Here is a 144,179-nt window from a genome sequence, read left to right as displayed (position 1 = left end):
CAGGAATTAGATATATGCAATGTCAGGTCACCACTGCACAAGGAAACAAGAGGTCCAAAATTAAGGCACTGCTCGTAATTGAGAAAAGAAGGCACAGTGATATTTATTCGACTACCTACCCTCAGCCACTACGTACATTTCTGTAGCACTCATGACACAGGCAGTGCCTAAGGGGTGAGAAGAACTGAGGGCTCCGCCCTACTGCCGGCTTAGCTGGGGAGACACAGCCCTAGGCCTCTATGGAATATTTTATTGCTATGCGCTAAGCACACAGGCTAGAGTAATGTACACATTTTCGTGTGTTTGTCACGTTCCTTCATCGTCCTGGGCTTGCTGTTTCCAAGCTTGCCTCACCCCAGATGAGTCAGGAGCCAGCCACTAGCAATAATTATCTCCAATTAGAGACTTGGGCATGATGCAGGCCTTTTGACGAAAAGGGTCAAAGTGAAAGCAGCTCGGAAGATGGTTTAGGGAAATACAGCAAACCTACTGCGTGCATTCCTCTTTTAAAAATTATCTGCACCACAGCTGCCCATATAAAAGACACCCATAGTGCCCGCCTTGAAAAATAAGTGCCGGTGCTGAGCACCGGAAAACAAAGGCACACATTAAGCACTGGGAAGGGCTAACTTTATACCCATGGAGCCAGTACCCAAGTCAGTCAGGTTGTCATGCAAAGGCAGTGATTAGTGTTGGAGGGGCACACAAAGGAAAGCAGCCTTTGTGCTGAACAAAAAGATGAAAAAAACGGCTTTGGGGAAGGTTGAGGATTGTGTGGCACTGCCCCTCACTTTAGTACGGCCAGTGTATTTCCCTAAATGGGACAGGACTACTGACTGGCAGCCCCAGCCCATTTCACACTCCTGATGGAGGAAGGGGGTGGAGGGGGCTTAACACTTTAAGGCTAATAGTCGTTGCGCACTTGATCAACAGTGCAGGGTCTGTCTAGACCCTGTCCTGTTGATCACAGCATGACACAAGGCACCCCTGCAGTTTGGGGCCATTCAAGTGAGCACTGCTGGAATCTCCAGCAGTGACTCTGCAAAAGGCCACTGAGGGGCGTCTGCCCAGGAGCTGGATGACATACTTAATCGCAGCCTGGTGTGCTCTCAATGAGGGTACCGGTTCTCTCCCTGACCTAAGAAAAGTGCCAGTATTGAGGGCCAGAAAATTCAGAAGTGCCGGTACTCAGTACCGGTGAGTACCGGCCCATTTAAAGCACTGGTAACACGTCATCCATTACCAAGGCTTTATTTGGCCTTTTAAGAGGACGACCACAATGTGCATTAATGCTTATTTAGACCTGAAAATAGATCGGAGAAGCGTAGGAAAGCCGCTAAGAATATTATATTACCCGTCAAAGGTGAGTCCAAGGTAAGTTTCATTTCAGGGATGTCACACAGGCATACAGAAGTTGGGCTGGAAGCTGGCTTTTAACAGAGCCATGAGATTTCCCGATGCAATAACTTATGTTTTAGGACATGACAGTGCATTTCTAAAATCTGCAGAAATAAAGTTTACTCTGGCAGCAGATCAGATAAATGGAGCTTGGGTGTAACACTAGATTCAGACAATGGCTTCCTGCTGTTCGATTCTCTGTAATGGAAAATACTGTAAATGATTGGTGAGTTCATGATTAAAGGTGACAGCTTTTAGATATATTACATTTGTGGCTGTGTAAACAATGTTTACTGTTTTGCAGTTTTTTAATGTTGCCAAGGCCCATGGGCAGAGCGAAGTACAAGAAAACTTTGTTTAAATGCATAAGTCTACACTTTTTAAATGCACCACGGTCAGTTGCGGCTTGCAGAGGGAGTGCTGCAGGGCGGGGAAGAGGCTGGGTGGGGGCGTAGTGGACTTGGACATACGACGGAACGGAGTAAAATAAGTAAATAAATAAATAAAACTATCTACCTTGAGCGCTACATTGCCAACTCGGCGATGCAGCCTGCGCAAGGTAAATGGTTTTATTTATTTATTTACTTACCTTACCGTTCCGTCATATGTCCAAGTCCATTACCCTCCTGCCCCTCCACCGCCCCACAGCACTCCCTCTGTGAGCCGCCACTGACCACGGTATAATATTGCCAGATTCTGCCCATTGAAATAGAGAATTAGTCATTAAAATACCATGGCATGAGGTGTAACATTTGGGGAAGCATAGCGAAACAAAAACAACTGTCTCATTCGCAATTCAATCAGGCATTCAGTCATTCATTCAAGTGCAAAGCCTTCCAATTCCAATTCAGCGTTGGGAGGAGTCAAAGATCGATAACTTTTCTGATTCCTAAACACACACACACATACACACACACATGCACGCGAGCGCACACACACACACACACACACACACACACACATATATATTACCCAACTGCCGCCTAAAGTTGTTTTCTTTACATTAAGAATCCAATATGAAAGTTGCTTGACACAATGCCCATTGGGGCAACAAACCAAGTACCAACACAAAGAACCCACACGTTCACACACATAGTGACAATCATGTATAGGAACAAGGGCACTTGCCACTTAATCACCCCTACCATTATACACGTGAGCCTTAAACACTATTACCATACTCGGGCCAACTGACGCACACGCACTTCCTCAATTAATAAACTCAGTAGTGGAACAGAATTATGTCCCACGGCCAGGCAGAGATTAGGCAATAGGCACACAGAAACAACCAGTAAAGTTCGTAGACAAGGCCCCCGAAACGGTTTCCAAATAGATGAAATTTCCGCACAGTAGGGTTAATTAGCAGATGCCGCTTAAGCACCCCGGGCTCGGCCAAATTGAACCGCCACACTGAGGCAAGAATCTAAAATATCGCAACACACTTACGAATAGACGTGGCTCACCTCAACTCCGCGCTGTTACAGAATGCGCGCGCATGTCACCAGTTAAAGCCGGGGACCCGGCATACTTTGTCTATGTCAGTTGGTACACGTACAGGCGGCCAATAACACACAAAAATGAAACAATGCTACATGAAAATGCCACTCGCTATTGACTTTGCTGTTGCTGTCACTCGCTGGAACCATAATCACCGTCTAAAGCTACAGGAGTAGCCAACTGAACTTTACCTGCTGTTGCTGGAGCGGCTGGGACGCCGGAAAGCACCGCGTGGCCGCAGAGGAGAGAGAGGCGCCGGCCCCGGGACTGCGAGGACCAGCATGCACCATCTCTAGCCGGTCCTCTTCCCGTGAGAGCCGCGCCCCCTCCCAGTGCCACACCCCCAGCCAAGCCCTTAACATCTCGAGGCACCCGCTTCGCGGGTGCCACTCGCTATTGACTTTGCTGTTGCTGTCACTCGCTGGAACCATAATCACCATCTAAAGCTACAGGAGTAGCCAACTGAACTTTACCTGCTGTTGCTGGAGCGGCTGGGACGCCGGAAAGCACCGCGTGGCCGCAGAGGAGAGAGAGGCGCCGGCCCCGGGACTGCGAGGACCAGCATGCACCATCTCTAGCCGGTCCTCTTCCCGTGAGAGCCGCGCCCCCTCCCAGTGCCACACCCCCAGCCAAGCCCTTAACATCTCGAGGCACCCGCTTCGCGGGTGCCACTCGCTATTGACTTTGCTGTTGCTGTCACTCGCTGGAACCATAATCACCGTCTAAAGCTACAGGAGTAGCCAACTGAACTTTACCTGCTGTTGCTGGAGCGGCTGGGACGCCGGAAAGCACCGCGTGGCCGCAGAGGAGAGAGAGGCGCCGGCCCCGGGACTGCGAGGACCAGCATGCACCATCTCTAGCTGGTCCTCTTCCCGTGAGAGCCGCGCCCCCTCCCAGTGCCACACCCCCACAATCCCCCATATCCTATAAAGCATCCAGGGAACGAGCGTCGCGGGACGCGCGCGGGACGCAGCCCGGGGCGAAGACCGGGCAAAGAGCGGGCCGTTTGAGGCCGTTCGAGTACGCGAGAGTCCGGTCCGGCCCCCCCCTCTAACTACTCCATTACGGTCATCTTTACACAGGCATTCATTACGCTCCGATCCCTTCAAATCCACCCATTGGAAATGAATACGCGATCTAACAAACAGAAAAAAGCCAAAAAAAATGGGATAGGAGATAAACTGCTTGGTCCAATGGACGACTTCCTCGCCAAAGCTAACACATTCATCGACCAAAGCATAAGCTTAATTGAGGGGAGAGTTTCAACTGAACTTGCTATTGCACGCCGATCCTCAATGGGACTAATAGCTACTGCAAGAACCCCAGAAGTTCAGGCAACGCCAACTCTAACGTCAGTGACTGCAAACAGACTCAGTCTCCCAAATAACGTAGATCTCTCAGCCTCCCAACTCTCAGTAGCTTTCTCGGACAGTGACCTAGAAAAAACCCCAGACATCTTCCCTGATCCAACCCCTGAAGAAGTAAGGCAAACGAGAGGGAGGAGGGAGGGAGCTATCAAGAAAAGAAACGTTAGCAAAAAACCAGATCACATTGAAAATACTAAAACGGCTGACCTCATAGTCTTGGTAGGCGATACAAATCCAGCAGTATTGCCCCTTCACTCTGCCCCCCCTCCCAGTAATATAGTAATGATACATCAACTTCCACACGATCTTCTAGACTCCCCAATCCCGGACCCAAAAAGCCCACAACAACTAGGAAAAGAAAGAGAATCAGCTAGATTAATCAAGGAGATAGCCTCTCTCCTGAACTCCTATATTCGCCCTTTAGAATCTAGACTTAGTAACATCGAGAGTCTAATTTCAAAAATCTCCAGCTCTCCTAAAACCACACCCCCACAAGTCCCTCCAAAGCCTCTTTCAAACTCCTCGACAACAACTAACACAAATAAGAAATCGGTAACGTTGCCTCTTCCGCAGACCAAAAAACAACCTACAGCAAAGGTTTCATCAGTACTAAACCCTCCTACTGTCCAAAAAACTATTCCCAAGCCCTTGACCATCCCCCCACAATCCAACCTACATCCCACACCGACAGTGAATACCCCAAGTATTAATACCCCTTCCTCTAAAACCCCAGTCACGACAAATCCCCCTGCTACCACAACCCCTGCCATAGCAAACACAAATCAAACAAAAACAAAAGGAACCCCGAGAGAGACTACCGATCAAAGACCCTCTGTAAACCTGCCCCCTGCGGCATGTCCATACGTGGTGGTCATGACAGGGGTCCCCGAACTTACTGGGGAGGGGGCTGAACCCAACTGGTCACTGAAGAATAAAGTTCAGTATTGGCTGAATACAAATCGCCCTGTTCCCCCACACTGGAAAAGCAGAATAGCCTCAGTCTCCCGGACCTCGTGGGTGGGACACAGGAAAAAAACCATCTGTGGTGACTGTGTAGTAATTACGTTCGAGGACCCAAGCATAGCAGAATATATCTGCTCTTGGGAGCACAATAATACCTCTGGGGGAATTGCCACAAGACCCTTGTCATACTTCTATCCAAAACGATATCACAACAACAATTATTCCCGTGATATCAATAGCATCTGGAGGAAACCAATATTACAGCCATGGGAGCTAGACGTTGCTGTCCCAAAACTAATGCCGCGACACAATGAGCCCGACCACCCTTGGTGGCCAGCAAATCAAAACCACCAGCAAAGAGAAGCTCCATGGCAGATCATGGGCCCACACAATAGATCTAGAAATTGGGAGCAGTGGGAGAGACCACCCCAGAATCCATATGGCTCCAACTACAGAGAGCCCATTAATGGGCAAAATTGGCAAGGCATACCGATAATGAATCGTTTTAGCGGCCTGGAAATGGTCGATTGACAAAGAAGCAATTCCCCGGAGCCAGCACTAGCAACAGAGGACACGACCAACCCTATAATAGCAGCACCTCCTCAAATGGAAAAACCACCTCTAGACAACGCACTATCATCGTTACCCATTATCTTCTGGAATGTGGCAGGCCTTCGAAACAAAATAGAGGATGGCTCGGCCGCTGGCTTCTTGAAGGACTCACAAATCATTTGTCTACAAGAGACCTGGTCAATGACACCTCTACATCTTGCGGGTTATAGGACATTTACATCCCCCGCCCTTCCCGGCAACGCATGTAGACCGAAAGGGGGACTGGTAATATACCTGGCCAACACAATTGCTGACTTGAAGATCATTAAGGTAGACCTAACCCCACACTTCCAGATTCTCACACTTACAATTGGGAAAAAACTCTGCTTCACAATAATAAACCTCTATAACAACTTAGAGGATGACATCTTTTTGAATGTTTTATCACTAATCCAAGCAAAAATAACCGACCACTGGCACGCCAAACAGAAAAAGGAAACACCGCAGATCATCTGGGGAGGAGATTTCAATCTACATCCTTACCCCTTGAATGATACATGTGGAATAAAGGACGAAAACGATAATCCACTGGTCCATTTTTCCCATTCAGGAGTGGGGACTGCCATGAACAGAACATTAGCTGATTTGGATCTACAAATTCTGAACACTATACAACAGCGTCATAACAAACTAGAACCCACCTATAGAGGAAGGGGCCACGAGACCACCGTAGACTTTGTATTAGTGACAGAAGGCCTAAAAGACCAAACCAAAAATTTCAAAATTTTGGAAAATAATCTCAGTGATCATTCTGCTTTAAGCCTGAGTTTCTATATCCATCAACCAAGGTCACTAATGGCATCGATAGCAAACACGCTGACACAGAACAGACTTGAACTGGGGAAAAACAATGGTTATACCATAAAATGGGAAAAGGTGGACCCAAACATTCTAACAAAACGGCTAGTAGAATCCTCCTACAATAGTTTTTTGATATGCCTTGACCCTGACGCAGAGCCAAACCAAATTCTGGAAAACTTCGGCATAATAATAGAGCAAGTTAAAAAACATCTAACTAAAACATCCAGCCAAAGTAAAACAAACTCCACAGGTTGGTTTAACCGAGACTGTACAAAAGCTCAAACTAAATTAAGGAAAGCTCTCGGAAAACCAAATAGAGACACAACAAAGATCCAAGCCCTCCGACGAGAGTACAACACTTCCAGAAAAGAGAGAAAAAAAGAACTGAAATTATCCCTGTGGAACGCCCTACATAAGAGCGCACTCCTGAAAGACAGTAAGACCTTCTGGAAGATTGTTAAATCTCCCTCGCTAGCTGACTCTGCCGGCCCAAAAATAGATGTGGCCATCGACGAGGATGCGTGGGTGAACCACTTCTCAGAAATTTTTAAATTGACATCTAACAGCGAAGAAAATCACTCCAATATCCCTCCAGTTGTTTACCCAATAACCTTGGACCTTGACATGCAGGACCTAGCATTGGCACTATCTTCAAGTAAAAGCGGGAAAGCCCCCGGCCCTGACGGGGTTCCAGTTGACCTGTTCAAACACCTGCCGGACTTATGGGTACCAATACTCACAAGAGTTTGTTTAGCTACAATGAAACTCGGCCTGTTAGAGTCATGGTCCTCTTCAATTATGGTCCCAATCTTCAAGAAGGGGGACCGTCAGGACACAAAGTGCTACCGACCAATTTCGCTCCTAGATTCACTGGGCAAAGTGGTTGGAAGAGTCCTCCTCGAAAAACTACAGCAATGGGTAGAAGATAAAACCATCCTTTCGGACTTACAGTTCGGGTTTAGGGAGGGTTTTGGGACTGTTGAACAGGCCCTAAACCTAAGTCTGCTAATCTCAAAATATACCCACGCTAAACCTGGCTCCATCTACATGGTCTATGTGGATTTGTCCTCCGCATTCGATTGCGTTTCACACGCGAAGCTTTGGTCACTGCTGAGCGTAATGGGGGTCGACCCTCCCCTTCTGAACTTTCTGAGGGAACTATACAGTGAAGCCACGGCGAGAGTAAGATATGGAACAAACGGGGAACTGACGGCACCATTCAAGGTAGAGCGGGGAGTAAGGCAAGGGTGTGTCCTTGCCCCCTTTCTCTTTTCCTTGTACACAAACGGCCTAGAAGAGTCTATGTTGAGAGGGGCGAGGGACCTCCCTAGTGTAAAAGGCCGCTTGATCCCTGCGCTCCTCTACGCAGATGATGCAGTCATTCTAGCTCGCACCCCCAATGAACTGCAGAAATCCTTAACCAAATATGCAGACTTCATGGGGGCTTTGGATCTGCGTATTAACATCAAAAAAACGTTTGTCATGGTAGCCGGCGGATCAAGAAAAGCAACCAAGTCCATCTTCCTGAATGCCGAAAAAATTCAAAAGACCTCACAATACCCGTACCTAGGCATCATGATCGATGACGCCCTAAATTGGAAAGCGGCGGTTGAGACCAGGAGGCATCTCTTCAAAAGAGCAATCAAGGCGCTGATAAAATTCTCCAACAAACTGGGAAAAAGACCACCAGTAGAACTGCTTCAGATCTACGCCGCGAAATGCCAATCCATCGCATTATATGGAGCAGGGACTTGGGGGCACGTATCCTCCAACTCAATACAAAAAGAAGAGAACATCTTCATCAGTTTCCTTCTCTCAATTCCTAGAGGCACTTCCACCTACGCCTCACATTTAGAGCTGGGAATCTCTCACATCGAAGACTTAATAAAAATCCAACCTCTCCTGCTCTGGAGGCGAGCCTGGCTATCGGAAAAAAACACTCTGACTAAAAGTATCCTACAGGACACTATGGATCTGGACCACGCTCATAAAATCGCATGGCTCTCGTATATAAGACACTTTTTTTCTGACCTGGGCCTACAAAAGTACTTTCACACCCCAGATACCCTGAAAGAAATTTCCAAAAAAGAACTGAAACAACTTGCGTTGGGACATTTGGAATCACTGAGACTGACTATGCAGATTTCAAAAAAATCTGTTACCCACGCAATCATGACCCAGCAGTCCCTGAAAATTCAGCTATATCTGACCATGGAGCTAACAGTATACGAGAAAATGCTCCTAACAAGGTTCAGAATGAATCTTTTTTTCAGGCTAGTGACTTTCCCTGATAAAAACAACTGGAATGCACAGACAGACCCGTGTCCATGTGACGACCTTTCCCAACAGTCCACCATACACACAATATTGTTTTGTAAGTTTTACCATCCCCATCGGAAAATTTGGTTAATCCCCCTACTTAAAAAATGGGGCTACAGACAATGCCGTCCAGCCATGTTGGCACTCCAAACCTTGGATTCTGATTGCACTGTCTATCATGTTCTAAATTTCTTAAAGTGCATTATGAGGCATAGAAACAACTTGTAAAACAGTGGACTAATTTGTATTAATATTTGAAATGCATCAACTTTTTTAACGTCTATTCTAAACTGTACTTTTTAAACAATCTAATTACTAATTTTGTACTATGTGATATCTTTTATGGTTTTGCAAATGCTAAAAAACCGAATAAAGATTATTAATTTAATTTAATTTAATTTAATTTAATTTAATACATGAAAATGCCGATGTTAATTATGTAAAGCAATTTAGAAAGCGCTTGGTAATACATGTGATCGTAATAAGCACCGGTAAGTATTGTAAAAACATTTCAATGTATTTTCCATTTACATGTCTTTAATGTTAGAACAATGACTTGCACTTTTAAAGTAACACAAACTTTTCCATGTCTATCACCACCTTACATGTTGCCCTGGCAACTCACCTGACCTTCTTTTGGTTGCTCTGCACTATTATAAAACTGCTCCTTTCTTTGGTGAACACAGATGTAGTGAACAAGGCGGACTTGTCCGCCGAAACGCGTCTGGTCGTTTTGGAATAAATCAATCTTTGATCATTATCCCACAGAGTCGGTGCCTGTTTTGAATTTGCAGAACCAGGATTGGAACCATATATATATATATTCACTGAAAAAACCATAGGTTATAGACCATATATAGTTAGGAATTAGCATTTACAAAACCTTATTTTACTCACACAAAACCATTGAAATTCGCATATATAGTTAGTTGCACTAACTATATATCGCGCACCCGCAATCCACTGCTGATGATGTCACATATTACATCATTCATGACATGGTCAGTGACATCACTGATGACATCACTGATGACATCTCAAATGACATCACTGATGACATCACTGATGACAACATCCAGTGACTGTATGTTTCTGGAAAGTCAAAATATGTCTTACATATTGAAGAATGAGTGGATGTATAAGTGTCTGGATGAAGGATTTAGTAGGTGCATGACTGACTGTATGAGTGAGTGATTAAATGTGTCTCACTGAGTGCATGGGTTAGTGACTAAACTGTCTTAATTTGTGCATCATTATGTCTGTTGTTCTGTAAACTGCTGCATGTGTTGATCAGTAGCTATATGAGTAATGTTATGTTATGTTATGTTATGTTATGTTATGTTATGTTATGTTATGTTATGTTATGTTATGTTAAATGAACTTTTTGAGCGCAACTAACACCATTACGTTCCTTGGCGCTTTGCTGAGGGAGCAGGGGAGAGAGACAAAAAATAGCAGCTAATTATAAGACTCGTGAAGAGGAACGTTTTAAGGGAGGATCTAAACTTGGAGTAAGGAGAGGGTAACCTAAGAGGAAGGGGTAGGGAGATCCAAAACGACGGGGCTAAAAATGAAAACCTAAGACCACCGTGTTTCTTCCTCTTGAATCTGGGAACTGACAACAGGGCCATCTGGGATGACCGAAGCGTTCGAAGAGGGGCATACGGGTGAAGCAGGGAAGAGATGAAAAGGGGACTGTGACCTGCAAGAGATTTGGAAATAATGCAGCCAAGCTTGAATTTGCAGCGGGCAGATACCGGAAGCCAATGGAGACTTTTTAAAAGGGGGCGAACATGTTGATCTCTGGGTTGGTGGTAAATCAGGCGGGCGGCCTGATTTTGGATCAACTGGAGTCTCCTAAGTTGATAAGCAGGAATGCCAACATATAGTGCATTTGCGTAGTCAAGCCTAGACATGACTAACGCAAGCAGGGCCAGAATGAGGGCATCGGTGGTGAGTAGGCGAGAGATTTTTCGTATTTTCCTGAGTTGGAAGTGGCTTGAGGAAACTACGGCGCTTATCTGGGGCGTCATAGAGAGGTCACTGCTAATGACGACTCCCAGACTTTTGGCTGAGTTGACAGGGCAGGGAGGGCTGCCAAGGCTTGCAGGCCAGAAGTAGGGGTGCCAGGGATTGGAGGGTCCCCCGGCAAGAACCAACTCGGTCTTGTCGGGGTTGAGCTTCAAGTGGTTTGAGCCCATCCAATTATTGATGAAACAGAGGGTGTTTTGAAAAGTGGTGATAGATTCATCAGAGGAGTCGATGGTAAGAACCAGTTGAATGTCATCCGCGTAATTGAACGCGGAGACATTAAACCTACGGAGGGAACGGATTAACGGGGCCAGGTATAAATTAAAAAGGAGAGGGGATAAGGAAGAGCCCTGTGGGACACCGCAGGTCAGCTCGACTTGAGTAGCGGAGAACTGGGACAGCCTGACTGCTTGATGGCGTTGAGTCAAGAAAGACCGAACCCAGTCCAGGGCGGTGCCCTGGATGCCAGCCTCTATGACACGGTCGACCAAGATGTCATGGTCGACCGTGTCAAAGGCAGCCGACAGATCCAGGAGGACCAGGGCTTGACAGGTGTTGGAGTCGGCCCCCCTGCGCAATTCGTCCATCACATCTCAAGGATAAATGCTTCTGTGGAATGCGCAGGTCTAAACCCAGCCTGCTGGGGGTCCAAGACATACGAGTCTTCCACAAAGGTGCTGAGGGTTTGAGTGACATGTGACTTCAGAACTTTACTGAGGAAAGGGAGGAGGGAAATTGGGCGATAGTTGCTCATGATGGACGGGTCTGCCAAGGGTTTTTTTAAAATGGCAACCACCTCGGCCCGTTTGAAGGATCCAGGAACCTCCCCAGTAGTCAGAGAGTTGTTTAAGAGGGCTAGGGGGGGTTCAGGACAGGAAGTGAAGGCTTCCTGAAGGGCCGAGGGGGGGCAGCAATCGCTAGGGGAACCAGAGGAGACTTTATGCAGAAGTGAAAGAAAATTGACCTTTGAAATGGGGGGGATCTGGGTTAAGGTGTGAGTATTGAAGTGGCAGGGGGCACTGGGCGGGGGGGGACCGGGTGAGACTTGAGCAGAAATGCTAGTTTTAATCTTAATGATCTTATCCACAAAAAATTGGTTCAGGGAGTCACACAAGGGCTGGGAAGGGAGGGGGGCAATGGTGACTCTCGCCGGGTTAGACAATTCCTCAACAATTGAGAAAATGTCTTTGGACTTGTTTGAGGAGTCCAGGATCTTATTAGAGAAATAGCGAGATTTCGCCAGAGCTATTGCTGACTTATACTCTCTCAGCTGGGAGGAAAAAATCTCTTTTGTCTCGGGGAAGTATCCCCGACGCCAGCGCCTTTCTGCCTGACGGAGACTGAGTTTTAATACTATGAGATCCTCGGTGAACCACCTTTGGGCGTCATGACTGTGCCTCGTCCTGACTGGTTTTAAAGGTGCCACCGAGTCAGCAACGGAGATAAGCCATTGGGTGAGGTTCTCTGACTGAGAATCAGTGGAGATAGTAGGTCCCGTAGTGAGTGGGGCAGATAAACTAAGAAGGGAAGTGAATTTATTGAGATCGGCCTTGTTCCAATTGCGTGCCAGGAAGTTGGATTCTCGAACGGTATTGACGGGGGAGGGCATGGCTAAAGTAAAAGTGATTAAAGAGTGGTCTGACCAAAGGCAGGGGAGAATGAGGGGTGCAGAGATGTCTAGGGAAGAGGTCCAAACCTGGTCCAAAATATGGCCTTTGACATGCGTGGGTGTGTATATGTGTTGGATACAGTTGAGACCCAACATGAGATCTGAAAAGGCTAATGAGTCAGAGGTTTCATGAGTGTCCGACGGCCAATAATTGAAGTTGCCCAGGACCAAAACGTTAGCGTTGTTGATGGTGAGTTGGGAGATAAGGTCGCCGAACTGGACTGAAAAACTAGGCATAGATTGGGGGGGGCGATAAATTAAAACACATATGAGTGAAGACCCAGGCTGCTCCAATCTGAGTACGAGGCAGTCAGTCATAGGGATGCTGGGAGTGGGCACTTTGGAAAAGCGAATGGAATGCCTAATGATGGCTGCAACCCCGCCGCCAGCTTTGCCAGAAGGGCGGTTAACTTGCAGTATGTAATATCCCGAAGGGATGGCTGCCAGGATATAAGGAGAAGAGTCGTCTGTGAGCCAGGTCTCGGTCAGAAACAAGATGTCAGGCTGTTCCGAACCCAGGAGATAGAAAATGTCTGACTAGTGGCTGACCAGAGACCGGGTGTTGAGGTACAACACAGATAGAGGAGAATTAGGAGCTCTTACCAATGGAGAAATACAGATCTTCGGACCCAGGACAGGAGGTCTGGAGGTAGGTGATATGGAAATAATCTCAGGGAAAGTTTTCCTGGCCGTGAGCAGGCCGCATAGTGCAAGCCTGGGGGAGGACTCAGGAGGGGGGAGTGCAGGATCGTGAAGTGAAATGAGGGATGAACGGGGATAAGTGAGGAGAGAGGCAGAGTGACATGCCCCTAGCCCCGGCCGGCCGCGGACGGGCTTAACTCAGGCGCAACTCCGGCGCGCCTACGTCGTGCCCGCTGCGCTCGTCCGCTGCGCTGACACATAGTAGCCGTTTAAATAGGGGCGAAACGAGGGTGGAGTGTCAGGGAGACACTATGCTGAAGAAAGCCCAAGCAAAGATGGCGCCCGCTGCCGCTGGGAACCCGCGATAACAATCAGCCCCCAGCCAGCAGCTCACCTCTGGAACTAAATAGCAAAGTTAGTGACCTGCATAACAAAAGGTAGGGTGAGAATGTAATTTAAAAACAGTGCGTTACATAAAAACACCACCGCTCGCAATCAGCGGGGCGAGATGCAGAAAATGCGAAGAGAAGCTCTCTCTCTCTCTCAGCTCTCTCAATGTCCGCAAGCCAGCCCACTGCCACCGGGCTGCCTGCCAAACACTAAGCGAGGGGCGAATCACGCTCCAAAATAGGGGCCGAACGAGGGTGGAGTGTCAGGGAGACACTATGCTGAAGGAAGCCCAAGCAAAGATGGCGCCCGCTGCCGCTGGGAACCCGCGATAACAATCAGCCCCCAGCCAGCAGCTCACCTCTGGAACTAAATAGCAAAGTTAGTGACCTGCATAACAAAAGGTAGGGTGAGAATGCAATTTAAAAACAGTGCGTTACATAAAAACGCCACCGCTCGCAATCAGCGGGGCGAGATGCAGAAAATGCGAAGAGAAGCTCTCTCTCTCTCTCAGCTCTCTCAATGCCCGCAAGCCAGCCCACTGCCACCGGGCTGCCTGCCAAACACTAAGCGAGGGGCGAATCACGCTCCTAAATAGGGGCGGAACGAGGGTGGAGTGTCAGGGAGACACTATGCTGAAGGAAGCCCAAGCAAAGATGGCGCCCGCTGCCGCTGGGAACCCGCGATAACAATCAGCCCCCAGCCAGCAGCTCACCTCTGGAACTAAATAGCAAAGTTAGTGACCTGCATAACAAAAGGTAGGGTGAGAATGCAATTTAAAAACAGTGCGTTACATAAAAACGCCACCGCTCGCAATCAGCGGAGCGAGATGCAGAAAATGCGAAGAGAAGCTCTCTCTCTCTCTCTCTCAGCTCTCTCAATGTCCGCAAGCCAGCCCACTGCCACCGGGCTGCCTGCCAAACACTACTATATGGGTTATTGATTGGTTGCCCAAGTATTTGTATGGGAGACTGAGTGTGTATGTGGGTGGCTGGGAGGTGTATGACTCTGTGCATAGATGTGTGAGCAGTTGATTCACTAGATGTATGGGTTTAAAAGTGCATGTGGAAACAGCTGTATGGGCGGTTGACTGTGTGCATGAGTGTATTGGTGAGTGAATGGAAAGGGGTGACCATTCGGTCCCCCCGAACGTATGGTGGAGTACCACGATCCCCCCGGGAAGCCATCTTGGGCGGGAGGCGAGTCTCGGCTGGTATGCCCGAAGCGGCGTAGCCGGGGCGCGCCTTTTCCCGCCCTAGAGTGGGTTGTCCTAGACACTGACGCGACCGGCCACGCCCTCGGAGGCAGGCGGGGGCGGGTTTACGCCCGCCCTGAAGACGGATAAAAGGAGCAGCAAGCCATGAAAGCATCCTCTTGTTCCTGTGCTCTGAAGCTGCACCTCCCCGCTGCACGTGAGCTCGAGACGGAACGAAGAGCCAATTTTGAGCGTTGTAATCTTTCTTTTTGTCTTACAGAGATTCCGTCTGAGAATGCCCAAGAAAGTCGGAAAGCGGGTCAGCACCGATCAGATGCTCCGCATGCTCATGAAGGAGGTAGCCGATTTGAAGAAGCAGATGGCGGCTAAGGACGGGGAGGGAGGACCGAAACGGCCTTTGCCGGCAGCAGTCCCGGGTGGGAGAGGCAAGAGGTCCAGAAGAGGGGCACTCGGGGGGGAAACCCCGGTCCCCGATAGCCCACTTGAGGAGCCAACCCCGGTGCCGAAAGAGGGGAATCCGATCCCCGTGGTGGTCACCCCCGTGAGCGGGGAAGATATGCCGCCCGAGTTAGCGGCACAATTGGCAGCGTGGTTGGGAAAAGATAACGAGGGCACCACGGCTGACGACGCCAGGGCAGTGATGAGGCAGCTGCGGGAATCTAGGGAGGCTGCGAAGGCATCGTCTCCTGTTACCCCGCCGGTTCCGGCGGCGGAAAATGCGTCTGGTTCAGGTAAGCGGCCACTGCCGATCACGGGGGAGGGGTCTGTACCTTCGCGGAGGGAAAAGGTGGCTCAGCATGTTCCAATGGAAATTAAGGAAAAGATTTGGGCGAATAAGTATGTGAAAGTTTTTTCCTTGCTTACCGATCATTACGAGATGGAGCATGTTAAGAGCCAAAAGGAGCTCATGCATCCGAGTGTTTGGCGCGCAAAAATGGCCGCCTTTAAGGTTGACGAAAACATTGGTACTTGGGGCAGAGCGTGGGGCATTTTTACCTCCATTATGGGCGAGCGCAGGCCCGAGTTGCTGACCGAGTTGCCTATTTATCAATCACGTATCATGGAGTATTCCGTAGCGTATGGGGGCAATCAGTGGTTTTGCTATGACAACCTTTTCAGAAAAGCTAAAGAACACGACCCAATTTTGACTTGGGATTGTTACGACTCCGTGTCATGGCAAAAGATGGAAAGTACAGGAATGTTGAAAGTACCATTGTTAGGGAGTAGCGGGGGTGAATCTTCCCGCCAATACTCGGGGACGCCCTTTCGGACGGGTGCAGGTAACGAGTACCACTCGAAGCCGAGTGGCAACACAGGTAAAAGGGGGATTTGTTGGAATTTCAACAGAGGGAAATGTACGAGGCCCCAGGGGTCATGCAAATTCAGACATGAGTGTGGGGGGTGTGGGCAGCCATCTCATCCTGAGTCCATGTGCAGAGCCAAAACGGGTGATAACGGTGGTAAGGGAGGCGCCAAACAGGTCTGATATAGTCCGAGGGGCGCCTTTACCTACCCCGATTGATACCATGGCAATGATTCCTTGGCTCAACGAATACCCGGATCATGCTTCCGCTGGGGTGTTGCGGAACGGGTTTTCATATGATTTCCGCATCCCAGTGGGGGATTTTCAGGGTGTAGCAAACTGTAAGAATCAACTGTCGGTCTTGCAGCATACGGCGGTGGTACAGGTGAAGATTGGGAAAGAGGTGACTCGAGGTCGTGTCGCCGGCCCATTTGATTTGCCACCGGTTGCTAACTTTGTTTGTTCCCCTTTAGGGGTGGTCCCCAAGAAGGACCCGGGTGAGTTTCGGCTGATACATAACTTGTCAGCCCCACGTGGTCTTTCCGTGAATGATGCGATAGACCCGGAAGTGTGTTCAGTGCGGTACGCATCTTTCGATGAGGCCGTCGCCATGTTGAATCGCCTGGGGCCCGGGGCGCTGATGGCAAAATCAGACATCGAGTCAGCGTTCCGGTTGCTCCCGGTACACCCAGACGATCAGCGTCTCCTTGGTTTCATGTTTGAGGGTCGCTATTACATGGATAGATGTATGCCAATGGGATGCTCTATACCTTGTGCCTATTTTGAAAAGTTCAGTTGTTTTCTGCAATGGGTCTTCACAAAGAAGACGGGTTTTCAACATGTTATGCATTATCTCGATGACTTTCTGTTCCTGGGGGCAGCCGGGGATCCAGAATGTGGACAGGCCTTAAATGAATTTTGTGTCTTAATGAACCATTTTGGTGTGCCATTGGCGCCAGGTAAGACTGTGGGTCCCTCGACTTGCCTCGAGTTTCTGGGGATCGAGCTCGACTCGGAGGAAGGTTGTTTTCGATTACCAAGAGGAAAAGTGTTAAAATTCAGGGCATCCCTCGAAACGTGTATTAATGAGACTAAGGTAAAACTGCATCAATTGCAACAAGTGGTGGGCCAGTTGAATTTTGCCCTGAGAGTAATGCCGATGGCCCGCCCCTTTTCCCGCTCGATTGCTCAAGCCATGGTCGGCCTGAAGGAGGGTCATCACCGCACGAGGCTCTCGGCAGAGGTTCGCCAGGACATGCGCATTTGGTTGGCATTTCTGGCGGATTTCAATGGTCGAATTGTCTGGAACAAACCGGCGGTGTCCTCCGAGGAGCTGGGGCTGTGGACAGATTCGGCAGGGAGTATTGGTTTTGGTGCCATATTTGGCACACAATGGTCGGCTCAAAAATGGCCGTCATGGTGGCACGAGGACGGGCTGACAAGTAACATTGCTTTTCTCGAACTTTTCCCTATTCTGGTGGCCCTGAAAACTTGGCCTGAGGGGTTCCGGGATCACTCTGTGGTGTTCTGGTCTGATAACATGACCGTGGTTGAGTGTATCAATAGTCAGGCAGCACAATGCAAATGGATTCTGAGACTGCTCAAAGAAATTGTGTTATTGTGTATGCAATTGAATGTGCTATTTAAGGCAAGACATGTGCCGGGGGTAATGAACCAAGCGGCTGATGCGCTTTCTCGTTTCCGTATGCAGGCCTTCTGGGGTTTTCTGCCCACAGCGGACCCGGTGGCGGCACCCTTTCCCGAAGCTCTCTGGTCTCTCGGTGCCCCGAACTACAAAACCTCGTGGGAGAGAGTTTAGCACCCAGGACGAGGAAGGCATATGAAGGGGCGTTCCGTTCCTATTGGGCCTTTTTGGGGGCTGCTAGGGGGGAGCTTTGGGGCCAGGAAGAGTTTGTAGTAAAATTTCTGCTGTCTTTACATCAGGCAGGCAAATCAGTAGCTACGGCCCAGAGGCATCGGGCCGCCATTTCCTTTATGGCAAGGGCTCATGGGATCCAGGACCCGACAGCGTCTTTCGTGGTGCAAAAAGCGCTACGTGGGTGGCAACGCCTTGAGGGTCGCAGAGTAGATGAGAGGCACCCGATAGGTCTGGATAGGTTGGCCCTGTTATTATCCGTACTCCCTGCAACGTGTTCATCCCAGTATGAAACAGTGTTATTCCGAGCCGCTTTTGCGCTAGCATTCCATGGGGCTATGCGGGTAAGCGAACTAGTGGCGAAGAACAAGCAGGATACGATGGAGGGACTGTGCCGAGAGCACATTCAGGTCAAAGGGGAGACGATATCTGTCTCGTTTGTCAGGTCCAAAACCGATCAGGGTGCGATTGGGGACTGCATAATCATACAGAGGATTCCCGGGTCTTCCATGTGCCCTGTTGTTTGCGTGATGGAATATTTAGCGCTGAGGGTGGCATCATGGGGGGGGACCTTGTTGAGACACGCTGATACCACCCCACTGACGAGGTTTCAGTTCCAGCGGGTGCTTGCGATGTCGATTTCGGCCGCGGGCTTGAACCCCGGCGAGTTTGGGACCCATTCCTTTTGGATAGGGGCTGCTACAGAGGCTACAGCCAGGGGTCTGAGTGTAGAAGAGGTAAAACGTGTGGGGCGTTGGTCCTCGAACTGTTATAAAAGGTATGTGCGGTTGCACATGTTGTGAAGCTGTAATGATGTACTCACGCTTCTTGTTTTTGTTTGGTTTTCAGTTGCGCAAGCCTACGAGGCGGGGCGGACTGTGCAGTCGACCCGACACCTGGGGACCAGCGGTCAGACATCACCGGCTGTGAAAAAGGAGGTGTGGGTCGTAGGCCACTCATACGTGAGGCGTGCCGCGGACGTATTCAAAGCAGGTGACATGATTCACGTGGCTGGGGAATACGGGTACAGTGTGTCCTTCTACGGAAAGGGCGGGCTCTGTATTGACCAGTTTCAATCCTTTTTCGAGGGTTTGTTAGGGCGGACAAGGTCACCGCCGTCTATAATCATAGTCCATCTTGGGGGCAACGATTTGGTGGCCACTGGTAGACGACTTCTTCTTGAGGCTATGCTTTCCACAGTAAGTTGGTTGGCAAGAAGAGTTCCAGGGTGCACAATTGCATGGTCTCATATGATCCCACGAAAAGTGTGGCGGGGGGCTATTTCGGTTTATGCTCTGAATCATTCAGTAAGGAAAATAAATAACAAAGTGAGTAGATTGTTTCGTTCAAGTACACTGCATTCTGTTTCGCATGGTTGTATCAAAGGGGACAGTATGTATTTGGGGGATGGTGTTCATTTGTCCCGGGTGGGGAATGAGTTACTCATAGGAGACCTAATAGCTTGGTTAAAGAGTTTATAACATGACCTTTAGGCAGGAGTGGTTGTGGGGGGTCCGGATAGCCGGTCAACTATCCGGCCTGTGGCGGTAAGGTCATGATCGGTGAGCAGTAATTGGAAGATCCCTATGAGGGGGCGTCACCCATTACGGATGGGAGCGCTCGGGGGAGGTGGCCATTGGCCCCTCAACGGGGAGGCGGTCCCGTCTAAGGATAGGCCGCCGGAAGGAAAGGAAAGGTGGTCAAGGCCCCTTCCTGGATAGGAGGGGCTACGGGCCCTCCTGGGGAATTTCCCGGGGCCAGGACATCTGCGACGGCAGATGGGTAAGTTGTGTGGGGTTCGGGAGGGGGTTTACGCTACCTTTTAGACACCTCACACGAGTTCTCGGACGACCGTTAAATGGCGTCGAGTTCATTGGGGCCCCCGTCAAGTCCAAGGGAAATTGGTAGATGCACTTGAGGTACGCCTCTGTGCGGTTGGTCCCCTCACAAGTGAGGGTGGTATTTCTGGTTTAGGGATCTGACACCGGTTACGACCTTGCCGTTGGCCCTTAACGTTAGGATGTACAATTTCAAGTCAAATGTTTTGTAGGATGTTAGTTCGGCTAGGAGAACCTTTGTATTAGAGATCTGTTAAGGTTAGCCAAACATCGTAATGTGGAAATGAAATTGTACATAATAATATGAAACTGTTATTTTAATGTTTTGATTTTGTTTCATATTTTAATAAATACGGCCGGGAGGGTCACTCCCTCCCGCCTTCCAAAAGTTCAGAACCGTTTCCGGTTTCCCATCCTTCGGGATTGTGTTGAGAGGGGGTGGCGGGTATCTCAGCCATATGGATATCTTAGTGCTACATGTCAAAGTAAGTACATATGTAAAACACAGTACATGTGAGAGTTGACATATATAAATAACTGTGCATAAGAGCCAGTGAATGTGTGAGTGGCTGTATGGATCATTGTGAACTTGTATCAGGGATTGTATAAGAGAGTAAATATTTGTTAGTATATGTTTGAATAAGTAAGGTGTGTATAACTGTATAGTTGAGGAAATGGAGGTGTGATTGATTCTTTGCATGACTGACTAGGTGTGTGAGTGACTCCATGGATGGGTGAGAGTCTGTGAGTGTCTGTTTACACTGATTGTATCTAAGGTTATATTAGAGTCTGAAGAGGTTCATCGTATTATCACATCAATTATATCGTCAGTGATGTGATCAGTAATGTCAAATGAGATGTCATCAGTGATGTCATCAGTGATGTCATTTGAGATGTCATCAGTGATGTCATCAGTGATGTCATTTGAGATGTCATCAGTGATGTCATCAGTGATGTCATTTGAGATGTCATCAGTGATGTCATCATGTCATGAATGATGTAATATGTGACATCATCAGCAGTGGATTGCGGGTGCGCGATATATAGTTAGTGCAGTGAACTATATATGCGAATTTCAATGGTTTTGTGTGAGTAAAATAAGGTTTTGTAAATGCTAATTCCTAACTATATATGGTCTACAACCTATGGTTTTTTTCAGTGAATTTTCAAGGTTTTGTAAATGCTAATTCCTAACTATATATGGTCTATAACCTATGGTTTTTTCTGTGAATTTCAATGGTTTTTTAATTGCAAATATCAAAAGCTGTAAAATGTATTCTTCTTTTAAAGGAAAAATATATTTTTTATGTATTTAATATCATTTTTTTATGTATATAATTATTTATTTTTTTCGCTACCGGTCCGCGCACCGGGGTAAGGATATGTCTCCCGTGCCCCCTTATACCCATTCCCAACATTGTTATCCTCCATCTTGTGACTAAATTCGTCCGAAACACAAGATGGCAGACTCCCGTTACGCTACCGGTGAGCTACCCGGTTCGCGTACCGGGTAGCGCTTCCACCGCGAAAAATCAAAAAAAAAAATATTTTTTTTGCCCCGCGGGGCCCTTTAATAGCCCCCACATCAATCCTAGGGGGTCAGGAGGGGTCTACCTTGCCCCCTTTCATTCATTTCCCCCTTCGTTTATTTGCACCTCTTGTCTCTCGATCCTACCGAGAGACAAGATGGCGGTCGCTCCGGACTGTTTAGAATGTTGACAGTCACCGGAGAGTCAATCCGCTTCTCCTCGCGAAGTTCCGTTACGCGTCTGGTACGCGAACCAGGGCGCTAACCGGGACGCTGTCACAGATATTTATATTTTTTTGAACGTTAATTTCTCAAAATTCACTGGAGCACATATCTTGAGACCTGGCAAAGGCACATCGGGCAAACAGTCTCTACAATTTTGCCAAGTTTCATAGAAATCCATTCAGCCATTCGAGCTAAAAGTGAGTCCAACCGCCCTATGGAAAACTCAATGTTAAAAACACGTTTTGGGACACCCCTTTTTTCTCGGCCCCCGCTTGACGAAACCCCCCCCAAACTTTCAGGGGACGCTCAAAAACAAAACGTGCCATTTTCCTGAAAATTTCAGCTGACATCGTATAAAACCAGAGAAATTCAGCAGATATAGTTAGCTGAGCTAACTATAACTCGCATCCCCGCAATGCACTGCCTATGACCTCACATATTACATCATTCATGACATGGTCAGTGACATCACTGATGACATCTCAAATGAGATCACTGATGACATCACCGATGACATAATCCAGTAACTTTGAGTGTTTTTAAAATGTTCATGAGTGTTAAATATATATACCAAGATGTATTGATGAATCAATGGGTGTATGAGTGCCTGTTTCGATGATTCAGTAGGGCATGATTGACTGTATAATTAAGTGATTAGGTGTCTCAAGGAATGTATGGGTCACTGACTAGGTTGTCTGGTTGTCTGTATCAGTCTGTCAGCTGGTGTCAAAATGGCTGTATCTGTTGGTGAGTAGGTATATGTGTGGGTGTATGGGTTATTGATTGATTGGCTGAGTACCTGTGTGGGTGTATGAGTGTCTGTGTGGGTGGGTGAGAAGGTGTGTGACTGACTGCATGGATGAGTGAGTGGGTGAGTCAGTGGGTGTATGGGTTAGTGAGTGTGTAATAGAAGGGCTGTATAAGTGACTGTGTGTGTCACTGATTAAATGGATGTTTCAGTAGTATATGAATAAGTAAGTGGATATGTGAAAAGCAGTGTAGGAGAGTGTTGAAAGTATATCAGTGACTGTATGAGTGAGTGAGGGATTGTGATATTGGCTGTATGGGTTAGTGGGTACGTGTGTGTGGGGCTTCATGGGTGGGTGTTTATATGTTATAATCTGTATGCCTAAGTGAGTGGGTGTGTGTATAAATATTTAGGTGAATAAATGGCTGTATGATTCTATAGGTAAGTGAGTAGGTGTGTGTGTGTAGCTCTTTGAGTGACTAACAGTGTGTGGGTGGCTGTATGGCTGTATGAGTGGATATATCAGTGACTGTATTAGTGAGTGAGTTTGTGTATTACTGGCTGTATGGGTGACTGCATGGATGTGTGTGTAGACCTTTGAGTGAGTGTTTATATAAGTACTGGGTGTGGGTGTGCCAATGGTTTCGAGAATGGTAGTGTTAAAGTTGGAGTGGATGTATGAAAGGTTAAATAGGGTGTGAGTGGGTGTGCCAGAGATTCTGTGGATGATGTTATCAATGATGTCATCAGTGGTGTCACTGACCATGTCATGAGTGATGTAATATGTGAGGTCATAAGCAGTGTATTGCGGAGGCCCGATTTATAGTTAGCCCGGCTAACTATAACTGCTTAATTTCTCTGGTTTTCTACAAGTGAAATGTCAGCCTAACTATAACCTCCTGTTAACCTTTCATTTTTTTCAGTGGATTTCTAAGTTGTAAAAATAATTATTCTTCCTAACTAGAATGTGCCTTTAACCTTTTGATTTTTCAGGGAACTTCTAAGGTTTTCTAACTAGCACCTGTGTTTGCACAGTGGTGGAGAAAGGGGATGTGCCTCTGACCAGATCTCAGGAACTTTGTAGAACTTCCAGGAGGTAAAAGGAGGGCTTCTTGGCCCCCAAGGTCCCTCAGGAGTAAAGTGGACTTCATGCCCGAACCACTAGTATACCACAAGCAGCGTTTCTCACACAGTGGTTTGCTGAAAGTTTTTGGTGGCTACACCTCCCTTCTTCTCCACTCTGTAAATGCGCAAAGTGGCACACTACTAGTTGGGAAATGAAGTCCCCTTGGCGTTTGAGGGTCCTTGGGAGCCAACTAGCCCTCCTCTTAACTTCAGTAAGGCCCACACAGCTGGATTGCTGAGAGGTAGTCAGAGGCCATGCCCCCTTTCTCCACCACTCTGCAATCAAGCCTCCTGGCGCACTGATGTTGGCAAAAGAAATACACTATAGTCCTGAGGTCATCCCCGACCAGAAGTGTGCCGAGAGGTATGTTTGTAAAGTGGGGGAGAAAGGGGGTGTGGCCTCTGATGACCTCTCAACAATCCCACTGTGTGGGGCTTAGAGGATTTAACAGGTGTGCTTTTAAAAAAAGATTTTTCTGTAAATTTGCGTTTATCACCAATTTGCCTCAATTAATTTTTTTGAATGGTTTTATGCCTTGATGGGGTTCCAGGGGTACCCCAAGACTATGGCTTGGGGGTCAGGGTATTCCTATCCTGACCCCTTCTCTTTATTTTTATTGTTTTTGGGGGACTTGACTTGAAGCCAAGTCCCAAGATGGCTGCCAACACTTTCTGGTTGAAGTGTTGGTAGGCAATCAGAGCAGTCCATTTCCCTGCACGAACTTTCTGTGTTCGCGAAGACTCAGCGGTCAGAGATATCAATATAACTTTAAATCTAAATTTCTCAAAAACTACTGAACAGATTTACACCAAATAGGCAAAAGGCACTTCCTTGAACCAACATCTACCTCCCTGCCAAATTTGGTGTAATTCCATTCAGCAATTCGGGCTGTAGCTGTGGCTAAAGGTTCCTATTGGAATTAACATTACAAACGCAACCTTATTTTGTATCCCAAATTCTCAGTCCCCACTGCACAGATCACACCCAAACTTTCCAAATCAATAGTACCGACGATTGCACTTTTTTTGCAAACTTTCGAGCATATTGGTCAGACGACACCAAAGTTATAGCCAAGTCAAAAAATGCTCTTCCTATGGAAACTAGATCCTATTCACTTCAAAAACCATAGGTTTCAGGCCTTATATAGTTATGAATTAGCATTTAAAAAAACTTTGAAATTCACTTAAAAAACTATAAGTTTTAGGGGTGTTATAGTTAGCTGGACATTTCACTCATACAAAACCATTGAAATTGCTCCTATATAGTTAGTTGTACTAACTATATTTTGCGCACCCGTAATCCACTGCTGATGATGTCACATATTAGATCATTCATGACATGATCAGTGACATCACTGATGACATCTCAAATGACATCACTGATGACATCATCCACGTGACAATCACATACACCTTTTCATACACTAGTAAAATCTTTCATCACTATTTGTAAAATACAGAATATCATATTTAAATGCTAATTCCTAACTATATAAGGCCTGAAACCTATGGTTTTTTTCAGTGAATTTCAAAGGTTTTTTAAATGCTAATTCCTGACTATATAAGGCCTGAAACCTATGGTTTTTTCAGTGAATTTGCAAGGTTTTTTAAATGCTAATTCCTAACTATATAAGGCCTGAAACCTATGGTTTTTCAGTGAATTTGCAAGGTTTTTTAAATGCTAATTCCTAACTATATAAGGCCTGAAACCTATGTTTTTTTTGTGAATTTCAATGGTTTGTTAAATGTTAATTCCTAACTATATCAGGCCTGAAACCTATGAATGTTTCATTTAATTTCAAGGTTTTTTTCAATGACAATTTTAAATGTATTAATTGTTATTTTTTTTATACTGATTTACTACATTTTTGCAGGCAGGTGTTCAGAGGGCACGCCCCCTTTTTGCAACACTCTGCAGCGCAACCCCTGGTGCGTTTTCAGAGGAGGAACTAATTCCCCTTGCATTCTGGGGGTCCCTGGGGGCAACTAGCCCACCAGGAGCCTCCAGTATAAGCCAGTGGGCTGCATTGCAGAGAGGTGTAATGAGGCAACACCCTTTTTTACACCTCTCTGCAACGCAGCCCCCGGGCGTGTTTGCAGAGGGGAACTAATTCCCCTTGCATACTGGGCTTCCCTGGGGAGCAACTAGCCCACCAGGAGCCTCCAGTATGCGCCAGGGGGCTGCTTTGCTTTGCCCGGTGGGCGGCAGTCCCTGGGGCAGTGTGGGGGGGATTGGGCACCCCCCAAACTTCTTTATCAATATGTCCCGGCGATTTGGTCCCCCTGGTTTTAAAAAAAAACATTTTTGGCCTTGGGGGTCCTTGTGGGACAGCCTGAGGCCTAGGTGTTCAGGGTGTTTCCACCCTGCCCCCTTTGTTTTTCTACACTGTTGTTTTTCTGCTTTCTTGTTCCTCGGTCTACCTAGCACAAGATGGATGCTAACACTTCCTGGTTAGAAGTGTTAACAGCCAATGAGCATGCTGCTTTCTCGGGAATGCATGCTGATTCGCTGCCTAAGCGAAGGTACGCGTACGGTGCACGCACCCCGCAATTTAAAAAAATATATATATATTTTGGGCCTGGGGGGTCCTTGGGGGACCCCCTGAGCAGGCCTAGGGGGTCAGTGTGCTTCTACCCTGCCCCCTTTTTGAGTTCTACACATTTGTGTTTCTGCTTTCCTGTGCCTCAGTCTACCGAGGCACAAGATGGCTGCCAACAATTTCTGTCTTGGAGTGTTGACAGACATTGGCAGCCAATCAGCAGGCAGCTCGCGCACGCGAAGGTCCGCGCACGTACGCGTACAGTGCTCACACGGTACGCGTACGGTGCACGCTTATAGATATATACATTTTTTTCAAATTCTATTTTCTCAAGAACTACTGGAGGGATTTACACCATGTGAGCAAAAGGGCGATCTGCAAACCGAACTCTACCTCTCTGCCAAATTTAGTGTAATTCCGTTAAGCCGTTCGGGTTGTAGCCGTGTCTAATCGTCCTATGGAAAATAACATGGGGAAAACACGTTTTAGGACCCCCCCCTTTGTTCACAGCCCCCACTTGACGAATCCCCCTAAAACTTTCAGGGAAGGAGCGGAGCAGAGCAGGCCATCTTCTTTGAGAAATTCGCAAAGATTCATCAACAGGCGCCAAAGTAATTCCCAATAGAATGTTGCGGATTTCCTATGGAAACTAGGTCCTAACTATACATACCTACTATATATATATTCGGATCACTGACATAATATTGAATACAATAATATAGAATTACCAAAATATCAAGAAAAGATATAGAATAAAAAAATATTGAATTCCTATCTACAAACAGGTAAGTACAAAAATATCGAATCAAAAATATCGTTTTAAAAAATATACTTAGTCAAAATATATATTTTTTTACATGTCTTAAAAGTAATTTAAAATTATTGAAATAATAAATATAATTAACTAAAACATACTTAAAAATACTTAAATCACCTTAAAATTAATAAATAATTAAATTAAGTTATAAATAAAAAAATACAATTTTATTTTAAAAAAAAATATATATTAACATATTATTAATAGAAAATATACAATATTTTTACCTTAGGATAGTGGGAGGGTAAAATGTACTATTACCACTTTAGTGAGTGCAACAGTAGGGAAAGCGTTGGATAGCGTAGGGGTAAAAATTACTATTCCCACTCCAGTGAGTGCAACAATTCTATTTTTAAAACATATATATATGTATATATATGTATATATATATATATATATATATATATATATATATATATATATATATATATATATATATATATATATATTAACATAATATTAATAAAAAATATACAATATTTTTACCGTAGGATAGCAGGAGGGTAAAATTTACTATTACCACTCCAGTGAGTGCAACAGTAGGGAAACCGTTGGACAGCGTAGGGGTAAAAACTACTATTCCCACTCCAGTGAGTGCAGCAGTAGGGAAAGCGTTGGATAGCGTAGGGGTAAAAATTACTATTCCCACTCCAGTGAGTGCAACAGTAGGGAAAGCGTTGGATAGCGGGAGAGTAAAAATTACTATTCCCACTCCAGTGAGTGCAACAATTCTATTTTTAAAACATATATATATATATGTATATATATGTATATATATATAAATATTAACATAATATTAATAAAAAATATACAATATTTTTACCGTAGGATAGCAGGAGGGTAAAATTTACTATTACCACTCCAGTGAGTGCAACAGTAGGGAAACTGTTGGACAGCGTAGGGGTAAAAACTACTATTCCCACTCCAGTGAGTGCAGCAGTAGGGAAAGAGTTGGATAGCGTAGGGGTAAAAATGACTATTCCCACTCCAGTGAGTGCAACAGTAGGGAAAGCGTTGGATAGCCGGAGAGTAAAAATTACTATTCCCACTCCAGTGAGTGCAACAGTAGGGAAAACGTTGGATAGTGTAGGGGTAAAAATCACTATTCCCACTCCAGAGAGTGCAACAGTAGGGAAAGCTTTGGATAGCTTAGGGGTTAAAATGACTATTCCCACTCTAGTGAGTTTACCAGTAGGGAAAGTAAAGATTTAATATATTAATAAAAATACATTAAATATAAATACCAATAAAAAAAATTCAAATTATTTACCAATTTAATATTATGTAATAATTAATCAATTAAAAATACAAATAAATATTAGTTATTAAAATTAATTATCTATTAATACAAATTAATTAACAATTAACAATGAATTAACATTACATTAAAAATCAATAGCAATAAATAATGATTTGCTTAATTACAATTAACTTACTTCCCACCCTATTCCCCTATAAACCCACAACCCGCTACGGAAAATAAATTAATAAAATTAACATAATTATCAATTAATAAAAATTAATTACCAATTAAAAATTACAAATTACAAATTAAAAATTAAATAACAATTAATTCAAAATGAATACCAATAAATAAATTACAATATTTAATTAATTACAATTAAATTACTTGCCACCCTATACCCCTATATGCCCCAAACACACTACAGAACTAAAACGCACAATTAAATTAAAAATAATTAGTAATTTATAAAAATTAATATTTAATTTAATATAATTTAATTACTTTCCACCCTATTCCCCTATAAACCCACAACCCGCTACAGAATTAAATTACGCAAAAATTAAATAACATAAAATTCATTACTTAAAATAAATTACAAAAAAATATACACTTTTCACATATATACTAACATACAAAACAAAAATTCGATATAATAAAAAATGCAATATATTTTAATACCTATATTATATACTTCGATATTTTGACTTTCTATATTTAAACAAATCGATAATAAATTACTTACCTTAAACTAGATATTTTTTACCACTATATTCTGTCCATTCGATATTTTGTCCATTCTATATTTTTACTTCGATATTTTGGTAATTCTATATTTTTAATTTGATATTTTGTGTAGTTACCATATATATATGTATATATATTACCTACTGGCGGTCGCCAGTAGGTATATATAGTTAGGATTTTTTCCCTATGGCATTTTTGAAAATTCTATGTCTAATAACTTTGGCGTTTGTGGACGGAATCGGCTGAAATTTTCAGGAAAATGGCACATTTTGTTTCTGAGCAGCTCCTGGAAATTTGGGGGGGGGTCGTCAAGGGGGGGCCAAGAAAAAAGGGGGGTCCCAAAACGCGTTTTTCCCATGTTAATTTCCATAGGGCGGTTGGACTCACTTTTAGCCCGAACGGCTGAATGGATTTTCACGAAACTTGGCAAAATTGTAGGGACTGTTAGCCCGATGTGCCTTTGCTAGGTCTCAATATATGTGCTCCAGTAGTTTTTGAGAAATTAACGTTCAAAACAAGATATATATCTGTAACAGCGCTCCGGGCAGCGATCCGGTCCGCTTACTTTTCGCGAAACGGAACTTTGCGCGCAGAAAGCTGATTGGCTCTCCGGTGTCTGTCAACATTCTAAACAGTCTGGAGCGGCCGCCATCTTATCTCTCGGTAGGATCGAGAGAGAAGAAGAGGTGAAAAACGAAGGGGGAATTTAATGAAAGGGGGCAAGGTATACCCCTCTTGACCCCCTAGGATTGTTGTTGGGGTTATTAAAGGGTCCCGTGGGGAAAATAAAAAAAAAATGATTTTTCACGGTAGAAGCGCTTCACGGGCCGCGAACTGGGCCGCAAACTGGTAGCAAAACGGGAATTCGCCATTTTGTGCTTCGTTTTAATTGTTTAGAGACAAAAATTATCGCCGCACATTGGCCACAATGCATGAATATCGCTGAAAAGTCAGCGATATTCATGCATTATCCAGCAAATGCTCTTAGCCATGTTATCCACCTTCCATTGGATAACAGAAAGCTGATTGGCTCTCCGGTGTCTGTCAACATTCTAAACAGTCCGGAGCGGCCGCCATCTTATCTCTCGGTAGGATCGAGAGAGAAGAAGAGGTGAAAAACGAAGGGGGAATTTATTGAAAGGGGGCAAGGTATACCCCTCTTGACCCCCTAGGAATGTTGTTGGGGTTATTAAAGGGTCCCGTGGGGAAAATAAAAAAAAAATGATTTTTCACGGTAGAAGCGCTTCACGGGCCGCGAACTGGGCCGCAAACTGGTGGCGAAACGGGAATTCGCCATTTTGTGCTTCGTTTTAATTGTTTAGAGACAAAAATTATCGCCGCACATCGGCCACAATGCATGAATATCGCTGAAAAGTCAGCGATATTCATGCATTATTCAGCAAATGCTCTTAGCCATGTTATCCACCTTCCATTGGATAACATGGCTAAAAACTGCTCTGTGCGTGAGCTTTTTTTTTTTTTTTTTGCTGCGTGACGTTTGTTAACGTTCGATTCGATGGAAATCAGGAAGTGTTGACCACCATTTTGTCACTGCGAGTAAATATTTTGTTATAAATGAATCCTTATTGATAAACATTGTCTGCGCCATCTTGCGTTTTTGTCCAATGCCACAATTTTGTCGTGCACGGCAGCCATTTTAGATGCCTTGACCAGGGCCACTCTCTGCACGCCGCCGATCCTCAGCATGGCTCCCCACCCTCGCAAGCATCTCCCCCACGCACTGGTCACCCCCGCTCTTTCTCTCATGCATGGGCCATATACTTCCCCCCATCTGCGCTGCTCTTCTCTGAGAATCACACCCTGTGCCCGCCCGACACCTCCCTTTCACCCTATTCACTACCGCACCCTCTGACACTCCTCTTCCTCTGTGTCCGATTGTCCAGGCCGGACCTAGGCTATCACCTAGCCCTGCGGATGTAGTTTATGGCCCCAGCTGTAGAGTATCCAGACATGCCAACCTTCCCGATTCAGGCGTGAGACTACTGATTTCAGTGCTAGTCTCCCGCCTCCCGATTCCTGCAAGCAAAAACCCGGGGGCATATTACCAACAACTAGCGATAATTTTTGTCTCTAACTTGTTTAGAGACAAAAATTATCGCCGCACATCGGCGAATTTTATCGCACATAAACCTCGCTATTAGCAAGGTTTATCGCAAATGCGATAAAAAACGGCCGCAATGCATGAATATCGTTGAAAAGTCAGCGATATTCATGCATTATCCAGCAAATGCTCTTAGCCATGTTATCCACTTCCCATTGGATAACATGGCTAAAACTGCTCAGGGCAGGTGTTAGGTTTTGGAGATATTCGCGCTTAGCGCGAATATCTCCAAAAGTTGGTAATAGGAGATAGCGATGGTTAGGGACTGTTTCCAGTCGCTAAAATCTTGGCACGCCCACTTTGCATGTCATTAGTGATAAATATCACTGATATGCAAAGCGGGGCCCAAGATGGTCGCTATCTCCTTTTAGCTATCACTAACTGGTGTTAGCGACAGCTTGGTAATAGGGAGATAATTTTATCTCTTTTTTTTTTGGCTTTTAAAGCCAAAAAAGCGGAAATAACCCCCCTTGATAATATGCCCCATGATTTCTCGGGGGTTTCAGCTGACAGGGCTTGGTATTGTGTTACGTGCTAATTCTTCCAGGAAACGTCAGAGGGTCGATGCAGCGGTTCTAGAAGGGGTGATAAACCATTTAAGCCTCATGAACAAGCGCATGGTCTTTTAAAGATTTATGAAGTACTCGGGGCGGCGGTGTGTGTGTGCCCTCTTTCAGGAGCGGGCGGGGGGGGCACTGCCAGCAACTTGCCAGGCCAGGCAGTGTTCAACACGTGCATCACCCTTTCTCTGCCTGCTATTGCGCTCCATGCTTCGGAAAGGTAAGAAAAAGAACGTGCATTTGAGTTTGAAATGTCCGATCTTGTAGCAGTACACTTGCAAAGCCCACACATGACAATAATCCGATTCAAGGCCCCATTCACCCGATTTTTTAAACATATATAGCACTCCAACAAAGTTAGATTTTAAAACTTTATTAACATTTAACTATAATGAACGGAACAAAAACTGTAAAAACATTTAAACATTTTTCACCCAAAAAAGCAACAATGGTCAGAAGCTGTCTTTTGTGCGAATAGTCCCAAGGCAGCACAACATGCAGAGTTCTGGACGGCACCCAGGTGATGTCGCCTGGGTGCCGCACTGGTTTTGGTATCCTACAATGCTGCTCCGAAAATTGGCGTGGGGCGTCCCGGGTGGTGCGGGGGGAGGCCTCGTCAGTAGCGGTCTGTTGTGCGAATAGTCCCAAGGCAGCAGAACGCGCTGAGATGTTGATGGCACCCAGGTGATGTCCAGTAAACTGCCGCACTGGTTTTGGTATCCTACAATGCTGCTCCGAAAATTTGCGTGCGGCGGCCCGGGGGGGGGGGGGGCGCGTGGGGGAGGCGGCGTGAACGGGCCTCCCCAGGTGGCGGCCATCCAGCTGAGTTGCGCCCGCTCTTGCGGCTACAGCGTCTCGCTCACCATGTTGTTGAGTTGCTCCCACTCTTGCAGTGCAGCGATAGGCGCCTGCCACATGACTCTTAAAATGGCGGACGGCTCTTCGGTTTTGGGCCTGGTCCACTGAAATGGCCCTGGGACACCTTGGAACTCGGACGCTTGCCTGCTAGGGCTTGGGCTCCATTCTCGAAAAGCGTCCCCTCAGCCGTGAAGATTCTACAAAAGTCTTGGGGGCCCCCGACTCCCGCAGGCTTCCGGTGGGGAGCGGCTGCCATGATTGCTCGCGGAATGACCACGACGGAGCCACGAGATGGTGGTGCTCTCATGCTGACGCCAGCTTCAGTCTGAATGATCCAGAAACAAGGTGGGGCTTTCATCGTTTGGGAAAAAAAAATGTTCTAAACCAATGAAAAGTGTTATTTTTAGGTCATATGACCAAGCCTTCCATCTTTAGGAAACCAAAAGTAAAATGATCCAATGAAAAGTTTTATAAACAAGTCACATGACCTGTTATGCGGCATAGGGCTACAAAAAGCGTAGAAAATCTGTTGGCACGTGAGGCGGCGTCAGTAGCGGACTGATGTGCGAATAGGCCGAAGGCAGCACAACGCGCTGAGATCCGGATGGCACCGAGGTGGTGTCAAGCAAATTGCCGCACTGGTGTGGCCATCCTACAATGCTGTGCCGAAAGTCGGCGTGGGGTGCCCCGTTGGCTTATGAGGTGATGTCAGTAGTGGACCGATGTGTGAATAGGTCGGAACCAGCACAAGGCGCCAAGATCCGAATGGCAAGTCCTGGATATTGAGTGCCATAGTTGAGAGTTCTGAGCAGTGCTTGTAAGACTATCTGAAGCTTATTTGCACCTGCTGCAGCTTCACTGTTGCCCAAGGTGGTGTCCAGCAAATTGCTGCAGTGGTGTGGCCATCCTACAATGCTGCGCCGAAAGACGGCGTGTCCAGCTGAGTTCCGGTCACTCTTGCGGTACAGTGAGTCGAACGCGCCGAGATCCGGATGGCACCGAGGTTGTGTCCAGCAAGTTGCCGCACTGGTGTGGCCATCCTACAATGCTGCGCCGAAAGACGGCGTGACCAGCTGAGTTCCGGTCACTCTTGCGGTACAGTGAGTCGAACGCTCCGAGATCCGGATGGCACCGAGGTGGTGTCCAGCAAGTTGCCGCACTGGTGTGGCCATCCTACAATGCTGTGCCGAAAGTCGGCGTGGGGTGCCCCGTTGGCTTATGAGGTGATGTCAGTAGTGGACCGATGTGTGAATAGGTCGGAACCAGCACAAGGCGCCAAGATCCGAATGGCAAGTCCTGGATATTGAGTGCCATAGTTGAGAGTTCTGAGCAGTGCTTGTAAGACTATCTGAAGCTTATTTGCACCTGCTGCAGCTTCACTGTTGCCCAAGGTGGTGTCCAGCAAATTGCTGCAGTGGTGTGGCCATCCTACAATGCTGCGCCGAAAGACGGCGTGTCCAGCTGAGTTCCGGTCACTCTTGCGGTACAGTGAGTCGAACGCGCCGAGATCCGGATGGCACCGAGGTTGTGTCCAGCAAGTTGCCGCACTGGTGTGGCCATCCTACAATGCTGCGCCGAAAGACGGCGTGACCAGCTGAGTTCCGGTCACTCTTGCGGTACAGTGACTCGAACGCTCCGAGATCCGGATGGCACCGAGGTGGTGTCCAGCAAGTTGCCGCACTGGTGTGGCCATCCTACAATGCTGCGCCGAAAGTCAGTGTGGGGTGCCCCGTTGGCTTATGAGGTGATGTCAGTAGTGGACCGATGTGTGAATAGGTCGGAAGCAGCACAAGGCTCCCTGCACTGTTGAGCTTTTTTCAATGCCTGTTTTTTTGTTGTTTCCCCTCCATCAAAAACAAAAAAAATATATAAAACTGTGCAAAAATACAAAAAAATGTTTAGAAAAGCAGTGCTTGTAAGACTGTCTGAAGCTCTTTTGCACCTGCTGCAGCTTCACTATTGCCCTGGTGTGGACAAAGATCGCCCATGACTTAGGCTGATTGAGAGTTTGTAGAAAAATGGCTTCAGATTTTCCACATATTACTCTTCAACATTCTTCCTAAATGTAACAATGTGAGACTCACTAGGAGAACGGCTGTTTATCTTTCCTTTCAAAATGCTGCGAACAATATTTTCTGAATGGAAGACACCATCTTGTAGCATAAAGGGCCGAAAGGGGTTCTGGTCTGGCCGATTGTTGGTGGAGACATTTTGACTATATCTTGGACCTGCCCGGCCTCGCCCAAAATGGCGCCGGTATAAATGGGACTCGTAACTCCTTGCCCGCAAATGTATATCTAGAAAATTTTATTGTAAGTGGCCCTGTCTTATTTTAATTACAAAATGTACGTCCACCGATTCCGCAACTGTTAGACACCTTAGTTCTTGCAACCTAATGGCCCGCTCGTTACGTTCCTCTACAGTGTAAATGTCTCCTCATCATATACGATTTCAGTTTGCTCCGTGGCCGGCCCAGGTGGTTATAGGCCCGTATTTGTATGCTGACATTTTCACAATAAAGGTTTTTAAATCAAACACGGTAGTAGTATTTACATTGGTAAAGTTTTTACTTTTAGTCACTGTTTTCGAATCAGTAAAAGGCAAGTGAAATAAAGCAGTCCAATTACATGACGGATAAAAGGTATAATATGTAGGAACGTAGTAAAGATAAATGGTCAAGGGCAGTTGTGTTTTCCACTCCTGCAACATAAAGTGATCGATAAGAATCTGATAATCAGGCGTATCGGCGACTAAGACAGCAGGCCCAGTCTCTTTTACTCAACGGCTCCGTCATGGAACGAAGAAACGCCCTTTTTCTCGAAAAAGGAATATATTTTACTTGCAGGACAGTTGTAAATTTTCCGGGAAAGTACATTAGCCTGGAATATTATAACATATATGTTTTAAAAAAAATAATGTTCGAGAAAAATAAAAAGCGTAATTTTTAGGTCATATGACCAAGCTTTTCATCATTAAAATAACAAAAGTAAAATGAACCAATGAAAAGTTTTATTAACAAGTCACATGACCTGTTATGCTTACGTTACGCGCTACGCGCCGCGCCCCGGATCACTTCCGGGTGCGCTAACGCGGCGTGTCATATAACGCATTACGCGACAACGTAGGTCAAGAATATAGTCAAAATGTCTCCACCAACCAGCGTTCGGAACACAACCCCTTTCAGCAGTCCAAAAAGTTCTGTTAAATGACAACAGAGGGGACAGGCAACAAGAACCATCAGTCAAAGAGGGGAGGGCAAGTTCTTCTCTTCCGGGCCATGTTGGGGCGCTACCGGAACTGATCGAATTGGTAGTCTACAGTGTTTCTGGATGTTTCAGACTAAAGCTGGCGTCAGCATGAGAGCACTACCATCTCGTAGCTCCGTCGTGGCCATTCCACGAGCAATCATGGCAGCCGCTCCCCACCAGAAGCCTGCGGGAGTCGGGGGCCCCCAAGACTTTTGTAGAATCTTCACGGCTGAGGGGACGCTTTCGAGAATGGGACCCAAGCCCTATCAGGGAAGCGTCCGAGTTCCAAGGTGTCCCAGGGCCATTTTAGTGGACCAGGCCCAAAACCGAAGAGCCGGCCGCCATTTTGAGAGTCCTGTGGCAGCCGCCTATCGCTGCACCGCAAGAGCGGGAGCAACTTAACTACATGGTGAGCGAGACGCTGTAGTCGCAAGAGCGGGCGGTAAACAGCTGAATGGCGGAAGAGGCACAGTGTAGCAAAAGCGGGCGGAATGGCAACTAAAACGGTAAAGGGGCGCCCCACTACAGCGTGTCTTCAGGTCAAACGGATTGTGGGACAAAGTCCAGAATAGAAGAGTCATCAAAAGGCAAAAAGTTCCGCCGGACCCCGGGAGCCGGCCGCCTATGTCGGGGGCGATCTCAGGCTACACCAGTGCTATAAGACTTGGGGAGGGGGTCGGAGCCAAGCGTCTTCTCCGAGTCCGTGTCATCACACCGCCCCTCGGGGGCCTCCGTCAAGCGGTTTAGGGAGGTACCATATAACATTGTTTTCAAATGCAGTCAGGTCCACAAACGACCCTCACTTACTTTGAGAATAGTGAAGCTGCAGTAGGTGGAAATAAGCTTCAGACAGTCTTACAAGCACTGCTTTTGTAAACATTTTTAGTTTTTTTTGTATTTTTGCACAGTTTTATATTTTTTTTTTGTTTTTGATGGAGGGGAAACAACAAAGCACAGGCATTGAAAAAGGCTCAAACTCAGAACTCTGAACTATGGCACCCAATATCCAGGACTTTCCATCCGGATCTTGGCGCCTTGTGCTGCTTCCGACCTATTCACACATCGGTCCACTACTGACATCATCTTATAAACCAACGTTATGTAAATAGTTATTTAATAAAATGTTTTACCCTGTTTCTTTGCTGGTGTGTTGTCTATATTTTTAATATTTGCATAGGGCTTGTCGTTATTTTGGGCGGGGTGGGTGACGGAGCCGAGCTGTCTTGCAGCCCTCATGGTGTGGAGCTCAGTTCATCTCACTATTTTCGTATTTCTCATGAAGGGTTGTTTATAATATTTCTATTTTAGCGAGGTCAAAAAGAGATCCAATTAGTGGCCTACTGATTTTGCTCGATTACTTTTATTTTTTTACACGATTTTTCACGATCTGCAAAGACTAAACAGAGTATTGCGACTTTGTGCTTGTTTGTAAATAGAGAATGAACCAAAGAGAATCAATTGAAAAACAGTAAATGCTTGGATAATAATCAATCAAATGGAGAGACAAGCAGGCAGGACGGATTACAACGGGGGTAAAGGCCTGCGTTAACTACTCTTCACTATCTGCAAAGAGAGAGTACTACTAAGAGAAAAGAGGGGAGGGGGGCAGCGTTCAAAGCACATCAGCGTGCATAAATACGAAAATGTTTTTATCTATCACGTACTTGACATTTTAAAGCTTTTCATATTTGCTATTAAAAAACCAATGAAATTCACAGAAAAAACCATAGGTTATAGTGGATATATAGTTAGGAATTTGCATTTACAAAACCTTGAAAATTCAATGAAAAAACCATTGGTTTTAGGCCATATATAGTTAGGGATTTGCATTTACAAAACCTTATTTTACTCGCATAAAACCATTGAAATTCCATATATAGTTATAAGCGCTAACTATATATCGCGCACCCGCAATCCACTGCTGATGATGTCACATATTACATCATTCATGACATGGTTAGTGACATCACTGATGACATCACTGATGACATCTCAAATGACATCACTGATGACATCACTGAAAACATCTCATTTGACATGACTGATAACATCACTGATGATATCATTCATGTGATAATACCATGAACCTCTTCAGACTCTAATATAACCTTAGATACAATCAGTGTAAACAGACAGTCACAGACTGTCACTCATCCATGGAGTTACTCACACACCTAGTCAGTTATGCCAAAAATCAATCACACCTCCATTTTCTCAACTATACAGTTATACACACCTTACTTATTCAAACATATACTAACACATATTTACTTTACTCTCTTATACAATCTCTGATACATGTTCACAATGATCCATACAGCCACTCACACATTCACTGGCTCTTATGCACAGTTATTTATAGATGTCAACTCTCACATGTACTGTGTTTTACATATGTACTTAATTTGACATGTAGCACTGAGATATCCATTCACTCACTAATACACTCATGCACAGTCAACCGCCCATACAGCTGTTTGCACATGCACTTTTGAATCTATACATATAGTGAATCAACTACTCACACATCTATGTACAGAGTCAGACACCTTCCAGCCACCCATACACACACACTCAGTTTCCCATACAAATACTTGGACAACCAATCAATAACCCATACAGTTACTCCTATAGCTACTGATCAACATATGCAGCAGTTTGTAGAACAACAGATATAATGATGCACAAATTAAAACAGTTTAGTCACTAACCCATGCACTCAGTGAGACACGTTTAATCACTCACTCAATCAGTCAGTCAGTCATGCACCTAGTAAATCCTTCATCCAGACACTTATATATCCACTCATTCTTCAATATGTAAAACATATTTTAACTTTACAGAAACATACAGTCACTGGATGTTGTAATCAGTGATGTCATCAGTGATGTCATTTGAGATGTCATCAGTGATGTCATCAGTGATGTCACTAACCATGTCATGAATGATGTAATATGTGACATCATCAGCAGTGGATTGCGGGTGCGCGATATATAGTTAGCGCTTATAACTATATATGGAATTTCAATGGTTTTATGCGAGTAAAATAAGGCTTTGTAAATGCAAATCCCTAACTATATATGGCCTAAAACCAATGTTTTTTTCATTGAATTTTCAAGGTTTTGTAAATGCAAATTCCTAACTATATATTCACTATAACCTATGGTTTTTTCTGTGAATATATATATATATATATATATATATATATATATATATATATATATATATATATATATATATATATATATATATATATATATATATATATATATATATTAACGCTCCACAGTCAATAGGACAAAACCAGCACTCGCAGTAGGTTAAACCTGCTAGGGTTTATTGCACAAAAAGAATTATAACAAACGCGTTTCAGCAATGTTCATTGAACCAACATTCTCCAAATTGCAGTCAAATTCATTATATCCTGTGGTAGTGAGTTTAAGACATCTAAGGTTATCAAAACCCATGACAACAATAAAGCCCATGATGGGCAAACAGTGAAAATTATATCAATAATAATTCATTCCTAATCCACTGTGTTTACTAAATAAAGGTATGTTAGTCTAAAATTGTCTAAGGGAGTTCATTAAACCAACTACCAACTTGGTTTTTTCAACGCATTTTTAGAAACAAAATATATATATGAAACAAGCAAATGTCCTTGCGGGAGGAGCACTAATATGCTGGTGCCGGTGGCGAAGTAAGGACAGCTTTGTCGATTAATTCCAAACAACTTTGAAAGATAAACGCTGCACTCTTCTTGTATACTTTCACTCACTTATTTATTGACCTCCACCAAATCTCCACCTACACGTTTCGAACTGCAGTTTGGTGGAGGTCATTAAATAAGTGAGTGGAAGTATCTAAAAAGAGTGCAGCGTTTTTATTTCAAAGTTGTTTGGAACATATATATATATTCACTGAAAAAACCATAGGTTTGACACCAGTTATAGTTAGCTAGAAATTTTACTGACATAAAACCATTGAAATTCCCACGTTATAGTTAGTTGGACTCACTATAACTTGCGCGTGTAATGCACTGCTGATGACATCAGATATTACATCACTCATGACATGGTCAGTGACATCACTCATGACATCACTGATGACACCATCCAGTGAATGTGTATCTTTCTGAAAAATAAATATGTTTTATATATGTATATGTAAAGGTCGATGGAAGAATAAATGTTTAAATAAGTGTCTTAATGGATGTTTAAAAAAAAAATTTGATTTGTTAACTGGCTTATTAAGTGTATTTTAGTGAATACATATATTAGCGAGTATTGTTTAAATATTTAAATGTTTGTATCAGTGTTTCACTTTGTGTATAAGTGGCTGCATGGGTTGGTGAGTAGCTACATGTGTGTGTATATGGGTTATTAGATGTTTTTTTTAGTATCAGTATGAGTGTCTGTATGTTTTGGTGGGGGTATTACTTAGAACATAGATGCATCAATGACTGACTCACTGTTTGTATGAGTTTGGAAGACGGCATATGTGCAGGACTGTATGGATGGATGAGTGTGTATATGTGTGTGTTAGTAAGTGAATGACTGTCTCACTAGTGTCTTTATCAGTAACTACATATGTTTTAATCTAGTATATGTGAGTATTGATGTATATAAGTGAGTATATGTGAGAGTGAGAGATTGAAAGAGTTCTTGTTTAAATAAGTATGTGTTTCTATAAGTGATTTTTTAAGAGAGTAAGTATGTGTAAGTTTCCTTAGAAGTAAGGTGGTAGTGTGTGTATAGCTGTATATGCAAATAAATGGATATTCAATAGTTTATTTGCATGTGTGAGTATGTGTGTGAGCAACTTTTGGAAGACTGTCGGTGTGTTACAGGATGTATAGGTGTATCACTACATATGATGAGTGAGTATATGTATGAGTGACTATATAGAACTGTTGATGAATGAGTGAATGTGTATATAAAAGGTGGAATTACTCAATTGGTTGTTGTAACTGGTATGGGTATCTCCACTTTTTTGAAAATTTTAGTTTCTATTTTTGAATATGTGTTTCAAGGGTTACTTTACAGTGAAAGGAGGTCTGTCACTCTGTCACAAGGATGGTGTCATCAGTGATGTCATGAGAGATGTCACTGACCATGTCATGAGTGATGTAATATGTGATGTCATCAGCAGTGCATTACACGCGCAAGTTATAGTGAGTCCAACTAACTATAAAGTGGGAATTTCAATGGTTTTATGTCAGTAAAATTTCCAGCTAACTATAACTGGTGTCAAACCTATGGTTTTTTCAGTGAATTTAATAGGTTTTTTAAATGCTAATTCCTAACTATAACTGATCTGAAACCTCTGTTTTTTTCAGTGAATTTCATAGGTTTTTTAAATGCTAATTCCTAACTATAACTGGTGTGAAACCTATGGTTTTTTCAGTGAATTTCATAGGTTTTTTAAATGCTCATTCCTAACTATATATAAGGCCTCAAACCTATGTTTTTTCAGTGAATTTCAAAGTTTTTTAATAGCAAATGCAAATGTCTATAGCTATGAAATGTAATATTTCTTTTCTTTTTTTATTTATTTTTTTGCTCTGGAGCGCTCCCGGTACGCGCCCCGGTGAGCGCACTGGAAAGCGCACTTTTTCGGTGGTGAGCGTCCCGTTAGCGCTATTGCCGCGAATGAAAACATCATTGTGACGTATCGCGTAGCTGCGTCCGCGTGATACCCACGGCGTAAGGGCACCCGAAAGCACTCGAGCAAATACGATCGCGCAACGTAAGCATGCAACGCGCTTACGTGTTGCGCCCCTGGGCGCTCCCCGGGCCGCGCCCCGGGGCGCATAGCGTAAGCACGTCGCGTCATGTGACCTAAAAATAACACTTTTTATTGGTTCAGGACAGTTTTGGTTTCAAAATGATCAAAGCCCTGATCATGTGACCTTAAAATAACTCTTTTCATTGGTTGTTATCAGTTATTTTTACAACTAATGAAAACCCCACCCATTTCCTTCATTTCTTCTTTCACTTGGAGACAGCAAGACCTGTTTTTTTCTGTCCTACCATTTTGTGCAAAGAATGGCAGCTAGACCATCCAGCAGTAGTGAGGACTCAGATGGCTCCATTCAGGAAGAGCCTCCTCAGCCCAAGATCAAGGAGCATTTTATTTGGAAATTTTTTTCAATACCTGAAGGATTTAAAAAAGTGAATGCTCCCAAAGCAGAATGCCAAATCTGCCATACTGTGCTTTCCCGAGGAGACCCGAAAAGGAAGTACAGTTTTGGCAATTCGACAATGATTCGCCACGTCCAACGCAGGCACCCCCAGAACTATGCCCGGGAGAGTGTCAGAGACCTGGCACATAATCCCCCAAGGGATGGTGCCTCTACATCTTCAGGAGGATCCACAACATCAGGGAGAGGACGTGCAGCGGAATTGGAGATGATTCCGAACATTCAACCTGTTTTTAGTGACATTACTATAAAATGCAAGCAATGCGATGAACTGCTTTGCTATGGTGAGCAGAGCATCAAACTCATTGCACGAAAGAGATAAGAACACCGCTGCCTTCCCAGGCCCTAATTTTTTCCCTTTTTTTTTGCTCCTGTTGAGCAGTTTTGTTTTTGTTCTGAAAAAAACAACAAAAAGAAAAAAAAACAGTTCTTTTTAGAACTACCTCCAAATTATAAAAAAAGGCTACATTTTTAAAAAACTCTGTCATTCTTTTTTCCTCATGGTACGCTCCCCAGTGCGCTCCCCGGTGCGCGTACCGGGCGCTCCCCCCACGAAAATAACAAAAAATTAAATTTTTTTGGGCCCCGCGGGGCCCTTTTATGGCCCCCACATCAAACCTAGGTGGTCAGGGGGGTCTACTCTGCCCCCTTATGGTCATTTCCCCCTTTGTTTTTGCCACCTCTTGTGTCTCGATTCTACCGAGACACAAGATGGCGGCCACTCCGGACTGTTTCGAATGTTTACAGACACCCAAGAGCCAATCAGCTTTCCGTGCCCAAGTCACGTAGCGCGCCCGATGCGTTCCCCGGTGCGCGTACCGGGGCGCTGCCATAGATATATATATATTTTTTTGAACCTAAATTACTCAAAATCCACTGGAGCACATATCTTGAGACATAGCAAAGGCACATCGGGCTACAGTTCCTACAATTTTGCCAAGTTTGGTGGAAATCCATTCAGCCGTTCGGGCTAAAAGTGAGTTCGACCACACTATGGAAATTAACATGGGGAAAACATGTTTTGGGACACCCTTTTAACTCGGACCCCGCTAGACGAATACCCCCCAAACGTCAACCGGCACCAAAGTTATTCCAAATAGAATTTTGAGATTTTGCATTGAAAAAAATCCTAACTATAACTACCTACTGGCGACCGCCAGTAGATAATATATATATATATATATTCACTGAAAAAACCATTGGTTTCACACCAGTTATAGTTAGGTGGAAATTTTACTGAAATAAACCCATAGAAATTCCAACGTTATAGTTAGTTGGACTCACTATAACAAGCGCGCCTGCAATGCACTGCTGATGACGTCACATATTACATCACTCATGACATCGTCAGTGACATCACTCATAACATCACTGATGACACGAGCCAGTGAATGTGTGTCTTTCTTTAAAATGAATATGTTTAACATATGTATTTGTAAAGGTTGATGGAAGAATAAATGGTTAAATAAGTGTGTAAATGGATGTCTTTTTAAAAAAATGATTGGTTAACTGCTTTCTTAAGTGTATTTTATTGAATACATATATTAGCTAGTAACTTTTAAATATTGAAATATATGTATCAGTGTTTCACTTTGTGTATAAGTAGCTGCATGGGTTGGTGACTGACTCACTGTATGTGTTTTGAAGACAGCATATGTGCAGGACTGTATGGGTGGATGAGTGTGTATATGTGTGTGTTAGTGAGTGAATGACTGTCTCACTATTGTGTTTTTTAGTAACAACATATATTTTATTCTAGTGTATGTGAGTTTTGATGTATATAAGTGAGTATATGTGAGAGTAAGAGATTGTAAGAGTTCCTGTTTAAATATTAAATAAGTATATGTTTATATAAATGATTGTTTAAGAGAGTAAGTATGTGTAAGTTTCTTAGAAGTAAAGAGGTAGTGTGTGTATAGTTTTATATGCAAATAAATGGATGTTAAATAATTTATTTGCATGTGTGAGTATGTGTGTGAGTAACTTTTGGATGACTGTCGGTGTATAACAGGATGTATAGATGTATCACTACATATGATGAGTGAGTATATGTATGAGTGACTATATAGAACTGTTGGTAAATGAGTGGATGTGTATATAGATGGTGGAATTACTGAATTGGTTGTTGTAACTGGCATGGGTATCTCCATTTTTTGAAAATGTTAGTTTCTATTTTTGAATATCTATTTCAAGGATTACATTACACTAAAAGGAGGTCTGTCACTCTGTCACAAGGATGGTGTCATAAGTGATGTCATGAGTGATGTCACTGACGATGTCATGAGTGATGTAATATGTGACGTCAACAGCAGTGCATTGCAGGCGCACTTGTTATAGTGAGTCCAACTAACTATAAAGTTGGAATTTCTAGGGTTTGAAACCTATGTTTTTTCAGTGAATTTCATAGGTTTTTTAAATGCTAATTCCTAACTGTATATAAGGCCTCAAACCTATATTGTATATTTATATAATACTTTTTTTTTTTTTGCCCTGGTGCGCTCCCGGTGCGCGCCCCGGTGAACGCACTGGAAAGCGCAGTTTTCTGGAGCGCCCCGGGTCGCGCACCGGTGAGCGTCCCGTTAGCGCTATTGCCACGAACGAAAACATCGTGATGTATCGCGTAGCCGCGTTCGCGTGATATGCACGGCGTAAGCGCACCCGGAAGTACTCGGGCGAATATGATCACACAACGTAAGCATCTGACGAGCTTACGCGACGCGCCCCGTGGCACACCCAGGGGCGCGTCGCGTAAGCGCGTCGGGTCATGTGACCTGAAAATAACACTTTTCATTGGTTCAGGACAGTTTTGGTTTCCAAATGATAAAAACCCCCACCTTTTTTCCTTATTCTGACTTTGTCCTTTGACTGAGGAAGACCTGTTTGGAGATATAAGAGAAATATTTTGTACTTTAAAATGGCTACAGTAGCAGCAGCAGCTGGAGCATCTGCACCACCACCACCACTACCAAGAGGACCACCACAACATCACATTGGTGGTCAAGAAGCAGAGGAGGAGGAGGAGGAGGGGAGAAGGTGGCTGCCAGAAGACAATACCCCTTACAGGCCAAGGCAGCACATTGTATGGGAGTTTTTTTCTATCCCAGAGGGCAAGAAGAAAGTCAATGCGCCAAAGGTGACTTGCTAAATCTGTGGCATTGAACTTTCAATGGGGAACCATAACAAAAAATATTCATTTGGTAATAACACCATGATTAGGCACATGCAGCGCAAGCATCCCAACAACTATGCTGCCGCAGAGGTGAGAGAACTGGCCAGTAACCCTCCCCAATCTTCAACCAGCACCTCCAAAAGAAAGCAACCCACTCCATCGGGACCAGAGACAAGGGAGACGATCCCTTGCATACAACCACGGTTTGGTGAATTCAGGATCACATGTATTTTTTGTGGTAAAACCATCTCCTATGGTGAGCAGAGCATAAAGCTCAAAGCCTGACCATCCAATCGGACAGGCGTAACACATCCCGTAAAAGATGAATCCCCTCCATCTTGAAATGGCGGTATACCAGCCATTCGTTGAATTCTTTCAAATTGATTACCGGGCGCCGGCCTCCGTCGACCTTGTCGACCAAGAAGAGATTGCTTAGAAAACCTGAGGGGTGTTCGCAAGCGCAACAAATCGCCCCTTTTTGGAGGAGGGCAGCGACCTCTTCGCTCACCAAAGCCGCATCGCGCTGTGAAAAGGTAATGGGGCGAGGACGCTGAAGCTGGTGCGGATGGCCCTGGAACTCCAACTGGAAGCCCTGCACCGTCTGCAGCACCCAGGTATCGCTGGTAAGGGAGGCCCACGCTGGGAAGAACTGTGCCAGTCGCCCCCCTACCCGCAAGCTCGCAGAAGGTAGCACACTCACCTTGTCCACCGCCCTGTTGTTGGCCTCTCTTACCACCACGTCCTCTGAACTTCTGCCCTCTTGTGGGGTAGAAGTTGTTGAAACGGGCATTGTCTTGAAATTGCCCGCGTCCGGAGCCTTGTCCTCTGTCCGAGTTGGCGCCTCGACCGAACGAGCGGTCCCTGCCTCGTCCGGCCTTGTCAAAAACCCAAGGGGCGAAGACCTTTTTGATGTTGGACTGAGCTTGGTCCAAGGAAGTGAAAGTCGCTACAAACTTCCCGAGCTCCTTAATAAATGGGTCCCCAAACAATCCACCCTGGGCTACAGCTCCAGCCTCGGACTAGGCGAGGTCACCCAACTTGGGGTCCACTTTAATCAAAAGCGACCGCCTCCTCTCTGTAGAGAGGGCACAGTTTGCATTGCCCAGAAATATGATAGCGTGCTGGGCCCAATTCGATAAAACCTCAGGGGAAATCATGTCCCCCGACACCATTGCTTCCTCCGCCATGTCCAGAACTTTTGTCATGGGGCCTACAGCATCAAGGAGCTTGTCCTGGCACGTACACCAGGACCTGTCTATCCCTTTCCGGGGATCCTTGACGAATTTCGCCAGGAAGGTAGCCATCTTCGGGTCGATGTCGGGTGTCATTGCTACCTTACCCTCTAGGGAAAGCCGAGGGCACTCCACCCGAAGGCGGCTACGGGCATCCTTATCCACCGGCCTCCTGAGGCGATTTGCAACATACTGGGCCACCTTGTCACATGGGATCCATTCGGACGATCTGGGGTGGACGATGTCTTCCGGGTCCAACATGTCCGACGGGCCCGCGGAAGCGGATGGTTGAGATGGTAGCCATGACCTGGAGGAACATGCCTCCTCCTCCGAGTCCGGAGAGTCATCGTCCTGTTGCGGCTCCGGGGACATAGTATGGGGAGTAGGAGGTGGAACCTCCATGGGAAGAGCCTGAGGTGCCTGGGAGCCTTTCAAGGCCATAAAGGCACTCTTCACCCTCGCAAAAGCCGTAGGGTCAACCCCCTCCGTACAAGCTTTCTTAGGGGGAGGGGGAGGAGGGGACGTGTCCAGGCCCGAGGCTGGAGCAGGCGCAGGAATAAGGGCGGCGAGCTTAGCGTAAGCCTCATCTAACCGCGCCAAGAGCTGCTGCTCAAGGGGTACCATTGCTTGGTCTACCGCCCTATAGATCGAGTCGTCGACCGTTTGGTAAAAGTCATCGTCCAAGGGGACGTAATTCAGAAGATCCTCCTCTGTATATTGGTCAGACTCCCTCTGCATAATGAGGTAAATTAGGCTCCAAAGGGCAGAGAGGTCCGCTAAGGAAACTGGAATTGACCCCAAGGGCACTCTGTGGTCTGGGGAGGTCCCAGCGATATGGGTGGCCAAAGGCACACAATTCACGGGGCTAGCCCTTGGAAACGCTGCAGCCCTCAATTTTCAGGGGCGCCACCCGGTGAAGCGTCCCCACGCCGAAAAACCGGCACAATTACGACCCCGTAGGCTGTTCAAAATCTCAGTACAACCCAAACAGGGCGTCAATTAAACAAAGGGAAAACCTAAATTGCGAACCCGAAGGGTGTGAGAGCCTGGTGGCCGGGTACAGGCTACACGCTGGTGAGAAAACCGCGCCAGAACGCTCTAGAAAGCGACTGACGACAGCCCCGCAGTAGCCGAGACACTGACCTCTAGCAGCGAGATAACCGCACCGCACACTACTGGGCACCAGAATCCCGTTAGGAGTGCCGAAGCGTCCCACGATCGAAAAAGGAATCTGTGAGGGAAAAACAGAACAAGTGCCTGACCAAGGACAAAACGCTCAAACCACAGAACCCACAAACCCAGGAGAGAAGAAAAAAATCGACTTAACTTGCTGCTGAGCAGCGAAGAAAGAGGAGGAGGATACGACAGCAGAGCATGATGGGAGCTGCCAGTGCATGGACACTGTGATAGGACTCATGTTCGATTTTGTTTTTTCCCGAATGTTCATGGGAAAAGTAGTTTGTTTATATTTTTTCTTGCTGCTGTGGAAATAAAGCGATTGAAAGAATGGCATAATCCGAAGCCTCCGGTCCGGCCATAGAATTCCGGCCCCGGTCAGCTATCTCGCTCTCGGCGTCCTCCGGCCGTGCCCCCTCCGCTGGAACCAGCGTGGATCACTCAGCTGCACTGTCCACCATGACACCACAGCGCCTGGCAGGGTCCCGCTCTGTTGGAGGAAGGGCAGCTCTCGGGAGCGACGTCGCAGTCTCCCGCTGACCAAACGATCCGGTACAGAATACCCCCGCACTGCTGGGCATAGAGCACCCCTGCGTGGGGGTTTTCAGGTGCTAATGAGGGGTCAATACTGGGAATTGAGCTTCACGGACCCACGTTTGCCTCGGTCGCCATCATAGCCACGCCCCCAGCTTTGAGTATTTAGACAAAATTATCTCAGCATGACAATTTCGGAATAAGATAGAAGACTGTGTGCACCAGATACTAAAGTATGTGCATTTCCTCGATTAGCTTGAGAAAGTTATATTGACCTCTAGCACCTGCAGACTTTGTGATCTATTAATTGATAGTGTTTCTTTAGACATTTGTGGCGCAGGGAGAACACTGTTCTTAATAGATACTTTTATTACACTTGTATATTTTTCTTTAGAGTTTCACTGTCTGCAAACAGTTTGGTACAGAGTAAACTCTCTCCATAGAGTAAACACTGTTTACAGTATACACTTTTAGATTGAATACCGTATGCAGTAGGGGTTACCCATCTATCTATGGTTGATTGTTAATGTGAAATTGCCTACCCATAAAGTGTATGGTAAAAGGTCAGTGTTGCCCATAACACAAGCTTGCTTCCCCTAAGGGAGTTGTAAGTGTGATGCCATTATTGATGCTTCAAATTATTCTGGGATATTTTTTACTTACTTTCAGACCTCTAATTCAGTACCCATTTCTATAGTAATGTGTTCAAAGGAAGCTTGGAAGATGTCATCAGAGTTTATTGCTTTACCTACCTAAGACCAACTGCTTTAGTATTATTTTGGGTTCAGAGCAATTCTCGCCTGATATCTCTCCCACACTTGTGAAATCTGTAGGCTTCATTCTCGAACAGTGTACAAACTGCAGCCTTACATTGCCATGATTTAGAAACTGCATATTATCAACTTAACCTACTAAGACACATGAAGTCTGGCATTCGTATTGCAGATTTAAGATCAGTTGTCTGTGTCTAGCTTTAGCATGGATTGACAAACGCACAATCTTTCTTCGAAGTGACTCCAAATCTTCATAAGCCGAACTCAACTGAGTGATTTGTATGGTTAGCAGTGCATAGAGATGTCTCAGTATATTAACCCTATCACAATGATTCTTCACTGCCCGATGTGGGGCCATGATTTCTTTGAGAATGTGCTGCTTAATATACACTATTTTATCTTTTCTAACCTACCTTGTTAGGAAAAACCCCTCCATTGCAGGTCCTGACTCAGACTAGAAATTCCTTTCATCTAATACCCATAAAACACTCAATCAGATATTTATGCATTATTTTGCTATTTTTTCACTTTGTATGTGTTATAAAGTGTTATGGTGAGTAAAAAAGGCCACTGCTTAACACCAAGTCCCTACCCAGATCATGGAAAGTTCAAAGCAGTGGAAGATTCAAATGCTTGTTTGAATATGCAAGTTTTGTTCCAAAATCATGGAAGTGATCCCCAGAAGACATTCAATTGACTCACATTCTTCAATAAGGCTCTTAAATAGTATTTATCCTATAAATTCTAACTCATCAAGTCCTATCTTGACCTTTCCCAAGCAGGTTTTCAATTACCCATCTCTCTTCATACAGCTCTTTCAAATATGGTTTGATATAAGGTGCACTGATGCCGATGTGAGGAGGCGCATTCAATACATATACTCTAAAAAAAATTGAGTTATAGGTTGTAGGGGGTGAAAACCCTACTCAAGCAATAAATACAGTTTTTGTTAGAGTGAACTACGAAAGACACTAAATTAACCTGTGCTTAACCCTCAGGTAGCTTGACACAAAAGAAGTAAGACGTATCTTAAAGTAAATACGTAAAGTATTTTTGCAGAACTCAAACAGTAATAAAGTGAAAACCCAAAACCAAAAAAAATACCAGGAAAATAGAGTACATTTTAATTAATGTAATGATACCAAAATAAATTAAATCCAATCAGCATAACTGAAAATAGCACCTAAAAGATCACAGCTATCTGGTTGCGTGATACCGGAGCAAAGTCAAAAATTAAGGCTGGCCACAATGGATATTGGGTTGGATTCAAGGCTGAATTGGGCCCAGTCCTGCCTTGATTTGGACTTAAAAACAATTTCTAAGAAAAGTTCATAAGAAGGAAGAGTTCATCTGGGCAAAGCAGCAGGTGGTGTCCAAGGAGGAGTCTTCACCGTAGGGGAGCTGCAGGACAAATTCCCAGTGAAGATTTTTCCCTTAGGACCTAGTCTCTTTTGTGGCATTCTAAACTCTCCTGTGAAAACAACAGGAGTAAACCCTTCAACCACATTGGGATTGGGGTAGAGAGTATGCGACTAACATATGGTATCCCAACTGGTATAGTTTAGAGACAATTAGTTAAGATATGTATAAAACATTATCACAAGGAGATAAGGAGCCTCTTTTGGTATTTCACTTATGTGGGCGTGGCATCATATTTATTGTAGGAGTAAAAAGGGAAAGAAACACAAATCAAAAGAAATAACTTTGCAGTTATTACAGCTCTGCATGGAGCAATGTAACACAATTGTGGATAACCCAAATTATACTTGGTGCTCAGCGAGAGTGAGTGAGAGGCAGGGTAGCGACACAAGTGACAATAATCAGCGACGGCGGCGCAAGCGACCGGTGATCAATATGTACAGTGAGTGAAAGACACACAGTATGGTTCCACATTTTTTTGAAAATGACTTTGATATGATGATACAGGTATTGTTTCAGGAACCATTTAGTCTGGAGTGACTATGTTCACGCTGAACGGTCGACGGCATTTCGATCCTAGGTAACGCAAGCTCCGATTCATTCCCACACAGAGACCTCGCCGCTCGGAGATTCACTCCCCGCTCGCCGATCACCTCGTGGATCGGTTTCACAGATCCACCTCTGGATCGCTTGACCGGTGGCCTTCTTTGCCTACTGGATACCCCACCAGCTCTGGCTTCCTAGTATCGGATTCTGATGAACCTTCGGACCTGGCATTAGACTCACGCTGCCCTTGCACTGCACCCTACCCAAGTCGTGATGATGATCCTGATTTGAGAAGGATCGAAACGCCGTCGACCGTTCAGCGCAAACATAGGCGCTCCAGACTAAATGGTTCCTGAAACAATACCTGTATCATCATATCGAAGTCAATTTCACACAAATGTGGAACCATACTGTGTGTCTTTCACTCACTGTATATATTGATCACCAGTCACCAGCGCTGTGCATTAAGGATACCACAGCCATGATAGAAAAAATAGAGTGCCTCAATTTTAATCCTGACACTCAGATTCTTGTAACCTTAGATATAGAGGCACTCTATACTAATATCCTGCAAGACAACACAATTGCAATGATTAAAAACTTGTTGAGTAAGGACGGCAGAGATTTGGCCGCTCATGAAGCTTTCATTGTGAACTGTATAACCATAGTTCTTAAGAATAATATATTTCTGTTCAAGAAGGACCTCTACAGACAGGTCGAAGGAACGAGCATGGGGGCCACCTGTGCTCCAAGTTTGGCCTGTCTGTATGTCTCCCAATTCGAGGACAAACATATATTTAATCAGACTGCACCTTTCTATGAAAATGTATCACAATGGTCAAGATACATAGATGATATCTTTTTTATTTGGACAGGCAGTATGGATACCCTCACAGAGTTCATAGAGTGGCTCAATTTGGGAGACAAAAATCTGAGATTTACCTCTAATAAAGATCGTGAACATTGTGATTTCCTAGACATTGTTATTAAACACACAGAAGGGTCCCTCAGCGTTGAACTTTATACAAAGCCGACAGATAGGAACACCATGTTGCATTTTAACAGCAATCATCCGCCGTGCCAAAAAAATAATATCCCTTTTGGGCAATTCCTAAGACTAAAAAGGAACTGCACCACAATTAAGGACTATGACAAACATGCTGAGCTCCTAAAACAGAAATTCCTAGAGAGAGGATACCCCCGGCGTATGATTTGCCATGCTTACAAACAAGCAAAATATTTCAACAGAGACCCTATTCGAGAAAAAGGAGAAATCCACCAATGAAAGACAAACAATACTATTTGTAACTAACTATAACACAGTCAGTAACAAAATTAAAAATATTGTCAACAGAAACTCGCATCTAGTGACGAATATTAAGCAAGAGAGACTGCCCAAACCAATGTTCTCATTTAGGAGGAACCGAACTATTAGAAACAGCCTGGTCCATACCTATAGAGAGAACAGAACAAGCACACAGCCGTGCATAAACAATGCACCACTACCTACAGGCACCTTCCCATGCTCAGGATGTGTGAACTTCGGAAACATCATAAGAGGCAGTACCTTTACGAACAACACCACTGTACTAAAAACCAAGAGCTTCATGAATTGCCGCACCAAAAATTTGATTTATCTAATACAATGCCCCTGCAAACTATGCTATGTAGGCGAGACATCAAGGGAGATTCGCATACGTTTGAATGAACATAGGTCGGTACTTAAAAACAACAAAAAGGGTGCCCCGCTCCCGGAGCACTGGAGAGCAGCAGACCATAATATTGACAACCTTAAATGGTGCTGCCTGGAGACCGTAGAGATAAACACCCGAGGAGGGAACATAAATACCAAAAGGAAAAAACTGGAAAAATTCTATATGTCCAAATTAAACAGCGTTAGATGCGGTCTAAACAGCAGAGAAGACTGGGAAAGGATGGTGCAGTAAGAGGTCAGATAGAACTATTTGGATGGCGACTAGGGAATACTAATATGTTCACATAATAATGTCCAAAAAACGTGTTAGCATATGCCTCCAAAAATCACAGGGATGTTGATGAGGTAGCATGTATAAGGAACAGTCATATTATACTCATAGCAACTTAATGAGTACAAACTTCACAAACCAGCTACCTGGCATTATATTTTAGTGTATATTGCCAGGATTAATTCATGGCTCCTTAGGCGATGAGCTACTAGTTACTAACCCTCCCACAGTATTGCCCTGCATAAATATATGCTACCAATAGAAATAGTGCCACAAGAGGAATCATTTATGATTTACCCTTGTGTTAAAAGCGAATTAGCCTACAATTTTAGGTAGTTTCGTCTATCATCTCCCAAAACAACATGTGGAGGCAAGAGTGTATATATTATGCCTGAGTAGAGATAGAGAGATATAAACAAAATAATGGGTCCTACTCATAATAAAGTTAAGATTTAAGTGCATTGATCGATGTGTAATTAGGTATGAGTCAAGGCCTGTTGTTGTCCAATACTACAATTGAAGGAGGCAACATAAAATCTGAAATAGACCAGACTTTAAATCATTGGGCCACACAACATAGAAAATTAAAACTGCACAAATCTTTCCACAGAGTGGTTCTTGAACTGACAGGAGGTCAACCCCTGAGTTCTCGTGTGCCAGCAAAACACAGCACAAGAAGGTCTTTGCTTCCAGCGATTGGCTTACACCACTAATGGTGAGTCCGGAGACAAACAGCACAAAAAAGAAAAAAAGGAAAAGGGAAATAGACATTTAATCATTTTAATGATCATTTCAATTGCAGGTATACACCTATAATATGATTTATGTAAAACGGTGGCTCCCCCAGACAGTGTATACCACTGCACCTATTCCATTTGAAGGTAATATTGACCTCAGGGTATGCACAAAGAGCAGAGTTTAATAAAGTAGGGTAGATATTATAACAATTGCATATCCCCTCTATTTTTCTTCTTAGTCAGTGGCCAGGATACGCACAACTGGCACTGCGTTTGCCCACAGTCCAAAACATCTAAAGGAACCTAAAAGGCAAACACTAACTCTAGTTCACTACTGAGGTCAAGCGACAAAACCTATGTTTTGAGGTATGTGTGAGTTGAATGTAGCCACTCCACAAAAATATGTTGCAATCACAGACGGGAAAGAGGTAATAAATTGTAATAATATGACATTTTTGATCAGCTTGGAGGTCACATAACATTAGTTAGTAGTAAAGAAAAAAAGTTTATATATGTACTTTAAAAAAAATATTTTTGAACAAAGCATGAGATGGGAAGACTCTGCAAACTTCTGTTTGGTAACTGTGTGTTTCTTACATCTAGAATCTGTCCTGAAGAAGGCATTTGTAAAAGAAAAAAGGCCTAAACGCCGTCTCAACACTTCTTTGATTCTTGTTTTATATGATGTTTTTTTATATATATTTATTTGAAATCTCTGACACTGTATGAATTTTGTATTGATTGTTATTTACATACATTCATGTTTTTTATGCACTGAGTAACCAAATTGTATGATAGAACAATACAAGTTTTGCATATGATTTTTTACAAAAACTCCTGAGTATCGCCTTTGTAATCTACCTTGTTAAAATTGTGCATAATTTGTGTCAATAATTGAGTGACCTGAACAACTATAGGGTACTAGGAAAACTAGAATTTTTACCTCATGCCGCTTGGACACCTGAGTAACCACAGTGTTTTTACGCTATGAACAAGACAACTTCTTTCTCCTGAAAATAGGTATTTTTTCTGTGGGACAACTCCTGTTTCTCCTCTGATTGCCCCGGTCCCAGACCAATCCAGATAAGGGGCCTCCTAATTTTTTCCTCTTTGTCCTTTTAACCTTCAAAAAGAGGCATTTTCAGAATTGTGGCTTAAAATCTGATTTCACAATTAAAGAAGATTTTTAATTATAATTTATTTGAGTCCAAACAGCATACATCTTCTGCTACCAATCCAAAGATAGCACTTACTAAATGTATTAAGGGAAGCCTCTGTTAGTCTACTGGAGAGTTAGGCCTTACAGTAGTGAAAAACAAATGTAGAAATTCTTCACTACCAGGACATATAAAACTTAAACCCACATCTCGTATTTTTTACATACCATGCACCCTGCCCTAGGAGACTCCAAGGCCTACATTAGGGGTACTTATAAGTATTAAAAAGAACAGTTTAGGCCTGGCAAAGGATTATTTGTCAGGTTGGAATGGAAGTTTTAAAACAGCACTACAGGCTGCGGTGGCTTGCCTAAGACTAGTTTTAAAGTGCCTCTTTAGCGGTTGGCACAAGGAGTGCTGCAGGCCCATTAGTAGCATTTGATTTACAGGCCCTGGGTACCTGCAGCACCATATACTAGATCCTTACAATTTAATTAAAAGTTTCAAACAGGTGTAGGCCAGCAATTCCATGTTTTAGAGAGAGAGCACAGGCATAAAAGCACTGGTTACCCGTGGTAAAGTGCAGCGTCCTAAAGCCACCAAAAATGACTTCAGCAAAGCAGGCGGGGTGAAGGCAAAATGTTTGGTAGTGATACTGCAGAGAGGGCCAGGTCCAGCATACTCTGAATAAAATAAAATAAATCGTCAGGTGACAGATCATTTTGATATGCACAACCAATATCATGTTACTATCTTTCTGTGCTGGTTATGGTTGGAGACAACACATCATATAAATACTGGTGTGTGAAATAAACTGAAATTGCACCGAGAAGGGTCTGCCTCGTTTTCCTTTCTGACCCTTTGGGAGTTGGTGGCTGAAGCGAGCACTATTGAATATATATATATTCACTGAAAAAACCATGGGTTTCACACCAGTTATAGTTAGCAGGAAGTTTTACTTGCATAAAACCATTGAAATTCCCACCTTATAGTTAGTTGGACTCACTATAACTTGCGCGTGCAATGCACTGCTGATGACGTCACATCTTACATCACTCATGACATGGTCAGTGACATCACTCATGACATCACTGATGACACCATCCAGTAAATGTGTGTCTTTTTGAAAAATAAATTTGTTTTTTATATATATATATGTAAAAGTTGATGGAAGAATAAATGTTCAAATAAGTGTCTAAATGGATGTTTTTTTTATAAAAATCGATTAGTTAACTGGCTTATTAAGTGTTTCTTAGTGAATACATATATTAGTGAGTAATGTTTAAATATTTATATATATGTATTAGTGTTTCACTTTGTGTCTAAGTGGCTGCATGGGTTGGTGAGTAGGTACATGTGTAGGTATATGGGCTATTAGATGTTTTTTTAGTATCAGTATGAGTGTTTGTATGGTTTTGTGGGGTTATTACTTATCACATAGATGCATGAATGACTAACTCTCTCTTTGTATGTGTTTTGAAGACAGCATATGTGCAGGACTGTATGGGTGGATGAGTGTGTATATGTGTGTGTTAGTGAGTGAATGACTGTCTCACTAGTGCCTTTATCAGTAACTACATTTGTTTTAATCTAGTATATGTGAGTATTGATGTATATAAGTGAGTATATGTGAGAGTGAGATATTGAAAGAGTTCCTGTTTAAATAATTATGTGTTTCTATAAGTGATTGTTTAAGAGAGTAAGTATGTGTAAGTTTCCTTAGAAGTAAGGTGGTAGTGTGTGTGTAGCTGTATATGCAAATAAATGGATGTTCAATAGTTTACTTGCATGTGTGAGTATGTGTGAGAGTACCTTTTGGATGACTGTCGGTGTGTAACAGGATGTATAGGTGAATCACTACATATGATGAGTGAGTATATGTATGAGTGACTATATAGAACTGTTGGTGAATGAGTGGATGTGTATATAGATGGTGGAATTATTGGATTGATTGTTGTAACTGGTATGGGTATCTCCATTTTTAAAAAAAAATTAATTTATATTTTTCAATATGTGTTTCATGGGTTACATTACAGTGAAAGGAGGTCTGTCACTCTGTCACAAGGATGGTGTCATCAGTGATGTCATGAGTGATGTCACTGACCATGTCATGAGTGATGTAATATGTGACGTCTTCAGCAGTGCATTGCACGCGCAAGTTATAGTGAGTCCAACTAACTATAACGTGGGAATTTTAATGGTTTTATGCGAGTAAAATGTCCTGCTAACTATAACTGGTGTGAAACCTATGGTTTTTTCAGTGAACGTAATAGGTTTTTTAAATGCTAATTCCTAACTATAACTGGTGTGAAACCTATGTTTTTTTCAGTGAATTTCATAGGTTTTTCAAATGCTAATTCCTAACTATATATAGGGCCTCAAACCTATGAAATTTAATATTTTTTTATATTTTATATTTTTTTATATTTATATATATATTTGCATAGAAGAGTCCACGCCACACCAAAACACCTCTCACAGGTAAAATGAAGATGAGCAGGCCCGCTTACTGGTGCCAATTTTCAAGTGCTTTATTGTGCTAAATACTCGCCCAGCAAATCCGCCATGTTCTTCCATGACGCTTGATCACATGACAAGTTGCTGTCATAAAGGAGGGTTTTTAAAGTGCTAAATGCCCGGAAATGGCTGTGCTCAGTGCAAAAAATGCATGGAAACTGACAACATACTATTAAATGTTACCACATGTACGGTGTGGACGAATGACCTAGAAGCAGTAGGTTTTACTAGTCTCATAAGGCAGAACAGAAATCAATCCTCCAAAGCTGTATTTCAGTACAATTTGTGATACATGAGTGGAGTGATTATTATAGATAAAGTCTTACTTTTCATGAAAATAATTAATTGAATTGAATTGAATTGAAGTGAGTTGCATTTATAAACCACATGGCTGCCCAAACAGGGCTTCTCAGCACCAGTGCAAACAGAAGGCACAGTCAGGTTTTCACCATATTTTGACATTTTGTGTGGTTCTTACCCCCAAAAGATAGCAAATTCTGAAGTTTAGGTCTTAAATGTTTAAAAGAATGTTACTCATGTCTCACCAATTCCTCCTGAGGGATTACAGCGAGGCCAAAACTGCTGAACTGGGTTAAGATTTTCCTTGCTCGCCGACTTAATTTTGGTGAGCCTTTTTATAGAAAACACTTGCTATATGGAGCCAGCAGCGGATACATTGGTTGTGTGGTGTATTCACGTTTGTGAAAACTGCTAGTATTTCTAAAATGTGGTAAATGTGGTATAAATTGTAAATGTATGTAAATATCTAAATGTCATTGGATGTGTGTTCAACTAGAATGATGTGAAGTCCTTATATAATTCCAAAAAAAGAGTTGCCAAAAAATAGGGTAAATAAATAACCCAATCACCAAAAGAAAATAGTGTGGTTGTTGCAACAAATACACTTTCTAAAACTGACATTTTCAGCATTGCAACTTAAAATCCAACTTTACAATTAAAAAGGGTTTAAAATTGCAATTCTTTAGACACCAAACTCGGAATTCCTACTTTTTCCCAATTGAAAGTAAGCACCTATTAAGTGTAATAAGGTAACTCAGTGTTAGTCTATGTTAGAGGTACGCTTGAAGTGGTGAAAAATTAATTTAGGTGTTGTTCTCTACCAGCATATGTAAAATTTAAAAGTGCATGTCTAGCTTTAGAAATTAATTTGATAAAAACTCCCCAAAAAATTGATCTATCCAATAAATTTCAGGTAAGAAAAGCTGGAGACACAGTGTCAATGACTGTAGCTTCCACTCAAAGGTTGAGACTAACCCAAATCACAAGGCTTCCCATGGCTCTTCCAATAGAAGAGGGAATGGCTGGACTAGAGTTACAGGCGTATCCTAGACACAACATTGGGTAGTGGCCCACATCTTCTGCAAGGCTACGATATCGTACTTGCTGACAAAGGGCTTCCAGTTTTCTACCATTTTTCCTTTGAGACCTGCAATGTTCCAACTAAGTAAGAAAAATGTTCGATCAGCATTGAGCCTTTTTGTTCATCTTTGACAAGAGAGGAAGGCTGGTACTTCAAAGAACATCAAACCTGTTGGCTGTAGGGATAGAAAAGGGAAAGGAGAGGTGTGTGATAAGTCTGCTGGTAAGAACCCTAAGTGAACTTCCAGATTGCTGGACGACAGATAGACCCAATGAGGAGGAATGTTGGAGGGCAGAGAGAATACTAGATTGAAATGTTTGATATGTGTTTTGTCCCTTTGAGCCCGATTTCTACCTTTCTTTATACCTTAAACACTAGGAGAGGTCCTTCCTTATCTGTTTTAGAGCTGGTACAGTCTGAAGGCTTTTATGATTCACCAGACAATCCTATTTTTGAAGGGGCTCAGTCTCACCGTGCCCGTGCAATGGTATTTCTGAGCAGCTGCTTTTACATTTTAAGTTTTTTAGCAACTACTTTAATTTCTTAATGCAGGTCCTTCCTTAAACTGCTCTTAAACGCACTGCGACACTGTAGTTGCAGAGAAGCCCTGTACCGTTTACAGCTACTGAATACCCGCATCACTTATTAAAAGGTGAGCCCTTTTCTTAAGGCCGCAGCCAGAGCAAGAAAATCTATGGAGTGGTATAACTCCACCCGGGTTTTCATCTGTAACCCACTGTCCGTAATTTATGATCTAGGTATACTTTGAAGTGTGTGTATACTGCTATTCCCTCCTAGTGTTTTTTGTTATTTAAACAGGTTATCAGACCTTGATTTAAAATTTTCCTGGCATACCCTTTTCCCCTAACTCTGCACTTTATATGATTAATGCTATTTGTTGGGAATCTAATTCAGGCCATTATCCACATCATTACTGTTACTGCTTAAAACAATGTATCCTGCTACATATGTTTTTATTCTATTTTATTATGATTTTATTTTTTTTGCTCATGATTTTACAGTGTATTTTAACGACTTCTGTTTTAGCTTTAATGGACATGTTTGGGCGAAAAAAGATTATTTTTTCATTTGACATGCCCAACATTTTAAATAGACTGCACTCTGCCCAATGGGCTGTTTAGGTCCCATCCTTGGGGTGGCTAATATATAATAAAAAGGAAGGTTTAGGCCTGGAAAAAGGTTTATTTTGCCACGTTCAAAATAGCAGTACAAAACCGCACATAGAGGCTGCAACAGCAGGCCTGAGCCATGTTTAAAAGGGCTCCTTAAGTCAGTGGTACAATCAGTTCTGCAGATCCACCGGTAGCGTTTAATTTACAGACTCTGGGTACATGTAGTATAACTCTACTAGGGACTTTCAAGTAAATTAAATGTGCCAATTGGGTGTAAGCCAATTTCACCATGTTTAGGGGAAAGAGCACAAGCACTTTAGCACTGATTAGCAGTGGCAAAGAGCGCAGAGTCCTAAGGCCAGCAAAGATGGTGCAGCAAAAACAGGAAGAGTACGATGAAATGTTTGGAGTAAGGCTGAAAAGTCTACCAATAGGAACAGGATCTAATTCCTCCGACCAACGTGGCACCTCCCAACGCTGTGGTTGATTACCAATAACCAGAACATCAGTTTTATTGCAATTTAATTTTAAGCAATCGTCTTTCATCCATTTAGCCATGGCCAATAGGCAGGACCTCAACTCGGTGCAGCAACTGCCCTCACGACAAAGAAAAAATAATTTGTGTGTCATCGGCATATAAAACAAGGTAATGCAGAAAGCCTCTACAATGTGTGTTAAAGTGTGTGAATAAATGTTGAAGAGTGTGGGGCTCAGGGAAGAGCCATTGGGGACACCAAATGGCATATGATGAACAGAGGAGAAGGAATGGGAACTAACCTGGAATTTACGATCCTATAGAAAGGAGAAGAACCATTGCTAGGCCAAGCTCCTGATGCCTCTGCCTGCAAGTCTGATTTGCAGTGCACTGCCTCTCCCTGGTGATATTTTATGGTCCAGGAGGTCATGTTCTAGAGGTATTGAGAGCTGTCCCAGAAGTATTGGAATGAAAAGTCTGGAAAAGGCAAAAAAGTTCTTAATAAAAAAAGCAACAACGTAGGTACATAACATGAGGTTAGACTATCACTTTCCATTCAATGGTCCTGGAAATCGCCTTGTAGAGGTACTGAAAGATAATCTCTGACTCAGAGCCAGTAACGTTGGATATGTTGGAAAAGCACGCAACCATAAGTTGATCACATGCTGGCCACACCCTACTGGTGGGCCATGAAGAGCAGTCACCAATGGTGACACCTGTCTCCAGCTGTTGCATAAAGGATCAAATATTGTGGCATGCATCTCAATGAACCTTGGCTTTGAAAGGTTTTACTTTATTTAAATTTGATATCCATGTGTCTTTAGTTTATAAGACCCCTTATGAACTAAATGAAGGTATCGATGATAAACTGGGGTTTTATAATAGACAAAGAGACTGTGTGTTCTTAACAGTAACATAATTGATTGCATCTTCTAAAAGTATTTTCTTAATTGATTGCTTCCAGGTAATTAATTCATCATGTCTTTAGATCACGATCCAAGAAAACGAGATTTGTCAGGTTGGTTAATTAATAGATCCTGCTTTCAGCAGAATAATAAAGTTGTAATTACCTGGCTATACATGCCAAGGTTTCTGAAATTAGAAACAAACTTTAAAATAGTAAGGATTTGCACGTCAATCCTTCACATCCACCTGCACAAGGCACCAGCTGTGTTTGTTCTATAATTTCCAATCACAGCCTCTATATAATGTCTTCCCACAGACGCTTTTCTTATTGTGGATGATTTTTATATCCATTTTCGAATTGTAATATTTTTAGTACTAAAGAAATTTGTGGCAAATTGATGGTTGTTTTTTAAATGAAGTAATTGAGAAAGATGGATAGCAAGCAGGCTAATCATGGCCACTCAATACAGCATAGAAGATTAATGAAAAAGAGTTGCAAGCATTAGTAAGGGATGCCCTCCTTGCACATCTGAAGTTAGGATCTCTTTGGTCACCCCGTGAGAGGACCTACTTTCTATGGATGGTCAAGGATCTTTGGACATTCTGATTTGCTTGGATCTATGCGCAGCCTTTACTATTGAGGTCCTCCTCAATTAACATATGAGAGTGAATTTTTCAGATATTGTTTGTCATATATGCCTCAGAGAGTCTGAATAGGAATTTTCTTTCTCCTGTTGTCTCATTCCGTTTATCCGGGTATGTCATGAGCCAATCTGAAGGGTCACCTCATAGGCAGAATCTCACTTGTTGATGTCATCCCCACCACATATCTGGGCCCCAGATCTTTAGGTATGTGAACTTTCTTGACCCTTTCAAACACTGCAGGTATGCTGCTACCATTGTTGCTGGACTCTGCTTGCACAACTCTTATGTCCAGTACTCTCAAACACAGTTCATGAGCCAGAAGCAATGTCTTTCCTCAAAGGTTTTCACTGCCTCGGCATTCGCCTTTTCTGCTTGCAACTCAAGCTTGGCCATTTGCAACTTAAACTTCTATTCAGCCTTCTTGTCTTCCAGCTTCTCTGGGGACAGGCCTTGTAGGGACACATTGATCTGGCAGGGAGTTTCAACTTAGGATGCAAGTCATCTGCCTCCCCTGAGTGCTGTTTCTCAGGGCGTGCATCCAGGCCCTGCTCATGCTCTTCCATAACAACCTCTTCATTCCCATCCTCCGTTGCTGTCAGCAACTGGAGAACCTCCGCTCTGCCCTCAGAGCTTACTAGAGCTCCAAATTCCATCGTGCCTTTCTTGGTTGGCAGTACCCTTTTCTTACAGAATTGCTTGAGGTTAACAATGGTGTAGCTCTCCAGGTTGCGGGGCTCAAATCCCATCTCTGCAGGTATGTTCTCAGACAGTCAGGTAGAATGAGAGTACATTTTATGAAAAGCAAAAGAGCCAATTAAGGAAAATAAAAAAACTTTAAATGGTATCAAATTATCTGGGATTTTAGTATAACACCAAATCATTGTATGGTACTCTGCAAACACAAGTTCAAATCTCACCAATGAACACCAATGTAGGACATTGGGTTACTGGAGTACGGGTGGGGGGGTGAAACCCTTCTCAAGCACCAACAATAATTCTTGTCAGGGTGAAGTATTAAAGAAACCCCAAATTAACCTGTGCTAACCTGTCTGTTAGCTTGGCACAAAGTAGCCAGGCTTAACTTAAAGGCAATGTGCAAAGTATCTTTGCAGCACTTCAATCAGTAATAAAGTGAAAACACAATACAAGAAAAAATCCACATCAATTTGGAAAATTAGAGTACAATGTAATAAATTGTTAGATACCATAATGACAAAACTCAAATTACTAGAACCAGAGATATGCAGGTTTAAAGGATTAAGTGAAAATAGTGCCTACAAGCACAAAGGGCGACTATGGCTATCTGGCCACTCCGGATGGGAGAAAGTCACATTTAGGCCGACAGCGATGGAGCGCTGGCCGGACACAGGGATCAAGTTATGCCCACTGAAAAAGTACCTTCAATCATGGTTGCAGAGCATTACAAGTTCCCACTTCAAGGATGAGTAGAACTGCATTGTTTCTGAAGGAGCTGCGGGGCTGTGATGCAGAGTCTTGTGTCGTCAAACAGGAGGCCGTTGAAGACCAGCTTGCAATGTGAAGCTCTGCATTAAGAATACATCATGCAACAGCGGTTTCGTTGGAGCTCGGAGATGCTATGCAAAGCCCTCATTTAAGGATGCCATCAATGAAGGGCTTGCAATGAATAGTCCAGCACTGAGAAATTATAACGCAGCAGCAGTTCGCGGAAATTGTGATGCGAGGTCCTAGGTAGAGGATGCATCGTACAGCAGCGGTTTTGATGCAGCTGCAAGTTGATGCATTGCACTGTGCCAGTTCTGTTAACAGGGCCACAGTTGGGCTGGCAGGGCACTTTCAGGCCTACTTCCAATATTCCAGCACTGTTGTGGCACATTTGGAAGGCAAAACGTACAGCAAACTGACACCAGGCCATGGATTTCAGGCGTTTGGATCCTTTTCTGTCCCTGAGCCTCTGATTAGGAGGCCAGGCAGCTAGCCCTTGGAGCCACTTTTGTGGTCCTGGGTTCAACATGCAGGCCCTTCTCACTCAGGCAGCAGGGCAGTAGGGAACCAGAGTAGCAGTCCTTCATGCATAGCAGCATAGAAGTCCTTCTAAGTCGCACACAGATCCAGAGGTACACTGAAGCGTTTAGTATGAGGGTCCATAATTTATACCTGGTGCCCACTTTGAAGTAGGAGAAGGTTAGGGAGGTTCTCACTCCCAGAGGTGTTTGGAATTTCCTTCTTCCCTGCCCTGCCCCAGCTTTTTTAGTGTCAAAACTAAGGATGGGCAATACATTCCGCTCAGCTGGCAGAGTTCGCAGAGTTTTGTCTACTCTGTGTTACGCTTGTAACATGGAGTTTTGGCATGTCTCTACTAACTGCCACTAGGCAAAAGTTTTTCTCACACATGGCTCGCTAACGTTATGTTGGTGAAAGAGAGTTAGCTTACGCTAACGTAATTTTCGAGTGGTAGGAGGGCACCTGGAGAGATTTTCTCTATGTGGGGGTTGTGGGCAGTCACGACCGTTCGCAGTGAGAAAGCTGACACGCCTGTAGAAAATCTACTTCAGCAGCAGCTGAGAAGCAGCACCCTCTGTCGCACTGCATGGTGCAGTTCAAGTTGATTTCCCAGAGTGGAACAAGCTCCTGGCGCTAAAAATCTGCGAGATGTGCTGATTCAGGCCGCTCAGGGACCTCTGCTGAATCTTGCAGAGTTTTTATGAAACTCTGCTGAATTCTGTAGAGAGAAACTCTGTGAGTTCCGCCCACCCCTAGTCAAAGCACTTTGTGAGTGTGCTGGGCAGAGCCTTTGGGATTGCAAGTGTGGTAGGAAACAGCTCCTCCCCTTCATCAAGTCAGATATGGCTCATCCGGCAAACACCTATTCCCTATTTGCCTCACTGTCTGGTAGCAATACACAAAGACCAACTGCCAGCTACACCCAGTCATGTGACCCGGGATGCTGTCTGCAGGTACCAAATGGTTGGTTTAAGAAAGTGCGAACTTTTTAAAAGTACAAACATCACTCCGATTGCCAATACTGACTCTATTACTACATACCTTTGTTTTTGTTCATGATCACTCTATAATAATACCAGCGTCAGTCCTAGCAAAAATTATTTCAATGTTACACATTGCAATTCCGATGAGATCTCCCATTTTTAACCTGTCTAATAGACTTTTATTGAAGGCAAAGCAAGGTGTTTTGAAGAAAAGACTATCGTTCCTTCCGGGCAAGACATTCCAACTCTGTGAGGTTAAACTCAGAAGCCTTGGAATCCTGTACAAAGATACTGTTGACGTCATTCTTTTTAAGAAATGGCTTTCCTCAGAGCAAAGAGGCATCTGGACGAAGGAATAAATCTTTGTTCTGTCCACCATCTAATGGGATTCCAAAAGAGGTTGACATTTTCAAAAAAATTGTGCTTTCTGTTATTGACAATCTTACTAAAACAAAAGAATATGTTAAGAAAAACATGCAAATGATCAAAGAGATGCTCTAATACAGTTACATCAAGCAGGCTGACAAAGGAGTTGCCTTTGTTATATAGTCCATAGAGAAGTATAAGAAGGAGGGTGAAGGCATGATGCAATGAAGAATGTGATCAAGACCTCAAGCCCTGAACTGTTGACTTGGTAGGAGTATTCTGCTTTATTCAGAGACTCTGTCCATCACCACCCCCTTTTCTGAATCGTTTTGTCCACTATAAGCGTGGAAGGGTATACTCAGACATGAGTCCCTTGCTCACTGCACCATCAGGATTCAAGTAAGCCGGGCCGAAGGCGGCTGTAATGCCAGAAACCGGTCCCCGGAAGCTTGCTTCCTTTCCAGTAAAAGAATTGGCTTGGTAGTTTGGTCTGCCCTGTTCCCATGATGCACTGGGCCAGGGACAGACTAATTTGCATGTAGCCAGGTTCTGAGCTGGGATGGTGCAGTGAGCTAAAGAACGGTGATGGATCAAGCCCTGATCTGTTGACTGGGTAGGAGTATTCTGCTTTATTCAGAGACTCTGTCCATCACCACCCCCTTTTCTGAATCTGTTCTGGAACCAATCACAAAATAGGTTGCTGTGTTCTTAAAACCTTTTTGACATCAAGCTCCATCATACCTCAGAGATAATATGGTTTTCATAAACAAATTTGAAAATCTGGAATTCAATCCTTCCACACAGATATTAGTAACACTGGATGTTGTATCTCTTTATACACAAATACCTCAGGAAGATGGACTTGAAGCAATTGAAATGTATTTGGATGAGCGACCAAGACCACATCATGTTCCAACAAGTTTCATCATTGAATTTGTCCATTTTGCATTTGGAAAAAAATATTTTAAATTTGGAGAGGAATCCTTTGTGCAAGTACAGTGGACTTTGGTGGGTTGTCCCTTAGCTCCTGAGCTGGCTGTATTGCACGTGTCCAAATTTAAGAAATGCTTAATCTACCAAAACAACCTATTCTCCTATCAGATTTTTAAGTGGGTCAGATTTATTGATGATATCTTCTGTGTGTGGACAGGCCAGGAAATGTCCTTGAACCAATTTTTTAAGTGGTTGAATCAAAGATCTGGGGATAGTAAATTCTGTTTAAAAAGTAACAGATCCACTAATACTTTCCTGGTTGAAGAAGTAGTTGAAAAAAATGAAATGGACATCTATTAACTACACTGCACACAAAGCAAATGGATCGCAATAAATCTCTCCACTATGACAGTCATCAACCTCGAAGTCTCAGGCATAATTTGCTGTACGGGCAATTTCTGCAAAGTAGGAGAAAAAGCTCAGAAAAAGTAAGTATTTTCAACGTGCCAAGTTGTTGGTTGACAAACTGAGTGAGAGAGGATATCCAAAGAAATTGTCAAATAATATGATGTACAGATCAGACTCCAAGGGAATCACCCCAGGAAAAGAAAAAGAAAAAAACAATGGACCGTTTGGATTGTGTGTCTACATTTAGTCCTAAAACTACTAATTTTAAGAGAATCATTTGACAAAAATGGCACGTGATTGAGAAAATAGACAAATATTTCACAAAGCCGTTATTTGCACTCAAGAAGTAATGCTTTTTAAGGAGTCAAGTGGCTCAGGTGTACACACCACCACCATCAATCAAGATCACCTTAATTCAGCTATGGAATATAGCACCTTTAGATGGACATCATAAATGAGGAACATGTGTGAATTGTCACCAAACAATAGAGGGATCTCTGTTTACACAAACAAATTTGAAATGGAGACATAAAACCTTTCTAACTGCAAAACGAAATATGTGGTGTATATAGTAAAGTGTCCTCGTGACAAATTATACATCTGAAAAACAAACCAGGAGGTACACCAAAGGATATCCAGCATAAATCAAGAATCAGGTGCAAAGTAATGGTGGCACCATTGGTAAGCCACTGGATTGAAAAACATCATACTGAGATGGACCTAAGGTGGACTGATTTAGCAGTTATATAACCGGACCCTTGAGGGGGAGACCTAGACAGGAAATTCACTCAAAAAGAGGCATATTTGATCTTATACTTTATTACACCAGCTGATTTAATGAATTTTATCTGAGTCAACATAATGCTTTCTCCATTTTCTTGCTGCCTGCTTGCATTTTATTCGCATCTGCTTCTAATCTCCACTATACCAAGGGGCGGACGGTTTCTTCCTATTCTTTAATCTCTTAACCTGAATGATCTGATCAAGGGTACAAGTTATTTGATCACAGAAAATCTGATAGTTTCCTTCCACTGGCTTAGTAGGGACAAATGTATTATGTTCAGATAGAAGCAGCACATGTCTATTTTCAATAATTTAGTCCATTCCCTTCCTTGATGGAAGATTGCAGGCTGGGTCAGCTTGATGTTTGTGCTGGGCTATACAGAAATGAATTAAGGAGTGATCGGTCCAGCATTGGTTCAATACTTTGATTAGTTTTGCCTCCGCCTGATTGGCAAAAACTAAGTCTAATGTATGGCCTCCATGGTGAGTCAATTGCAGTACCAATTGCTGCAGATTGATACTCTTGCAAGCTTGTATCAGGTCTTTGTAAGCTGGACTAGAGTTCCCATTATCCCAGATATAAAAGTCACCCACTATAATCAGCCTTGAATGAGTCAATGATGTGTCAATGCGGGGGCAGTGAATTTGAGGCATCCCCGGGCGACACAGCTGCAAGACCATCCCTCCGAACCGGACCTGAGTGGCCGGCTGGTGAGGGAGACGGCTGGGCCGCGATCCGCCATTTTGTGAGCCAGGTGCAGGTCTAATAGCGGAGGCCTGGGCGCTTGGGGGGCCCTGTGAAGGGAGTGGATCGGAGGCACTGGACTGCCTGTGGAGCCTGGTGAATTGGACCATTGCTGGCGGTGGCCCGGTCTCGGCCCCGGGGACTAGAGTCTCCTGTTGTGGTGCATGACCCGGGGGCCCTTCTGAGCGCCGGATGCCTTTGCGGTGCCTGGACAGTTGAGGTCCTATCGCTGGGGTGCTGCGAGGCCTGTGGAGTGAGCGACTGCCCGGTCCCTGCCTGGCGGCGAAGAAGCCTGGACCCCTGCTGCACCGCCGACTCTGGGCGCGACTTGAGAAGGTGTCGATCCCTCAGGTGAGCGGCGCGGACCCAGTGAGAGGGACGCCATTTGAAACATTGCGATTGTGGGTCTGCCCGGCTCGCCAGGTGCTTGGGGCGGCTCCCTTAAGGGGGAGCGGGTGTTGCGGCCCACCATCTTGGGAGCTTGAAATCCTGTGGTGCGAGCCTGTGCGCTTGGAGGCCCTGTGGTGAGGAAGGCATTCCCCCCTGAGCTGTGGTGAAGTCTAGAGGCATCTCGAAAGTGCGGAGTGGAGAGCTGGCTGCAGCGACACTGGTGTGGGAGCAGTCTCGCTACCCTGTGGTGAGGGCCTTTGCTGGTGGTGGCCTGGTGACTCTGGTGTGGCAGTTGCTCGGCAATCTACGGGTACCTGTGAGGCCTGCAGAGTGTATGGCTCCCTGGTGCCCTGATCGGCGGTGGAGAGGCCTGAAGCAGCGGCTGCGGAGACGTCAGGTCATTAACTCTGGACACGACCTGGGATGGCGTCGATCAACAAGGTGAGCAGCGCGGACCCAGGGAGCCGAGTGGAGGTGGTCAGCGCGACCTGCCTTCTTTCATTGAGAGTGGGGTTTGCCCTAAGAGTCCGGTGGCTGTGAGCGTGCATCCTGGGGTGGAGTGGCTCTAGTCCGTACCTCATCCCCTGCTTGCAGGCTTCTGGCCATATAGGTGAGTGGCTGACCAGTGGGGTGCGTGGGGCGCTGGACGCTTGAGCGCCTGGAGGTACGGTGGCAGGGCCTCCGATATAGTCATAGGCGGAAGGTAATCACCACCAGGACGCCCTCGTAGGGGCTACCACTGGAGACTTTCCCTAGTGGGGTGCCAATTGCCCGGGCCCCTCCTTTGACTCTGTTCCCCCCGGACCTTGGGGAGTGGCACTGGTGACTGTGTGTTGTAGGCTTGTGCCTTACGGGTGGAGGGGAGGCCTTAGCGGACTGGTGTGTAGTAGGGGGAGTGGGTGCGGACGCTTGCTTGAACCTCTCCATTGCCCTCTGTGCCCTCATCTGACCTCTGAGACGCAGTGGGGATCACCTGTGTTTCTTGCGGGAACGCGGCTATACCTCGCAATGACACGCTCCAACAAAGAGAACAAGGCCGAGTTGTCTGCAGCCCCCAAGGACAACACTGTTGTGGCGATGTGGGGGAAGACGGGGCGGCGGCAGTCGGGGAAGGCTCCTCGCGGAGTGCTGAGGAGTCCCCACCGGTCACTCAGGCATTCATGTCCACCTTCATCTCCGAATTGAAAACGGAGATAGGCTCGCTGCGGAATGAAGTGCACACGTGCGTTAAGGAGCTACGGAAGGAGGTTACGGAGCTCGGGGACCATGTAGACGGGCTGGAGAGGACGATGGATATGCGCACGGAGGACCAGGAACACCTATGGCAGCGCCTGGCGGCCCTAGAGGATCAGAACATAGAGCTCCATGGAAAAAGCAAGAAGATTTAGAGAACAGAAGCCGCCGCAACAACATTCGGGGAATTCCTCTTGGAGAAGAGGGGGAGGACATCATGGGATATGTGACGCAGCTCCTTCATGAAATCTGGGGGGTCGAGAACGCTTCACCTCCAGCTTTGGATCGGGTGCACCGCGTGGCCGACCAGGACTTCTGCCAGACATCCTGACGAGGGTTCATTTCTTTACCGAAAAGGAGGCGATCTGGAAAGCCGCGCGGGACAAACCGGGCCTCCGCTACAAAGGTCACAGCATCCAGATTTTTCAGGACTTATCGCCAAACACCCCTGAAGAGGAGACGGGCATTCCGGCCGGTAACTGAAAAATTGGGCAACATGGGCATCGCCTACCAATGGGGTCACCCGTTCGCAGTCATATTTCAGTGGGAATCCAAGCGTAGAGCCATACGGTCATACACGGAAGCGGCGCAACTCATCCGATTGTCGACAACCCCGCTGGCGAGCCCAACCCCGTAGCTTAGGCGGGAAAGGAAAGAGGCCGCACCATCCTGGACTACGGTGCGCCGGCAACATCGCGCACCGTCTGACGCTGAACGATCGCCCTCACAGGCTAAGCAGGACATCATTGACCATATTCGCACCCTCGAGGGAGATAAAGAAGGTCACAACGGACGCTCCCCGACACCCTGATTTACGGAACGCTACAAGTCCCCCCCACTTCTCTTGCAACAGGGGGCCTCAAAACTAGGATCAGCGGCTCCTCTCACGTACCCTGGCTCCTGAAGTGCAGGGTGGAGTGGCTAGGGGAGCTCCTTAGGTATTGACTTTATAATACCGTCACAACCCCTCTTAGTCTGTCCCTCAGGGAGTTACATCCCAGAGCGCGTCCAAACCTGTGGGTGTAGGATGCTCTGTACCGGGACAGTGTACTGAGGCCCTGTTGGCTGCAGTTGTTGTTTAACGATGAGTGGCCCCTTTGACTGCTCCTCATTTCTCTTCCTTTTTCCTACTTTTCTTGTTTCTTGCTACTTTCTGCTCTCCCTCTTCTCTCTTTCCCGGCGGGCACGGGGCGGGGGCACGGGCTTGGGGCTTGGGGTGCGACTGAGAGACTGAGTGAATGGGGTGCGAATGGGATATGCGGGGTGTGTATTGCGAGAGTGTGGCTGGTCGACGATAAGATCTTGACATGGCAGTAAACACACCTAGCCCTTTGAAGATCCTGATGATTAAAGAGAAGGGCCTTAATTCGCCTAACAAACGTAAGCAGGTATGGCACTAAATTCTTCGGCAGCACCCTGACATCATATTTCTCCAAGAGACGCACCTTTTACAGGCTGACACTGAGCGCATGGCACATCCTAGCTATCCGCTTCAGTTTTGGTCTGCAGCGGACACCAAGGCAGCGGGAGTGGCAATTTTGTGCAGGGCTGGCATCAGGCGGGGGAACGATAGGGGCTTCAGGGGTGGTGACGGACACTTTCTCCGAGTGAGTGTGGAGATCGGGCATCGTCGCATCACACTGTGCAATGTATATGCCCCTAATCAAGCGAAGGATCGCTACCTTCGAGACCTTTTAGGGGGGCGGGTGCCGCAGGACGGCTCATCGCTCATCGTGGGGGGGACTTTAACTTGGTATGGTACCGGGTGATGGACCGGAGTGAGAACTCCTCCAGCGGTGCGGGGGCAATGTCGGCAGTCCTACACAAGCAATTGACTGACCTCGGGCTGTTTAATACCTGGCGCTACTTCTCTCCGGACAAGAGGGAGTACTCGTACTACTCGCATGTCCACCGATCCTACTCTCGCATAGATTATTTGTTTGCTTCCAATGACCTTCTCCGCGACACTCTAGGGGTCGATATGTCTGACATCTCTCTCTCTGACCATCTTCACGTTGAATTGCTGCTGCAGGACCCGGCCGCCTGCCCTGCCCGGGAACGGAGATGGTGTCTCCCGCCGAGTATTCTCCAGGATGTGGCGGACGTTAGGGACATTAGGGGGGCCATCGTCTCTTATTTTGAGAATAATGATCTTCCTGAGACGCCCTTCCCGGTGGTCTGGGACGCCTTCAATGCTACCATGCGGGGACATATCACCTCCCTCTCAATTGCACGGGCACGCGAGGCGCGAGCACTGGAAGACAAGCTTACGGGGTACCTAAAGACAGCTGAAAGGCAAGACCAGAGTTGCTCTACTCGGCGATCGCGACACCAGCTCGTGAACCTTAGAGGGCAGCTCAGGCTGCTGCGTGCAAATAGGGCGGAGAAATCCCTCCTGGCACTGAAGCAACGGTATTTTGAAGAGGGGGATCAGGTTGGAAAGCTGCTGGCAAGGAGACTGAGAGCCCGTGCCACGAAAGCACATATAGCGAATGTTCAACTGCTGGATGGGTCCAGAGTCATGGTGGCTAAGGATAAGTGTCAGGCCTTTCGGGAATTTTACACGGCACTGTACATGGAGGAGAAACCGCCTCCGGAGCTGGTGGAGGAGGTGCTGGGGCGCTATGGGGGAGCGACTTTGCACCCTCACTACGCGAAGGAACAAGAGGAACCGATAGTGCAGGAGGAGATAGCGTCGGCGATCCGAGAGCTTCCCCTGGGGAAAACGCCAGGGCCTGATGGGCTGCCTCTATCCTTCAATCGCATGTTTTAGGCGCAGATCGGTCCCTACCTCTTGCGTCTGTTCAACTCTTTCACGGAGGAGGTGGGACCGTCCCCCGACATGGGGTTGGCGGAAATTGCCTTAATCCCGTAACCCGGGAAAGACCCTGCACTGTGCGCGTCATATCGCCCGATTGCCCTGCTGAATACAGATTTTTAAATCTACACCAAGCTGCTAGCGAAGCGACTGGGTCCTCACATGCCGGGCTTGATAGACCCCGATCAAGTGGGTTTCATTCACGGACGCCAGAAGGCGGACATCGTCCGTAGGATTGCCCACCTAGTGGGGAAGGCCCACCACTGGAAGATCCCGGCCTGTCTTCTCTCGCTGGACGTGGAGAAGGCGTTCCATCGGGTGGACTGGTCCTTCCTACGGGCAGTACTGTGCAGGGTGGGACTCGTCCCGCATATGGTCGCTAGGATCATGGCTCCGTACCTTGCACCGCGAGCCAGGATACGTGTTAATGGACAGCTCACGGAGCCGATCACCATCAGGAGGGGAACCAGGCAGGGCTGACCGCTTTTGCCCCTCTTATTCGCGCTGGCAGTGGAACCCCTAGCGGATATGATACGGAAGGACCCCAATATTCTTGGCATCCCCCTAGGCGGCCAGGACAACAAAGTAGCGCTCTTCGCGGACAACCTCATCCTTGCGCTAGCACAGCCCCGAGAGTCCTTACCGGCAGTGCATAAAGCATTATGCCTTTTCGAGTGTACCTCTGGCCTGAAAATTAACCATAGCAAGTCCTGGGCACTCAACCTCACTATCCCGTAATCTGAAGTCCCCGACTTGGAGCCGCTCGTCCCTTATAAATGGTCGACCCAGCACATCCGGTACTTGAGCCTGCAATTGACTCCCTCGTTGGATGATTGGAAGCAAGCCAACTGGAGAGAGTGTCGGCGATCGATCCTCGAGGAGTTACGGCGGTGGCGATCACTCGTGCCGTCCTGGCTGGGCAGAATCAACGCCGTCAAGATGTCCATCCTGCCTAAGATCCTGTACCTGTTTCAGTGCCTTCCTACCTCTATACCGCTGCATAACATACGTGGCCTACAGCGCGACCTCACCAACTTTATATGGGGGGGAAAACGGCCCGCTTCTCTCAGGCTCTCCTGATGGTGCCTCGGGATCGGGGGGGGCCTGGGCTGTCCCAACCTGGTAGAGTACTATTGGGCTGCACACCTTAGATATATAGTGGAATGGGGTGCGACGGAGAGTGAGAAGGGATGGCTCCACATGGACAGAGCTGTGACTGGGCACACCATCCGGGACCTAGCGTGGAAACCTAGGGCGGGGCGGTCTCCAAGCGCATATTTGGCGGTGCCTACAAAAACGGTGCTGGAGATCTGGAACAGAATAGCGGTGCGCAAGGGCCTTATGACCTTTTGCGTCCCCAAACACCCCTATTGAAGGAAACCCGAGTTTTCCTCCGGTGTATCGGACTGGGGCCTTTCGCAGGTGGCCTCAGGGTAACTGTAGGGTACTCACGGATCTGTTTGATGGAGGCACCCTTAAGACCTTCGCGGCTGCAGGGAGGAATTCCGAGTGCCGCCCGAGGCCGGACTGCAATATGCTCAACTGAAACATTGGGTGCTGACAGACGACACATAGCAGGCGGCTACACGCACCTTCACCTCGTTTGAGCGGCTAGCTCGCTCTTTCACCGAAACGAAGGGACTGATCTCAAAAATGTATCAGATTCTACATCACCCACACACCCCACCCTCCCAGACATACCAGCAATGCTGGCACTCCCTCCCGGGTGTGGATATCACACCGGCACAGTGGTCCAGACTATGGCGTGGTATACCCCGAACCTACCATAGTGTCTCACAGCAGGAGAACGCATATAAAATAATGACTCAGTGGTACTACACGCCGCAGCGGCTACATAAAATGTTTCCAACCTCATCCCCTGTGTGTTGGAGATGCCGATCAGCGACTGGTGATTTATTGCACATCTGGTGGACCTGTCCCTTGCTGACCCTCTTCTGGAAGGAGGTCTTGAGCCACAGCAGGGGGGTACTGGGGTTTCCTATGCCTGACGCTACCTGCACACTGCTACTGGGTATCAAGCCTACAGGGCTGAGGGTCCTCACCCGGAGTTACTGGGCGCTGGCGCTTCAAATGCTGGGAGCTGCTAGGCAGTTTATCGCTCTGTACTGGAAGAAGCCGGAAGCACCGCCCATTGCTGCGTGGTTTGTGCACCTCTGGCATGTCCTGGCGATGGAACTTCTCACAGCTTGGCTGCAGGCCCGAGACGCATGCTTCAAAGCTGTGTGGCAACCCTTGGTGAAGTATCTATGTGCAATAGAACGCGCGCGTCACATGCCCCCCAAACTCCGGGTGTTGCGCTTGGTGGAGGATGCAGTGGTTCCCCCTGACCCAGATAGACTGTTGGCGTGTGGCTTAAGTGTGTGAGACCTCGAATACTGTCGAAGAAATCAACCGCTCAGCTGGTTGACCCGTCGCCTGTCCCTCTTTTCCCCCCTCTGCCCCCTTTTCGGTGCTCTATGAGCCTTCTCTTCTCTAGTCTCCTCCTTTTTGCCTATTCCTACTGTCCTCTCTACTCTGATGTCTCCTCTCCTGTCATCTTATTGATGTTTTGATCCTCTTGGTCCTGTAGGTTTTACCTTATTGGTTTAATTGTTCTAGATGGTCTTGAGACCAGATCATCTTAGGCGGTGACTAAACAGAGACTGTTGTTTGATCATAACGCGACCGGGCCTGTTGGGTTGTAGGTGAAACGCTGTGTATAAATCCCTGATCGAGCATTGTCAAGGTTGCTTCACTTTCTTATGCCACCACGCGCCCGGCCCTGTTGGGTTTTAGGCTTAACGCTGTGTACTAGTCACCTTATTGCTGCTCCCCGATATGGGGGTGAAATAAAAAAAGATTTGACAAAAAAAAAAAGTGTCAATCAAGGCATGAATATGGGGACCTTGACTTCCAGGCGGCCTATAGCACACTATCCCGGACAGCAATTGTCCTCTTGCCTCATTCAGTGTGAAGTCTAATAATTCTGTGCCTCAATGTGAAGGGGCAGAAAATCCCATTTATCCTTAATATTACTCTAACCCCTCCGTCTCTCCCTACTGGCCTGGGTTTGTGAAAGATCTTAAACCCTGCTGGACAGGACACCCCAAATTACCTAGACTCCTAGAGAGTCGACTTGCAGGTCCAGGTACTCCAGCATAGAGTACATCTCCTGGAAGTGCTTGACTAAAGATCTGGTATTAATCAAGCCACATTTCAATCTCACAGTGGTCTGGTCATCTGTGATGGTATTACCCTTATGCACAACCTCTTGCATATCCCTGGCATCCCCCTCACCAATAAGTGTAAGTCGTTCTTTTGAGTAGCGGAGTCTGGTCTGCCCTGGAGTGAAACTGGCAGCCTGGCTGATGCTGGGCGCGGTCAGTGTGCTGACGGGCGCAGACGGGCTTGCCTCTGGTGCACCTCAGCTGCGCGTTTGCATTCCTCCTCCTAAAGATTTCCGTTTATGATTATATTTTCAGAACATTGAAGCCTAAAAACAAAGTAGGATTCCATCACCAGTGACCATGAGTGCAGTCAAGGATGTATGTATGTATGTATGTGTGGCATATTTGTAAAGCACAACTGTCACCCAATGGGTATCAAGGATGAAATAAGTTACTATCTGTGATTATCAGTTTGGACTGGTGTTAAGTCATTGAAGTCAATGTAAGTTTAAAATGTTGGACCTAGTTTGAGTAATAAGGTTGGATTTAGTCATTACAGGCAATAGTGGTCAAAACTATTGGGAAGGCTTAACTCTGAAGTTTGATCCTGTACGTTGATGAAATGTAAGAGAGGTAATTAGAGGATGGCTGTATTTAAGCATAACTTTTTTATTAATTGAAATTTTGTTATAGATGGTTATGTGACGATGTTATTATTATTATTTTAATTTCTATAGTTGACGTCAATTCTATGTCCGGGTGATAACATCGAAATAATAAGGGTTCGAAAGGCATTGACACATCTTCAGCCAATGAGTGCACAATAAGAATGAGTTTTGGGGCCTATGGTAGTTGGTATTGAATATCAACAGAGTCACTCCTTGGTTTCCAATCAGCTCGGCACTGTGAGGCCCAGTAAGGAGGTACTCACATTCAAGTGGTAAATGGTGACAAAGAGTATCTTCTCTCAGGCATTCAAACTCAGAACTGTTTTATTTTTTGTGAGAATGTATATGATGTTTTGTAATATTTTTCATGATAATTCAATTGATTTGTGTGGTGAGAGATACATTTTGTAATGTACATTTGTGATATGTTCCTATTTTATTGTCTGTATATTGCAATGTGCAAAATTGAAATAATTTTTGCTACGACTGATATATGAAATTAATAAATGATTATCACTGTTATTAAGTAGAAAGCAAATAAAATGAAATTATGATTTCAAAAGCGTACTACCACCTATAGGTATCTAGGCACTGGCTCCCAGTGGGTAGGAAAGAGTGATGCATAGAATCAAACTTCATGTGTAGAACAGAGAAAACAAAATCGTTGTTGAAATAATTTTCAAACAGCACAGTTTTAAGAAACTTACAAAAGATAGACAGATTTTTAGAGGTTTTCTGTTTCAGAGGTATAGAGTTCCACATTTTGACTGTAGCCACTTTAAAGCTCTTACCTCCCCTAGTGGCTCTTTGGAATTTAGGTACGACCAAATTGGCCTGGGAGGAAGATCTTGAGTCTTAGATTCCTGGAAGGGGTGTACTGTTAAAAGAGCTGTCTGATGGATCTGGACCTTCAAGATGAAGGGCATTAAAGGTTTTGCACATAGACTTGAACATTACCCACTTTCTTACTGGGCGGCAATAAAGTTAGGGGAGAAAATTGGAGACTGATTGATGTTTTGGTATCCCTAGAAGCAATCTGGCTGCTGCATTTTGAACCATTTGGACCTTGTCCAGAGCTTTCTTGTAAGCAGTCAGAAAGAGCCCATTGCAATAGTCTATTTTAGAAAAGACTAGAGCAGTAATCACTGCTTTGCGAAGGTCCAAAGGAATGAAGGGGAAAACCTTCCTAAGTAATTTAAACAGAAATAAACCTGAGGAGGTGGTGGAATTAGCGTGTGCCACAAAGGAAAGCTTTTCATCCAATTGGACTGCCAAATTTTTCTCTTTGGGAACAAGAGTAGGGAGACGATTCATTTTCCTGAGGCCACCAATTAAGAGACTAAAACGATAGGCGATTGCCAAAAAGTAGCACCTCGGTTTTGTCTGAATTTAATTTCAGACAATTGTTGGACATCTAACTACCGATCTGTAACATTCTGCAGTTCTGAAAAGATATTCTGTGACTGACACTACAATCTGGGTGTCATTAGCGTATGAGGCAATAGAGAAACCAAAACGTTTGATCAGTGAGGTTAGAAAAGTAGAGTGATCATAAACAAAAACAAAGGTGTGTGGTAATAAAGTCAGTATGGGCAATTTAAGTGGCATTTTGTATTTTGAGTGGCCTGGCTTTACTGACTGTTTCCCATCCCTATTCTAGGTGCTTCAACTTTCTAAAAGTGGCATTTTCAAAATTGTGACTTAAAATCCAACTTTACATATAAAGGTGGTTTTAAATAACAGTTCTTCAGACACCGAACTCAACATTCCTACTTGCTTCCAAATTAAATTTAGAACGTATTAACTGTAATAAGGTAACCCACTATTATCCTATGGGAGAGGTAGGCCTTACAGTAGTGAAAATCGAATTTAGGAGTGTTTTATTACCAGAGCAAGTAAAAGTTAAAAGCACATGTCCAACTTTTTAAATATACGGCGCTCTGCTGTTCAGGGCTTACCATAGGGGTGATTTTTATATGTTAAAAATGAAGGTTTAAGCCTGGGAAAAGGTTTATTTTGCCATGTCAAAATGGCAGTTCAGACTTGCACGTGCAGGTTGCAGCAGCAACCTGAGCCATGTTTAATAGGGCTATTTCAGTCTTTGGCACAATCATTTCATTCATAGGCCCTAGGCACTTGCAGTATAAGTCTACTAGGGACTTACAAGTACATTTAATGTGCCATTTAGGTGTAAACCAATGTCACCATGTTTAGAAGAAAGAGCACAAGCACTGTAGCACTGATTAGCAGTGGTAAAGTGCGCAGTCCTAAGGCCAACAAAAATAGGGCAGCAGTAACGGGAAAAGTAAGGTAAAAAGTTTGGAGGAAGGTCACCCTAAGGCTGACAAGTATAACAAGTAGGAGCAGGGCCCAGTTCCTCAGGCCAACCTGCCAGACCCCAAAGCTTTGGTTGATTTCCCAGCAGCAGGACATCAGTTTCATCGCCATTTAATTTTAAGCAATTGTTTTTCATCCATTTAGCCACGGCCGAGAGGCTGGGCCTCAACTTGGTTGAGCAACTGCCCTCGAGAGTGGACAAGGAGAAAATGATTTGTGTGTCATTGGTGTTAAAAAAACAAGGTACTAAAGGGTGGACATAAATGTTGAAGAGGGTGGGACTGACAGAAGTGCCCTAAGGACACCAAATTGCATATGATGAACTGAGAAGGATAAGTAATTGGAAGTAACCTGGAATGTACAATCCTATAGAAAGAAGCAGAACAGCTTTGTACAGCATTGTAGGGTTCAGCCCCTGATGCCTCTGTCTACAAATCTGCGTGGTTATTATATGGTTTAGGTGGTCATGTAGTAGGATTATTGAGAGCTCTCCCAGACGGATTGAATTGGAGAGTCTGAAAAGGAAAAATAGTTCTTAATCATAAAAGCAACAACTTAGGTATATAAAATGAGGTAAGAATATCACTGCAGATTCAATTGTCTTCGAAACCACCTTATAGAGGTACTGAGAGCTGATCTCTGATTCTAAGCGTGTACCGTTGGATGGAGTCATATGTTGGAACAGCATGCAACTACAAATTGGTCACATGTTGGCCACACGCTATTGGTGGACCATGAAGGGCAGTCACCAGTGGTGGAGAACTGCCTCCAGCTGTTGAAAAAAGCATCAACTATTGTGGCGTGCATCTCAATGAACCGTGGCTTTGGGAGGTTTTACTTTATTTAAATGTGGTATCCATGTGTCTTAAATGCAATTTATAAGACCCCTTATGAACTAAATGAAGATGTTAATGATAAACTGGGGTTTTATAATATCTAAATTATATAATCATAAATTGTTTGATAAGTGCATGTGCCAATAGAAGATACATACTTACTTACAAGTGGGTAAAATCGTCGGTCCTGTACTGGATAGACAATGAGACTGTATGTTCTTAACAGTAACATAATTGAATGCATCTATTAAAAGTATATATATTTTTTCATTTTTTTCTTCCAGGTAATTAATTTATCATGTCTTTAGATCATGATCCAAGAAAACGAGATTTGTCAGGTTGGTTAATTTATAGATCATGCTTTCATCCGAGTAATAAAGTTGTAACTACCTGGCTATACATGCCAAGGTTTCTGAAGATAAAAACAAACTTTAAAATAGTAATGATTTGTATGCCAATCCTTCACAGCCGCAAGCACAAGGCATCAACTGTGGGGTTTTTTCACATTCGCTATATAATGTCATCCCACAGACGCCATCCTGATTGTGGGTGCTTTTTATTTTCATTTTTGAGTTGTAATATTCTTAGTACGAAAAAGATGTGTGGCACGTTGAGTGTTATGTTCGATATAAAGTTATTGAGCAAGATAAGGTAGCAAACAGACTGATCCTGGCCACTCAATATAGCATAGAGGATTGCTGTTAAAAAGCTGCAAGCATTAGTAAGGGTTGCCCTCCTCGAATATCTGAAGCTAGGATCTCCTTGGGTAACACATGAGAGGACCTTCTTTCTGAGAATTCTGATGTGCTTTGATCTATGAGCAGCGTGTACCCTAGAGGTCCTCCTCAAGTAACACATGAGTATATGAGAGCAGGCATTGAGATTTTCTGATCTTTTGTCGGATATGCCCTAGAGAGAGAGAATAGGGATTTTCTTTCTCTTGTTCTCTATATTCGTAGATAGAGGCCTCACCTCTTGAATCTTGCAGCTAGGTGAAGAGCATCACATTAGGACTTGGTAGCAGTTGCTCATCTTTGTCAGTCACTGCCTCCACGACGATGAGCGTCCTTTGCTACAGCTGTGTTACGGGCCCTGTAGGACTCACAGCATGTCGTGGGCAGCAGCAGAACAGGTCCCTCTAATTACATCACTGTGAAGCTGAATGGCACGTTGTCACTTGAGGGATATCGAAACTGCACACTATTCTCCACCGGAACCTGCATGGAGGTTGCGCGACCCATAATAACTATGATCAGCACCAGTTATACTTCCGTGGCATGTCCACACTAGTGGGTGCTTCTCAGTCCAGGAACATGGTCCGACTTCTCATCCTGGACAGTCTCTCCTCCTCTAGGGCCAGGCACACTCATTCACTCTCTGAGCAGGCAGGTAGGCTTCTTGGTGCTCGGCAGATAGATCAACAGCTGTCCAGAAACAGCTATACACAAATTGCAGGTAATGTGCCTCACCTCAAAGACTGGCTATCAGAAAGACACCAGTCCTGGATCACAGTAGCACATCTAGTTCTCTGCTGAGCACTTTCTGTATTGGTTAAAAACATGCAATTAAAACAGAGTGAGAGAGTTTGAGTCCCACCTTTACAATGATTTTCCATTCAGGGATGTTGTTGATCCACTGTCAAAAGTGCAGGAGTTCGTTTGGGATGATTCCTTTAAAAGATGTATTTTCTGGCTGCAGTCCAGACACAGTCTTTGCGCATGAGGGTGGCTAATGACATGTAGCTACGATGCTGGCATCCAGCAAGTGTATTAGAAACATGAGCAAAATGGAGTATGAGGACTCTAAACCTGGCTGTCAGCAGATTTTATAAAAAGACAAAAGTAACAGCCCGTACCTAAGAATATCCCTACCTCTAACAACAGAATAGTATGACTTACCCAACCCATGTCATAAAAAAAAGGCAGGACTCAGAAGGACTAATCGGCAATCCACTACAAAGTAGCCATCATAGAATTTCTAAGGGTAGCCCTGCCTCCATACACTCACATGCCAGCGTCCGGGTCTCCTCCTTTCTGCTGCAGGAATGCAGACAATACAGGTCCACTGTCTGGGAAGCGGTCCTCTGACCTACTAAAATTCATATTTTGCAAAGTCAAACCAGGAGTAACCTAAAATGGAATTTGCTGGTCCCAGCAAACATACTCTCACAGTAATACAGAGTCATACGACTATCCACATCTCTCACACACACTAGATATGCATGCAAGAGGTCAGTGTCTGGATGTCACATGTAAGTAGAAGTTTACATGAGTGGGACAACTCTCTAGACTGAACCAGAGAAAAGATTTGTACAGTCCTATAATCCAGAAAATGTGGTATGCTTCTACCACCAATCCGTATCAACAACCCAGGGCATAGATTTGGTGTGCTCCTCTGCAGGTCACAGAACCGGTTCTGGACCTCAGAACCATATTAGACAGATCAAGACTCAGTGTGTACACTAGATTAACACGTTAGCTAGCCCAAAGTACAGTTATGATTCCAGTTTTGCATGCAGTGCACTGACCCCATCTCGTGTCAATGTACGGTTCTGGTGGTCATGGGTTAGGGGTATTGAGAGCTCTGTAAGAAGAATTGGAATGGCAAGTCCAGAAAAGCGTAAAAGTGCTCAATAATAAAAACAACAATTCCAGCATCAAGCTAGGTAAATGAGGTTAGAACTTTACTGTCTCATCAGATGGTCTTGGAATCCACATTGTAAAGATACTGCTCCATGACAAGGAGTCAGTATGGTTGGATGGAGTCATATGTTGGAGCAGCATGCAACCACAAGTTGGTTGCATGTTGGCAGCTCGCTATTTGTGGACCAGTGATGACTCCTGCCACCAGCTGCCAAAGAAAGGATGAAATGTTGTGGCATACATCTCTTTAAGCTCTCGCTTCGGAAGGCTTTACTCTAATTAAATGCAGTATTAATGTGCCTTTAACACAGTTTATAAGACACTCTTTAAATAAATGATGGTATAGGATGATAAATTGGAGTTTTATCATATTTATAATATACCATAATGAATGTTTTCATAAGTGAATCTACCATTGCAAGATTAATTCCTGTACCGGACAGACAATGAGACTGTCTGTTCTTTAGAGGACCATAATTAAATGTCCCTAAAACATTTTTTTTCTGCTTCAATGTAATTAATGTATCTTTCTTTTGATCATTATCCAAGAATACTGTGGAAGGTTGGTTAATTTATAGATTCTGTTTATCAGTTCTTAGAATAGACTAAGGAAGTTCTGAATAACTGGCTATACATGCCAAGGTTTCTGAGGTTAGAAACAAACTATAAAATAGAGATTTTTATGTTAAACCTTCACATTCGCTCTCACAAGGCATCAGCTATATGCTTTGTTTTATGTTTCACTCACGTTCTCCAAATTATTTCTTCCCACAGACGCTATCCTGATAGTGATTGATTTTTCATTTTTAGTGGGTAAAATGTGGCACTCTTTGCAGTGAAGCAATTTGTGGTACAGAGAGGGTTGTCTTGAATATTAAGTTATTGAGGAACATAGGATCTCTAACAGGTTAACTGTGGCCAATCAAAATAGTGTAGAGGAATGCAGCTAAAAGGCTGCAAGAATTGGTAAGAGGAGGTCTCTTAAAAAATCTTAAGTTAGAATTTGTTTTGAATTTGATATCCTAAAAAAACATAATTTTCGCCTTTTTCCAAGAGTCCGGGGCCTTGCCAGATATGCCTATAGAGTTTATCACTGAGCAGAGTAAAGGAAGTAGTTCTTCGGCACATATCTTATATAATTCAATCAGAATCGAGTCCTCTCCTGCCGCTTTATTAGAGGGAAGCGAGAACACCGCTAAACGTACTTCTTCTAATGTATAATCAAGTTCCAAGTTATCCAAAATCTCCTGATCTAAAAAGTGTCCCGAAGGAAGATTGTCATTTAAATAGGATTGGATCTGCTCTGGTCTAGCCCTACTCTCAGGAGTATATAGTTCTTCATAGTATGAAGCAAATTGCTCCATTATATCTCCAGGCTGTGTATAAATAATACCATTAGGACCTTTTATCGCTTTAATTAATGTAGATGCTCGGTCCTCGGCTACCTTGTATGCCAAGAGCTTTCCTATTCGATCTCCAGATTCATACTGTGATAATCTGTATTTAAGTATCTTACAACTGTTTTTTTCCTTAAAAGAACTTTTCATGCCTGTACGTATATTTATAAGTCTACTTTCCAAAATTAATATATCTCTGCTATTCCGTTCCCCATCTCTAAGCTTGTCTGCCAATAGTTTTTCGATATATAGAATATTATCTGTCATTAGCTTTGTTTCTCTTTTCCTTGATGCATTTTGTTTAAATATATATTGCTGAGTTGTTCCTCTGATAAAGGCCTTGCAAGCATCCCAGACTGAGAGCAAACTAGCAGTATCTTTATTATATGTTATAAACTCCTTTATCTGTTTTTTAAGCATGGTAACAAAGACCTCATCTGAGAGTAAATATCTTGGAAAAGAGAAAGAGCGTCTTTTTTTTTAACCTGGGGCCAGATCAAATGTAAATATTATAGGATTGTGATCCGACGAAATTTTTGGCATGACCTTCATATCTCCTCTGCTCTTTACTTCGTCCGAGGCCCAAGCTAAATCAATCCTAGAGCAGAGTTTATGAGGAGCTGAGTAATACGTAAAACCAGGTAAACCTGGATATAAACTACGCCATATATCTTTTATATTGTGTATTTTAGCTAGTTCCAATATTGCTGCTCTTGTTTGGCGCATACTTAGCCCTACACCTTTTTTAGTTGTATCCTGTTGATAGTTCAAAACACAGTTAAAATCTCCCATTAGAATTAGTTCTCCTGACCAAGATAATAATTCCATATTCAACCAATCAAATAACCGTGGCTCATATTTGTTAGGACCATACACTGAACAAAAAACACATAAAGTACCTTCCAATCTCATTTGCATTATTGCCCAACGCCCTCCCTTATCTGCTGCAGTTTTAACAACTTCCCCTTGCCAGTATTTTTTCTTTAAGATAGCCACACCTCTTATCGGTGCATTTAAAGTCGTGCAGATCACCAATTCGTATCCCAATTGACTCAACAATTTTTTATCTTTATAACATATATGGGTTTCTGTGAGCATTATTATCTGTGCATCATACATCTTTAGCTCTTGATAGATTAGATTTCTTTTAGTCTTGTTGTTCAGACCTGATACGTTCCAGGCAAGACACCTGCAGTACGTCATTTTACATACAATAAATCAAAAGCCTCTTCCCTTTTCTTATTGCTCCATAAAGCTCTCTTTCTTATTAAATACATTGTAACTTCGCCTTCGCCTTGACTTGTCTTGTCCTTTTTGTTTTCCCCCCCCTTCCTTTCTCTCCCCCCCTGTACCAAAGAAAAACACCCCCCCTTTATATCTGCTGCCTATTGGTAGGGCAGCCTCTCATCGGTGCAGCTACCCGCCGCTTTCCACCACCCACAATACGTATGCCGTTTTTGCAAGGTTTAGCTTGTCTTGTATCCCATATCCTCACTTTTTATCCTGTAAATTGTCACATTGTCACATTAATCAGACCTTTTCAGCTAACAATCCCAAAGATATAGTATTAAATTACTTATGCTTTTGTAAGCTTATCTAGCACATTTTCTGCCTCCTTGACCTGATTGAGATAATACGTATGCCCGTCTTTCATAACCTTTAAACATGCAGGCTCTTGGAGGAAAACCTGAGCCCCTGCGGTTTTAAAAGAGTCGATTAGCTGGCGCAGTTTCCATCGTCTGTCCATAGTAGATTTACACAAATCTGAGCGAACAAAGAAGGTCACATCTTCGGTGGTAATCGGAGAATTAGGTTTAGCTTTTAAAGAAACCGCTTGTCTCAACAGAAAGTTTCCAAAATAAATCAAAAAAGGGCGAGGATACTTGTTGTCTCTGTTTCTATTAACTAAAGGCAGCCTATGGGCTCTTTGGATCTGAGAGTCCCAATCCCAGTCCGCGAGATCTGGGAAGGCACGTTGGCATAGTCTAACTATGTAGGCCCTGGTGTCCACCCCTTCAGCCCCCTCCGGGATCCCAAAAAGTCTGAGATTCTGCCTTCTTTGCCTATTTTCCAAGTCCTCCATCTTGGATTGTAAGGCCCGAATTTCTTCCTCGTGCCCAATACTTTTCTGATTGTGCTTGACTGAAGTCTCCTCTATTTGTGCCACTCGTTGTTGAAGTTCCTCCACTTCTTGAGTTACTTTGTTCATTTTTCCATTAACTTCGAGCAAGTATGACTGAATTTTAGCACTATCCTCCTTAAGTTGTGAAAAATGTTGTTGTGCCTCTTGTCTCTGTTCGGTCAGCATATGCAAAATTAGTGCCATAGAAGGGATCTCCAAAGAGGAGACCTCCTGGTCTATTTCCTTCGTAATTTGTATGGCCTGCTCTGTTTCTTCCTCTACTGAAGCAATCAATTTGCCCACATTTAGGGCCATCTCAGTCCCATCCCCCCTTAAGGTAGAGTCTAGTTGTATATCTTGTGCTCCTTTACAATCTGTTACTATCGGTTGGTTAGTAGAAGTAGGTGAATTGTCAGAACCGATATCTTGAGTATCTTGAATATCCTGATTAGATAGTAACGGAGTTGATGGCTCGATGGAGCTATTGCCTGATAGGCGTAGGGCCATTGTTTTAACTCCTCCCTTAGCTTTTATCCAATTACGCAAGGGACTATCATCAATAATAGATTTTCCACGGTTATTATTAGCCAAGTTTATTGTAGAGGAAAGAGTAGACTGATTAGTGTTTTTCCTACTCCTTATTTTATTTTTAGCTTTCCCTTTTCCTTTTTTCCGTGTCACTGTTTTCCAGTTATCCTGTAGTGAACTACCCATATTGTCCTCCTCCTCATCCAATAATTCCTCATATTCATCATTCGACTCTACATGAACTCCGCTACTTTCTTCTACTTTATCTTTAGGAATACTAATAATAGCTGGAGCTAAGTTTTGTGTGCCCGAAGCCTCGACTGCTATAGCTTCGCAGTTCATCTGAATCAGGTTGGTTCCAGCGGGGTCCTTTCTAATGTCAGAGTCTGAGTCTGAGATTTTTGTAAGTGTCTGCGCCTGTGGCATCAGCTCTGCTGCTCCATTTTCAATAACCTTCTCTTTCCCTTTATCCGTATCATTTTCCTTTTGAGCAAGTGTATCCTCTTGTACCCCCATCTCAGTCTCAATCACACTCTCGGTTACACAATCCTCATTTCCTGAAGCCCCCTGGGGATCTCTCCTCAAATCTGTATCCAAGTCTCCATTATCAGTTATCTGCCCAGTCTCTTTACTGACCCCTGCAGGCGCTGGATTTGCGGCTAATTTAACTTCTTTTTTTTGTGCAAAATTATCTTTATCAGTAGCAGCAAGCATTAAAGATCGCAATGATAGTTGCTGCTTACCAGCCATGTTAACTGCTTTGTCCTGGCTCCCGGTACTGAGCAAGTTCTTCACAGCTGTGACAGCGGTAATCACTACCTCTGCTCCGTGAGGTTTAGCTGGAGTTTTAGCCTTTGCTGCCGCAGCCGCCGCCGCCTTCTTCTCTGCTAGTCCATTGACTGCAGCTGTGGTAACATTCTCCTCGGAGTTCCCTGCTCCTTTCGCATTCCTGGCGCCTCTTGCTTGAGTCTTCGGAGCCATGACAGCTCTCCCTGTCTCTGACTCAAGAACGCTCCAATTAATCAAAGAGGCTCTCCGATCCCGATCCCGCTTGTCCTGCTTGTCCCGTTTGTCCGGAGGGCTGGCTAACCTCCTCTCGTCGACAATTCCGAGGCTTCCACTCGAACCTGGGCCTGCGGATCCTAGCCACGTCAGCAGGGACCAGCGAGCCCAGCGTGCGCAGCCTGTCTCCGCTCCTCGCTCGCGGACATCACCGCAGCCGCTGCCGCCCACAAACAAAAGCCGCATCCAGCCTTCTGCGTTCTCTAAGGCTCCAGCAGTCTGTAGCAGGTCGCAGGTAGAACGTTTCCATTATTTTCGCACCTTTCGATTACCGCCTGTTGTGACAGAGAGTATCTGTTAATCTGCTATCCGTAAGGTGGTGGGAGCGGCGTTCTCGAGCTGCACCCGGCGGCACCTTCAATCCGCCATCTTGTTTTTCCCCCACATCCTCCAATGGAATGTGGGTCATATCGGCCTATTTCTTTAATAAATGCTGATGCTAAGGCCTATTCCAAATTAATATCAAGGCGATTGGCATCTATTATGCCGCAGCTAGTTAATGATCAACAACATGGCTTCATAGAGGGTAGGGATACTACCGCCCACATCAATATGGCGATCACGGCATTTGATGTTGCTGCAACTAATCTCACCCCACTCGGTATGATACTACTGGATGCAGAAAAGGCGTTCGATCGTGTGGGGTGGGATTATCTGTGGAAAGTGCTAAAGCAGTATGGGTTTAAGGATCGCTTCCTTGGAGGCATACAGGCTATATACAGAGACCCTGACGCTAAAATTAGCTATGCCGGAGCACTTTCATCAACGTTTACTATATCAAGGGGGACTCGACAGGGGTGTCCACTTTCACCCCTGCTGTTTGCCCTCTCTATGGAGCCCTTCATAAATGCGTTGCAGAACCAAGAGAAGATATCTCCAGTTGAGCATGAAAATAAAATTCTAAAAATCACTGCATATGCTGATGATTTAGCTATATTTACTACTAATGTTATAGACGCTTTAGCAGGAATCACAGACGAAGCGGAAACATTTGGAGAGATTTCCGGTTACAAATTAAACTTTAATAAAACTCAAACCATTATGAACTACCAAGCTAATCAATCAGTTACTGGGCTATGCAACTCGGCCGTTTACTTAGGGGTGACCATATCTTCTAAAACAAATGAAATAAACAAATTGAACTATGAACCTTTACTCAAACAAGTTACAGCGACGCTTAAAAAATGGCATAAAATTCCACTGAACATTTTGGGAAGAATTAATTTGATAAAAATGAATATTTTGCCAAAATTTTTATACTTTTTTCGCTCTATTCCCCTTCGAGTTCATAATATTTTTTTTAAGAAACTGGAAGGAATTTGTAGTAGCTTTATCTGGAGCTATAAAAAACCTAGGAGGTCAATAGCGATACTAAAATTGCCGTTAGAGAAGGGTGGATTGGATTTCCCGGACTTTAAGTCTTACTATTTTGCATCTTTTATAGGGCGTTTTAGAAGCTTATTAAACAAGAACAAAACTCTTTTTTTTCACCAATTCATGTTAGGGATGAATGCATCTCAATTTCTGACAAGAATTCAAGATCCGAACTTCTTCAAAAGAGTAAAATTTAAGACAGCAAGGGATATTGTAGGGATGTTTAATTTAGTTATGAAGTTTTGTGACACTTCCTTTTTTCATTCAGAGTTACCTCTATGGGACAACCCAGGGCTACCAGGTATTTTTAATGATAGAATTGGGAGAGAGTGGGCTGAATACGGGATCAAGAGACTGGGAGACTTATATGGGCAAGAGGGGTTTCTACAGTTTTCTACTTTACAATTAATTTATTCGCTACCAAGTGAGATGATACTTAAATATATGCAAGTAAGGGACTATCTGGTGCGGAAAAGGAACTTAAAAAAAATTACTATTTCGGATATTTGGGAAGTTCTGTATAGTTCTAAAGAGAAATCAATAATTAGCACAGGATATAAACAGTTATCCCAGCATAACTCGGACGATTGTCCTCGATTGTCTCAAAAATGGACGCTTGCATTGGGAACTAATGTGACACCCCAGAATATCTCTAATGCTTTCATAGTCCTTAACAAAACAATACATTCTTCAAGCTTAAAACTTCAACTATACAGAACGGTCAGTCAACTTTATCATACCCCTCAGAAAATTGCCAAATGGTCACAAAATAATGAACGTACTAAATGCCCTAAATGCGATCTGAAGGCAGCTGATCTTATTCATATGATCTATTCCTGTCCAGTTTTGAATCCTTTCTGGCGAGAAATAGAATCTACTCTATATGAGAAACAACTGATCAGCTCCCCACTTACTTCATCTATGGTGTTACTTTATATACATGAGAAGGGTCATGATAATAGAAGCTGGCTAGATATAGCGATTTCTTGTGCCAGACTGGTAGTTACTAGAGCCTGGATATCACCGAATCCACCACAGAGGTCGGAATGGCTCATGCTATTACATGAAATATACAAGATGGAGAAGGCCCTTGCTAAGAACAGGAGCTGGAAAACAGTAGATAGAATTGAAAAGATCTGGGCTAACTTTGTCTAAATATTAATGGATTTTGAGATGAACTTGCGTGTTTTTCATTTTCTTATAAATGTCTTGTTGTTCAGGCTAAGAAGTAACATATAAAGATTGTTGTTTGAATTAATGTATGGACGGTCTTCCCGATGTCATTCTAAAAGTATGATATATTATTTTTTCTTTGGTTTTTTTTTTTTTTCTCTATAATGTCTTTTTGCTTGTGACTTGTCTGTCAAATAAAAAAAAAAAAAAAAAAAAAAGAATTTGATATCCTTATAGTGCATCGTATACAAACTATTATGTCCTCAATTGTATGCCTACTATGTTGCATTATGGTAGACCATATACAAAGACCATCTGTGACTCTAACATACCGCAATTCCAACTGCCACTTAATTTGTAACATCTTGGTATTTCCTACTTCTTTTATAGTTCTTTCTTTCTTTCTTTCTTTTATAGTTCTTTCTTTCTTTCTTTCTTTCTTTCTTTCTTTCTTTCTTTCTTTCTTCATTATAATTGTTGTTATTATTGGTTTTATCATTTATAATCACACTTGTAACTGTACTTCAACTCATGCCAATTTGTGATTTTCATTATTTTTTTAATCTATGTTTTGGTGTTTTCTTTCCTTAAAAACCCAATAAAAATGATTTGAAAATAAAAATCATTTGTTTTGGTCAACACGTGAGAGGACCTTCTTTCACTGGATGACTAAGGATATTTTGGCATTCTGATTTGGTACGATCTTTGAACAGCATTTGACATAGAGGTCCTCAACTAACATATGAGTGTATGAGAGCAGACATAGAGTTTTCTGATCTTTTTTGTCAACCATGTCTCAGAGAGTCAGAATAGGGAATTTCTTTCTCCTGCTGTTTCTATTTCTCATGTGAATACTACAGGTTTCCCCCATATCTACCTTCTTTTAGGCAGGGCCAGACTGGGAACTGCAACCAGCCCTGGAAGAGTGCTGCTGGACAGGCCATGGAGTGGGGGGTATAGCTAGAAAGAAGCACCACTCCTGCTTTTGATACAGGGGGCCTATATTGTAGCACAGCTGCAAAACCGCCCAAGTGACCAAACTGGCAACCAAGGGCACAAAACCTCCCCCCACCCATCCGAACCATCTGGGAAATGCCCCGTGCCCACCATGGCCAGATGGCCATGCTTTTAGGGCATCTAGATGAGGTCACTTGAAAATGCTAACCGATTTCACTACTACGCTGACAAGATGTTGCTTCTAACGATTTAACACAAACAGAGTGAGTAATTTAAAGCTGTCAGTCCCTGTTGGGGGCACCATGAGTCAGCCTCTGGCTTCTGGGCCATACTCCTCGTAACTGAAGCCATTTGCCTTTGGTGGACTGAGTCTGTCCTGTTATGGCTCTACCAAACTAAGAAAAGTATACCCTTTCTGTGCTTGACTCTCAGGGATGTGAGACAGCCAATATAAAAACGTATATGACTACATACATTGAAGTGAAATAGGTAGAGTTATTCTGTGTGAATATTGGTCTCAGGGAAGTGAGGGCATACAGTCACAGGTTTCTCAGAGAGATAGTGTGGGTGTACAGTGACACAACTCAAACAGTCAACCTCCAGACCGAATAACTCACTATCTCACTCAGTGCTTATATTAGTAAAAAGAAAAGTTCTTAAATCTCACATGAAAATGGAATACTACACACAATCAAGTACTGGTTACTACAAAGTATCCCTAAGAGCTCTAACCCCTTTCTACAGTTCCCTTACCAACTACATTCATACAGAAGCAAGGAAAATATCATAGGCAGTGTAATATCATGTGATCATGTGCAGTAGGACCCTTGTGCACCTAGGCAGACTCCTTACAGAGTTACGTACTCTGTTGAAAGGTATTTGGGTGTATCTTGTTGTGGTCAATAAAGACTATGATGCAGTGCATACAGTTAATGATTGAATGACAAAGAATGAAGACATGTATTGCAGAGCTCAATGTGGGACATAGTCATTTGCGTGCTCCAGAGCTGGGGTGGATGCAACAACTAGCAACGAGTAGGGGCTGTGGGTTCTGAAGAAACAAGATTGCTCTCCATGAGAGTTGCCGAGCTCTAGCAAAGTGCTTGTTTGTGCCTTATGCCCCCTATGAAACAGGCTATGGTTGACGTATGCGGAGCCAACACGCAGTTCTATCTATGCCAAGGCCCTCAAAGAAGGCCTTGCAGGGGAGCACAGTCAAAAAGCCCACCAGAAACATACTGGTAAGGTCGATAGAAGAAATACTGCACCACAGCATAGAACAGAGCCATCGTCCATAACAAGCAGAAACACTAAAGGCAGCAACAACCAAGTAGAAAAAGAAGCGCTTAAGGCAGTGACAGCCAGGTGCTAGAAGCAGAGACGACTAGATGAAAAGAAACACTGAAGACAGTTACAACCAGGTACAGAGCGTACAAACTTACTTGTGCACCCTGGGGCTGTCCAAGCAGTTTGCCACGGCTGGTTTCGGTTCCCAGGTTAGGATCAGCACCAGTTGCACTCCTGTGACATGTCCACTTTTAAGAGAACACCGGGAACATGGGCGGGCTTGTTCGGCTTCTCATCTTGGACAGTCTCTCCTCCTTGGCCAGGCACACAGATTCTCTCTCTTAGCAGACAGGCAGGTTTCTAGATAGATGTTGGGGAGAATCACAGCTCTCTAGCAAGTGACATAGACTTCAGGTGATACCCTGCACTTCTAGACAGACACTAGTCCTCAATAACAGTAGATCTTCAAATACTCTGCAGAGTACTCCCTTCTTTGATTAAGAACATGGAGCTGAAACCAATTGGGATATTTTGGGATACTGATTTTCCAACCAGGGGAAGTGGATCCATGTCAAAATCCAGGAGCTGGTTTGGGGTGGTTTCTTTTTAATTTGCATTTTCTGACTGCAGGACAGATTCTGTTTTGTACAAAGTGTTGGCTCTCACGACAGGTGACCATGATACTGGCACAAATCAGGTGTACCTCAAAATTAGCACAATGGAGTATGCAGAATCTATACATGGCTGTCATCAGCCTTCCTGAAGAAGGACTCTTTTAAAGACAACAAGAGCAGGTCCTACCCAGGAACATCCCTACTTCTGAATAGAATAGAATCCAAACTTTCACACGTCAGTGTATGGGGTGCCTTCCTTCTGCTGCAGGAATACCCGTCCATTGGCTGGGGAAGCTGTACTATAACCTCCCAGCCTCCATCGTGTGTCATATCAGACATGGGGCAACCTAAAATGCATTTTGCTGGTCCCAGCACACTACAATCTCACAACAATGCAGAATCCTACCTCTAGACATACCACACACACACACACAATATGCACAAAGGAAGTCTACAAAAGTGTCTGAGTGTTGCATGTAAGCAGAACTGTACACGAGTGGGGAAGATAGGCTGAACCAGAGAAAAAGTTATTCAGTTCTATAATCAACAAGATACCGTGTATTGCCACCACTGATTTATACTAACAACCCAGGAAATGGACATTAGTCCCAAGATAAAATATAAGGTATACTTGCTTATGGACCGCTGAACTATATTGAACAGATCATGTGTGCTAGATTAGCTTGTTAGCTGGGCCAAAAAAAAAGTCAGGATTCCAGTTTCACATGCAGTGGGGTCACTCAGGGGCACAAACCCACTTACCATGCGGGTGACATTCTTGCTCCAACACTTGCCTCATAGTTTTGTGGGCCAGCTGCACCAATCACAAAAGATACAGAATGTGGATTTAGGTGTAGATGCAGCTATAAACCTGGTGTTACTGACGGTGGTTTTAAGTTTTATTATATTGGAGCACCGTGTACTGTAATCACTTTGATAAAATTGTGTTTGGATGATGCAAAGGCGTTATCTGCAGACCTACTTAAGTATCAGATTTACAGGCTTCGAATAGTACAGAGTGTGCCTGGCAGATTAGATTTGGCCTCTAGAAGAAAATGTTAGTCTCCTTAAGGAGACATTAAGATTTGCTTTCAGTCCAAAGTAACTTTAAAGTCAAACGTTTATGCCTAATAATGTACGAGTGGGCCTGATTTTATGATGCCGTTTCTTCCAAATGTGGTGGCATTTGTGTGCTAATTGTACGAAATTGTGGAAAGTTCCTCTCCACCCACGGAATTGAATGCCAATCTCTTAGGAGCCATTGGCAAAAACTGTTTTAAAAAAGAAGATTTTTTTTATTGTTCAGATGGCGGATTTTCTTGTGGCCCGACACCAGTGTATGATTTCTATTTATATGCTATTTTATGTACACTTTGAGCTAGTGGTAAGTGTTCCAAGGATGCTAAAAATAAAAGGATGGGATTATTTATCATGATTGTTACAATTTGTATCGTTTTTCACTTTTTGCTGCCATTTTGTAGCTTATTTTTATGACGTTTTCAAATGTTTTAGATTAGCTGAGTGTATGTTCATGTTTTTCTTGTCTTTTTATATTATTTTACTGCTAATTAGGTTTTACTTTTTACTAAGCTAAAATAAGTTTATTTTAATTGTGTTCTTTCTTGATATGTTATTTATCTTTCATGATCTATTGTACATCTGTTACTGATGTGTTTGGTTGTCCATGTGTACCTTTTAAGCATATAAACACAAACTCTACAAATACCTTTCTGTAGAGAACATCTGCTAATACGAAAGGGGACTCTTGATTGTATCCACAATTCAATGATCACAGTTGTTGGAAAGACCTTCTCTCTCAAAGCTGCGAATCGAGCTATCCATATCATCAATTTAATGATGAGCCCAATATCCCCACTACAAAAAGAGAAGACAGCATAAAGTTTCTGATTTAATTCCTCAGTCTATCATTATGCGTAAAATGGTTCTCTTACTTTATTACCTCTGGCTATTCCTTCAATGTTTAGATACCATTTAGTTTAATTGGCTACATATATACTCTATATATAAATATACATACGAAATAAAAGCATACATAAACATGAAAATAAACATTCAGGAATTGTGGCAAAATGCAGGGCAGCAAGTTACCTTGCAGCACAGCCCTGCATTACAGGGAAAGGGCAGGAATGCAATGTATTTATCGCATTCCTGTCCTTTCCCTCTGCGCCTGCGCCATGTCGGCAGTCTGGTGCATTACAGCACCCGTGCACCATGGTGCAAGGGTGCCTATGTCACAGGCAGGATTGTTTTTTTGTAGGAAGGGGTATCTTCCTGCTCACAGAATGCAGCACACGTAGAAAGTGGAAAAACGACAAGAAATAAAGATATTTCTCCTCGGTACACCTCACGTGGGGAGAGTAAGATTTTGATGCAGTCCCAGGTTTACAAGTCCTTCTAAATTTGCGAATGTGTAAACAACCATGGGAGTTGAACGGGGACACCCACTGCAAAGTTCATGAAATGCCTTCCTTGTGCAGAGGGAGGCAACACAGCAATCTGTGCTGCATTGCATTACTTCATATTTATAAGAAGCAATGCAAAGGTGGCTTTATAAATATGATTGAGAGGTTTGCGTCATCCTAAATACACTGTGTGATGCAAGCAGGACGCAAAACTCTCATAAATATGGCCTTCAGTTCATCGACCAAGCTTTAGGTATCCCTAAGTCCAAACACTTAGGGGCTTTTTTTACAAGCCCATTGCGCCACTGGTGAGTCACTTTTTTGGGCACACCGGTGGTGCAAGGTGGCAGGCCCATATCTACGAGGCCACGCAAAGCCACTTTGTGTGGCTTTTAATGGACTCGCAGATATACAGTAAGGCAAGTCAAAGCAGCGCAAGCCGCTGCCTTGTCTTACTCTGCATCAATAAGGCGTTCCATGGGCATTGCAGTGGGTGTTCCCATGCAACGCCCATGGATTTTCATGTATTCCCTGATTTACAAGGATTTGTAATCCTGGGGATGTGTCAAAAGTATACGCCTACCCTGGGGAGGAGTAACGAGGAGAAATAACTTTATGTCTCCTTGTTTTTTTTATCTTTCTATGTGCTCTGCACTCTGCCACATCCGATAAATACCTTAACCCTGTTACCAATAAATACCCCTATGTTTCACCAAAACTCAGAGCCATGGTCGAGTAAGTGTTGAAGGTGTGCCTTGCAGCCATGAGCATAGACAACCTGAATCTTCCAATGAGCCCTCTCATTTGTTGAATCAATGGTGACGTATAGTCATCAAATGTTCACTGTTTCAAAATCACTTTCTAAAATGTGGTTCATGTGTGCCTCCCATCGACATATTTTGTAAGGTTCCGTGAAGGTGTAAAGAATTTTCAGGACAAAACCAGTGAAGATGTATTTTAAGACTACATTCTTCATGAATTTTGCTAAGGAGTAACGTTTAAAAATGCTAATTTGTCTGAAAAAAAAATTACCTTAGCTCTGCATGAACAACCTCTGCATAAGTCAACTTTTATTGGGAAATCTGTCCCTCGTGATAACATTTTCAGGATAATATTTCATCTTCTGTAAAATGTAATCTTTTCAGAGGTGAAATGTATTATTAGTAGTAGTAGTGGAATGCAGTGGGTAAGTCTTGCTTATTCATCCATTGTAAAAAAAAGTAGAGAGCTACAATTTTCAATCGCTGTTCCACATATATATATTAGAGCCAATTAATATTTGTGTCGTGCATGCAACATTTGTATTTAATGTAAAATCAGGCACATTTCCAGGGAACTTCAGAAAGAAGGCTCACATTTTTAGGTCTCATCTACCAGACGTCATAAGCTGTCTTGTTGCCAGGGCCGGCTTTAGGGCAGTGTGAAGGGTGCAGCCGCACCTGGCGCTGACCTTGGGGGCGCTTTGTTTATAAATAACATAGGTTTACTACCACGAGCTGTAGAGTTAAAGGGGTTTCTGGCAGTTTTCAGGCAACAATAGAAATGTAAAGATAACGAGATTAATGTTCATGCTGGAGTAAGATTGGAGTTTTGTCTAGTGGCTGCTTTGATTCATCATAATTCAGCGGAGAACGAATGTGTACTATGCAGATCATAGAACGGTATATTATGTGATTAGCTCAGTGTTTTTGTCACAGAGAGCTTTTTTTTAACGTGGAAATTATAAACTACAATCCTAATACAGTTGGCGATCCGCCCGCCATCCTACTCGGAATGACCACCCGCCATATTAGTATGGGGCGGGGGGAAGCGGCGACCGAAAGACTGTGCGCCGCTTTTCCACCCCGGTCGCCTTGCGGCAGGGGCGGAAAAGGTTTAATATGTTAGCGGTGTCTATCAGATACCGCCAGCCATATTAGCATGGGCATTTTACAATGCCTTTCCATGGCGGCAATGCCGCCACGGAAAGGCATGCGGAGACACCCTGCGGGGGCCCGTTGCGGGACCCCAGGGACTCCGGGGGGTGGGGGTGCCTGTCACGTTGTGCTTTGTAATGTACAAGATGTATCTTTAGCATTGCTGAAAGCACCGCCAACCGCAATGCTAAAGATACAGGATGCGCCCACCACTGTGGCGGGCGCATCCTAATACCCCCAACGGGACCCCCGCCCTTATGGCGGGCGGTCCCTACACACAACAGGATGTCGGGCGGACAAAGTCCACCCGTCATCCTAATGAGCCCCTTAATGTTGCTGAAAAAGGTTTCTGTACAAATACATTCTTCTTTGTAAATCCAACCACAATCAACAATTTAAACAAATGAAATGTATGTGGGAGAGGCGTTTGAGTGCAATAAAAGGCATTGGTGGAGGGTGGCAGTGAGGGAATCTGTGGAGGTCATTGAAAGGGGCGCCCAAAATAATTGTCACACTGGGCGCCACCAGCACTTAAGCAGGAGAGGCTTGTTGCGATAACGTAGGCTTACAACCCGCCCATTGCTTACCATTGGTTGGCCTTATTGTCACTCTTATTTGCTTGCTTCTTATTCCATGGCTTGCCTTCCTCTTCATATTTTTGTTTTCTTTCCTGGAGCATAGCCTATTTATCATCTTTTAAAATATGTTTTTATTCATTTTACAACTGTTACAATAAGTAAATTGCGGGGAACCATTAGCAAGCATTTTATTCTCTGGCATAGTCGGGTAGCTATTGTGAGAGCATATGGAAACCTGGTAGTCAACAATAGATCAAATGCACATTTGTTAGTCCAGTCGGACAATTCTATACACTTTGGCAGCCCTTGATTCTTTCCCTGATATGTCGTCCCGCCCAGCGTGTTCCGAACATCTCCCTTTATCTCTCTGAGCCTCCCTGGCCCTCTTGCTGTGTAGCCTTCCATTTGCTCCATATATTGTCGAACCTTTGAGGGCAACCTTTCACCTGATGGATTGTGGCTTCCGCTTGTATACACCAGTTTATGTTGTATGACCAATACTGGCAGACTTGGTATGGTTTTCACTCCTCACAAAGCTATGATTTATCATTTTGCCACCAAGCAGCAGCCTATGCAGGTAAGTGTGGTGGGGAGAGGAGGGAGGGAGGAAAAGTCAAAAGATGACAGAATGGGGGAAATTAAATATATAAAGAATTCCTATTACGTCGTATGTCGACACCCCCACCCACCCGCCCCACCCCGCTTAGCTGCATGGACCGCTGCTGCCACCACCAGGGTTGTGTTGCAAAATAGCAAGTCATATTTAGATAATGTCATGTTCCCTATTACCCTAGCAGGACCAGAGATGGCTTGGGGGTAATCTGATCCTCTGTCACCTCTATTATGTGTTGCTCCATCTCCAACCAAAATGTCCACAAGTGGGGACAGCTCCATATTGTATGCAGTAGTTTCCCTGTCTCGCTGCATCCTCTCAGGCACCTGTCATGATTTGTTTCACCCTTCATGTGTAATTGAGATCTTGTATAGTAGTATGATGTTTTTGAACAAGTCGGAACACCCGCCTTAATAGCTACATCTCTAGGGTAATGACAGGTTTCTGCCCAATCCAACGCCTCTCTTTTTGATTTTCAAGATAGATTTTATTAGGGTTTTACGTAACTAAAGTACAGTTACAGTAAAGATATAGAGAGGATAGAAAAATCAAGTTCAAGTAGGGGTAACATAAAAGGCAGTTCAAATCAATACTATAGCTTAGGGTGGAAAAAATTGCATATATCGTAGATAGTTGTTTAGTTGTAGACAGTATGTTGTGGAGATGTGGGTTATTAATGGTGTTTGTTCTGAGGATAATGAAGAACTGACTGGTAGGTTGCCATCAGAAGAAGGTTACCCATGCTGATCATATGGTTAGAATGGGAAAGAGAGGAAATGAAAGCCAGAGTGATAGAGAGAAGATAGGCCAGGCAGGAGGAGAGTGGGAGTGAGAGGCGAGGGGAGTGGAGGGGAGGGACGGGTAGGGGTGGTGGAATGTTCAAGGAGGACGGATGTGGGTATAGAGTGGGTAGTGGGTAGTGGGTAGTGGAAGGTGGGAAGGCGTTGGCAGATACTATGTGTTTGTATTCTTAACAAAAGTGTCTAACTTGGAGCAAATTTAATATTTTTGTCTTGAGCTGGTTTGTAGAAATGTGTTTAAGGAGTTTGCTGCTCCTCTGGCGAATTGTATCGATTCCCACCAGGTGTGTTGGCATATTTTGGAAAGGTTTTTCCATTCAAATTGAATGACTTTGAGACTAGTTGATACAAGAATATCACAAAGACTAGGGTCTTCTTTGTTTAATTTATAGTGCGTGTCAGGGGGGAAGGATACCCAGGGAAATAGAGGGTAGAGTTGAAGTCCATCTCAAGTTCAGAATTTGTGATATGGCTTTACCTATTTCAGCCGAGAAGTTTTTAGAGTAGGTGCAATCTAGTTGCATATGACCGAGGTCTCCTGGTCCTTTCTGACAGCTCCAGCATGCGTCAAAATTACTGAGGTCTAGTTTAAAATGTTAAGGAGGGGTTCAGTGGGACATATCTTCTGCCCAGTGTCTACTCTTAGGCACATGTGATTTTGCTAGAGTTTAGGTTCACCCAGATGTTGGCCTGTTCAATGGAGTGGCTGCAGGGTTGTTAGTGTCACAGAGGAGTTACCCCTATTTGTTTTATATTGGTTTCATTAGTGAAGAGCTGGTGGGTGATAGCAAAGACTAGAGTTTATAGGCTAAGTGGCCATCTTTAGAATATGATCGCAGAGTAGTAGACAGGTCAGCAGTCACTGGAGTTTTATGCTTGTAGATAATATATTATATTTTTATAGTGAGAGAAGTTGAAGTCATTTTAGTCAAATTTAGCTTTGAATTTAGACACGGTCTCCTATGTATAGTATGCCCTTTCGTGCCATTTCTCTAAGAGTAACATATTGCCATCTATTGACAGGTGATCGCTGTGGCATAATAAGCCCAGAGTTGAGTATCACATTTTATTTGGGAGTTTGTTTTCAGTTTTGCGAAGTACTTGTGCTGTACATGTGAGGATGCTTGTTGTGTGTGTTGCTATTATTTTCTTAGTAGTAATAAGAGAGAGGCGTTCCACTAGCGCCTTTTCAATCTCGAACCACGAGGTGGAGATGGTGTTCGAGGGAGAGAAACAGAGGCTACCTTGTTTAGCTAGGAATGAGTGCTGTTATTGCCTGTAGTATGGAAAGTTTAGGCCACCCAGTGATTTTGGCAGTCTTGGGGCCAGATGTAGGTAAATCTCATTTACCAGTTCATAAATACCGAATTTTACCGATTCGGTATTTATGAATCTGTGAATGAGATGTAGGTAAAAATTTGGTATTTTTTACCGAATCGGTAAGATTCGGAATTTACCGATTCGGTAAATACCGAATCGGTATTTGCTATTGAATCCTATGGTCCTTGAAGCCCATAGGATTCTATAGCAAATACCGATTCGGTATTTACAGAATCCGTAAAAATACCGAATTGCTAAGGGGAACAGGGTGTCACTTTGACACCCTGTTGCACCCCTGTAACTGGCTTTTGCGCCATGTGGCACACAGACATGCCCTCAGGGCATGTCTGTGTGCCACATGGCACAGGTGTACATGCACAGATGTGCATGTACACAAGAATTCGTAATTTACCATGCAATTGTATTGCATGATAAATACCGAATTCTAAAGGCCCTGTAGCACTGTTAGAAGTGCTACCTACATCACAAAATACATTTTCGGTATTTTTACCGAATGGTAAATTTACTGAATCGGTAAAATGTACAGAATCGGTAAATTTACCGATTCTGTAATTTTACCGATTCGGTAAAATTACCGATTCGGTAAAATTACCGAAAATGTACGTTTTTTTGGCCCCTACATCTCCATAGCCCTTTACCGGTCGGAAACGGCCGAAACTTTCTGCATTCCTGCTTTGAAGTAGATATCTGGGATGGAGGGGTCCTCTCTGATTTGTGTGAGAAGGGGTTCTTGTGTTAGGAGAAATAAAAATGGAGAGAAAGAGCTGCCTTTTCTGGTACCTTATTGGAGTTGATGGTATTAGATAACCCGCTGTTATTCTGGCTCTCGGCTCCCTGTAAAAAAGTTGCTAAAGGAGGGACCTAGGTGGAAAGCAGTAGGAGTGGCATGGAGGAAAGGCCAAGAGACCTTGGCAAAAGCCTTCTCTGCATCAAAAACTATCACACAAGCAAGCTGGTCAAAGTCGTGGGCTTTCTTTATGTTATGGCTGAATATTCTGATCCTGTCTGTGCTAAATCTGCCTTTGATGATGCCGGTTTGGGGGGTATGTATACATTTGTTAAATATGGATTCTAGTCTTAGTGCAATAATTGTTGCATATAGCTTGCAATCAGAATATATTAGGGATCTAGGGATGCAGTTTTTAGGGTTGGAAGGATCTTTGTCTTCTTTGGGAATGACTTATAGTTGCTTCTGCTGAGGTACTTTTAATGGTGCCAGAGGAGGAACAAGCATTTGCAATGCACTAGGGCTCCCATTACTGAAAGTTTGCGCTATTGGAAGTGCTAATAATAATGCAATGCCAACAGCTCAAACTTTCAGTAATGCGATACCCAATGTACCCTCTATGTATATATGTGTGAATTTGTTAGCGGTTTACAAATAATAATAATAATAATAAATAATAAAGACATTTATAGAGCGCATGGAAAATAGTACGCCATCTCGGCGTGTCCCCGCGCTAAAGAAGAGGCGATAAACTCATAAGGGGGGAGAAGACAGTACGAGGCAAGGGGCATTAAATAGGCTATAAGGAGAACAGATGAGTTTTTAGTTGCCGTCGGAAAATGGTTTCTGAAGGCTCCATGCGGAGATGGCTGGGAAGTTTATTCCATGCTGTTGCAGCCGCCACTCTGAAAGACCGACCTCCCATTTTTTCTCTCCTATAGCGGTGGGTCATAAGCATGCCCATACCGCTAGATCTGAGTGATCTGCGTGGTTCATACCTGGTAACCAGACCTGTCAGATATCTGGGGGCTTTATTCCAGATGATCTGATGACATATTAGGAGTACTTTGTACTGTATTCTTTTTTTCACTGGGAGCCAGTGGAGGGCATCCAGAGTGGTTTTAGAGTTGGCTCTTCGAGGGAGTCTAAGCACTAGGCGGGCTGCAGCATTTTGCAGTATTTGGAGTCTTCCAATGCTTTTACAAGACGCTCCCAGGAAAAGGACATTTCCATAATCGAGGCGTGACGTTATCAGTGCCTGGGTCATAGTGCGCCGGGCCTCCAAAGGAAGGTGATCTAGGGTTTTGTTGAGAGTCTTTAAGACTCCAAAACACTTGCCTACTAGACGGTTAATGTGTGTCTCATAAGAGAGTGTGGGATCCATCCATATCCCTAAATTTTTGGCTTCAGTACATGGTGTAGGCATATCGCCTAAACAGCTTGGCCACCAATCACATGTCCAAAGCCGTTGATCACCACCAACCACCAGGACTTCTGTCTTGGATCCGTTTAGTTTAAGGCAGTGTGTGTCCATCCAAGTGGCCAGAGCTTGCATACAGGCTCTGAAGTTATTGGCTTCAGCAGCCGGCGTTTGGGTGAGGGTGAGTAGGAGCTGTGTATCGTCGGCGTAGGATACAATCTCTACGCCGAACGATTGAACTAACTCAGTCAGGGGGGCCATATCTAAGTTAAAAAGGGTAGGACTTAAGGCAGAGCCCTGTGGCACCCCCTGTTCCAATGCCCACTCTTCAGACTGGAAAGAGCCACGTTGAACCTGAAAGCTTCTGCCTGCCAGAAACGATTTAAGCCAACCGAGTGCTCTATCAGTCACACCTCCTCTGTTCAGACACTGTAGCAAGGTGATATGTGCTACAGTGTCGAACGCTGCGCTAAGGTCTAGCATGACCAGTGCCATGGTTAGGCCTGCGTCAGCTCCTTGACGTAGAGTTTCGGTGGCTCTTAATAGGGCCGTCTCAGTAGAGAAGCCTCTTCGGAACCCCGATTGTGAGGGGTGTAGGAGATTGTTCTTCTCCGCAAATGCCATCAATTGCACATTTGCAATTTTCTCTGCAATTTTAGCGGTATAGGGTAGCAGACAACGATTTCTAAACCACACAAACCTTTATTTTATTAAAATTTAAAAAAAATAAGAACTCCCTTTGTTAATCCGGACAGGTACCTTTAAGTGATCCCTAGAGAGAAAGAAAACGAGATGGACTATCAAGGAGCACCTGCTGGTTATTGGTAAACATTGTTTCAAAGGATCCAAACTGAATTATGTGTTGAAGAGGTCCCAAATATAGGCATTATTTAGCCTTACACTCAAAACTTAACAAAATATAACCTACAAGAAGCAGGGCAACCATTCTGATACCCGTAACGTTCAACTTTAAAACTTTCACTATGGAAACACTCCATGGGATTCTTGCAGCTGCTGGGGATGGTTACAGAGATATACTGTTGGGACTGTGTTTGAAGCAGATTAGATATTCCTCGGTTGATGTGTAGTATACTCTTATCTAAACAGTCAATGCCAAGAATGTTTTAGTATATTATTTTTATTTATTTATTTATATGCTTTTATAGCGCCTGAATAGACCCCCGAAGGGGTATCTCCGCGCTTTGCCGTCCAGGGGAAACCTGCTACTGTACCCGGACAATACCAATAAATAGTGGGAGAAAAAAATTAAATACTAGCGAAGAGGTAGGTTTTCAGGGTTTTACGAAAAGATAAGTGATCAGAGCTGAGCTTTAGTGAGAGGGGAAGGGTGTTCCACAGAACAGGCCCAGTATAGGCCAGAGCCCTGCCTCCTTGACGGGCTTTTTTAATTTTGGGAACCTTGAGGAGTTGAAGGTTGCAAATTGCAATAAGAAGTACTGCCATATTACTTGCAACAGGTAGGATTTTTTTTACCACACAAGTGAGTCTTCTGTGTCTCTGGCATAATCTGCCAAGAGAAGAAGGACACTGGTTTGGAGTTATGTGCACAGCCGCATGTTCACTGTGTCTTTGTGTTTGTGTACAGTGTGGCTAAAATTAAAAAAGCATTTAACAAGGCCAGCTGTCAGTTTGTGGGTGTAGGTGCTCGCATACCCACACAATGAAGCAAGTGTTTTTTTTAAATCGTTACCCAAAAAGCAAAGAAAAATGAGCAAAGAGGGAGAGGATGTAGCCTTACGGCTAGAGCAGTCTACCTCGAAACTGGAAAACAGGGTATGAGTCTCGGCAACAACGCTTAACATCCTGTGATTCTGGGCAAATCACTTAATCTCCCTGTGCCTAACAAAAAATGAATGTGTCCTCATGTAACAAAACTGGTGCTCATGTAAAGTGCTCTGATACCCATTGTGTCGGGTCTAGTTCGCGCTATATAAAACTATAAAAACAAACATTAAAAAGAGCTTTTTTTAAAGACAGGTGTGGCAGTGGAAGCAGCACAGGGGAAAGGGTGCAAAAGGAACAAGGGTGAGAGCGCAAGGGAAAGCTAAATCTAAACGGGGGAGGGCAGGAGGGGGAAGCAATGTGGAGAAGCACAAATAAAATCACATGAGAGAGGGGGTGGGGCGAGACACGTGAAAAAGCGAGCAACACTGAGTGTAGGCAGAGAGAAGTACACAAGAGCTACGGCTTAAAAATACTTTTCTGGAGAGTCTCCCCCAAATTAACAAGGTTATAAAACAGGCCCATTTTAATGCTACTCTATTATCTACTTTTCAAAGGTAGAAGACCCAGTTGGCCCTCTCAGGAAATTGAACTCCCGACCTGCAGGGCACCTGCACAAATATGAGCCAGATACTCAACACATTGCTTTGAATATGTTAAGAATTCAAATGTACCCACCTGCAAAGCCTGACGCTGCTCAACGGCACAGAGAGTCCTCACAACTAATCGTTATATATATAATAAAAAAAATACCTGCAAACAGAAGGTGTGAACTAAAACCATACACAGTATTACAAATACAGAACCAAGACACAATGCTCTGATTTATCTGAGAACAAATGAGCCCACACTGTTCAGTTCTGGGAATTATCTAGCAATTACCACCAACTAATATTAGCGCCATAAGGAATTTTATTGACTCTGCCAACATCTTCAAAGATGCGAATACCTAGTCTGTGGAGATGGAAAGTCAATACACCGCACCCCGCACTCATTAGTCAATGCTGCCATGCTTCTTGCTGCCTACTACAAGTCTTTGAAAAAAGAGCAAGGCCCCACCCCTTCTGAATTAAGGGGCCCATGGACATCAGGGGGATGGGGTTTGGTTCACTCTGTTCCTCAAAAATATGTTTATTGCCCTTCTGCAGGACTCATGGATCACAAATGAGAAGCCAGTGGCTTTTTCAGTCATGACTTGTAAAACGTGCGAATTTGAGGAAGCGCCTGGCCAGCTTTCTTTCATCAACAGAAGTTGATCAAGTTTAATCAACAGGAGAGCAGTTGACTAGGGCAGTCGACATAAAATCTGGGGAACTGAGTTTGAGTCTCTGCAACAACGCTGAACATCCTGTGATTCTGGGCAAATCACTTAATCTCCCCATGCCTAACAAAAAAACCATGAATGTGCCCTCATGTAACGCAACTGGTGCTATGTAAAGCGCTCTGATACCCGATACCTTCGGGTCAAGTTTGCGTTATTCATTCTTCAATAAACTTTATTTCGGTTTGTTTTAACCATCAAAGCACATAAAAATACATTTTCACTTTTCTACAATTCATTGATAATTATGAGTGCTAAATACATCGTATAAAATCAGAAGGGAGAAGACAATTTGTTAAGACTATAAAAATTTAAATCATTTTAAAAGGTTTAAAACATTAAGATAGCGATTGTTGATCCAATTAATTGTCAAGTCTCTGCAAGTAAATATATGAGTGTCCTCCTTAGGTAAGTAATTTCCTTCGGGTAAACCACATAGAGAACAAAAAATTAGTCATGGCGGACACTATCACTGGATTTGTTTCAGACTTCAAAATCCTAAAAAAAGCTAGATAGTCCCTGATGCCCAGGTTGTTGCAAAGCTGTATTATCCACTTTCTTCGTATGTGTGAGTAGGCTGGACAGAAAAGAGTAACATGCAGAATAGTTTCATTTTAGGTTCTACAGCCAGGGCATAGTTGTACAGGACCCCCCCGTCCACCTATCAGTCATGGAATGAAGGGGCAGTGTTCTGAATCTAAACTGTAGGTACAGCTTCTTCGCTAAAGTAGGTTGGATTACATCTATTTCTTGTTCAAAGCTGTAAATAGACTTATGACTCAGGAAGGCACAGTCAGGCTCATTGATGAAACTGATAAAAGTGTCCTCCCGAGGTTAAAATCCTTCACAACACTGGACAATGTTTTCTTAGAAATAGTTGAGGATGTTGCCTCAGGGTTTGTCCATAAGTTTTCATATCCAATTTGAGCAAGGGACTGTCTAACAAAACGTAGCCATGGAATTCTACCTGCTCCTGGGGAGGCTAGCACCACCTTTAATTCCTTTTTGTAACTTTCCAGTTCGGGGGTGCTCCACAGCCTCCTCCAATAGAGAAGGGGACGTGAGGCGATATTCAGATCTAGCCTAAGTGGGATTATTGGAGTACTTCTAGGTAAGGTTAAGATTTGCCTAATAAAGTTATTTTCTGTAGTGGTTAAATCAGTAGAAGGAACATGTCCCCAAATTCCTGCCCGTAAAGGGAAGATGATCTTGCTTGAACTTTGAAGATTTCCAGTGGGGCACTAACAATTTTGTAGGCACAGATTTTTTGGACTTTTAAAATTCCCCCAGTTGTCTGTATAAGTTTTAAGTTTGCCTTAGCCATTTGTGCACCCCACCCCATTCTGTCGGTTAGGGTCAAACCTAAGTAGTCAAATGTTGGGACTCTTTCTAGTGGTCTACCTTCCATCATGGGATGGGGACAATTAGTAGTGTTGGCATTAAATACCATATACTTGGTTTTATCAATGTTGACTACCAGATTTCTATGGTCACAAAATTTGATAAACTGGTTTAAGACCCTCTGCATGCCCATGGAGGATTTTGAGAAGAGCAGAGTATCGTCAGCAAACATTAGTGCAGGAAATCTCTGCGAGGCTAGTTTTGGGGAGTCAATATCTTTGATGGATAGTAGATCTTCTATGAGCCCATTGAGAAAGAGGGGGAAGAGGGTTGGGGCAAGAACACAGCCCTGCCTGACCCCCTTCTCAACCGGAAAGGGCCCAGTTAGTTGACCGTACTTTCCAAAGCGTACTCTGACATAGGTGCCATCATGGAGATGTTTAAATTGGTGCGATGCAAAAGGGGATGATGGACGGAGCGCTTGAGCAAATCAAACACTCACCCCCAGTCAACTGATCTGGGTTTAATCCATCACCATTCTTTAGCTCACTCAGCCACCCCAGTTCAGACATGGCCATATGCAAATCAGTCTGACCCTGTGCCTCATGGGAACAGTCCAGCCCGAACTGCCAAGCCATGTCTTCCCTGGACTGGAAACAAGCATCCTGGGACCGGTTTCGGATTCATAATCCTCATCAGCCAGGTTATCTTAAATCCAGTGGCCAAGTGAGCAAGGGACTCACGTCTGAGCATACTCTGCCAACTTAGGGCGAACAAAGCGATGCAAAAGGGGATGATGGACGTAGCGCTTCAGCAAATCAAACACTCACCCCCCGTCAACTGATCTGGGTTTAATCGATCACCATTCTTTAGCTCACTCAGCCACCCCAGTTCAGACATGGCCATATGCAAATCAGTCTGACCCTCTGCCTCATGGGAACAGTCCAGCCAGAACTGCCAAGCCATGTCTTCCCTGGACCGGAAACAATCATCCTGGGACCAGTTTCGGATTCATAATCCACATCAGCAAGGCTATCTTGAATCCAGTGGCCAAGTGAGCAAGGGACTCACGCCTGAGCATACCCTGCCAACTTAGGGCGAACAAAGCGATGCAAAAGGGGATGATGGATGGAGCGTTTGAGCAAATCAAACACTCACACCCAGTCAACTGATCTGGGTTTAATCCATCACCATTCTTTAGCTCACTCATCCACCCCAGTTCAGACATGGCCATATGCAAATCAGTCTGACCCAGTGCCTCATGGGAACAGTCCAGCCCGAACTGCCAAGCCGTGTCTTCCCTGGACCGGAAACAAGCATCCTGGGGCTGGTTTCCTCATCAGCCAGGCTATCTTGAATCCAGTGGCCAAGTGAGCAAGGGACTCATGTCTGAGCATACCCTGCCAATTTAGGGCAAACAAAGCGATGCAAAAGGGGATGATGGACGGATAAACTGGTTTAAGACCCTCTGCATGCCGATGGGGGATTTTGAGAGGAGCAGAGTATCATCTGCAAACATTAGCGCAGGAAATCTCTGCGAGGCTAGTTTCGGGGAGTCAATATCTTTGATGGATAGTAGATCTTCTATGAGCTCATTGAGAAAGAGGGAGAAGAGGGTTGGGGCAAGAACACAGCCCTGCCTGACCCCCTTCTCAACCGGAAAGGGCCCAGTTAGTTGACCGTACTTTCCAAAGCGTACTCTGGCATAGGTGCCATCATGGAGATGTTTAAATTGGTTGCATAGGTATGGTGGCACCCCCATTGATAGTAAAATAGCCCAGTGTTGATTTCGATCCACCATATTGAATGCTGATTTTAGGTCCACAAATGTTAGATATAAACTTCCCTGGTCCAGGGCAACATGCTTCCAGTAGAGGACATGGAGCCGGAACAGTTGATCGATTGTGGACGTTTTGACCTTAAAACCTGCCTGGAGGGGGGTCAGAATATTGTTATCATTTACCCAATCTAGTAGGCGTTGTAAGAGTAGTCTTGCATAGATTTTCTGGCTTACATCGATAAGGCTGATTGGCCTATAGTTTGATGGTTCGAGCGGAGAACCCTTCTTGTAAATGGGTATTATCTCCGCCCCCAACCATGTGCCTGGGAGAGGTAGACCCTGCAAGATTGCATTGTAAAGTAGTAAGAGATAAGGGGCCCAAACTACCAGTTCCTCTTTGAAGAGGTCGCCTGGAATCCTATCTAGTCCAGGCGCTTTGTTTGATTGCAGGAAATGCACTGCAATAAGAACCTCATCCAAGGTAAAGAGCGGTGTTGACCAATTAAAGTCCAAGACCGTCAAAGCAGTGGGGGCTGAACTTTTTGAAGTTGGAGGAATATAGTAGAGCTCTTTAAAATGTAGAGACCAAGATTCTTCAGGAATATTTGGATCAATCGAGGTCCTGCCTTCTGGTTTCCCTGTGTGTTCCAGAAGGACCGTCGATCTTTGGCCTCGAGTGTAGATCGGATGGCGTGCCATCGTTTTTCTTCCCACTCTTTTTTAGCGTTAAAAATCATTAGTTTGTAAGCACGCCTAGCTTCAGTCATGGCGCCCGGGGTGCCTTGTTTCAATGCCTTAAGTAACCCATGCTTCAGTTCTCTACAACCCTTATTGAACTAAGGGTGTTTGGTAACATGAGTCTTGGGTTTAATAGGGGTTATTTTATAAAAGGAGTTCGCCAATAGGGTGATAAGTTCCTCATGTAAACCTGGCAGGATCCTTTGTGCGCTATTACCAAATGGGAGAGTCGTGATGGAGTTTGCCCTTTCTAGGAGGGGAATTGTGCTCAAGTATAATTTTCCCATATCTTCAGTAGATTTCTTCATGTTTGCCCATCTGATTCTCCTCCCACCTTGAATTATTCTGAGGTCACTGTTTTCATAAGTTTCATTACACTCAGTTATCAAATCAAAATTAATCTCAGTTGACAGGGGGTTATAGTCGCTTTCCGTGCGACTAGAAATATGAAAATTGAGAATCTTAGACCATAGGGGCATGCTAACCATAAAATAATCAATTACGGAAGAGCGCTCCATTCCACTGTAGGTTGGATGCCCTGGGCTATCCCCCTTGAATCGCCCATTATATGCTCTATTGGAATAGGAGTAGGTTATAGAAGTTAACTGGAGTCCCAGGGCTGACCATTGTTTGGCTGGATACATATTTGGATTCGTCCTCTTCTGTTGAGATTTGGGGGACTCCCATAAGTGGTTCATAATGACAATTGAAGTCACCACTAATCATCAATGCGACATCTCCCAGGAGGGACTGCAAAAGAGAGGACAGGGAGTCTAATGTCTGGGAGGTACCCCCCGGTCCTGCTGGCCTCGAATAAATATTAATAAGTGCCAGTTTAGGTGTTTTAATGTGTGACAGTATAATACAGGTCAGGTCAGGGCTGTTGGTGCCTATTCTTTTCATGGAAAACCCAAGATGAGCATCTATCCAGATACACAATCCCCCCCGTTGGTCTCGTTCTGGGACCTTTCAGGGCTGACTCCATGTAGGTGGTATAGCCCAGTCTATGTATGGGATTAAGAGCCCATGTTTCCTGGAATATACAGATCCCATGGAGGTCTACAAAAGCACACCAGTCAGCAATATCCTGGTTGGTGGCAAGACCTGCTATATTCCAGGATAACATTTTTAAAGTTGTATTTTGATTATAATTTCTGAGTGGCGGGTTGCCACAGTTAACCAAGCTATTTGAGCCACCAGATACGTTCATAGGCCCATATTGTACTGGAGCAGGTGGGTCAGTGATAGATACAGTGGTGTAAGCTGTTAGTGGGATTACCGCTAATCCTCTCAATGATGAGTCCCTGTCAAGGGAGGGTTCATCTCTGGATAATGACAGATCAATAAGGCCTCCTGTTCCCTTCTGCTCCGGTCTCCCATTAACATCTGGTAATGGCTGGCCAGTAACTTGGCCAGGCCCCTTTTCGACAACTCCCCCATTACCTTAAGATATACTATTCTGTACTGGGGTTTGGGGCACAGGCCGTCAGTCGCAGTTCCCCAGTCCTGAGAGGGCATTGAATCTATTAAAGAGCATGATGTTCCCCAGAGGGCATGGGTTCAGCGCTTCACCCTGTGAGAATGATTCTCTTGGAATTGGGTGCTGGGGTAAAAATGGGACAGTGGCAATGTGAGAATTCCAGGCAGCAAAACATTTTGGGGCCAGTTACAAATAAATTCCACACACCTCCAATATCTAAAATTAATTATAACACAGTCCCCCACCAAGGTTTTAGTGCTCCTGCAAATCCAATTCACTCTCCTGGCGAACAGAATGTCTGCTGTTATGTTTGTTGTGAGTGGTCGTTTCTCATTGAGCCAGAAGGTGCACTTATTTTTAAGTTCTGCGTATGTCTTCCTTTTCCCCTGGGCCAGAGCAGGACCCCCCGCCAAAACCACCACGTAGGGCGCTGATTGAGGTGGGAGATTAATAGTGGGCAGAGAATCAACACTATGAACCAAAGGTGCCGCAGGCGGTTTTTGTAGTGTGAGTGCTGGTCTGCTAGCAGCTGCTTTTTGAGATATATCCCTTGTGGCTATGTTTGCATCTGCTGGCGGATTGGGAACCTGTTCATTAACAGAGGATGAGGGGTTTTTTGTGTGGGGGCAGTACGACTATTTGATGCTACATCATCATTAGGGTCAGTTGGAATTTGGCCTGTAGTTTTTGCCTGCCTGCGAGTAGAATCATTGGCCCTCGATCCTGCTTGCTCCTGGAATGATGCGAGTGAGAGTTCAAGGCAGACCAGACTGTTCTCAATTGAGTCCAGTCGTGCGGTAATTGGATTGCAAAGTTTTTTAAAGGTGCTATCCAGTCTCTTCCAAAACAAAGGACGCATATCGGGTTGTACTTCTCCCCCCAAGGTAGAATTAGGACTGATAAGCCCCTCTGAAGCAATTACTATTGAATGGGCAGGACTAGGAGGAAGTCTGGCAGCTGGATCTTCATTGGGCACATCCATTTTGCCAGTTTTTGCTTTTTTAACTCCTACAATTGCTTGTGCCCCAGTGCGCTTCTTTTTAGCGGCCACTCTGGCATCTTGCTGGAGAAGACCTGTTTCTGCATGGGAGGCATAGCAAGCTTTAATATTGGGAGAGAGGATTATCTTTGGAACATTATGGGTGTCCGTCCCAATAGGGGAGTTTGAGCTTGTTTCGAGGATAACAACAGGCTGTGACGAGAGGCTTCACTCCACAACTGCTGAAGGGGGCAATGTGTCCTGGGAGTCGATTGGGTGGTGTATTGGTGATCTAACCCTTGCCAGGCTTCCCAATGAAGATCTCTTATCAAATGGGGTTTCCAAGGATTATCTCTGCTCGGTAAGTTCAATATCCTTGTGCCAGTGCTGACGTTACCCTGACCAAGAAGTTGTCCAGGGTGCCCATTAGTCATCCTCTGGTGGACTTCCTAATATTCGGTACTTCATGTGTTGTAGTTGACATGATTACTGTTAGGAGTCAAGTCAAAATCACTTTATTCGATTAATTAAAATCATAAAAGTACACAGTAAAAAACATGATGATAAAACATTAAAAATACTAAAAAATTAGCCCAGCAATTTTACATATTGAAAATTATTTACAGAATTCAAATCTTTTAAATTTACTTTACAAAAGGGGAGAAAATTCATAAACCATTTATATCGTGCTCGCTAAGTTTCTTGGATCTTACAGCTGCGACAAGATAACTTGCGATGTTAAATATAGTCCAGGTATTATTTAACATTTGAAGATACAATAGAGCTGGTTTAACCTGATAGAACCCCAAACCTCTTAAGAGTGGGATGATGATTTTTTCCTCAATGTTGAGTAATGCTTACAAAAGAACATGAAATGGGTGGTGTTTTGCATTGAACAGTTATCGCAGTCACAAAAGGGAGACTTGTCTGGGGTGCTCCATGTCTGATAGTTTCCTAGTAAAAGATATACCTGGTTAAACCGAAATCTGATTAAGAGCCAATGATGGAAAGGTTTGGAAACGACTCTTAGGTACTGTTCCAGGGAAGGGGAAGTGACTAGCAAAAAGTGCTCTCTCACAGCTGGTTTTGCTAGTTCCTCGGCCTCTCTTTCCAGTAATTTCATGGACAACAATTGCCTTTTGACCCAAAGTATATCGTCTTTAACAATACCTTCCGGGTGATCAAAAATTTCTGGTTGCCCCAATTTAGCAAATGTTACTTTGATGTAGGATAACCATGGAATTTTGATCCCCCTTTCCAAACGGATACAATTTCTTATTATTAGACGATTCAATGTTAGCTCAGGATTGAGCCAGGTTTTGAGCCAGCATGTGAGGGGTGCTAAACTAATCAAGTCACCAACAAATCCCATGCCTAGCTCTTGGTGAACAGCAAATGTTGGGGTAGACTGTGGAACCGTTAAAAAGGAACGAAACAATTTATTTTCAGCCCTTTGTACCTCTATCATGTTTGTATACCCCCAAATTGCTGAACCATAAAGGGTTAGGGCAAGACATTTGGCATTATATAATTTAAGGATTGCCTCATAAGGTCGTCCCCCCAAACGCTGTATTAATTTTAATAGTGCAGAGCCCGCTCGTACCAAAGCATTCTTTTTTGCCAGCTTCTGGGCCGCACATGAGCAACCGTTATCAAACAGGACCCCCAGATATGTAAATGCTCTCACACCTTGAACCTCAACCCCTCTGCAATAAAAGGACTGTGCTCTGTTCTTACTCGGCCCCACAGCCATGACATGAGACTTAGAGGTGTTAACCACTAGGTCTAGGGATGACATAAACTCCCCGAAATGGTGCAATAGCCGTTGTAGGGCTAACGGGGTACCTGCTAAAGAACAGCATCGTCCGCGTATAGGAGCACAGGAATGGAACGGCTTCCTATACGCGGGACATCCTGGGTAGACGTTTCGAGGGATTTGTCTAGAGCATTGACATATAGGGTGAACAGCAAAGGGGCCAAGATGCATCCTTGCCTCACCCTTCTCCCAGATCTTAAGTGCCTAGTGCAGGAGCCTTCTTGTGTCATTCTGACGGTCGCTTGTAAATCTCTATGGATATCCGCCATAAAAAAGACCAGGCTGGGGTCAATCCCCATATCCAATAGAGTTGTCTATAGCTTTGATCTATTAACTAGATCAAAAGCCGTGGACAAGTCCATGAATCCCATATAAATAGAGCCCTTGCTGGATACCGTATATTTGTTGATTAAAAGATACAGGTTGAGACACTGGTCCACAGTGCCTATTGGGACTCGGCAAGAATGTTATTATCCGAGACCCAATCGGATATCTTTGCCAGCAGGACCTTACCTAAATAAATTTTTTTACAGAGGAGTCTATGAGAGATATTGACCTGTAACACCTTGGGTCTGCTCTCTGGCCTTTTTTAAAAATGGGGATAATAATTGATTGGGCCCATGAAGGAAGAAAGCCAGAGGAGGTTGAAGAATTAAACACATTCTGTAAGATTGGGGCCCAGAGTGTAACGTCTGCCTTATACAGATCAGTAGGGACGCCATCGGGACCAGGAGCCTTGTTGCTAGCTGAATAAATTATAGCTTTTGCCACCTCTGCTTCTGTAAACTCTAAAGGTGCACGAACTGGACAAGTAATAGGAGGCACAAATGGGGCATTTACTTCGTTGCTTGCGTAGATAGCTTCGAAGTGTTTCACCCAGTCATCTTCAGGGATGTTTATTTCGAGCTTGTTATTGTCCTCACCCATCAGCAGTGGGCCATTAACAATGGCCCAAAATTTAGAGCTATCCTTTAGAACTGCGTCTGTCATAAGGCTATCCCATGTTTCATTTTTGATCTCTGATTTACACCTATGTATGCTAGATTTGTATTCCGTTCTAAGTTTAACTATTAGGGCTTTATCTCTCGGTATTGTCTTAAGAGCTTTCATTAAATTTCTGTGAGCTTTCAAACAATTTGAGTCAAACCATTTCTTTGCTTTTCTCCTGCTAGGCCTTGAAGGGACAGTTAGGTCTTTAGCAATTTGCTTGCAGATCTCACCAAAGGCTCTGATGGTCTCCCCTGGAGGAGTAGCCCCATCATAGCATTTAGCTAAATCATCACACCTCTACGCAGGCTATCTAAAAAGTAGGCTGGAACTTTGCCCACTTCAGCCTTCTTCCCTGGTCACTAGTGATCACACTAATTTGGGCCCTAGGGTTGTTGGGGCCATCCACACGTGAAAAACCCGCTTTCAGGACCAAATGGACCGGGTTGTGATCAATAAAAGGAGTGTTAAGTGCATTATATGATTACTGTTAGGAGCCTGTCTCTTATACTCCTCTATGACAGGGATCAAGTACAGTCCCACAGTTAGGAATTAAACTGACCTTATTTCACTGGAGCAGATGAACGGGGGATGGCCCGTCCCGTCCTTGGCCGGTTTTGAATGGGCCCGCCCTTGGCCCGGGCTTCGCCCGGCGCGTACCGCGACGCGAGGCGCCGCGGTTCTTAAAGCGCCGCCTGGCGCTAATGTTGTGTCACTGGAGCGCTCCGCCGCTAGGGCAGCTGGGAGATGTAGTCCCGGAGCGGCGGAGCGAGTGGCGGTGGCGTCTGAGGGTGTTAGCTGCTCCCCACAATGCTGGTAAGCTACCCCGCTGCACCATAGCTTCACGCAGTGTATTCGATGTGGTAGGACTCCCACCCGCTCCACCAGGGGCCGCGGTTCTCTACGCGCCTCCTGGAGCTGATGTCGCGTCACTGGAGCGCTCCGCCGCTAGGGCAGCCGGGAGATGTAGTCCCGGAGCGGCGGAGCGAGTGGCGGTGGCGTCTGAGGGTGTTAGCTGCTCCCCACAATGCCGGTAAGCTCCCCCTCTGCACCGTAGTTTCACGCAGTGGATTCGATGTGGCAGGATACCTTCGGGTCAAGTTTGCGTTATATAAAACTCTGTAAAATAAAAAAAATAAAAAACATGGTGCCTGCCTCACGAAGCATAAAGAGCAGCGCCCATGAAGCAGGTGTCAATGCAAGCAAAGCGCAGAATAAAAGGGTCATTGGAATACTGTACTTTACTGACAGTGCCTATTTTGATTTATATAGCTGCTCATTAACAAACAATAATCAAAGCAAGCACAACAAAAAACATGGATCTGGGAGAGGACAATAGCTCATTAGAGGAAGGGCACACGCTGCTTTCTTTTATCAACACACCCCCTGAGTCATGAAACATGAAGAGTGGCAGTCGTCAAGGCCACATAGCTTTCTTTAATCAACGCTGCACCCGTTTCACGAAACAGGAAGAGCAGTGAGTGTCGAATTGACAGGGAAAACAAGCTTGAACACTTCTTCATTCTTGAAGTAGTCCCCAAAGGAGCCCATAAAGCATCTACCGAATAAGGAAACTGTAGTTGGGTGGTGCTCCTGAGCAAAACTCAAAAGTGATGTATCAGGACAGGAGCACCAGCCAATGAGGAGCCACCAAAAAAGACTGACGCGTGAGTGAACCAATAGTAAGCAGCAGGCGGGATTACACTCCTATAGTGATTACAACAGGTCGAGCAGACAATGCATGCGTGCTGCCGAGGCTCAACCTAAAAATGGGTGAAAAGGAACTTAAGGGGGGTGACTAAAGAGGATGTCCACGTTTGATAGAAGAAAGCTGGGATGCTGCCCAGGCCTGTGGCTTTCCTAGGTTTGAGATTTTTAATTACATACAGGATTTCGTGTAGAGAAATAGGGGTTTCTAGGGAGAGTTTGATATCTTTATTTACTTTTTTGATATTAATACCTTTAAGGTAGTCTAAGCGGGATCCATATGAAGAGTCATTACTTTTTGCATGGAATTTGCAGTAGAGGTCCTCAAAAGTGGTCAGAATTTCTTTCTTTTTGTTGGCGGATATACCATGTTCATTCTTTATAGAAGTTAACCTAGGTTTACAGTAGTTTTGTTTCACATCAGAGGCTAGCATTCTACCCGCTTTGTTCGGACCCCAAACTTTGATGCCTTTATTTCTTTGAATCAGAAGGTGGGCTTTACTACTTAGGATTTTGTTGAATTCCTATTTTAGTTTAGCCAGTTGGTTTAGTTGCACCTTTACTCTGGAGAGTTTAAGGGATTTTTCTAATGACTTTATTTGTTGTTCCAATTGGTCTAATGCTTTATTATCTTCCTTGTTTTTCTTAGACATTAGTTTAATCATGCGGCCTCGAATTGCGGCTTTCAATGCATCCCACATTATTTGAGGATTAGAGACCAAGGGGTATATTCACTCACAAGAACGTGTGCTAAATATCAACAAACAATGCTAACCCATCTTTACACATCGCAGCCCATTGCGGGAAAATAACCCTGTGTCAACGTGGAATTCACAACACCGCAGTACCATGCGACAGTCCGCCAAAACTGCGCCCAATGTATGCGATTCTACCACCATGACGGAGATAAAAACACAAACCTCAACGTGAAAAAATATGAGATTGGCCAAAGCACGAGGAGGAAAACAGCGACATGGAGGAGCTGGCGTCGACATTCATCAGTGTGGAGACTGTGGCCGGAATCGGGGGAACGGAAACTGCTCGACAAGACAAAACAGAACCGCAATTGGGTGAGTGACCACCAGGTCCTGGGGGGATGGATGGGGATGGCTACGATTTCACACATGATCAATCAAGCACAGCACAGTGCACACTCACAATAACTCTGGGTCATGGCCAGATCTACAGACAGTACAATGCCATGCTGTCTGATTGTCAACATGTACCATTCAGCTATCAATCAATCAATCAATCAAAGACATTTATAGAGTGCACTTCTTACCCGTAGGGTCTCAAGGCGCTTGGGGGGGGGGGGTGCCGTTACTGCTCGAACAGCCAGGTCTTCAGCTTCTTCCTGGAGGAGAGGTGGTCTTGGGTCAGGCGCAGGTCGGGAGGGAGGGAGTTCCAGGTCTTGGCGGCCAGGTAGGAGAAGGACCTTCCTCCTGTTGTCGCTCTTCGGATGCGGGGGACGGCGGCGAGGGCGTGGCAGCAGATCGAAGGTGGCGTTTGGGAGCGTAGAAGTTGATTCGGTTGTTGAGGTAGCTCGGGCCTTGGTCGTGAAGGGCTTTGTGTGCGTGGGTGAGGAGACGGAAGGTGATTCTTTTGTTGACGGGGAGCCAATGCAGGTCTCTCAGGTGTCCGGAGATGTGGCTGTTTCGTGGGATGTCGAGGATGAGTCTGGCTGAGGCGTTCTGGATCCGCTGGAGTCCCTTCTGGAGCTTGGCGGTGGTGCCGGCGTAGAGGGTGTTGCCGTAGTCCAGTCGGCTGGTGACGAGGGCATGGGTGACGGTCTTCCTGGTCTCAGTGGGGATCCACCAGAAGATCTTCCGTAGCATGCGTAGGATGTTGAAGCACGCCGAGGAGACGGCGTTGACTTGCCTGGTCATGGAGAGGGAGGAGTCCAGGATGAAGCCCAGGTTGCGTGCGTGGTCTGTCGGTTTGGGTGCGGTGCCCAGGGCGGGGGGCCACCAGGAGTCGTCCCAGGCGGAGGGCGAGGGGCCCAGGATGAGGACCTCCGTCTTGTCTGAGTTCAGTTTCAGGCGGCTGGTCGTCATCCACTCGGCTACATCTTTCATCCCTTCGTGCAGATTGGCTCTGGCGGCGGCGGGGTCGTTGGTCAGGGAGAGGATCAGCTGGGTGTCGTCGGCGTAGGAGATTATGTTGAGGTTGTGTTGGCGTGCGATGGCCGCGAGGGGGCTCATGTAGACGTTGAAGAGGGTGGGGCTCAGCGAGGACCCTTGAGGGACGCCGCAGATGACTTTGGTGGCCTCTGACTTGTACGGTGGTAGGCGGACTCTCTATGTCCTTCCGTCGAGGAAGGAGATGATCCATTCCAGTGCCTTCTCCTGGATTCCGACGTTGCTGAGGCGCTGCACTAGGGTGCGGTGGCAGACCGTGTCGAATGCCGCGGAGATGTCTAGGAGGATGAGGGCCGCTGTGTCTCCGTTGTCCATCAGGGCTCGGATGTCGTCGGTGGCAGCGATGAGGGCGGTCTCGGTGCTGTGGTTGGCTCGGAAGCCAGACTGTGAGGGGTCGAGGGATCCATTTGTCTCGAGGAAGGCGGCCAGCTGCTTGTTGACGGTCTTCTCGATGACTTTGGCTGGAAACGGGAGGAGCAAGATGGGGCGGTAATTCTTGAGTTCGGTGGGGTCCGCTGTGGGTTTCTTGAGTAGAGCGCTGAGTTCGGCGTGCTTCCAGCTCTCAGGGAAGGTGGCGGTGTCGAAGGAGGTGTTGATAATGTCCCGCAGGTGGGGTGCGATGACAGCGTCTGCCTTGTTGAAGACGTGGTGAGGGCAGGGGTCGGTCGGAGATCCGGAGTGGACGGAGTTCATCATGCGGACGGTGTCTTCGGTGACGATCGGAGTCCAGGCGCGGAGGGTGGTGGTGGGCGGCGTTGCTGTGGTCGTGGCGTGCGTCGGATGAATGCTGAAGCTGTTGTGTATGTCTGCGATCTTGTTGTGGAAGTAGGAGGCAAGGGAGTTGCAGGGGTCTTGCGATGGGGTGATGTCGTTATTTCCTGTGCTGGGGTTGGAGAGCTCTTTCACGATGTTGAAGAGTTCCTTGCAGTTGTGTGCGTTGTTGTCCAGCCGGTCCTTGAATGCAGTTTTCTTGGCGGCGCGGATCAGTTGGTGGTGCTTCCGGGTGGCGAGCTTGAGGGTGGTCATGTTGTCCGGTGTTGGTTCCCTTCTCCAGACTTTCTCGAGGGCTCGGCAGTTCTTCTTGGAGCTCTTGAGTTCGTCGGTGAACCATGGGGCTTTCTTGCTGCCGGGTCTGCTGGGCGGGGTCCTCAGAGGGGCGAGTTCATCCGCGCAGTTGCTGATCCACTTCGTGAGGTTGTCGGCGGCCTGGCTGGGGTTCACTGAGCTGGCAGGAGGGTGCTGGCTCAGGGAGGCGGCGAGCTGGTCGGCTGTGATCTTGTTCCAGCTTCTACGGGCAACCTGTTGCTGGTGGTGGTGGATCGTCGTTCTTTTGAAGGTGAAGTGGACACAGCTGTGGTCCGTTCAGTGAAGTTCTGTGGCGTGGCTGAAGGCGATGTCTGTGCCTGATGAGAAGACGGCGTCGAGTGTGTGTCCGGCGAGGTCTGTGGGGGTGGACACCATCTGCTTGAGTCCAAGGTTGGCGAGGTTGTCGAGCAGGGTGCTGGTGTTGCGGTCGTTGTTGTTCTCCAGGTGGAAGTTGAGGTCCCCCAGGAGGATGTAGTCAGCGGAAGGTAGGGCATGCGGGCTGACGAAGTCGGCGATGTCCTCACTGAATTGGGTGCGTGGTCCCGGGGGTCGGTAGATCAGGGTGCCTCTGAGGGTGGTCTTCGGGTCGGTGTGGATCTGGAAGTGCAGGTGTTCGGCAGTGGTTAGGGAGTTGTCGGTGCTGGTCGTGATACGGATGGTGTTCCTGTGGATGATGGCGATGCCTCCTCCCATCTGGTTGGCGGTGCGGTCCCTCCGGGTGATCTTGTAGCCCTCAGGGATGGCGATGGCGATGTCGGGCGCTGAAGAGGCGTTCATCCAGGTCTCTGTGAGGAAGGCAACGTCCGGGGCTGTGGTGTCTAGGAGGTTCCAGAGTTCGATGGCGTGTCAGACATGTGGACACATTGTAATACACCATCTCCCTTTCATATTGCAGAGGCACCGCCAACACCTCCTGCACAGCAGCCCCAGCCACTCTTCACTGATGACGAGGAGGACAACCCCAGCATCGACACCCAAGTCCTCCAAACCATCATTGACCACATCCGCAGCTCACCTCCAGGATCAGGGCAGCCCAGCTGCATCGAGAAGACCCCACCCACTACCCAAACCACCGAGCAGGAGTCACCCACAGCCCGGCTGTCTCCCAAAACCCCCAGGAACAACACATGGCCTTTCAACGCCGTGTGCCGGATGGCCAGAGGGAGACAGCTGAGCAGGTACGGTGGGGTTCGACCTCAGGGCTACAAACTGGATGCCATCCATGGGTGTCTAGGTCTCATTAAGGACCAGCTCCAGTCCCTAACAGACTCCCACAGCCCGCTCTGTGGTCTCCAACGAGCCCTGACTGACATGATGCGGAGGGCAGAACACCTGTCCGCTCAGACTAGCTCCAGCAATCCCAGCCGTGAGCTGGCACACATGCAGAGGCACATGGAGGACATGGTGCGGATGGAGGTGGAAAGGTTGGCAGCCACTGCTGCAGATCAGCAAAATTTAGCAGGTATGTACAACGCCATGCAGATTCTCATCATGGCATTGCTGCCACAAGGTGTGGCGATGTTGAATGCTGCTGCCCCAACACCATCCACATCCCCGCCCCCTGGTGTGTCAGTGCCTCCCAGTGTGGCAGGCATATCCACTCTGGCCCCTGATGTATCAGTTGCACACAGTGCTGCAGCTGGTACTGCACACATCCGAGGATGTGGATGGGATTCCGATCAGAAGGAGTCACTAGCACTCATTTACGCTACCTGGCCTATTTCTGCTTGGTGCCGCACATGGCCCCATTACCTTTCACTGACTCCAGATACACCCCGCTGCACTCACCTTGGACAGCAACATGGACTGCCATATCCTGTTTGATGACCAATGACACGGCGACCACACTGGGGACTGTACCCTTCCTCTCCCGCAGTACTTGTCATACCCGGATGGACTCTGGCTGGCACACCATGGGCCCCTATTGTGTAGTGTGCTTGGCACTGCCCTGTACCGCTCCAGCTGCTGAAATCCACTGGATGTGCAATAAACATCCAGTAACACACTGCTGTGTTATGTCTTTCAACAGTCAGGTATGCACTGGCCATGTGACTCCGCCAACATAAGGGGCCGACAACATCACATTCCCCTCTTCTGGTGGTGACTGTATGATGTATGCTCCACCGTTCTCAATCATGAAGTGTCCATGAGTTATTGCACACAGGGCTAGTGGCACACAAAGCCATGCAGCCATCACAGGCCTACCCCCACGAGGTGCTGACTTGGGTTGCACAGGGTTAGTGGCACCTGAAGCTTTGCGGCCGGCTCAGGTACACTGCCACAGGATGGTGACTTTGAGTGCAATGAGGTAGGGGCACCTTCAGTGCTGAGTGGGTGTGCAGCCTGCGAGGATGCCCTGTCCGGGCGGGCTGTACTGCTCAGGTTTGTGTGCCCTGCTGGACTCCAGTGTAGGCCAGAGCCAATGGGCAGCGTGGGCCTACCGCGACATGGCGTCGCATCCGGGATCCCAAAGTTAGTGGCACCTATTGGGCTCAGCGGATGTGCAGCCTGCGATGATGCCCTATGCACTGGTATGTCCTCTGCCATGGCGTAATAAAGACCCAGCATCAAATGTGGGACCTGGTGACCTGCAGAGCGAGGCTGCATGATGAAGAGGGTGCCATGTCCGCGGACCCCGGAGTTGTGGCTTGCAGCGGCACGTGGTGGGACATCTTTTACAGTGGTGGAAGGTGAGTAGTGAGGCCTGGGTGTGCAGGGGCGGGCATGTTCCGATGGCCGACGGGAGGGGCTGGGATGCATCTGCCTGGGTGCACAGGGATAGGCTGCCCTGAGCCATCATAGAATAGCGAGTAGGGGGAGAAGATTTCCTTTCACTGACATGAGCCCTCATAGAATAGAGAGTAGGGGGAAGAGATTTCCTTCCTGATACCTGGGCCAAGTCTGGTCTCAAACAATGCTGTCTCCATCTCCTGCCAGAAAGCTGCACCCAGGAGAACAGAACTGGTTTTGACTACGTACAGACACTGACTGCCTTCAGAGTACAAAGGATTTTGCAGTATAAATATTGGGGCCCAGACCTCAGAACTTTAGATCACTTCTGGGAATCAAAACGAACATTTGCCAAGGAGAAAAACTGGAGAAGCTGAAGGAAGATAACTGCCCCTGTGCTGTTTGCTGTTGGGGTTGGCCTGCAGTGGGTACTTTATTGCCAATGAAAGGAGAAAAGGACTTTGTTGTGTTTACTTTATCATCTTGAGGAAGATCTCCAAGGGATTGTGACTGAGCTTGCCTCCTCTTCTGAAGTCTCACGGACACAAAGACTTCACCACCAGCTCCCCCTGAATTCTCTTGCTAGGAATTCTATCTGCAGAGAGGTGCCCTGCGACCCTTTTGTTTGTACTGTGTGACGCATCCAAGGTACTTTGAGAGTAAAGTGTTGCATTTACCATCTACATTGAATTAAGCTATTTCTACCATCTTAATGTCTTATTTTTGATTACTGTATTGTAGATTTTTGTCGTTTTGGTCTTGTGTTAAGTTTAGTAAAGATTACTTATCTTTCTAAACTGGTGTGGTGTCCATTTGTAGTGTTTTAACTTCATTACTGTATGTGTAAGCTACCAAGGGGGTGAGATGGGGCTATTCAGGTGTGTATCCCCCTTTCCCTGACTAGAAGCAATGGTCCCTATTTGGACAAAGGTGTATACCATTGCCAACTTGAGACCCCCATTTCTAACACAGAGGTTTAGCATTTGTTTGTGAGACTTGTTAGATCTAAAAGGACAAGCAGAGTTTCTGTCTAGTACGGCGTCCCATGGGAGGTTGAAATCACCACCTAAAATCAGTCTGCAATAGATAGGGAGAAGTGACCGTATTTACCTAAGGTTAGTCCAAAAGGTAGGCGTATCACTATTGGAAGTGTAGATATTCACTATCACATGGTCAGTATTATCTTTATGTAATTTAGTGATAAGCCATCTGCCTTCCGGGACAGCTTCAGATTAGGTAATAGTGAGACCAGAGGAGACAAAGATGAGAGTAGTTAGGCCATTTTTCTTGTTGATTGCAGGGGCACAGGAAAGGACACCCACCCAGGCTTTCTCCATTAGGAGAGCTTCTTTTAGGGTGGCTTCGTCTATTGTAGGAGTATTATGTCACCCTTGTGTTTATGTGTATGGTCTAGGATTTTTTGTCTTTTTGTTGAGTTATTTAAACCCTTAAAATTAAGAGAAATAATCTTTTGGCTATGTATGAGGGGGCAATAAGAATTATTTTAGAGCTGACCCAAGTATCATGCCAGGGAGCATGGGGTGGAGGGGGTTGGGTGAGAAGGGTGTGAGTGATGATTGGAGGAGGGATTGGGTGGCCTGAGGGGTGTAAGAGGGATACATCGGGTAGGAGATAAGGGAGTAAAAGAAGGAGGGAATGAGATGGAGTTACAGAGGAAAGAGGAAAGAGGGAGAGAGTGTGTAGGAAAGAGGAGATAAATAGTTTAGAAGTAGTGTAAAATAAGTTTAACACATTTTTGGTTAACCTAAGAAGGTACCAAGCTGGCTTAAAGTAGGGAGTGGGCGGTGGTGGCCACGAGGGGCAGGGCCATGAGTCATGAAGCCGAGGGCAGGACCCTTTGAGCTAACATGGTGCACCCGAAGGGCAATATGCATATGTTATTTAAGCGAAAGTGAAGTGGTGGGTTGGATAAAGAGGGATCAAAATAAAATGTTGGATAAACCAAGATGATTTTAAGTGAGTCTGTAATACTGAAATCAGATTGCCCTTGAATGTATTAGTATTATTTAATGGGTACCAGGTAGAGGTGTGTGAGGGTAAGGTAGAGAACCAGGGTATCAGTACATCAGCTGATGATATCAGAAATTGTAAATTGTAAATATTCAAACAAGCATTTTGTAATTGAGATGCAAACATAAAACTATAACTAACATGTATCTGGATATAGCCATGCTTGTCACAGTTTAGTCATCGTAAAGAGTACCTTAATGCACAGACAAACTGTCGTTAGTGCATAGTAGCAGCCCCTAAACCAGAAATTATTATGCAGACTATTAATGCATCATTAAGGAATTATTAACATGTTAGGCTACGCATATGGAGGACAACAAAAATTATCTCTAAGCATACTGTTCTAGCCATATACAAACTGTGAGAAGTGGATAGATTTATTTTATGGCATAGTGCTACGTTGGATAGCTCTGAATTGAGTAGAGCAAAGCTTAAGGGATAATGGTAAGGGTAGACATTAGCGGAGGAAAGGCCAAAAAAGGGGTTAGAGAACTGAGTGCTCATAAGATGCACATTAAAGTGGCTAATGGTTAATGGCATCCATAGAGGAAGTTAAGATGGAAGGCTGCCTGGTGGAGGCAGATAGGTGTTGTTTAGAGACGGTTGGCAGAGCTAGTTAGCTATAAGGCCTTCCGGGGAGATGTTAGGAACACATCTTCAAATCTTAAAACATCTTCATAAGCAGGCTACAAATGGATTTTGAAGGCTCTATTAAAGGCACTATTAACATGTTACTTTGCCAAATATTAGGATGTTTAAACATACTGTCCCAACCGTTATTCAAATATTGAGGATTAGGATGGGAAGCCTTCTGGTGGAGGTAGGTGTTGTTTAGTAGTGGTTAGAGCTGGTTAGCTGGTTAACGTAGCAGAGTGAGTTAGCTATAAGGTTTTCCGGTGAGGTGTTAGGATCTCATCGTCAATGAGAACAGAATGAGTTTGCTATACGGTCTTAAAGTGAGGTGTTAGGACCTCACCTTCAAACCTTGGACATCAATGATGAAGGAGTCCAAATTCCAGGGAACCTCAAATATGGTAGGCTTTCCATTGTAGATTGACTTTAGTCGCGCTGATCCAATGGAGGGTAACTATTGTTAAGTCCTTTGAAGGCTGAAGTTGGCAGATTAATGCTTTTTGGCAGTGTCTTTTGAATAGTCCTGTGAGATCCCAGCGGAGGAGCCTTGCCATTTGATCCTCTACATTTTTTTTATATGGTTGAGGATAGCCTCAGTTTGCGAGCATTTATTATTTATTGATTTGAAAAGTTTTATAAAATGCGAACAAGATACAATAGGGCATCAGAGCACTGTACATAAAGGCAAACATAGGGTGATCATATTAGGTATTGAGAATATTAAGAATCAAAGCATTACATAGATGAGAGGTAGATCCATGCTTTATACATGAAGCAAAAGCTAGTTTGGTGACTTCAGGTCTATAGTTGCAAGACGTTTTTCAGGATTAGAACTTTGTAAGAATTTTTTATGTGGCGGTCGAAGGGTTAGCTCTGATATATGTTGGAAGAGTGTTCCAAATTCTTGGAACAAGCCCAAAGAAACTGCAGTTGTAAGTTTTCCTCTTCTTGAATTGTTATGGTTTCAACAGTTGAGAGTGTTAGAGCTTCTTAGGGTCTGGTTCAGACCAGATAATTTGAGATTTTATGCCAGGTAAATTGGAGTGTTGTAATGAATCGCTTTGTGCATCAGTCAGGCTATTTTGAACTTGATCCTAGCTTTGAGAGTGGACCAATTTAGTTGAGTTAGATCTGGTGAAATGTGACAACGTTTTTTGACCCCCATTGTGAGTCTGGCTTCTGAGTTCAGCAAAGCCCTTAGGGACGGGAGGGCAGATTGACTTTAGGTAGCCCAGCTAGGGTCACAATTCCGTAGCCTGGGTGGGACATGACTATGGATTGGACTACTAGCTGAATGTCATCAGGCAGCGGAAAGGTTTGAGTTTCCTTAATGTGTTGAGTTGGTGGTTGGCTCCTCTGGTGGTTGTACTAATATGATCTAGCATATTTAGGCGTTTGTCCAAAGTCAAGCCTACTGATTTAGTGGCGTCCACAATGCAAGGAGCACAGTTGAGTGCTGTTAGTTGTTTGAGCCAGGCTTGAATGGCGGTAGAGTGATTTTGGGGAGCAACCAGGAGGAATTCCATCTTGAACATATTTAGCATCAGGTGATTGTGAGTTAGCCAGTGCTAAGTTTTTAAAAGAGCGGAGTTAAGAGTTTTGATATCATCCGGTAAAGAGATTTTCAAGTATAATTGAGTATCGTAGGCATACATGTGATATTGTATGTTAGAGCAGTTCAAAATTTCAGTGAGGGGTTCCATGAATACGTTGAAAAGCATGGGCGAGAGTGTGGATCCTTGATGCACTCCATTTGATACAGGTGTATTATTAGACAGCAAATGGTTAGCTTTGATTCTTTGCATTCTGTTATGTAGAAATGAGGCAGACCATATTAAAAGTGGGCGGGATAACCTCATTTGAGAAGGTAAATTAAGTTGTCATGTTTGACTGTGTCGAATGCCGAGGAGAGATCAAGAAGTATTCGTAAGAAGGGTTTGTTCTGATTAAGCAATCACAAGGCATCATGAACAATGTGTGTTAAGGCAGTTTCAGTACTATGACCAGATCTTAAACCTGATTGAAATTGGTCCAGGAGTTGAAACTGTTCTCTATGGTTACAGTGTTGTGTGTGAATGCATTTTTCTCAGAGTTTGCTTAAATTCATGCTATTAGAAATAGGGTGGGAGTTGTTAGGATCAGATAAGATTGCATTAGATTTCTTAGGGTGGGGGTAACTTGACCTATTTTGAGGCAGACAGGAATCAAGCCCTGCATGAGTGATGTGTGGACTATCTGAGACCAGGGAGGGAGCACAGACGATCTAAGGTATTTGGAGCACCTGGGAGGCAGAGGATCTATGGGCCCGATTCACAGAATGAACTTAAGACTCAATCCTAAACTTACTACTATTTTGGTATTCAAAGAATGCACTTACTACTTTTGGCATTCACAGAATGAACTTACTACTTTTGGTATTCACAGAAGTTAGGATTTTGTCTTAAGTCTGTCTTAAGTCTGTCTTAAGTTTGTCTTAAGTCTGTCTTAAGTCTGTCTTAAGACTAACCTAAGACAAAATTCTAACTTCTGTGAATACCAAAAGGAGTAAGTTCATTCTGTGAATGCCAAAAGTAGTAGTAAGTGCATTCTGTGAATACCAAAATAGTAGTAAGTTTAGGATTGAGTCTTAAGTTAATTCTGTGAATCGGGCCCATTGAAATTATTTGAAGGTTTAAGTTAAGTTATCATTTAAAATAGTTCAGTATCATCTGGTAGTTAAAAGAAGTTCCACAACATATTTTTTCTTTTAGTATATTCCATATACAAGAAAGAGGAGAACTTACCATGGGTAACAATGGAGAGAGAGTGGGCTGGGTCTGAAAATGTGTATTTGGAAAGGTGAGATGTAGTTCAAGTTAAATTTTTCTTGTCTTTTCTCTGAAGTGCTTAGAGAACTCCTCATCGCTAGGGAATGCATACTACAGTGTAGAATGCAGGTTAGTTGAATGGTTTGCTTGTTGTTTGACAATTTCAAAGAGTTTTTTTTCGGTCTGGTTTTGGCATTGTCTATCTGTGATTTAAAGTGATTGGTTTTTGCTCTATGGATGTGTTTGTTGTATGCACTTCTTGTCATCCTCAACTGCTTGAGGTTTGTTGTGGAAGGAGAGTTTCTCCATGATCTCTCTGCCACCCGTAGTTTGCATCTTTCCATGTTAAGGAAGCAGCTAAGCCAGGGATTGGAGTGCTTGTTGGGAATTCTTTTTGAGGTATTTTGGAGCAATTTCGTCAAGCAAATTCATCATGGAGGAGATGTAAAGATAAGTAAGGTCATCCAGATTTGGTGTATTAGGGGGCAGAGGAAGAAGGTTATTGCTGATGTAGGTGAGATCATTAGCATTGATGTGCCTAAGATCTCTTGCCCATTGTTTGGTCTTACTCGGTTGTCCCTGTCTGATCATTGCACTTTCCACAATGAGAAAAGAGACAAGGTAGTGGTCTGACCAGTCACAATCTGATATGTCATCCAGTTGTATAACGTTGTCTTTGGTAATGATTAGATCAAGGGTGGTGCCTTTTTTGTGGGTAGGTCTGTCGCAGGATTGGGTGGTGGTCTGAAAGGAAAGCCTTGAAAGTGCACAGTAGGGGATCATTTACGTCATTCCAGTGTAAATTGAAATCCCCAAGGAAGATATGTTTATGGTGTTGTTCAGATTAGAGGAAATGGTCTCCATTAATTGTTTGACAAAAAGAAGATTATCACCTGGGAGTGATAGATTGTGTGGAATATGCAGATTATTTTGTCATTGTCACAGATTTCAAGGCTCAGGTGTTCACAAGTAGACATTTGAGCAGTTTGGGTGTGTCTCAAGATAAGAGTGGAGCGAAAGATATATGCTATGCCACCCCCAAGTAATGTAGGGGTCTGATGATGAGGGCCCTATGAGTTTTTTGGGACATAGGTGGGTGCTCTGTGAGCGCAAGTGATTTCAAAGTCTTCAACAATTTGTATTCTTAGGACTTGGGGGATCCACTTTTCTATCCTTCCGGAAGCCTGAGAACTTGCAAGTTACCCCTTCTGTTTCTGTGCTCTAGTTCTGTGATGTTTTTCACAGAACTAGATGGACATCCTTGTATTAATAGTTGTAATTGCCTTAGCACATTTGAGATTGTGGTTTTACAGACAACGTATGTGCATTTCTACTTCAGTGACTCTGCCTCCTCGTAATAGCATGTCTTTTGTTCATGGAGGTTAGATGAGTTTGCATTGATTCTGTTGTGTTCTTTGTGGATTGTGCAAGGGTGTTTGGAGTGTCAAGGTTTTGAATAATTAGCATCCGGGGTTGCCCTGTTGTCCGTTTAAGATTTGATGGGGGAGTCTGGGATGGGAGGCTCATGCTTGGATCTTTTTTGCGCTGGTTGAATGTCTCTGGCACCCCTTACCATCATATGCTATTTGATCAGCTGTGTTGGTGGGGTAATCCTCCCATGTGGAGTACTTTGAGGGAAACTACACGCTTATTGAGGCTCGTTTAGCTGGGCAGGTGTCTAGGAAACCCAGGGCAGAGCATGCATAATGGTGAGGGGGGACCCAATAATGGTATGTGGTCCAGAGTGGTTCACAGAGGCCCCTACAGCTGCATGAGGACACAAAGGTACACAATGTAACAGATTTCCCAGTAAATCAACAATGTGCACAGAGCTGGTAGAAAGGTAAATAGTAGCTGGTAGATAGGTAGCTCGAAGGTAGATGGTTGGCTGATAGGTAGCTGCTAATTAAGCAGGGGTGCCTGTACTACCATCTTACTGGGTGAGTTCTAAAAGAAGCAGCATGTTACCATGGTGGCCATCTTAGGGTCAGGCACAATGGCGAGTAGATCTTGCATCAGAATGCACGTTCAGGGCAGGAAAAAACATGGGAAAGTGCCCCTTCAAGGTTTCAGGTGTGCAATATATCGGGAAGGAGGCACTTGCGCTGTTGTGTAGTGCAATATGGCTGGTCCAGGCCGCTTGGTAGAGACTGCTGTTAGGTTGATTCCCCGACGTTGGCCATTTTGGAGACAGACAGGACACAGGGACAAGGGCACCTTATTATCACAGGCTGGGAAAGCAGTCGCAAACACAGACAAGCCACCGCCAAACAGCTCACCACAATGTTGTGATGTTATAGTTAATTATATCAAGCACGACTCAATCTGGATGGTGTAACTTGGTGCCGGAGCCTACCCACAAAAGGCAACCATCACAAAATATGCCCTAAAACAATTCAGTCTTAAGTAACTTTTTCAATTTGAGATGATCAAGGCACAGACGAATATGAATTGGAAGGGCATTTTAATAAAAGGGGGCCAGACAAGAGAATGCTGTACCCCCTGACCGAGACTTTTTAATCCGGGGGACAGTAAGCAACATTTTATCTCATGATTGTAGCGCTTTTCCAGGACTGTGAAGGGTGTACTTTGAAGACAGATAGCAAGGTCCTTTAACCATAATGGATTTGTGGCTAAAACAACAAATGTTAAAAATAATCCTCTCACAAACAGGTAGCCAGTGTAAGGAGTGTAGAAGCAGAGCAGATGAAGCCTTCGCAGGAGCATTACAAATAAGGCATGCTGTTGTATTTTGTATCACCTGTAGTTACATTAAGAAGGACTCATTTATGGAGGTAAATAGAGAATTGATGTGAACCAAGAGACTCACACCTAAGACTTGGACTAATGTTTTCCTTCTTGAAAGATGAAGAAGTAGAAAAACCCATCTTAACAGGCGTAACAGATGGAAACAAAGCCTGCGGTGTTACTGACCTGTTCTTTCATAGAAAGAGATTGGTCTAGATACACTCCAAGATTCTTAAAAATAATTTTTGGAGTTGGACCTGTATGCCAGAGGGTTTAGAAATGAGCCTGTGGGACCAAAGCAGTCACACCCTGCAGCAGGGTATGTTGATCCTGGTGACGGGCGTGGAAAAGCTCACACTCTAGACGGCCATCTTTCTCATGTCAAGCCCCACATCCAGTCCCTCTTTAACTCCTAAATCTTGTTCCCATTGTGTCTTCAATGCATCTACAGGGCGTTGACAATTTGCTATGTGTTTGGTAAATTGTTAAATTTCGCGCTTATGCAGTGGTAATGCCAGAATTCTAAATTCCAGCAGTTCTCATCAGCTACATCTGAAAGGAAATTTGCATACTCCCTCATGGTCTGTCACATTTCAAGATACCTGAGGAATTGTTCATTAGCCAACTTTGTAAATAAGTGTATTTTTCAAAGAAATCGCAAATTACTACCAACTTGAAGTTGGTGGTAATTTGTGATTCCTTATGGCCAAATTGCACTTTTTCTGTGCCTCTTATATTGCATTTATGGAATCGCAATTTGCGATTCCTTAAATGCAATCGCAAAATAGTTATAAAAATAGATGTTAAAAAAGATGTCGCAAAATAGGGAATTGCAAAATTAGCGATTCCTTATTTTGCGAGGGGTGTTTTGTGTCATACATTGGACACTGCTGATTTGCAATCGCAAGTGCCGAAATTCTGTGAATTTCGGCGTTTGCGATTGCAAAATTGCCAACATACATATGGCCCTAAAACCAGTTCAAATAGCAAGATCACAGTGCTTCTATAACAGAATTTAGAAACAGCAATTTTCCCACTTAAATAAAATACTTTATGGCCTGTCGTTTATATAAAATGCATTTGTTTCTTCAAGTGCGGAATGCTGGCCGGTAACAGTTAATTTATTTGGCGTTTTGGAACATAGAAAAAGGAGTTTGAAGTCTTGCAATGCAGTCTGTGCAAGCAAAATCGCAAAGTACTTTTTGTTATTCTTTCTAAGAGACATGTATTTAAAGGGCATTTGTTTCTTAACATACAGAGTGGCAGATATTGGAGTCTGGAAAGAGGAGTTTAAGATCTTCAGGTGCAATCTAGGCAGTCTGCAGTGCAGTGAGAGGCAATTAAGGTAACGGGTGCAGAAATAACAAGTTGTTTAACCGGAGGAGTTTTGCCCCACCAAAAGTTGGTTAGTTCTGGTATTTTATCTACGATTAAACACTTCCACAGTGGAGCGCTCAAGGTGAGCAAAACAAAATAGAGATAAGAGCTTACATTCCGCTGTTTAAAATGAACTATGTACAAATAATAAATTGTGGAGCAAAGAGTGTTAGAAAGTCCTGTGTGTGCAAAGATCATTCCAGCTGGATGCATGCGCTCTGTTCAGGGGGAAATGTATTTATGTGTTTTGTTAAAGAGCGGGCATAACATGGCTCTATGCTCAGCCATTAAATCCTTGCAGGTGCACACCAAGTGTAACATATCCTCTTTTGCTTTGCTGCACCACCTGCAGTCGATCATCGTGGTGCTACGTTTCCAGGGCGGTATTATGCCCAGTCAATATCTCAGAAATGTTTCTTTTAATGGGTTGGAGTATCCTGTGTGAGAATATAGGGTTGAGGTTTTGCTTTTTCCTCAATTATTGAGAGTATTTTGATAGTTTAGTTCACCAGCTTTTTGAAGCTGGCATGAGTAACAGATGATTCCCAGTAGTCTTCTAGGCAGCACTACATAACTGATTTGTTTAGGTAAACCTTAGAGAGAGAATAGTTCCTGTTTGTAAGTTCCAGCTACGGATGTGTGTTTAAGGTATTTAGTTCTGCAATCTAAATTTAATGCCAGCACTTGATGTACTCTTCTCTGCCTCTGAAGTCCAAACTCCAAACGCATCTGGGCTGTAGAGATGTAGTTAGAGAGGTAAAGATCATTCTATAAGAGCCGATCATGATCCCGTCTAAAGTTAATGCGTCCCTACTACATAATGGCTCACTCAAGTGGGTTATTGTCGGGATCAATTTTGCTTGTATTACCGGGAGCCGTGGTGTTGGCCATTTTCTTCTAAAAGGTTTCTTAGCACCTGTGCTAAAACATTCCCCTTCTGTTTTAAGGGCTCTTTATGTGGTTTAAACGAGCCTTTGTTATCTATGAGAATACCTAAGAATTTGTATTCCGACACTGACTCCAAATGTTGGCAGGCGATGTGCCAGCTTAATACTTTTTAGGGCTCGCCTGCTGATGCGCTTCTGCGCATCGCTGGCGAAGCTCTATTACGGCTTATCCAGTGTTTAACCACCACTGGCGATTCCACTGGCGATTCCTTCAAGTGCATGTGCTTTTTTGGTCATTGCGCAAGCGCAAGCCCTAAAAAGCGCGTGCACAATGCCACCAGCCGCCTGCCTGCCTGCCTCGCATTACCAGATCAAAGGCAGCCCAGCCCCCCTCCCACAAGCTTCTCAGCGTGTGCTCTGCCTCAGGCCGGCATTTCTCCTCCCCTCGGGCAAACAGATAGCCGCAATAACACCCTCCCTGCTCAGCTTTTTTCTCAATTTCTTCCCGTCTACACTTCCCATTAGGAGCCCTTCCCAGATAATCTATCTCCATAAGAGATAAGCAGCTCTTCCACCATCTCAAACCCGTATCTTATTAGTGCACGATATACAGCTCGGGTGTAGCTACATCTGAAGGGATTTAACACGAATACAAAGTGTGAACTGATCACCTGGGACGCTGCACCTCACATTCGATGTACTGAAGGCGACCAGTACTGCTATAAACAATTCCGTTTTCGACGTTGAAAGGATGAAATGCGAAGTCAGCCTGTCTGCATTGGGACTTCTGACATGGTATGCTTACGAGTGTTTGCAGTGAGGTCACAACAGTGGTTAAAAAAACTCACTCTGAAGCGTTGACATTTGGATCACTAATAAGCAGATGTTACTTTTAGGGTTTATTTTCGGCTTGCAATTTTACCATGGATGCTTGCTGTGCCCCTCAATTGGAAAACATTGAGAATTTTCTATCTAGATTTGAGTCTTTACATGAATCGGCTATTGTTTGTAATACATTTAATGGGAGCATGGGCAGGGAGGAGTGTGTTTTCAGTTTTACCAGTTTCGGACTGCTCTCTCGAATTTTCTTTTCTTGGTATTGTTTGCAGACCGGCGAAGCTGGCAGTGGAAATAGCGCATTATTCACTCAAACATGTCCTATGCATGGTGTAGAAATGTTCCCGCACTTTTAAATGTTAAGGTAACTTATTCGTTTTTAAAACTCAACTACTTAGTTTGCCTAATTCATAGTTAGAAAGCGATACAATATTTGATGACTAGCGTTCGCATGTGAAAGTCATTTATTTTCCTTATGTCTGTTAGTTGGCTAGATTCAGGAATGCTCCCCCTTCGGCCCCCCTCCCCTTCTGCTGTGTCCATGAGTGGGGTATTAATTAACATTCTTATCATGGTTACGGCAGGCGGGATGGCCTGTCTTTCCTAGAAGTGGGCGGGGCTTGGAGCTGCAGACTATCTTGAGGTAGAGCGCATACAGAATAGCCATCCCGTGGCCGCTCAGGAAAGCATGAGCAGCATAGCCGTGCAGGGCCATGTTTGATGGTAACGGGTTGCATTTTTACAGTAAAGTTACTCTCGGTGCTGCTGCCTTTGATCATAGTTATTTTCAAATATCTGGGTCCACAGAGGTGTTTTTAAGTTAGTCGGTGAATAATTAAAAAACATTGTTGGAGGTCTGCCAGGCAGCTTACCTCGTCTGGTTTTCATATTGAAACCTAGAGCAGGGCATTATACTACCGCTGGCAAAGTGCTATATCGGTTCAAAAGTAATATCTAGGGTATCAAAATCATGTCCCTATTGCTGAAAGGTAAATTGGGTGAGTTGAACAGAGTGCATAGTGTTGTTTCCATGTTCTCGGGGTCCAGAGCATTTGTTAGGATTGGCCTAGACAATGATTCTAGTCTTATAAAAAATGCATGCACACATAGAAAGGCTTTGACTCGGACCTCCTCATCAATTGGCATGTGTCGTCAGTAACATTTTTGCTTTCGCACCAATATACCAAGGCAGTGGCGCAGCCCACCTCTGGGTACCGATGCACCCACCACACAGCTCCACCGAGGCACCCACCACACAGCTCCACCGATGCACCCACCACACAGCTCCACCGATGCACCCACCACACAGCTCCACCAAAGGCACCCACCACACAGCTCCACAGATGCACCCACCACACAGCTCCACAGATGCACCCACCACACAGCTCCACAGATGCACCCACCACACAGCTCCACAGATGCACCCACCACACAGCTCCACAGATGCACCCACCACACAGCTCCACAGAAGCACCCACCACACAGCTCCACCGATGCACCCACCACACAGCTCCGCCGAGGCACCCACCACACAGCTCCACAGATGCACCCACCACACAGCTCCACAGAAGCACCCACCACACAGCTCCACTGATGCATCCACCACACAGCTCCGCCGAGGCACCCACCACACAGCTCCGCCGAGGCACCCACCACACAGCTCCACAGATGCACCCACCACACAGCTCCACAGATGCACCCACCACACAGCTCCACAGATGCACCCACCACACAGCTCCACAGATGCACCCACCACACAGCTCTACAGAAGCACCCACCACACAGCTCCACCGATGCACCCACTACACATCTCTACCGATGCACCCACCACACAGCTCCGCCGAGGCACCCACCACCAGCTCCGCCGAGGCACCCACCACACAGCTCCGCCGAGGCACCCACCACACAGCTCCACCGATGCACCCACCACACAGCTCCACCGATGCACCAACTATGCTCCACCGATGCACCCACCACACAGCTCCACCAATGCACCCACCACACAGCTCCACAAATGCACCCACCACACAGCTCCACCAATGCACCCACTAAGCTCCACCGATGCACCCACCACACAGCTCCACTGATGCACCCACCACACAGCTCCACTGATGCACCCACCACACAGCTCCACCTACACAGCTCCACCGATGCACCCACCACACAGCTCCACCGAGGCACCCACCACACAGCTCCACCGAGGCACCCACCACACAGCTCCACCGATGCACCCACCACACAGCTCCACCGATGCACCCACCACACAGCTCCACCGATGCACCCACCACACAGCTCCACCGATGCACCCACCACACAGCTCCACCGAGGCACCCACCACACAGCTCCACCCAGGCACCCACCACACAGCTCCACAGATGCACCCACCACACAGCTCCACAGATGCACCCACCACACAGCTCCACAGATGCACCCACTACGCAGCTCCACAGATGCACCCACCACACAGCTCCACAGATGCACCCACCACACAGCTCCACAGAAGCACCCACCACACAGCTCCACAGAAGCACCCACCACACAGCTCCGCCGAGGCACCCACCACACAGCTCCACAGATGCACCCACCACACAGCTCCACATATGCACCCACCACACAGCCCCACAGATGCACCCACCACACAGCTCCACAGATGCACCCACCACACAGCTCCACAGAAGCACCCACCACACAGCTCCACCGATGCACCCACTACACAGCTCCACCGATGCACCCACCACACAGCTCCGCCGAGGCACCCACCACACAGCTCCGCCAAGGCACCCACCACACAGCTCCACCGATGCACCCACCACACAGCTCCACCGATGCACCAACTAAGCTCCACCGATGCACCCACCACACAGCTCCACCAATGCACCCATCACACAGCTCCACCAATGCACCCACTAAGCTCCACCGATGCACCCACCACACAGCTCCACTGATGCACCCACCACCCAGCTCCACCGATGCACCCACCACACAGCTCCACCGAGGCACCCACCACACAGCTCCACCGATGCACCCACCACACAGCTCCACCGATGCACCCACCACACAGCTCCACCGATGCACCCACCACACAGCTCCACCGAGGCACCCACCACACAGCTCCACCGAGGCACCCACCACACAGCTCCACAGATGCACCCACCACACAGCTCCACAGAAGCACCCATCACACAGCTCCGCCGATGCACCCACCACACAGCTCCGCCGATGCACCCACCACACAGCTCCGCCGAGGCACCCACCACACAGCTCCGCCGAGGCACCCACCACACAGCTCCGCCGAGGCACCCACCACACAGCTCCGCCGAGGCACCCACCACACAGCTCCACCGAGGCACCCACCACACGGCTTCGCCGAGGCACCCACCACACAGCTCCGCCGAGGCACCCACCACACAGCTCCACCGATGCACCCACCACACAGCTCCACAGATGCACCAACTAAGCTCCACCGATGCACCCACCACACAGCTCCACCAATGCACCCACCACACAGCTCCACCGATGCACCCACCACACAGCTCCACTGATGCACCCACCACCCAGCTTCACCGATGCACCCACCACACAGCTCCACCTACACAGCTCCACCGAGGCACCCACCACCCAGCTCCATAGAGGCACCCACCACACAGCTCCATTGAGGCACCCACCACACAGCTCCACAGATGCAACCACCACACAGCTCCGCCGATGCACCCACCACAAAGCTCCGCCAAGGCACCCACCACACAGCTCCACCGATGCACCCACCACACAGCTCCACTGATGCACCCACCACACAGCTCCACAGAAGCACCCACCACACAGCTCCACAGAAGCACCCACCACACAGCTCCGCCGAGGCACCCACCACACAGCTCCACAGATGCACCCACCACACAGCTCCACAGATGCACCCACCACACAGCTCCACAGATGCACCCACCACACAGCTCCACTGATGCACCCACCACACAGCTCCACAGAAGCACCCACCACACAGCTCCACCAATGCACCCACCACACAGCTCCACCGATGCACCCACCACACAGCTCCACTGATGCACCCACCACACAGCTCCACAGAAGCACCCACCACACAGCTCCACAGAAGCACCCACCACACAGCTCCGCCGAGGCACCCACCACACAGCTCCACAGATGCACCCACCACACAGCTCCACAGATGCACCCACCACACAGCTCCACAGATGCACCCACCACACAGCTCCACAGATGCACCCACCACACAGCTCCACAGAAGCACCCACCACACAGCTCCACCGATGCACCCACTACACAGCTCCACCGATGCACCCACCACACAGCTCCGCCGAGGCACCCACCACACAGCTCCGCCAAGGCACCCACCACACAGCTCCACCGATGCACCCACCACACAGCTCCACCGATGCACCAACTAAGCTCCACCGATGCACCCACCACACAGCTCCACCAATGCACCCATCACACAGCTCCACCAATGCACCCACTAAGCTCAACTGATGCACCCACCACACAGCTCCACTGATGCAACCACCACCCAGCTCCACCGATGCACCCACCACACAGCTCCACCAATGCACCCATCACACAGCTCCACCAATGCACCCACTAAGCTCAACTGATGCACCCACCACACAGCTCCACTGATGCAACCACCACCCAGCTTCACCGAGGCACCCACCACACAGCTCCACCGATGCACCCACCACACAGCTCCACCGATGCACCCACCACACAGCTCCACAGAAGCACCCACCACACAGCTCCGCCGATGCACCCACCACACAGCTCCGCCGATGCACCCACCACACAGCTCCGCCGAGGCACCCACCACACAGCTCCGCCGAGGCACCCACCACACAGCTCCGCCGAGGCACCCACCACACAGCTCCGCCGAGGCACCCACCACACAGCTCCGCCGAGGCACCCACCACACGGCTCCGCCGAGGCACCCACCACACAGCTCCGCCGAGGCACCCACCACACAGCTCCACCGATGCACCCACCACTCAGCTCCACAGATGCACCAACTAAGCTCCACCGATGCACCCACCACACAGCTCCACCAATGCACCCACCACACAGCTCCACCGATGCACCCACCACACAGCTCCACTGATGCACCCACCACCCAGCTCCACCGATGCACCCACCACACAGCTCCACCTACACAGCTCCACCGAGGCACCCACCACCCAGCTCCATAGAGGCACCCACCACACAGCTCCACCGAGGCACCCACCACACAGCTCCACAGATGCACCCACCACACAGCTCCACCGATGCACCCACCACAAAGCTCCGCCAAGGCACCCACCACACAGCTCCACCGATGCACCCACCACACAGCTCCACCGATGCTCCAACTAAGCTCCACCAATGCACCCACCAAACAGCTCCACCAATGCACCCACTAAGCTCCACCGATGCACACATCACTCAGCGCAACAACAGCATCACTCAGCGCAACCACAGCATCACTCAGCGCAACCACAGCATCACTCAGCGCAACCACAGCATCACTCAGCGCAACCACAGCATAACTCAGCGCAACCACAGCATCACTCAGCGCAAGCACAGCATCACTCAGCGCAACTACAGCATCACTCAGCGCAACCACAGCATCACTGGTTCAAATATGTTCTTTCAATGTTTCAAGCAGTTTTCAAGCTTTCACGCTTTATTACAAATCACAAAAAGATGTTAATATTTCACTTCTGTTCTTGGATTTTTGTCACAATAAGAAACACTGAACATAATCTTCACAAAAGTTATTTACAAAAGTTTAAGCTATTTCTATTACAAATTAAATAAATTATTTAAGTATTAATTATTTAAAAAATTAAAAGCCATTGTTATTTGTAATATCAATACATCTAAGTCACGTAAATACAAAACATGTTGCATTAAAAATGCTATAGGTGTCACATTTGCGAAAGTTATAACTATTGGCATTGTAAATGACAAAGCTATTAATTTAGCTATTTAAAAAAAAAATACATAAATAAAAAAAATTAATTTATAAGACCAATAGCTCAAACTTTCCTAATGCGAGCCCTATTGCATTTCCAATGCTTGTTTTCTTTCTGTTTACTGCAGTGTGTTCTTTTGTTCAAAGTTGATCTTTAGGTCGTGTTCTGTTGAATATTCTTGGGTGACTTCAAAAAGGTGCTGAAGGCCGATAGGAGTAGGGCTTATTATCACCAGATCGTCTGCATAAAGACGGCTGAAGATGACTAACCCACCCAGCTTTGGGGCATGGGAGTTACAGAAATCCAGTCCCTGCTTTAGGCCCATAGTGGTGGAATACGTCTTGAAAGTTGCATCCCCCAGCTTAACTGGCACTCATGTGACTGTGTGTAAAAGAATAGGTAGCTTCAGGAGAGTTGATGTAGCCTTCCAGTTAGCCAGTTTCTTCCATAATTTTCCACGGTCAATATGGTCAAATGCTGTGTGGAAATCTTTGAAGCAGAAGTACAATGGGAGCTTTGCATTCTTGGACCCATCAATTAATAGGAAAAGGACCATGATACTAGTTTGTGTTTTTTAAATGTTTGAAGAATCCAGTTTGGTTTAGCAGGATGATTTGATTAGACGAGGCCCTAGTTGTTAATTCCTCTAGAATGTTGCCAGGGAAGTATTTGGCCTCGTTGTTGATTAGCGTCACAAGCCGATCGTTTTTGGCAATGCTCTTGTTGGCTTGATTGTGGACCCTCTCCATGAGGATGCAATTACAGCATCTGCTGCTATCTGCTGGAACATCCGCTCCAGTTTCTCTGACCTGTAGGTGGCATCCTGTTTGAATGATGCAGGTGGAATCATAATAGGACGCGGACCCCCTCCTGTCTATCTTTGGGTATCTGTTTCTTTAATTACTGGCTGGTTGTCATTATAGATTCAGTAAAACGCAAAACATTATTGATAGAGCAACACTTCAACCAAAAGGGACAGGGTCAACATTCTTAGCAAGAATAGTAGGTCCCTCTTGTGTATCCTGTCTACAATCTCACATGCATCAACTCTCTTATACAGCGAGACTCATTTGCTCTACATTCTTTGCCCATCCACTCATGCAATGGAACCTGTATATGCAAAAACAACTGTCCTTTATTATAATCTTATACATTTCAATATCTCAATATATTGGTCTCATATAAGCCTTCTAAGATTTAATCAAATGAAATACCTTAAAATATCATTCAAAATTGAAAAAATTATTATAGCATCCTTCAAAAAAAGATCTTTTCTATTCTTAATAGCCTAATTAATTATTAAATTAATTAATTGCAAGTTTAAATAGCGCTAGGATCGACTCCCGGAGGAGTATCTCCGCGCTTCGACCGCTGCGAAACCCTTCCTGGCTTCCCTGAGAGATGGTCCCTTAATGGGTATCTCCAGGGTGAGACCAGGCATCCCCGGCGGTCTGGTGGGGCCGTTAGTGCAGATGAGGCAAGCTTATGCCCAGAGTTGCCGAGTGTGATCGCTGATCAGAGTGGGCACCGAGGCGAGAGAATTATCGAGTCCGCTGACCCTGGTCCAGAAACCTGCCGCGTCGGGAATCGAACCCTGGTCCCGGGCCGTCCTCTGCTCTCGGGTCTGCCGCCTCTAACCAGTGAGCCACACTACTGCACACTTTTCCGTATCAAGAAATGGACTAAACTCCAGTGGTACAAGACATATCATATCTTACTGTTTCATGGGTATATAATTAAAAACAATGTTATACAATATACAATTATACAATATACAAAAGCATATTACACAATATTTCAAAATACAATTTTCAAGTCGTTGATGCAGCGTTTCAGTGGTCAATATCTGGTTTACCCCACCTTCTTCATTATAAAGTATTAAAAACAAAGGTGTTATCCTCAGCGTGGTGTATACATCCGCTGAGGTTATTTTATCAGGATCATCTATTCAAACTTTCTGTTGATTCACAACCAATTCCTATTATGCAAATTTGGGCTCAGAGAATTATCTTAGGGCCTCTAAATTCACTTGTTAGGAGTGTGAATTATAACAAGCAAATTTCTCAATTGTTGACTAATAATCTCCACAGTTGGGGACTTTCCCTTTTGTCTTCAATTTTTTTCAAAATGATGCTCTCGTTCTTCTTTCTGCCCTTCGTGTTCAGCTAAGTGTAGCAATCTCAAGATTTTAGAATTTAAGGAGAGGGGTATCCCTCACCTGCCCCGCCCTAGGAGTGGCTGGACTGTTCCCATGAGGCACAGGGTCAGAATGATTTGCATATGGCTATGTCTGAACTGGGGTGGCTGATTGGGCTAAAGAACGGTGATGGATTAAACCCAGATCTGTTGACTGGGTGTGAGTGTTTGATTGGTTCAGATGCTCCGTCCATCACCACCCCCTTTTGTACCGCTTTGTTCGCCATAAGTTGACAGGGTATGCTCAGACGTGAGTCCCTTGCTCACCTTGCCACTGGATACAAGCAAGCGTGGCTGAAGACGGCTGTAATGCCAGAAACCGGTCCTAGGAAGCTTGTTTCCGGTCCAGGGCAGGCATGGCTTGGCAGTTCGGGCTGGACTGTTCCCATGAGGCACAGGGTCAGACTGATTTGCATATGGCCATATCTGAACTTGGGTGGCAGAGTGGGCTAAAGAACAGTGATGGATTAAATCCAGATCTGTTGACTGGGTGTGAGTGTTTGAAGGGTTCCAATGCTCCGTCCATCATCGCCCCCTTTTGTACTGTTTTGTTCACCATAAGTTGGCAGGGTATGCTCAGACGTGAGTCCCTTGCTCACTTTACCACTGGATTCCAGCAAGCTTGGCTGAAGACGGCTGTAATGCCAGAAACCGGTCCTAGGAAGCTTGTTTCCGGTCCAGGGCAGGCATGGCTTGGCAGTTCGGGCTGGACTGTTCCCATGAGGCACAGGGTCAGACTGATTTGCATATGGCCATGTCTGAACTTGGGTGGCAGAGTGGGCTAAAGAACAGTGATGGATTAAATCCAGATCTGTTGACTGGGTGTGAGTGTTTGAAGGGTTCCAATGCTCCGTCTATCATCGCCCCCTTTTGTACTGATTTGTTCACCATAAGTTGGCAGGGTATGCTCAGACGTGAGTCCCTTGCTCACTTTACCACTGGATTCCAGCAAGCCTGGCTGAAGACGGCTGTAATGCCAGAAACCGGTCCTAGGAAGCTTGTTTCCGGTCCAGGGAAGGCATGGCTTGGCGATTCGGGCTGGACTGTTCCCATTAGGCACAGGGTCAGACTGATTTGCATATGGCCATGTCTGCACTGAGGTGGCAGAGTTGGCTAAAGAATGGTGATGGATTAAACCCAGATCTGTTGACTGGGTGTGAGTGTTTGATGGGTTCCAATGCCCCGTCCATCATCGCCCCCTTTTGTACCGTTTTGTTCCCCATAAGTTGACAGGGTATGCTCAGACGTGAGTCCCTTGCTCACTTTACCACTGGATTCAAGCCAGCCTGGCTGAAGACGGCTGTAATGCCAGAAACCGGTCCGAGGAAGCTTGTTTCCGGTCCAGGGAAGGCATGGCTTGGCAGTTCGGGCTGGACTTTTCCCATTAGGCACAGGGTCAGACTGATTTGCATATGGCCATGTCTGCACTGAGGTGGCAGAGTTGGCTAAAGAATGGTGATGGATTAAACCAAGATCTGTTGACTGGGTGTGAGTGTTTGATTGGTTCAGATGCTCCGTCCATCACCACCCCCTTTTGTACCGCTTTGTTCGCCGTAAGTTGGCAGGGTATGCTCAGACGTGAGTCCCTTGCTCACTTTGTCACTGGATTCAAGCAAGCCTGGCTGAAGACGGCTGTAATGCCAGAAACCGGACCTAGGAAGCTTGTTTCCGGTCCAGGGAAGACATGGCTTGGCAGTTCGGGCTGGACTGTTCCCATGAGGCACAGGGTCAGACTGATTTGCATATAGCCATGTCTGAACTGGGGTGGCAGAGTGGGCTAAAGAACGGTGATGGATTAAATTCAGATCTTTTGACTGGGTGTGAGTGTTTGATTGATTCAGATGCTCCGTCTATCACCACCCCTTTTTGTACCAAACTAGCTGACAGCGCCCAGCAGCCTGGGACAATTGAGTGCAGATCTCCTCTCAAACCGACTGCCTCGACGAAGGACGGTCTATTCTGAGCGCCACAAAGTTAATTCAAAACGCATGTCCCCAAAATGGCCGCCATACAGGACAACGAGGACAACAATCATTCGCATAGCCCAAAATAGGTCTAAAATTCATTATTTAAATTCCTCATTAAATCTACTGCCTCCACTCCGCAGCTTGGGGAAAAAGCATTGACTGTCTTGCTCGTACAAAGACTGAAACTCTCAATGCTGCCAAACTTTACTACATGCCTGTCCCCACCCCAAAATGGCCGCCAAATAGTGAGGTCAAACTGATTATGTGCAGAGACGTGGAAAGCCAAATCTCGACAATTCAGCTGCCAGCGCTCAGCAGTCTGGGGCAAACTAACGCAGCTCACCTAACAGACTGACTTGCCTGAACAAAGGCTGTCAATTTTGAGCAATGCTAAGTTTATGCAATATGCCTGTCCAGAAAATGGCCGCCAAAAAGGACACAGAGGAGAAGTTACCAACCACACTGCGATCAAAGGCTGAATGCCAACTCTCAGCAGGACTCATGGCAATATGATCATTAATTTCTCAACAGCTATTAACTAATAGAGTCCTAAGCCAAGAATAGCCAGCAACAATCAGACGCTGGTG

Source organism: Lissotriton vulgaris, chromosome 1_2 (assembly GCF_964263255.1).
Source record: "Lissotriton vulgaris chromosome 1_2, aLisVul1.2, whole genome shotgun sequence".
Taxonomy (NCBI): domain Eukaryota; kingdom Metazoa; phylum Chordata; class Amphibia; order Caudata; family Salamandridae; genus Lissotriton; species Lissotriton vulgaris.
This window is presented reverse-complemented; position numbering follows the sequence as displayed.